Source organism: Fringilla coelebs, assembly GCF_963513975.1.
Source record: "Fringilla coelebs genome assembly, chromosome: 21".
Taxonomy (NCBI): Eukaryota; Metazoa; Chordata; class Aves; order Passeriformes; family Fringillidae; genus Fringilla; species Fringilla coelebs.
The window spans coordinates 10,091,048-10,231,535 of NC_140047.1; the positions used below are offsets into that span (position 1 = coordinate 10,091,048).

The 140,488-nt window shown below is 50.0% G+C and overlaps 3 protein-coding genes across 5 annotated transcripts; all 3 read left to right on the forward strand.

Annotated features, from left to right (window-relative positions):
* Positions 1–24,902: 24,902 nt before the first annotated feature.
* On the forward strand, positions 24,903–29,155 carry TMEM250 (transmembrane protein 250). The gene is made up of 3 exons (XM_084219511.1): positions 24,903–25,040; positions 26,177–26,331; positions 28,419–29,155. The coding sequence occupies exon 3, from the start codon at positions 28,531–28,533 to the stop codon at positions 28,948–28,950; it is 420 nt and encodes a 139-aa protein (XP_084075637.1). The 5' UTR covers positions 24,903–25,040; positions 26,177–26,331; positions 28,419–28,530; the 3' UTR covers positions 28,951–29,155.
* Positions 29,156–46,465: 17,310 nt separating this feature from the next.
* On the forward strand, positions 46,466–98,695 carry NACC2 (NACC family member 2). 2 transcript variants are annotated; one of them, XM_084219484.1, is made up of 6 exons: positions 46,466–46,575; positions 80,738–81,652; positions 88,958–89,125; positions 91,671–91,776; positions 92,177–92,274; positions 93,862–98,695. In XM_084219484.1, exons 2-6 carry the CDS (start codon positions 80,800–80,802, stop codon positions 94,359–94,361), a joined length of 1,725 nt encoding a protein of 574 aa, XP_084075610.1. In that variant the 5' UTR covers positions 46,466–46,575; positions 80,738–80,799; the 3' UTR covers positions 94,362–98,695. The 2 variants fall into 2 exon arrangements, with proteins under 2 accessions (XP_084075610.1, XP_084075611.1); XM_084219485.1 differs by lacking the exon at positions 46,466–46,575 and adding an exon at positions 79,793–79,897.
* Positions 98,696–114,695: 16,000 nt separating this feature from the next.
* Positions 114,696–132,583, forward strand: UBAC1 (UBA domain containing 1). Of its 2 annotated transcripts, none has more exons than XM_084219486.1 (10): positions 114,696–115,072; positions 119,049–119,169; positions 119,398–119,471; positions 120,178–120,285; positions 120,825–120,942; positions 121,596–121,704; positions 122,860–123,091; positions 124,304–124,390; positions 125,044–125,182; positions 127,205–132,583. In XM_084219486.1, exons 1-10 carry the CDS (start codon positions 114,935–114,937, stop codon positions 127,318–127,320), a joined length of 1,242 nt encoding a protein of 413 aa, XP_084075612.1. In that variant the 5' UTR covers positions 114,696–114,934; the 3' UTR covers positions 127,321–132,583. The 2 variants fall into 2 exon arrangements, with proteins under 2 accessions (XP_084075612.1, XP_084075613.1); XM_084219487.1 differs by having other exon boundaries at positions 120,840–120,942.
* Positions 132,584–140,488: the final 7,905 nt, after the last annotated feature.

Sequence of the window (140,488 nt, forward strand, 5' to 3'; positions counted from 1 at the left end):
AAAGATGGAGAGAGATTATTTTATTTTTGTCTGGAGTGATGGGAGGATGGGGACGAGAGTAGGCTTAGGTTGGATATTACAAAGAAAAGAATTTTCTGTGGGTGTGGTGAGGCTGTGGCACCGACTTTCCAGAGAATTTGTGGCTGCCCCAGGCCAGGCTGGAAGGTGACCCTGCCGACGGCAGAGGATGCGCTTTACAGTCCTTCCAACCCAAACCATTCCGTGACTCTATGATCACGCCAGCACCGCCACCATGATCACCACTATTCCCCAGGGGCCATATCCATGGTTTTTTAACCTTTGAGGGATGAGACTCGGGAGGCGGGAAGAGCGGGAGGCGGGAAGGCCCCGCCGCCCCCCAGCTCCCCTCAGCGCTCAGGGCCCCGCGCCAGCCGTGCCGCAGCCTCTGGCGCCCCCTGTCGGCCCGCGCCGCGCTCCCCTCACGGATCGATCCCGCTCCATTACCCGGGGCCAAACCTCGGGGTTTTAGAGCAGGTTCACCAAATTGTCAATTAAGTGCAAATCAATCCCCGGCCATTTATCACTGTGTTAATCCGCCCGCGCGCTGCGAGGCGAGAAATCGATCTGCTCGTGTCACCGGGGAGCAATCGCGGCGCGCTGGCAGCCCGGCAGCTGCCGGATCAGGGCAACCGCGGAAATTTATAATCCCGGAGAAAAATTGCGGCTTGCCAAGAGGCACATTAGGAACTTGGGGAAGTTGAGTGCGGGCAGGGGGAAGGGGCTGTGATAAAGAGGTTGTGTGGGGAGCCCTGGCTCTGGAGGGGTCCTGCCGGGCGGCTCGGGCCTGAGGAACTGCTGATTTATCGAGGACATAAATAAAGATTATTGTTAACTCGGATCAATGCCTTAATACGAGGCTTTGGGGGCATGGCTCGTTCGCCCTGCAGGGTGGGTGCAGATATCCTGCAGTCTTTGGCTCCAGTTCTGGGAATCTCAAAGGGGAGAAAGAAAATCTCTTCTGCCAAGTAAGAAGTGAAAGGAGCAGAGGAAACGGCCTCAGGTGGTGCCAGGGGAGGTTTAGACTGAATATTAGGAAAAAACTCCCTGTGGAAAGGGTTGGCACAGGGTGCCCAGGGAAGTAGTGGAGTCACCGTTCCTCAAAGTGTTCCTGGATGCTTCCAGAAATGGAGCAGCCTCAGCTTTTCTGGGCAACCTGCGCAGGGCCACGCCACCCTCATGGGAAAGAATTTCTTAGTAATATCTCTCTAAACCTGTTCTATTTCAGTTTGAAGCCATTCCCTCTTGTCCTGTCACTGCATGCTCTTATGAAAAGTCCCTCTCCACCTTCCTTGTAGGCTTTCTTCATGTACATTTGGACTTGATGATCTTAGAGGCCTTTTCCAGCATTAACAATTCCATAATTCTGTGCCCATCACGGCTATTTTTTAAAATGCTCCTAGAAAATTCCTCACTCCAGATTTGAAGGGAAATTAAACATCTCAATTATTCTTACATGGTGCTCCCAGAATTGCTGGAAAGGGTGTCAAAATGCCTTCCCTGGAGGTTTGCCAGAGGTCAGCGTGGGCAGAGCCTGCTCTGGAAGAGCCCATCAAGAGAAGTGACTATTGGGGAGCTCATTTCTTGAGCTTTCTTTAGGGTCTTACTGAATGCAAAGCTTCAAATCATAAGCGCAAGCCAAGAGCTGGGGAATTAAAATGGTGAAGTGATTATTAGGTTAAAGAGGTGAATAGTTATTTCCTCTGGAAGAGAAGGGCTGTGCTGAACAACAGCCTGTAACTCCAGGGATGCAGCATCCTGGGCTGACACTGCCACAGGACTTTGGGGTGGTGATTTCTCATTTCATAACTTCCTCTGGCTGCTTTTGGGAGCTGTCATTGCCTCTCACTGGGAGCGTGTAGGGATGAAACTGTGCTCTCATCAGCTGGGTTCCCTTGGTGCCATACTGGGAATAAAAGAGCAACTCAGCTCATCAAGGGAAATTGAAGCAGACAAGAAAAAGTGTAGTGAGGTTTTCATTCCTTTAGTCTGAGTGAAAAATCTGCCCTTTTATTTTCTTCATGGTTGTGTGAAGGTCAAGAAGTTTGGTTCAAGACTCAGATAAATAACTAAAACCCAAAACTCTGATTTAAAATTTTACAACAGTTTTCACTGCTGTGTTTCAATATTAGCCAGACTGAAAACTGTCATTGTGTGTCTCGGTTTGTTCCCTGCCAGGATCATAATTGGGTAGGCACAGCTTTCTTCTAGAAAGAAAATCTATGTCCAATCAGGATTTGTATTTTTTGGCAATGCCAGCAATCTGGTTATAGATTAGAAAAAAAAATCTACTGATTTTATTATTGAACTGTTTAGAAACCCCTATATTTCATCTGAAGAAAAAAATATTTGCTGGCTTCTTCTGACATTCAGGTGCTCTTTATCCATAATGCTGTGTAGTTCTTTGAGTTAAATGAGAGGGAGGCAGAGTCATGTGCATCTTCTTACTCCCAGCAACTTTTATTAGAACCAAAAAAATATATTGAACATGAATCAATCCGTGTTTGTGTGTGTTACATTTTTCTTGTAAAATCTGCTAAAATATCAGTCAGAATCAGGTTGGTTGGTCTTGGTTCCCAGATTAAGGAATTAAAGATCGACTAAACTCTTCTCAAGTATTTAAGAAACGAACCATCTGTATAAGAATCTAGGACAGATTACACTTAACCTTATTCTGAAGCAGGAGATTAGGATGAGAACAGCTACTGTAATTAAGATGCTGCAGATGCTGTTCACTAAATATGCAGCAAAGGAGATCCTGGATGCTTGTGCTGCAAGAGAGTGAAAAATAACACAGGGTGTCTTCTGAAAAAGCCTCAATATTTTGTGAAAAATGTCCCACTCCACCAATTCTTGACTGAACCTGTTAAATTTTCTCTGCTGTGCTAGTGATTCACTGCTGGACTCTTCCCATGGGCTGTGGGGATGTTCCCCACTAAGTCTTTAAAACCAGGCCAGGTGTCTGTTGGAAGGTTGTTCTCTTGCCCCACTACTGGAAAATGATTTTATTCCTTTTGTGGGAGAGCAAAGGAAATGGGCAGGCTGTGCCATCCCAGATTTATAGTTTATTTGGGGATTCCCAGCTACAACAGGTCCTTATCTCACCTTTTTCTGGGCAAAATTTACAATTTATAATAGGGACTGTGACTCAGGAATAAGGATGTCTTGGAACTAAGACGGGTAGAGGGTTGGGCTGAGTTTTTTTAGTTTCTTTTAGGTTTTTTTCTTAGTTTTCAGTTTTTAAAGGTTATCCTGAAGCCTTTCTTGAGAGTAAAGTAAATAATCAAGTGACAGTATGAAATACTGTGTGCCCTATATAGAATCTGTTTACTTTCTCTTTTCCTGGACAAAAGGATACCTTGCTGATGCCTGCAAGAATTCCAGACTCCTCCTAACTGCACAGACTGTGAGCACACGGATATTGCCAAATCAGGAATTTTTCATGGATACCCACTCAAGCCATTTTGTATGTGACCTTTGTATCTGGTATCTAATAATAGAATTTTGGCTACCCTGACTCCTGGACAGAGCTGAAATACCAGAGCATCAATCTAACTGGCCTTGCTAAAATCACCAGCTGGGATCTGGTTCCCACTGGGAAGCCCAGGCCTGGAAGTGAGCAGATCATTCCCAAGTGCTCATCTGTAAATCGTGTTGTAACTCATCAGTCTGGTGCTTAATGAAGTGTTTATTGTACAGCAAGCTTCCAAATTGTGCCAGTAAGAGACAGCTAAATCCCCAGCAGCCTTCTAGCAACTGGCACTCCCAAATGAGCCAGGAAGTAGAAATAAAACCAGGATGTTTTTAAAAAACTTATTTACCCAGCAGAGATCTAACTATTAGCAGTAAGAATTTCCTTTCACTGTCCAATTGGGAGATTTTTATTTAAAAAGAGAAATGACACCGAGGTGTTCCCTGAAGGAACTGAAGTTATTTGGCCATCCTGCCACTGCTTTGTGAACCTTTGCTATTCCAAAAGCCTCACCTGAAAGGAGGGGGGAACATCCTCAGAATATTATCTGTGCTTAATAGAAAGCAACACATTTGAAAGTACTCCAGAAATGAGTTGTGCATTATTTAAAAAGGGAAGAGTATTGCTGCCTTCCTTGGGTCTCACTCTTCTTGCCTATCAGATTATTATTTTTTTTCCCTGGGATGGCAGGGAGTTGCTTAAAATGAAAAATTGATCCCAATGAACAGCTGAAAACTGGTTTGCATAAGTCACAGTTATTATTCAGATATTACAATGCAAGGCAGTGAGACCCATGAATACTCGCATCGAAACATTTAAATATAAAAGCTTAGTACTTCCAATCCCAAACAATCCCTGCAGCCTGCCAACAAACGAGAATCTTACTGGAATACACATAAATCATCTTGTTTCTGACAAATCCTGAAGAAGCAGGGGGAGGGGGAACAGAATCCCTTGCTAATTCCCCCAAGCTGTTGTTTATTGAAATTAGGCAGCAAGGATAAACTATAGCTGGATCAATAATTATCTGTCTAATATAATCAAGTGCCTCCTATGAGAGCCTGTCGGTAAGCACAACTTCCTGCCAAAGCCTGGGACAATGTTTCATGCAAAGAGCTGTCGGGCGGTTCCAATGACGGGAATGCCAACTAGGATTGTCCCGCTGGATGGCCGCGGTGCGGGAGAGGGGCGCTCCCCTCATCTGTGCTGCAGCTTCCGCAGCTGCTGCTCGTTGTTTGCCCCGTGCCAGCACCGTGTAGGTGCAGCACCAGCAGGGAAAGTCTGATGGACTCGCAGGCTGCAAATGCCCCAGCAGATTTGGCACTGGAGCGAGGCAGGAGTGGGCAATCCCGTCATGTAACACAAAATGCCCATTTTTTAAATGTTTTTTTTTTGTGTGTTGCAGCCCTTCTCTTCAGTCTGTTCTTTCTCCAAGTCTGAATTCTCCTGCCACCATCTAGCTTTCATGTCCTTGGAGGGGTGGAGTTGAGGACCTGTTCCCATGGGTGCTCTGAAGGAGACTGACTCCATTTGTAGAGGAACAGGGAGTGCAGCTGCAAATCCTGGAGCACAGCACACTTAACCAGCACTTCCATTGAAACAAATGAACTGGGAGACAGGAATAAGCAGGAGAAATTTCCTGTAGTGGCAAAATGAAGGGCAGAATCCCTTTTGCCATATTGAAAGCCCTGTCGCTTGAAACAACCCTCTTTACTCTTCAGATGATGGTTGCTAAGACTGCAGAAATTTCTGTGATTAGATACCTGTACAGACAGAGCTAATTGCAACTCTGTGATGAGGTCGAAAGCAGAAAAGTATTCTGGTCGTTTTCTCCTTCTCTAAACTGCTTTTAACATTCATCAAGATGTTCCTTGCATTTTTCTGATTTTTAGGCTTCCTACTTGAAGTTTCACATCTGAGCATTATTTTGACAGACAACCCACTTACACTGTGAATTAGGCATTTACAAGTGACTTTCTTCTGTTTCCACAGTTCAGCTGCAGAATATTAAAGGCTTGTAGGTGTTACTGATAGTCATATATTGCAGCAATAATGTGTCCTACAGCGATGAACGTCGCTGCAGAATTCATCAGATCCATGAAAAATAGTTCCACGTGCACGAGTGTGGAAGTTCACTGCAGTGCTTGTGCCTGGCCTGTGTTGGCAATAGCCATAGATCACTCCATGACACTGCTGAATGCTTCCCCACATCCATATGAAAATGTCTCTCTGAAATGGAATTCACAATTTTGGACCCTCCCTGACACCCTCACAGGTACATATGTTCCTGGAGCAACTTAATGTGTGTTCTTGTGATAGGCACAGCCTTATTTTTATATCTTCATTTAAGAGACTCTTTCCTGCCTGTTCTCAGCTTGGATTGGAGTGTGGTGCAGGGTTGGAAATGTCCAGAAGTTTGGGATTATTATAGGGATTCTTATTTTCTTTGAAAATTTGTGTTTCTTATAAATGAAAGATAAATACATAATGATCATAAAATAAAAATAAATACAGAGGCAAGGGGTTGTTGTTACCTGTAGATGTAGCCAGTTACTAGGTCCAGTCAGAACTATGTAATTAGAAGCTTTTTTGACTAATAATAGTAGCTATGAAGGGTCTCTCTTGTTGGAAAGGCCACTTTTAATGCAGATGTGCTCTCCCCAGGGACCTTGCAGCAGACATTTAGACTTTACTAAAAGCAGTAAGCAAATATATCTCTGTAACACATCCGCTTTGGTATTTGTGTTTCAGCTGGAAAAATAAAACCTGGTATTCAGAAAAAGGTTCCTTAAAATCTGTCAAGAATAGGAGAGTTTAATGCCTGAGCAGATAAAATCAGCTCCCAGCCTGTGAGATCTGCCTCCTCAGGAACTGCCTGCCAGGTGAGCATGAGAAACATTTAATGTTTTGATGCTCCATGGCTACTTTCTGATCTAATTTTACACTTAGATGAGCAAGTTGAGCTGCTTTGAATTTAGCCAACTAATTTAAATCATTTTTTGTGGCCTCTTCTCTTCTGTACAGGTGTTGGGTAAAAGCTGGGATCCAGAACTGTGAGGGACAAGACAGGCACAGCTGTGGCCTGAATAAATCAGTAGGGGCGGTGTGGATGTCACCTGTCCTTTTTCACACTTTTCTTTATCATTTAGCTTTACTTAACAGAAGCTCTAGCAATAAAGGGCTAATCAGTTTTGATAGGCACCTATGATTAAAAATTAATTCAAATGTTCATTATTCCATAGGGAGAAAAATGAACTTGGGTATCTCAGAGGAAACAGGAGTTTGCCTGGGAAACCATGGGAATAGCTTTGAAACTGTTAGTAGTACTTAGACCTGGTGATTTGTGGTTCTGCTGTTCTGAGAGCTCTTATACTTCAAGTGCTTTATACAGCCAGAGGTCAATCCTAGCTGACTTAGAAGACTATAAGTCAGCAGCAATAATATGTAACCTGAGAAAGATTTGACCTCTGGACTGTATTTAGGGATTTTCGGCCATACCTCAAAATAGGAACGTGCAAATAATAAGATACATTAAATTTAAGCCTGCCAGTCTTTCACTACTGGGCCTTTATCCTGACTTATACTGGAAAACCTTTGCAAACAGAGCTCCAGTGTAGCAATAAAGTGGCTGGGCTCAGTAGGAATATGTGCAAAGCCAAACATGCACATGTATATTTAGAAGCTTGAAGCCCTCCCCAAACATCCTGCTCAGAGAATAGTTAAAGCCATGAATAAAAGATCTCCATTTGGCTCAGTGGTCTCTCCAGGCTGGGTTCATTTCCACTTACAGATTATTACTCACCAAATGTATAGTCTATGGAAATCTAACTAATTTGTTGTTGTTTTCTGCTAGCTGCATCCCGCTGAGTTATTGATTGTCTGGACTCAAGGTATGCGTGTTATTGTAATAGGCTCCTGAGCTGTTAGCACACCATTGATTCAATATTTCTCTGGAGCAAAAGCCTACTGCCAAGGAATTTCCAGGCACTGAGAGGCTGTAACTATTCCTATAAATTTTATTCTTAGCACTTTGAACTCGGACAAAACTCTTCTAGTTGTTGCCAAAACATTTCTCGTTATTAGCAGTAGAAGCGGGAAGCTGAATAAAAATGGGAGTAGAAGAAACTCCTCTGCTGAAGAAGAGCTTCTGAATGTGCTTTACTGACCACCCCTATGTTCTCTGTCTTTCCAGCCCCTAAATTAGGGAGGCAGGACATCCTGGTGAGGGGCAGAAGCAGTAAATAAGCTCGTGGAATTCTCTCCCTGCCTGCCTGGTGCCAGCAGTGCTCCCAAAACTGTGCCTCCCATTTCACAGGATCACACACAGAGGTTTTCTCACTGAGCAAGGACTGAGTAGGGACACTGAGCAAGCCTTGTGCAATCTACTCCTCATTGTCAGTGTGTCAATCTGGAGACATTTAGAAAAGGAGTGTTCATCACATTTGGTTGCCGGACTCTGCAGGATCATGGACAGAGATTCTCTAACTTATTTCAGATACTCTCATGCCCAACTCTGTGCTTGGCTTTGCTTTTTTCCTAGGCAGTGCTGTTTGCAGGGGGTGTAACATCTCCCGTGGAATAAGTGACACTGGGTGGGGTGAGGGCTTTATAACCATAAGTAAGGATCAGCTCGTATTTGTCCATGGCTAATCCCTCGCCTGTTTCATCACTGATTCTCCCAGCTGAGCAACAAAGCCTGCAAGGAACCAACTTAAAAAAAAAAAAAAACCTGCATGAAACTAAAGGAAATCAAAAGCAAATTATTTTCCAGATTATAGCCCTCCAGAGCTGCTGAGATATTGCCCATTTTTCACAGCAGACAAAAACATTTTCCTGGGGATCAATTTAGCTTCCAGAAGTCGGCTCCTTTCAACCCATAATCCATCATATTTCCCCATTTGCAATCTCTCTGTGTCTGAGTGTTTTAAGTTTCCTATGAATTATTTTATAAAGAGTATAAAGAGGCCTTTTTTCCTGCTGAAATGAGGGAGTTGCCTTTCTGCCCTATCAGGTCAGATACCATTAGACTGTTGTACAAGGGGGCCCTGCCATCCATACCTCCATATTGGCAACTACCTTAGTAGGCTCATCTGTCAAAGAGATCCAGTAATCAATCACTGCAGTGATCAATATGCAGCTTATGCATTCATCATTCCTTTGAGGAGACTATTAGGATGAAGTTGTCAGTGAAACAGGAACAAAGGGAGAAATATACTGAGATGGCTGAGGGGTGGGAATGCGTGTTGGGGCAAGAAAGAGGAGCTTAAAAGGAGGAAATACAGCTCTGCTGAAAGAGGGTGAGAATTTTGCACCTTGAGGGAAGGAGATGTTTGTGACAGATTTATCTGGATGCCCAGGAACGTGGTGCAGAAGGTGACTCATCTTTCAAGAGGCAGAGTGGTGTAAAAATTTCCAGATCTCTTGATTGGTGTGTCACTATGATTTGTGGGCTGCTCTGCCAAGGTAAAACGGGTACCATGAGGAGCTGGGCACAAGCAAGGCAAGGAGGAAGAGGCAGGAAAGCTTGGGAATGAATCCCTGAGAAGCACGTTGAGGCAGGGAGAGGACTATTTATTTATTGCTCAGAACTCATGCCTTTATTCCATTTAATCTGAGCCTAGGAATTATTACAAACATTGATGACCACTTCTGCCTTGAAAAACACACCAGGGTCCCTCCAGGTCTCAGCAGCACAGACACTTGGAGGCATTTCTGATGAGCATAAGCTCCCTGCCTGGGGCACTCTGACCACAGACCCCCCCCCAAAGCCCACACTAAATCTGCCTCAGAGACAGGACTACGTGTCCCCTTTTCCAAAGGCACAGGAGTTGGGCTGGTTCCCAATCCTCATGCCAGATCCAGTGAAGTCAGGAGAAAGGGTTAACACAGTTGGACCCTAGGACTTTTCAGGCTCACTTATGATTATTCCCTTATCTGATGCAGAGCCATTATTTAGTCACTGTAATAATTTACATTAATTAGATGTAATGCATAACAAATTTATGAGGTTGGGGCTAGGCTCAGCTTTTGCAGGGAACTCATCTTTGTGATGTGCTGACCAAGCACAATGAGCTGGGATCTGCCAGTCAGAGTGGAAGTGGTGCTGGCCCATATTGCCCAGGGACAGCAGGGAATGTGCTCAGCCCCAGCTGGATGCTGCTAAAACCCCTTCAACTGTGGTTGCTGTGGAGCTCTTACAATCATTATCAGTTATGGGTAGGTCTCTTCAGCAAATGGCTCCCATAATTTGGAGAGAGGGATAAAGTTGTGCTTGCCATGAATTGTCTCTTGTCTGGTTCCAAACTGGAGTGAAAGAGGAAGAAACCTGGATGTTTCTTCAGCTGGGTGTCTGAGCCAAGCCACAGGTCTGCCAGCCAGAAAACTGGAGGCAAGTGGTGACTGGAAGGCTCTGACCAGAGGTCAGAGAGGACTCGGAAACAAAGAGGAAAGGGAAAAGCCTGTGATGTGATCCCCGGTGCTAATTAGCTTGACCCCAGGGATTGTGTCTTAAAGTAACACAGGTGACCTGTGACCGTGAGGTTCTTCAACTGTGATCCAATGAAAGTTGCAGGAATGAGTTTTGCTTTGCATGTGTCCCCACGGTATTTGTCTCTAAACTGATTCCTAATAAACCCGGAAAAACATAGGGTCCTTCCCCTAACTTCCATATTCTTACTTTAGAAGGCATGGTTTCCTTCTCATACCAGATGACTGATCTTAAAACCTTTGGTGGCCTCTAAGATCTGAAGTCCAGCACATGCCAAGGGTCAAGTCCTGCTGGTTAGTTCCATTCTGGCGCTTTCTTCCCCTGGTACCTCCAGTCTTTTCCTTCCTTGGCTACAGTGGCTGGAGACCCCAATCTTGAGTCACCAGGGCTGGCAGGGCAGGACTCGCTCTGCACTCAGCTCGTTCTGGGGGTGCTGTAGCTGTCAGTGCTGTACTTGCACACATTTACCTTCCCGAGGCTCTGTTCTGCTCCATGATGGTCCAGCCAGTGCCCAAGAGTCTCAAGTCCTTCTCTCTTGACAGTCTCTTCCAGGGTGCAATGTATCTTAGTCATTTGTCCTAATAATTTATTACAGAATTAAGTGTATTGCCTAGGAAGCATGCCAGTAATGCTCTGCCAGTATATGTACAACACTTTGTTAATTAAAAGTATTAGGCAATATAGACTCTATTGTTGTGAATTAATCAGTTTAATTACAAAGAGGATCAAATATCATAGTTAAAATAATAGCTTTTGTCATGCACCAAGGTGAACGCCTCACATTTGGCAAATATTTTTTTCATCTAAGTAGTAAATCATTGCCCACGTTCATGTTTCCCTTCCTCGCCACACTGTGTGGCCGCCAAGGTGGAGCGACAGGGAATGGAATTCACTTTTTCCTTGTCTTTAGCCCACCGGGGTGGGACTGTTCCGGGGCTTGGAAGGGCAAGTGGCAGAGGCAGCACGGAGCTCTCCCTCTCCAGACCCGCCTGTATTCCTGGGGAGGGCTGGGAGCCGTGTGACAATCTCACCGGGCTGCCGGAGCTATCGAAATCTATTTCCCTTATTTATTTGGGGGATTACTCATTTCTCTCAGGCAGGAGTGGAGCGCAGGGGCTTGAAGGAGGTTTAATCCCCGAGACAAGAGGAAACCTTGGAAAAGGTTAATTGCTGGGCTTTGCGTGTTGTGTCGTGAGGCTGCTCAGGTTACAGCCGCGATGCCATCTGCTCAGCGCCCCGCCCTGCATAATTCACCAGCCTGGCATGTCGCTGTTGGGCTGAGCGTTCGGATGAGCGCTCCTGGGCTATTCATGAGGAAGTTACCTTTAGGCAGGGCTCAGGTAACCGGTTACCCGACACCCCAGACTGACTTCTGCTCTCTTGTCCTTTTGCCCTTATTGTTCCCGTCCCCGCGTTGTGGGAGTTAAGAGCCAGTGGGGAGGAGCTGGCTGGGTGGTCTGTCCCCAGCCTCCTCCCCCGAAGGCACAGGGCCCTGTCCTGTCCCCAGCCATTCCTCCACAGGCTGAGGCCACTGCTCTGTCCCCAAACTTCTTGAAAGGCACAGGGCCCTGTCACAGGCAGTGCTGCTCTCCACCTTGCCCTGCTCATGTACCACCTGTTGCTGAGTCACTCTTTCAGACCGGCCCAGCAGGTTTGATGCTGTTCCTTATCCAACCCATCTCCTTTCTCCGTGTGTCTGGGCATGGACACGTGCAATGCAAGGACACTTCATTTTCCTTTTCCCATTAAAAGCTCAACCTGTTTGGAAGTTCCTTCTGGCTTCTCTAACAGCCACAAGCTCACACAGTGCTTCACCTGCCACTAGAGCTGTGCTTTAGGGCTCCAGGCTGCCCAGAGTGCCACTTCATGGGTGAAAATTCAGCAGCAGAGTGCGACTGGGATGTTTTCCTACCTCTCCATGCCCAGGCCTTATGTGGGGTAAACCATTTCCACAAGGTTTTTAACTTGATATGGAGTCAGTCTCCTCTGCCAGAGCACCCTTCTCATCTCTGCTGTGTAACCTGAGTTTAACTGCTCCCTACCCATGAATATTTAACTGGGGATCTTAGCAGATGAGCTCCAGCTAACATGTGGCAAACAGATTTCCAGTACAAAAGGGCCGGCTAAAATGATGATGCATGAAAGAAACCCTGGAAGGAAAAGGAAGGTTCACATTCTGGAGAGAGAAGTGCAGTTGAGCACAGTGAATTCCGACCAGCATCCAGTGAGCTGAGCAAGGGGAGAAAGGAGCACCAGGGCTCTGGCAGAGCAAGCAAAGAGGGCATTGATGAGGGACAGAGACAAAAACAGCTGAGGCAGATAAACTGGAGCTCTTCTGGTTGACCTAAACCCTTACTTTTGTGAGCTTGCTGTGGTTTATTTGATATTGCAGCCTTCAGCAACCTGCTGATGAGAGACTCCTGGGTTAAAAGCAGTAGCTGCACATATAATGCATGAATTTGCACAGCCTTTTTAAGGTCTTTCAGAGGGAAAACTTATACAGGTCCTCCAGCAGTGAGTTCCATCGTCCTGTAATGCTCTGGGGGGAAAAATAATCAGCCTGATGATTTTACTGTGTTCCACTTAATTCTTCCACAGAAAGGAAACTATGTTTTATTATTTTCCTTGGATATTATCTTGATTACTTGCAGACAATTACTGTGTACAATTTCTCTATATACTCTACCCAGGTAAATCTGTGGTTCTGAGGTTCATTAACCACAAAATAGAGGATTAATTTCAGATCCAATGAGAGATTAATTTGGCAATTTCCCTTCACCAATAAGGTGAAAACCAGTAGTACTGTCAATAGCAAAAGGTCTTTCTGCTCTATTGAACAGCCTGAATATTTACAGTAATTTCTGCTGCCAAAAAAGAGATGCTCTGACCTGCACCCCCCAAGGACTCATTAATGATAAAGGGCCCAGATTACCAAATTAAACGGAATTGCTTTGACCCAAGTAAGGGCACCAGGTTAATTTTTGCATAAACCATGACCGTGTTCGTGCCTGAATTGCTCTCCAGGCCCGTGCCTGGGTGTGGGGCTCGGGGACACTCAGAGGTGAAGGTCTCTGGGAGTCTGTGCTCCTGAAATATTGGCTGTTTCACCGGCTCTCCCTCCTGAGAAGGATGAGCAGGATTTACAAGGCAGGGCTGATTTGAACTGAAGCAACCATTTGCACAGAATAATTTCCTTTTCAAGCCCTAAATTCAGACTTTATGGCTTCCCCTGCTCCTTTTGGTTTGCTGTGTGTCCTCCCTCTGATCTGACTTGTCATTCACACAGCTCAAGGCAGAGGCTGCCCTGCCAGGGCCAAGGAGAGGTGACAGGAACCTGCAAATTGGGGCCCTTGTTTCCATGTGTAATCCCTGGATGTGCTTGTATTCCAGGAGGAAACACACCAGCAAAGGCAGGCAGTGAGAAAGGGGCTGCACTGGACCCAACTTGTAGGCTGGAAACCTTTAACAGAGCTGGGGTTTAGGGCTGTGAACAGAGGTGCAGCTTCCTGGGAGAAAATTCCAGCCACCAAGGAGATGGAGGCTTGGCCATGTCTTAGCAAGCCCAGCCAGGAATTCAGGCACAAAGCCTGGGTTCACTCCTGTGCTTCTGGGACCAACAAGACTCTCCTTTCTACTACATGTTTAGAATTTAAAATGAATCTGCTGCCGGAAGGGGTGAAGAGATCCCTCTGGGGAGAATGTGAGGCGCTGGAAAAGGACCCTCAGCATCTGGGGCTCCAAAGCAAGGAGCAGGGTCTGCCTAGGCCAGCTGCTCCTACCCTCCTCCTCTCCCAGAGCCTCCTTGCTCCTCCCCAGTCTTTTGGGATTCCCAGGCAAGGGATCCTACAGGGATAACTGGGATTCCTCTGTGGTGCAGGGCCTGAGGTGCTGCTGGGGGTGGCCCAAGGCAAGCGGGGTTCAGGCTGCTCCGTGAACAACCTCTGGCTTTGTGCTAAGCTGGGAATTTATTGGTGTTAGTCAGGTTAATGTCCTATTACTTTGCATATTAATAATCTCTTATTACATTTGTTCTTAAGAGAGGTATCATGTTGAGGCAATGAGGATTAATGGCACCTCGGTAATATTTACATATTTACATTATTAAAAAGCAATACATCTTTTAGACAGCCTTGGGCATGGTGTAGAATTGCAGATGCTGTTCTGAGCCCACCATAGCCTTCACCCTGTCCTGCTCAGAGTCATCTTTCCCAGGTGTCCAGCAGGTTCAGCCAGGGTGAGGAGGCTTGGGCACCCCCTGGGCAGAGCCAGCCCCTCCTGCTGTCCCACCTGTTCCATCCTCCTGCTCCCAGTGGGCCCAGTGACCTCAGCTCTTCCAAAGGGGGCTCAAACCACCCCTCCCTCTGTGCCTGGGAGATGCTGGGGGCTGCAGCAGGTGTTGATTCCCTCCCTGGTGTGTCTAAGGACGATGGACAAGGGAGCAAAGGTTTCTCCCCCACCACACTGCATCCCCAGGGAAAGGCTCTGTGACTCGGCTGGAGGCTCCCAATCACCTCTACAGTCCTAAACTTAATTAAAGCTGCCAGCTTCTAATTAAACTACTTAATTAAGTGCCACATTGTCACTAGGTAAAGATGGAACAGACTTAATTATTTAGCACAATGACATAGAAGAAAAAACCCACTTCAAAAGCGTGACATCTCCTAGGTGGGCAGGAGCCCACCCTGCCCTGCTGTGGGCCACCCCGCAGTGCCAGTGGCCCAGCCAGTGCTCCCAGCAGCAGCCAGGTGTGAGAAAGGCCTTTTAGAGCTGTTTTGAGTTTCTCCAGAAAGGAGACATCTAAAACTTCCAATGACATCACCAGCCCTGCCGGGGGCACTGCAAGAGGGGTCAGAGCCCATCTTGTCACCATCTCTCGGCTCTCCTGAATCATCCCCAAATGTGGATCATTAACCCCAGCCCACAGAGAGGTCATCCTGACCCTGCTGAATCGATGAGCAGAGTCCAGCAGCCTCCCCAAGGTCAGGTTCTGCCTTCACACTCTGGCAGAGGCTGTTGGGTGGGTGCTCTCCCTACCCCAGGGCCTCTCAGAGCAGCACTTGGCTTCACCCACCACCTACTTCACCTCATTTCCATCTTCCTTTTAAAACTCTGGCTAAGGGCTCCTGTCTGCAGGGTGATGTAACCTGAGGGACTCCCAGGCTGGCATTCTGCAGGGAAGATTAATGGGCACTGTCTTGTCAATAAATCCATAAAGACCCCAAACCCAGTGATGAACGTGCAGAAGGTAAAGGCAATGGTTAATATCTTCCAAATAGGCCCCAGAGCCTTGGAGTGCAGGCAAAGAGGAAAGCACCGGTGACCCTTGTTAATCTTTTCACTGGCTCCAGCAACTATTGGCACCTTTCTCTGGCCAGAAATTTGCAAGTCTTTGGGGAGCAATGATTCCACAGTCAGGGTCTCTTTGAGAGAGGAAAAAAATTCCCTTTGCTCCTAAAATGGGACCATTCTTCCAAATGAAAATTGACATTTTGGTTTGAACTTCATGACCTCCAGTAATCACACTAATGGCCTTAGCTGGCTGGCTGGGAGGGAGCTGGCTGTGGCCAGGACTGATGGGACCTGTATGGATTGTTGGAAATGGGAGATGAGGATGGCAGAGGCTGCTAATGCTGGGCTCTAACTGGCCAAGGCACTGCAGGGGATTTCTGACCTGCTCTGGAGACTTTGAACTGCAGCAGGTTTGATCTTGGGTATTGACAGGGTGGTCATTGAGTGCTCTGAGCCATCCATCCATCCATCCACACCCCTGTCCCTCCATCCATGCTGAGCTGCCAAAGCTAAGGAGCGCCCCTGGAGCCGGCAGAGGGCAGTTCCTGTACTCTCCACATCTCCCAGCCTTTCTCAGACACTGCCCTGGGACTCAGGAGCAGCAGCACTGGAGAGGGGCTCCTTGCCAACCCCTCAGCCCGAGGCTCTGAGTCCAGCTGTGCACACTTGTCCAGGAACAGCACCAGGATCCTGGTTCCCAGGGCAGAGCTGGAGCCAGGTTTCCCTTTGCCCCCTCTGCAGACACACAGTGAGCAAAGGTCCCCCCTGTCCCCTCTCTTCCTCAGATGAAAATCCCCATTTCCCATTTGTTGTTCACCTGCACCATGGTAGCCAGGGTTGGGAATTGGCTGTAAGTAAGAATGCAAGAGGGTCCTTTTATTTTATTTTTTTAATACTTCATTTAGTAGGTTAATATTCCATGTTATTTTAGGCTGTTTGTTCTATACATCTGCCACCCAAGCCTGTACAGATGTTTTAGGATTCTTTAATCCTGACAAAGGACTTAGCGTTAAGGAAAAATGGGTTACATAAAGATCCTTATCTCCTTAAGAAATAAAGCATGTTTTGGGCATATTGTGTACAAAACAAGACTAAAATAGAGACAGAACATTCTGGAGCCACTTACCAGATGTCCAGGTTGGGAGATGTGGGTCTGACTTGCCTGCAGTTTTCTTGCCTGGCTCCTGAACTGGAGTTACAGCCTGGGATGGGCTCTGCTGAGGGAAGAGGGAGATGAATCTGTGGGAGGCAAAAGTGCAAGCTCAGTGTGGAACAGGGAATTACTGAGTTCATGCAACTTCCCACTAACAGCAGCCTCCTGGAGCAGGAGTTTCGCTTGGGAGAGGACTTTTCCCAGGACAGCAGCTCAGGCTGATGCTCTGCCCATGGCAGTAAAGGTGATCCCAAGCTAAAACCTCTCCCAGCCAGAGCTGTTGGAGTTTGCAGGCTCGTGTACAGTATTTCATCCCATAAAATTGACACAATTCTCACATTTTTGTGACTCAGGTGATTGATCCAGCCCCTGTAAATTACAAAAAGGAGTCACAATCCTCTAGGGTCTGAAGCAGAATATCAAAAGAGCATGGGCTCATGCTGCCTTAATTAAAACTTCATTTAATTAAAAACCTTGAGAGCTTTATTAGACTCAGTAATTGATTTAATTTTCTTGTGGAATTCTATTACAAAACACTTCCAGCACATTGGCTTTGGGATCTCCAGCACCCTCCTCCTCCCTGAGCAGTACCTCTGCCCTCTCCAAGGGACAAATCCCAAGCTCTTTGGCCCAGCAGATCCCAGAGTCCCTGGGGACATTCCTGCTCAGTGTGGGGATGAGGTCCTGGCTGGAGCAGGCAGCACCTCAAAGCTCTCCCTTGTCAGAGGAGTTTCTCCCTGTCCCCCAGCTGGCAGAGCAGCCAAACTGATCTCCTCCTTCCAGAAGGAGTTGGGGAGTAGCTGCAGGTGAGATTTGTGCTCTCAAACACACTCTGATCTCTCTGAGGGGACAGAAAACCCTCTGGCTTCTCCCTAGGGCTGAGCCTGCTTTGGATTCACCACGGTTTTTTGCAAACAGACCACGTGCAGGGGGAGGACAGGAATACCTAATCCCCATCCCAACAGTTTTGCAGCACTTCCCAAGGGTCAGGATACCCTGTGCCACCCTAACAGGCTGGCATTGGCCTTCCCGAATTCCCTTTTTGCTCCCAGCTCTGCTCTTCACTTGCTGCCTCAGACCAAAGCGGGTGGCTCTGAGCTGGGAATCAGCTGCCACATTTCCCCCAGGCCAGGCTGCATCTCTGTGCCAGGAAGGATTGGCAGGGGGAGAGCTCTGGGAATTGCCCCAACACCTCCTCCCCAGCCAGCTGGCAGTGGATACTCTGGAGAGATGATGGGTGTTAAAGCCTTTCTGGTCAGGACACAGGGAATCAAACAGTAAAATAAGAAAAATAAAAAAAACCCTCGCCACCACACAATGATTGTCTGATCTATATCTATTTCACAACATCCAGAATTAATAGGATACAGGAGTTAAAGCAACCATGGCAACTGAATGCAGAAAGGGCTGTCCTTGTAAATAAATGAATTCATAAATAACTCACAAGTGCTGATATAAAAAGTCATGGGAATCTAATGCAATGCTAATGCAATTCAAGCCTCCCCTTTTTTCCATGCAGAATTAGAATATTGGGTGCGCCTGGCTTTGCTCTGTGCTACAAGTGTCATTCTTAAGATAATAGAACTTGCTAATTGTACCAGGAGCCAGGCTGTGATTGATGAGGGCTTTGGGTTTTTTGTCTCCTTCATGTTCTTCCCAGCAAAATGTTGCCACCAGTAAGTTACAGGCTGGAAGTGAATTACAGAAAGTTAGGGAGCAAGGAGCAGGATTCATCCTGGCAGAGACACTCCAGCAAAATAAATCCCTTGGGTGACCCTCAGTGTGGCATTTTTGGAAGAAATGTTCTCAGCTCTTCTCCCTGTGCTTCCTGTGATAAAATATATATCATGTTATTGGTGGAGGGGCAATTTTGCCATGGAGATCCACATAAGGAGAGGAGCAGCGCTGTGATCTACACCAAAATCAGCGTTATTTCCTTGCAATGATTTCCCCCGGTTTGAAAATCGTTCTTGATAAATTTGAAGACAGTTTTGTCTTATAAATACTTTGTTCCTTTTTCTTGATGATTTTTATTGATATGGATTTTGCTACTGTTTGATGCTGGAAAGCCATTTTCTCCTTTGTACTACACAGTCTATGCATAATCAATGTCAAAAAGACTCTGAAAAGCTTTTGTGCACCAGAAGTTTCTCTCAAACTGTCAGCAAAGCATTTTTCCAGATTGCAGCCAAACCCCTCCTCAGACCTCTTGGATTGCCAGCGCCGATTGCTCTGGGAACACAGAGACAAAATTCCACTGAGCAAAAGAGACAAAGGGCGCAGTTTGCCCCACAGAAACGTGAGAGTTTGGCTTATCCCCCCAGAACAGAGGTGGAGAAAGCTCAGGGGATGCAGTGGAGGACGGAGGATCCATCCAGAGGAGTTCCTCTGATGGTCCTTCCCGCAGGCACCGCTCCATCCCGCAGCTTTGATGGATCAGGGGAAACGGGCCGGGACACGAGATGAGGGGGACATGCCTGCTTCACACCGAGAGAGCCTCGGGGGAGAGGTTTTGCCCTGAATTCGAAGCTGCCAACGTTTCGGAGTTGGTTTTCCCCCTCCCCGCCGCTCCCTGTGGCTGCGGCGCGGCAGCCGCAGCATCCCTGGGGCAGGAGCACCGCCTCGTGGGGTGCGGCCGCAGGCACAGCCCGGCTCGGGGACCCTCGGGGGCTGCCCACGCCCGGCCATCGCGGCTGACCCTCGCCCCGCACGGGAGATGCTGCCCGGGGAGTTTGGGGTGCCAGGATGCTCACCTGCTCTTCCCTATCGATTTTGAAAAAAGTAAGAATTTTAGAAAGAGCTCCTACAGTAATGTACATTAAAATTAGATTATTAGAGATGTATTTAGAGCACCTCATCAAAAAGCACGGGGTGTTTTGGGTTCCTGGCCCAGTGGACCCTCTCGTGCTGACAGCAATCATGGTTAATCCCAGGCAGTGAGGACTTGACTGATGCTCTGGAATGAAGCCTTAGAAACACAGGAAAACTTGGCTTTCCATTGATCCAGGGAGCTGAATGCTGTCCCTAAATCTGACACTTGGCCAATGCCCAGGGTAGGTGAGTTCATTGATTCAGAGCTCGGGCACAAACCCCTTTGCCAAGCCAAGGTTTGTCCCTGCTCTCTCCTGTCACCAAGCACTGTGGGTGACACAAGAGGAGGGTGCTGTGGCTAAAGTGACTCCAGAGCAGACAAATCTCATCCACATCGGAGGATCCTGATGGATCTGTGCAATGAGTTTAACAGGACCCATCTGCACATGATATGATTGAGATAGAGAGTTGATGAGTGGAAAATCAGGGAACTGAGATTCCCAGAGAAAAGCTGTTCCTTTGACCTGAAATATCACCCTTAGAGAAGCACTTTGCACAGCCAGAGGGTTTGGAAGGCTTTCTCAGCCATCCCAACAAAGCTCAGCTCCACAAGGCAGGGATGGATTGGGTTTTACTGCCTCCTGTTAAAATTAGACCCAGCCTACAAAGGAACAGAAGGCAATAATGACACTTCTCCTCAAGAGTTTTCTGCATAATAAGCAGTTTCTGACATCAGCCAGATCAGGACTCGCCAACATGATGCAGCAACAAGCTTTGGCAGGAGTTCTGTCCCTGGCAAAGCATCCCATTCTATTTTCATTTGTTTTAGAGACAGTTACTCACTCACCATATGTGTGCAGCTGGCTCCTGCTCCAGCCCCTGCAGGCCAGCAGGAATCTTTCCATGACTCCAGCATCTTTAAAATAACCACCTTCCCATTTTCCAGAGGTGGAGGGAACAGCCAGCCCAGCGAGGCTCTGTCTTTTGGGGTAAAGTGTCCCTGCTGTAGGACAACACTTATTTTTTATGTGCATCAACCTTTTTGAGGGTTCTCTGGGATCCCACCCCTGCTGACACCAGACTTTCCCTCCCTGTCCTGATCCCTGCAGCAGGGAGGGAGCAGTTTTCTGGGGCAGAGGGGAGGCAGGCAGCCCCCAGCCCCCTGAGCATCCCCTGGTTTGTTTTTACGGCAGCAGAGGCTGGCAGCAGCAGATTATTTTGCCCAAAAGCAGCCTGAGGTGTCACGTAGATGGAATACATCAAACATTACTGTCTCACCGAGCCTCACACCAATCATTTATTTCTTTAGAAACTGCAGACTGCTCTAGTTTTATATTTTGCAAGTCACCTGTAAAATATATATCCATAAAACCCTTCCAGGAGGAAGATTCCTGCAGGGACACGGCAGCCTGGCCTTGCTGAGCTCCACAACCCAACCATCTGTGCTGGCACTGCTGCTCCCCAGCCTGCAGGGTGCTCAGTGCAGGGCTTGCTGCTCTGTACATCCCTCACTCCCTCGGGATGCAAAGCTGCCAAACCCCAAATAACACCCCAAAACTCTGCAGCCCTGGGGAGCTGGGAGAGCCAGGGGCTCAGAGTGCTGCTCCAGGGCTGCACCCAGGGCTTGCAGGGATGCAGAACTGGGAATTAGTTCCACTTTCTGCTACATGTCTTTTTATTTGGTTAGTCTAATAGGCTGCATTATTATTTACCACATGCTAATCTCCTCAAACTGATTAAAGCTGACATTTCCAGCCACGAGATGAGATCTGGAAAGAAGTAATAAGAAAAAATTATTTCACAAGTTTTGCACTTTAGATTTGCAGGGAGGATCAGTTACATTTAAAATTTAAGGGCCAGACTCAACCCTAAATCTCCTTTAAAGAAAAGGAAAGAGTTAATTCCTTCATTTGTTTTATTTCTTGCTCAGCAAAACCCAAGGGAGTTTAAGATGCTGCTGGTTTGAATGGTGCTTTTGAATATGACTGGAAGGCAGCAGTGAACGGTTGAAAAACATCATGTTAACACTTTATTATCTTTAAACCCTGAAGAATTATGGATGTCTACATGGCTATGGAATTGCTGGGGAAGTAATTGTTTCTGGGTCACCCAAGGAAACTTGTTAACTATTTTTCTGGATATTCTCTTCAGCACATGGATTTTTATTTACTGATTTCTGCTGGGGACCAAATGGTGCTGAGTGCCAGATATTTATAAAGCACAATCTCCATTTCAAATAAAAAGTGGCCAAAATGGCCAGTTAGAATGTGGTAAGCATATTTTTCAGAGATGGAGAGAAAGAGAGAGGAGGAGAGTCTTGCAATGAGTTCATTCCCATAGCAGCTAGGTGGACATTGTTATTTTTTGTAAAACAGGTGTGGAAAGGTTAAAGACCAAATATGGGTGTGATTTTTCTGAGGTTCAGGTATTTTATAGGGTTGAATACACCTCACAGCCTCCTTCACATGAACCTGTAATGAGAACCTCTCCATAAAACCTTGCTTACGCCTGCAGAAGTGAAATGTTTAGCTCTCCACAAGTAATGGTATTGAAAGCTTTCCTAGGCAGGGGTCAGGCCCATTTTATTGTAAGTGCAGATCCATTCAAAGTGCAAAAGGACTGAGCTAAAGGACATCTCAATATTGCAAGGCTGCTACTCCAGCTCCAGCCTAAACGACCTGAGCAGGCTGAAGGCAGCAGGGCTGGAGGTCAGCACCCCCAGGGAAAGATCACACTCACAAAATGACTCAAAAATGGGGAGGGAACAGCTCTGCAGGTTTGACTCCTTCACTCATCTCAGCCTGAAATGAGATTGTCTCCATGGGCTAACACTGGAGCCATCCATCCACACAAGGGCTGTCCGTGATGGGTGTTTGCTGGCAAAAATCCCCCTCCAAATGGGAAGAAAAAGATGTTTCCATTAGGAAATGATTGTGACGACTCAGCTGGAGTTTTTTGCCCTCAGCCTCAAAGGCATTTCTTGCATCCCTGCCTCAGCACACCACCTCAGCGGCCCTTCACGTGCAGCACCACAGCAATTCATCATTACCCAGTCTCCAAATTATTCTAGTGTTGATTAAATTAGTAAATGCAATCACAATCTGAAGCAAGTTAATTGAGAGAATTTATTTGGCCCTGACAGTTTTATGCATGTTTGATTAAGTATTATAAGGTTTGTTTTTGATTTTGCATAATTTAACTTTAAATCCTGCACCAGGTGGGGGAGGGAGCATCAGCTATTAATGACCAAAATAAACTCTTTTAAGACACACATATTTATGATTTATTTCTAAAGGCAGTATCTTCCAGATTTTTTTGTTCTGTTGCCAAAGTGACAAATATGTTCAAAGCAATATTTTGAGCCGTCCGCTTCTCGCTATAAATCTTGCAAAATGTGCACAATTCATTAAAAGTTTTGAAAGAAGTACAAGTTAGCATTTATATTGCAACAAGTGACATCTAAATGTGTATGTTTGTCTTCAGAGAGGGCCATAAAACACGCGAGGCCTGGCCGGCGGCGCTGACGGGGACGGATGGGCCGCTCTGGGGGCTGGTGATGAGTTCCACCACAAATCTCCAACGCTGTCAGCACAAAACTGTTCAATCAACAGGTATATGAGTTGTGTCTTTAGGAAAATTAGCACGGGGAAGAAATACAGCCCCGAGGGCTGTGGGCGGGGTGCCTGCGGGCTCAGCTCCTTCAGGGTCTGATCTCGCTGAATGTCAGAGCTGCTGCTCCTGCCTGACCCCAGGGCACTTCCCTGGTTATGGAGCATTTCAGCAGCACAGAGGTCAAAATGTGCCCGGCTGCAAACTCAACGGGGCTGTGCTGATTTTTGGCACAGAATCAGGGAATGGTTTGGGTTGGAAAGGACTGAAAACCTCCTCTCATTTTCCCCCCTGCCAGGGGCAGGGACACCTTCCAGGAGACCAGGCCAACCTGGCTGTGAAAAACGCCAATCACTTGTTTTTAAAGTTTTTAAAGTTTTATAGTAATAAAATGGCTATAAAAATAGTAATACAATTAGAGTAATAATAATTTAGACAATTTGGATTAAGACTATATGAGACAATAGAAACAAAGAGTTACGGACCTCCGGGTACCTTTTCTGGGCAGCACAAGCCCGAAAAAGGACCCACGTTAACAGAGGATTAACCCTTAAAAACAATAACCTGTTGTATATTCATACACTTCACACATGATGCATAAATCCCATTCAAACACAGGATTCTGTCTGGTCATCGGTCAACTTCTTCCTCTTAATCCTAACAGCGCCTTTGAGGCAGGAAGAAGTTCGTTTCTTCTAGTAAGAGGGCAATAAATTCTTTTTCTCTGAAAGCTTGAGGTGTCTTGTGGCTCCTATCTCACTGCAAGTCCTTTCTTTAAAAAAGAGTATCCCACACAGCACAGTTTCTATTTTAACATTTTGTTATAACCTAAAACTAGATTTAACACACTACTCAAGAGAATCAATCCAGCATCACTTTCTAACACAACACATGTAATATTCATTTGAATATTTGCGCAAAGCCAATCATAAAACACGCGTTTTTCACACTGGCCTTGAGCTGAAGGTCACCCTGACATAAAACCCTGGAAGGGTCAGCCTTGGCAGTGGTGCACACCTCTGTTTGGGTGGTGGGGTCACTCAGTGGAACTCCCTGGGTTTTCTGGAGGGTAGGACAGACCTTTCCCACCCCAGGGACTCCTCCTGCAGGACACCAGGAGCCCCCTCTGCAGCAGTTCCATTCGGCTCCACCCTCGTGATTCCCCAAGGCAAGACTGCAAAGACAAAATGCCCTCATAGTTTTGCTGCTCGGGCTGAAATTCCCATCCCTGGGTTATGGCTCCAGTCCCAAGGAAGGGCAGAGGGGAATAAATGGAATGTGGGTGGCTCTGCCGCTTCTCCAAGCCACCAAACAGCTGCTCCCAGTTCCAGGCTACTGGGGAAATCTATCAGCTCCTCACATCCCCTTCTCCCTGCCACAGGAGGGGCACGGGGGACGTGCAGATGCCAATTTCCCGGGAGAGCTCCCCAGAATTCCCTTATCCAAATTCCCTCTGGCATTTCAGGATCAAGCTGCTCTGCAGGGCCGGGGAAGGGCCCGGCAGGAGCTCCGGGACACCGGGAGGGTTTGGCGGGTGCAGAGCAGCAGCTCTCAGAGGTGACAGATGGCACGAGTTATTATTATTTAATGTTTTTCCACCGTGGCACTGCCCAGACAGAAAGCAGGGCAGGGAGCCAATGCCCAAGTTGCGTCTTCTTTCCATTATGGAGCAGAATTCCTAATTCAGTCTAAGGGCAAACAGCAGGGAGGACGTTGTTTTCCTTCCCTTTAGATTGCTTTGAATTTTTCTCCACCTGTTTGTTTTTTTAGGAACTTTTCGGGTCTTTTGCGGACTCTCTGGACAGCTCTTGGCTGCCGCTCCGGTTACGCTGGACACGGCACCTCAGCCCTGCTGTGACCCCCGGTGTGACCCCCGGTGTGACCTCCTCTGTGTAATCCCAGGTGTGGCCCCCGGTGTGATCCCCCGTGTGACCTCCTCTGTGTAACCCCCGGTGTGATCCCCCGTGTGACCCCTCCGGTGTGACCAGGCCCGGCCGCCCCTGTTGCCAAGGCAACGCGTCCCCGCCACTTCCGGCCGTGGCGGCGCGGCGCGATGACGCCATCACCGCGCGCCGCCGCTCCCCGCCCGCCGCCGCCGCCGGAACCGGAGGAACCGGAGCCGCCCCCGCACATGCGCAGAGCGGGCGCCCGGCGGCCCGGGCCTCGCTCCGCCCGGGCCCGGCGCGGCCATGGGCACCACGGTGAGTGTGCGGGGCACGGCCCGGCGGGCGGCGGGGCCCGGGCCTCGCCCAGCGGCGGCGCTCGCTCCGCCCGGGGCCCGGCCGTGCGGCGGCGCTCGCTCACTGCCCGCCGGGCCCGGGGGTCCCCGTTTCCCGGGGGAAATCGCGGCCGTGCGGGGCTGCCGGGGGAGGCCAGGCCGGGCTCTCTCCCGCAGCTCCCGCCGCGGTCCGTTCGGGCTCGGTGCGGGGTAGGAGGAGTTGGCGCTTCCGCTCCTCCCGGCGCTCGTCCCTGGGCTCTCACCTTTATTTGTCATTGTCCCCGAGCCCGTGCGGCTCCTCCCGGAGCACTCGGGGCCCGCCGGACGGTCCCGTCCGCTGCGGGCGGGTCGGAGCTGCCGCTGTGCGCGGGGAGTGCCCCGAGCCCGGCGGGTCCTGCCCGGTGTGCGCGGAGATTCGCTGCTCACCGTCCAGCCCCCTTGAACGGAGAGGGAGGGAAAACGCCGGGGAACGAGGAGCTCTGGGCGCTTGTAACGGCCTGGGGAGGCCGCCCCGAGCCGGTGCTGGGGCTGCCGGTGGAACCGTCGGAGCTGGGGATGGTGCCCCGGAGTGACCCGGCTGGGCCCCGAGATGATGGGGTGGGTGTCCAAAGCTTTGTGTGAAATACGGGCTGGGGGATAATCACAGCATCACTGCAAGGCTGGGGTTGGAAGGGAATTAAAAACTCACCCCCTCCATGGCAGGGACACCTCCCACTGTCCCAGTGCTCCCAGCCCCGTCCAGCCCGGCCTTGGGCACTGCCAGGGATCCAGGGGCACCCTCAGCTGCCAGGGCCTGCCCGCCCTGCCAGGGGAGGATCTGCTGTTCCATATTCAGTTTGGAAAGTCTGTGCTCCCTGCAGCGTGTTTCACGTGCCCCAGAGCAGTCTGTGGCAGGGGAAGGTGACCAGCACAAGATTTTCTGTCCTGGCATTGAGTAGCAGCTCCCTGATTGTTCCCAGCATGGATCACAAGCTGGATCCATATATTGCTGAGTGCTGGGCTCTTTTTAGAGTCTTCATGGGCTTAAAAATTCATGCTTGAGGGGAGGCCTGGTAATTGTGAGCATTTTAATGCACAAAATGAGCAAATTGAAAATGATTGTGTTGTTTTGTCTTTTAGATCAGCTCGTGTGCAGAGAGTTGTGAGTTTATGAAGCACCTCAGCAGTTTCTGTCGCTCTTCCTAGAAGGTGTCACAGGAAAACTTCACTCTTTTGTTCCAAGAATTCAGTGGCATCCCAGAACAGCAGCGAGTTGGATGGAGCACCCCTAAAATGTAATAATTGAGAGTTTGTTTTGTCCTCCCAGTGCCCCAGTGTTGATATTTGAGTTCATCCAAAGAGCATGAACCCACCAAAGGCTCTTTGTTCCCAGGGTGGGCAACTGTGCAAGAGTTTGCTGGAAAAGTTTGTGAGGGAAGTTGCAAGGAGAGGCTGAAGCACCAGGAATGGAATGCTCTGAATCCCCAGCCTGGGATTTTTGACCTGTCTTGCTTTAGTCCTCCAAAAATATCTCTGAGAGCAAACTGTGAGCAGCTCACAGCCATCATGTGGGAAGTGTGTGGGGTCACATGCTCCAGAACTGGGGTGGGTTCAGAGTCTGAGCAGCTCCTGTGCCTTGCAAAAGCCACATTTCTGATTGGCATTTCCTGGCTCCAGACAGGAAACAGGGCAAGAGGCACCCAAAATTACGAGGCTGTCTGTGATCACTGGGGAGAACCCTTGGTTTCCTAAATTCCTTACATCATAATTTAGCCCTTACTCCTTTTTGGGAGTGCCTGATCCATGTGGAGCCAATACTGCCTCACATCTCTGTAAGGGCAAAAAGGAATTGGAATGTGGGGCTGAGCAGGAGAGATCAGAGCTGGAATTTCCATTTGCATGGAACTTGAGGCAGGAAGCAGGGCAGAGACTTCCCCACTGATACACATTGAATCAGAGAAGGATTTTGGTACCAAAATTACAATTTCCTGCAGCTTTACGATTTGCTTTGTGGTTAGTTCTGTTAGTAATGAAACTGAAGAATTCTTGAAGTAACTCTTGAATTAGTTTTAATTCTAAGAACAGTCTGATTTTGGGTTCAACAAAGGAAAGATCTGCCTGGATCTGAACACTTGGGTGTGCAAGGAGTCTGGGGAAGTCCCTGTTGTTTTCCAGCATTATCTGATGGCTGCATTGTCATTTCATAATTCCCGGAATTTGGCACATCGGGAGCCTGGGGTGAAGCAGAGAGCAGCTCAGAGGCTCCTGCTCATCACTCACACAACAACAATGGGTGTGTGGAAGGATGTTAGGATTATAAATCCTAAACACTGCAGAAGATCAAGATAATTTCACTTATCTCTGCAGGTCCCCAAGGGGAGGAATAAACTGGTGGATGCCTTTGAAAGGCTGCCTGGCCTTGCCTTGCAGTGACAGTGAGAGCACAAGGCTGGCCTGAGCCAGGGGAGGTACATCCTGTGGAGTGTGAAAAACATGATTGCCTCATTGTTCTTCCAAGACCTTCCATTATTTTCAGTTTGTTTATTTGGTGAAGCTTTGCCAAGTTTGGAAATGAGCACAAATCTGGAATCCACTTGCGAAAGTACTCAGAGAACTCTTTTTTTTTTTTTTTTTTGCTTTTAAAGGAAATGTGACCCCATGCAAACACATACATGAATATTACTGTTCTCACATGAATATTATTGCTCAGGTGGCTGGGCTCTTGAGGGTGGCTGTTAGATTAGGAGAGATCTATGAATTAGCCAGGATAATTTCAGATTAAAACCTCTTTGCTGCATTAACACTGGCATTGAGTAGCGGCTCCCTAATTGTTCCCAGCATGGATCACAAGCTGGAATCCCTATATTGCTGAGTGCTGGATTCTTTTTACAATCTTTATGGGCTTAAAAATTCATGCTTGAGGAGAGGCCTGGTAATTGTGAGCATGAGATAAAGTTTATAACAGGCTACAACTGGTGCTGGCTGGGGAATTTATTTGGAATGTGGCATGGAAATAGAGTGTGTTTGTGTGGGGAATAGGAAGCAAAGAGAAGACAAATATGTTCTCACTTCGCAGTGATTAAGGGGGATCCATTGCAGTTATCCTCAGCGTTCAGATCCCGGGATTTGCTTCTACTTTCCCCTGAATTGATTCGTTCCAGCTTTCTCACAGATTCTTCAAAACAATGTTTTAGGAGAAGAAGCTGAGGTTTGGAAAGCAGTTGTAAGGGAGTGCTGGTACTGAAATCAGCTGGGATCAGTTGCTCTATTCAGCAGTTTCAGGAGAACCGAAGCTTTCTATTGTCTGTGTTATTGAGAAAATGTCTCTTGTCCGTGTTACTCCTCAGCACCAAACCAACCCGCTCGCTCTGCCTCCCCGCAGGTGCGTCCCTCGGCGGCCATCCAGCCCGGGCTTAGCTGCGCCGTGTCCCGCTGCCCCCTGATATGTGCCCCGCGGCTGGTGGCCTGGGGCGGGCAGCGCGGGGCGGGGCCCGATGCCGGTGATCCCCATTCCCCGGCGGGTGCGCTCGTTCCACGGCCCGCACACCACCTGCCTGCACTCCGCCTGCGGCCCCGTGCGCAGCGCGCACCTGGTGCGCACCAAGTACAACAACTTCGACATCTATCTCAAATCGCGATGGATGTACGGCTTCATCCGCTTCCTGCTGTACTTCAGCTGCAGCCTCTTCACCTCCATCCTCTGGGTGGCTCTCTCGATCTTGTTTTGCCTTCAGTACCTCGGCATCCGCATCTTCCTGCGCTTCCAGTACAAACTCTCCATCATCCTGCTGCTGCTGGGGCGGAGGCGGGTGGACTTCAGCCTCATGAATGAACTGCTCATCTACGGGATCCATGTGACCATGCTGCTGGTGGGGGGGCTGGGCTGGTGTTTCATGGTTTTTGTGGATATGTAAATAAAACCAAGCGCATGTGGGATCAGGAGGTGACTTTTCTTCAAGCCCCGAAATGTGTCAATATCCTCTTCTTCTTTTTTTTTTTTTCCCTAATATAAATTAATTTATTTCTCAGTGGTAATTTTTGTGGATAAATTAATGTGCTTGTCTCTGGAATTTGTATCTCTTTGATGGTCGAGGTGCCATTTTGATTATCAAAGTGCAACACTTGACTGGGTGTTTTATTCTTTGCACAGTCCATGTTGGTGTAAGTTTCTTTTAATCCATAAGAGCCTATTTTCCTGCTGTTCCTGTATTCCTGTGGCTATGAAGAAGGCAGTGATTTATCTGGAGGACAGAAGCCAGATAATTTTGCACTTCACACTCTTAATCTATCTTCACCATTTTCCTAAAAATGTTCCTTAATGTCTCAGAAATGTAATAAGTATCTTTCTTGCAGGTTTTTGTTTTGCATATTCCCAATAAGAATCTGGGCCCAAAATTCAACAGACTGTAGGGCTTTGGGATTTTTTTTCCTCTTTTATTTTTAGATTTATGCAAGACATACATTTGCCCCACTCTCCCATTTCATCCACTTTAAGGTGATTATGTAGCTTTGAGTGGCTTTGTCCTTTTCAGGCATTTAGTGCTGAGTAATTGAGTCTTTCCCTAACAGCACAAATCCACAGGAGGGATGGGAGCAGGGCTTGCTATCATGTGCTCCTGAAATTCCCAGTCACGGCAAATATGTTCTCATTTTGCAGTGATTAAGGGGGACCCATTGCAATGATCCTCAGTGTTCAGATCCTGGCATTTGCTTCTACTTTCCCCTGAATTGATTCGTTCCAGCTTTCTCACAGAGATTCTTCTGTCTCATGGAGCACAATGAGGTGAGACTGTCTTACCTAGGAGAGATGGGGAGCTGAGTGCAGTCTGAGCTGGCAATAATTGTTCCCTGAAATGACACAAATTGTTCTACCTCTGCAGCAGGGAGAGAGGGTCACTCCAGAGGGTTACCAACAGCTCAAAGAGGCAGTTGAATTTTAGGCTCAGTTCTGCTGGACTTGATCTAAGATGTCACTGTACAGTCAGTTAAGTAACTCTATTTATGGAGCCCAGGAGCTGGCCTAAAGTTTATTTTTATTCTGCTTTTGTTTGTTTGTTTTGCCTTATGATGGAATATTGCCTTTTTCCCTGCATTCTTTAAGGAGCTGTTTGAAAACAAGTTGGTAAAAATTATGCAGAACCTTTCTCCCTCCCTCCACAAAATCTTCGGGGTCAATAATAGGGAAATAAGCGAGAGTGAAATTACATAACTGGTTTTTTATCACCTCCATGGTCAGAGCTGTGAATTCCAGTTGCACACAGGGAAAGATCCATTTCAGCTTGTGAGTGGTGCAGTCTTGTGCTGACACACTTTGGTTTGGAGGCTTGTGGATAGAAAATAGAGACATTTCTATGTGGAGCCCAAAGCTGAAGCACTCCCCAAAATTCTCTGATTATGGAGTGTTACAGATAATGCAGCTGAACAGCAGAGCTGAATAAATAATGGCCACGGTGGTGTGAACTTTAGATTAGCCCCTAGAGAGCCAAAGGCTCTTTCTGCAGCAAAGATGCAGCATCAGCATCTGTCACAAACTGGTGTCTGGAACTTTCCTCCCAACAGAGAGCTCCCCAGAGCCTTTTCTGGGCGGGTTCTGTGGCCCCCAGCTGCCGAGTGTCCTGCAGGGGTGTGCAGAGAGCTCCAGGGATGCCCAGCCCGGTGCTCCCCTGCCCAGCACAGCTGCCAGCCCTGAGCAGCGCAGCCTGGGGAGGCTCTCAGGGGGCTGTAATCCAGATTTCCTGCAGAAAACCTGTCACAGCCCACAGCAAACAGCCCTGGCAGAGCAGCCAGGACCCTCCTTGGGCGGTGGGACCTGGTTTCACCTGGGAGTGGCTGAATTTCAGAGCTCCTTGGGTAAAAAAGTGGTGATTTTGTGGTGATTTGTGGTCCCGTGCCTGCTTGCTCCTCTGTGATGGACACACTCAACTGCTTGGCCAAACCTGGGGTGGTTTGAGGAGATAAAGGTCTGGGCTGTCGGCAGGTCGTGAACTTCTCTGGTTTCACGGTGTTCTTTGAAAACCCCCACAGGAACAGGGTGACACGGCCGGCTTTGATGTGTGTGCGCCTGCAAAGGGAGCAGCGATCATGCGATTAACACATGAATAGCAGGTGGTTCTTCCAGCGCTAATTTGGTCAAGGAACAAAGGAGCTTGTGGGTACAAGGAGTCTCACAACCTTTTTCATCACTTGTAATTTGACTGCGAGCCAACTGCTTTATTCCATAAATATGACAGCCTGAGTGAGCCTTTTTTGAGCTGTCCCTGCTGAGCAGCTGCCGGGATGGGGGGATCTGCCTGGAGCTGGAGCCTCACAAGGTCACTCCTGGGGGCTGAGAGACCCTTGCCAAGTGCAGGTCTGGGTAAGTGACTGGTGCTGAGCATCACCCCGCTATCACAGAGCATTAGAATCCCATCTTGGGAGCCTCGGGTCATTATCACGTCCTTGGTGAGCAGGAGATTGAGCCTCACTTTTATTGTACCTTCCAACAATAAACCCAGGTTGGCCGCTCAGATTTCCACTGGTCCCGTGTTCTGAGGAAGAAGGACGTGTCCTTGTTAAATCACAAAAAACAACCTGTGCCAAATGCCCAGATGTTCCTCCAGAGAGGCCCTGGGGCTGAGCTGCTTTAGCTCAGGGACTCTCCAGCATCTTCTCCAAAGGTGGCCAAGCCTGCACTGAGAGTGCCCTGAGGATCAGCTCTGCTGTGGCAAACAGAGTGAGACAACCCCAACATTCAATCATTGAGGTGGCCCCAAAGGCACCATGATGTTGCAAAATCTCTGGTTTTTGGTTGCTACCAGCACTTGGACACCTTGGTGGTGTGATCCTACCAGCACACTGGGGAAGTGAAGTCCCTGTGAAGTCACGCTGGCAAGGAAGAGGAATTAATTTTCAAATTATTGGTTTTATGATGTAATAATTTAGACATTTTCGCTCTACCTGAGTGGAGCAATATTTGGCACTTTTCCTCTTCAAAGCCTTTTCCAACTGGAGCTAATTAAACCTCACAACATCCCCAGGAGGTTGCAGAGTAAGTAAGATCCTGGGAATGATTCAGAATGTAAATTCATTGGTTTTAATTTTTTTTTAAAAGCTTTCAGGATTATTTTGCCAAAGTATTTCTTTCTTGCAGAATTGAGATTCCAAAACTTTCTTAGAAGCTGAAAGGGAGCCAAACCACAACTGAGGGAGGGAGAAAGAGGCAGACTAAATGTTGTATTAAGTTTATGCAAAGAATAAGTCGAGCTTTTCCTCCCCTTTAATTTCATTGAAAAACCTGGCATTATTAATAAAGGGACACACAAAACCTTGTAGAATACAAGTAAGGAAACAGGGGAAGTTGAACTTTCTGCTTGTCAAGATGATATTTGCCAGAAATATTTCATGTTGAGAAGGTTTTTGCAAACCGTGCCTCATTGGGAATTTCATGTTCTTTTGGGTATTTCACTCTTTCCAAATTCAGTGTTGGGAGGAATGGATCAGGCTCTAAAATATATTGTCTATTAAAGATATAAATGGCTTTAACTCTAAAATTACTGCAATTTTCGTTCCATCATTCCTTCATGCAGATCCCATCTTGAACGGCGAGAGCAGATGGTTTGTCTGGATTGTTCCTTCCTTTCCACGTCTGGTCTTTAAACATTGCCATTCCACATCGTGGCTTAAAAAACCCCTTAAGACTAATGAGGAAAAATATTGGAAATACCGATTTGGGAGAGTGTGGCCCTTGCAGAGCTGTCCCAAGCCCTTTGGAGGGTGAGTGCTGCTGGCTCCAGGGCTTGGCAGGTGCCAGGGGGATCCCTGAGGAGCCGTGCGGTGGCGAAGCCGCCTTGGGCCTGATGTTCAGCCTGGGAACGTTGGAAGGAGCCTGAAGTGTTGGAGTTTCACCTCGTTAACTCTTCAGAACATGGCACCAGCTGGTGTTTTGGGTGCCTGTAAGATTCTGTATGAAACATGCCACCTACATTAAACTTGGGTTGTTAACATGTTGGTGGATGGGTTGGGAAGGAAAAGGAAGGATTTCCTTTTCCTCTTCTTGGGGTGGTTGTGGGGATGTCCTGGCGGTGAGATGGCAGGGGGGGAGCACAGTTCAGCCTGAAGGTTGGACTTGATCTTGGAGGTCTTTTCCAAAATGAATGATTTTGTGATTCTCCAAAACAGAGCAATGCAGGGGAGAGGGGATGGGAGGAGCTGTCACTTCCCACTGAGGGCACAGCAGTTCATTCCTGGGAGGTGCTGCCTTCCTCCTTTCCCTGGTGGAGCTGAGCTTGCTGTGCAGAGCTGTAGTTTCAGGACACAGTTGTGATGCTTCCTATGGGAACAGAGGAATATTCCTGCTGTGGTGGACACTGTCATTCCTGTTATCCTTGTGTGGAAAGTACTACAGCGATGTTCAACAGCTTGAAGCCCTGAAACAGATGCTGGACAGGACTTTGCTCCAGTGACTGGCAAAGCTGGAGTCCATGGAACACAGGTTTTGGAGAACCAGTATGGACAGGACCATTACAGACCAAACTGGAGACACATTTGTGTGGCTGGAGCAGCCCTCCATCCCCATGTGTGTAGGAGATGCTCCTTTCTGTTACCCCAAGAGCTGAAGAGTCACAGGGGAGAACTTGAAAGGGAAGGAGGTTTCTGAGAGACAAGAGGATTTGGATAAGGGTGGACGTATTCTCACTTTCAGTAATGTGAATATCGAGCCTTTGCCATCCTTGTGGAAGAACTTGTTTGCCCAGTTCCTAGAGGGAGCTCTGGGGCTGAGTTTTATCCCAGATCATAGCTGCAAGTCTCAAAACCAGACTGCAGAGGAAACCAGCCCCTCACCTGCCTGAAGGCTCGCTGCAATTCTTCCCAGGGTTCTCCTACATCATTGGCTTGATTTCCCTCCCTCCTGGGGAGGTAGGAGACAGTGTTTACTTCCAGTTGTGGAGAACAGCACAGCACATTTCCCTTCAGGAACAGCTTTGGCTGTCCTGGAGCCTCCAGCACACACAGATAGAGCGCTGTTCCAGCAAACACGTTGCTGGAAAATATGAAGCCTTGTTATCTTTCTGCGTTTTTATTTAGCCAAACAAGGTTTCCATAGCTCCTGGACAGCTCTGCTGCTGGGGGAAAGAAAAAAAACCACCCTGTCATTTCTTCACCTGCCAACTCTCTGCACTAATTTTGTCTCCCTGCTTCAAAGCACTCGTCGTGCCCAGAAACCGTCAGTTCAAAGCGAAGTTTGGTCCAGTAATGAGCCAGTGAAAATTGTTCAGTGTAAGATCTCCCTGTGCAGCTCTCAGAGCTGTGCTGAGGTGGGAGCAGGGCTGGGCAGTGGGGTCTGCTCCGAGCTGCAGTCGGGGCTGGTGTTCCACAGGAGCAGCAGATGAAAGGAGCATCCCTGCATCTTCCCAAGTGACAACTTCATCTGCTGAGGGGAATAAAAAACCACCCCATCCCTTGCACAAGGAACTGGCCACTTCTCTCTGCTGATACTTGTGGGGCTCTGCAGAGCCTCTTCCCCCACTGACCTCCACCCCAAAACGTGGGATGTTCCCTGGGCTGGGGAAGTGTGTGAGAGGGAGCGGCTCCTGCCAGGGCTCAGCCTTGTGACACGGCCTGCAAGGGCCACGTCCTGACCTTGGATGCACAAGGCTGTAGTAAATCAGAGCCTCAAATGCAGCCAAAAGCCAACTTCTCCCTGCAAGGAAAACACTGTATGTAACACCAAGAGACAAATACCAAAGTCCTTAGCTGGTTCTTGAAAAAAAGAAATAAATCTCCCATTGGCCCTGGTGAGAGTTTTGCCTGAGTAAGGACATCCAGATTATGCATGCTAATTAAATGAACGACCCATCCCTTCAGAGTCTGCTCTCTGCTGGGAATTCCCCTCTGAGTAACTTGCTCCCAGTGAGGAAAAGAGTTGCATGAAAAATTTCCCAGATGGTGAATCTGTTAGAGAAAATCACAATCTGTTTGTGCCTTTTTCAAACAAAAAAGAGCACAGGAGACGCTGCGGAATAAATTTGTTGTTGCAAACCATTTGCTCAGTAATGGGGAGAATTTAGATGGGCAAAGAGATTTTTTTATTTTTTATTTTTTTTCCAGAGGAGTCTTATCTCCCTGCCTCGAAAAACGAGCCACGCTTTAAAAACTCAATCCCAGGGATGTATATTTGAAAAGCCCAGCGCGGTTGCTTTAATGCTGCCTGTTCGTTTATTCCGACATCAAGGGTGTCTGAAGCCGCCGGGGGACAGCGGCCTCGTCCATGCAGAGCTCCCGAGGAACAATTGCCGCTGTGTGCGGCACAAAGGGGCCGTTTCACAGCGCCGTGCCCCGCCGGGTGCCCTGCCAGCATCCCCGGGCACCGGGACCGCGCAGCCCCGGGCCCCCCGCCAGCCCCGCGGCTCCGCGGCCAAAACCAACCGCGGGCAGTGCCAGGGCTGCGGAGCAGGGGGATGGAGCGGGGGAGATGGGCACTGGGGCCAGGCAGGGTGGGCAGAGCGGAGCTGGGGTGCCAGGCTGTGCCCCAGGGGCTGCTCCTGCCCGCTGCCCCTCTGCAAGGGGACAAGGGCAGGGACGGGCGCTGGGAGGGCTCGGCTCCGCCAGCACAGCCCTGCTGCCTCTGCTGCCCCACTGCTGCTGCCTGGCCACGTTTCACTTCAAATCTGAATTTCATAAAAAGCTCCGAGCCAAGAAAAATCCTTCCAAGTTTGTCTTCTTTTTCTTCTTCTTTTTTTTTTTTTTTCTCGTTTAAACTTCAAATGAGCACTGCTTAATAGTTTCTTGGAAAGGCGTTTGCTTGCAGTTCTGTGCAATGTAGGCACTGTTACTTCCTTCTTTTCCATGTGAGGCTGACTGCAAACTGTCTGGTGGCAAACATGAAACCAGCGTTGTGCAACGGGGATGGGGATGAGGGGAGGGAGGCGGGGAGCAGCGCAGGCCCGAATTTTCAGTGTGGAGCTTTCCCAGCAAAACTGATGGGGAATTCTTGTGCATACATTGCTTTAATCAGCCCTTTTAATAACATCAGAAGCGCTGGGAATTACATAACCACGCTCTGTCTGGGTTTTGCTGGGCTGTTGAGGAGAGATTTATGTGCCTTCAGGACTCGCTGAGCCACAAGGAACGAGGGTCCAGCACGAGGCGCGACAGGGACCTGCCCAGAGTTCTGTGCAAACCGAGCTGGCAGTGCTGATCTGCCAACAAATTTCCTATTTACTGTTCACCAGAGCATCAGTTGTGACAAATAGACAGAAGAAGGCAGCATTTCACTGAAAGCATTTTATGTACTGATTAAGACACTGTACAAAGAGCTCCTCTGGGTGCACGGGGAGTCTGGGTTGCGAAGTCGCTGCTGCAGCGCTTGGGGGTGGGGGGGCTGCTGTAGGGTCAAAAATCACCCAAATTGATGCATTTCTGCACTCTGGGAGTGCAGGGAGCGCTCTGTGCAGGAGCAGGGGGTGGTTTCCACAGAGATTGATTGTTCGAGTTGTGCCCGTGCTCACATGTTGTGAACGCCCTCGGAAAGGGCTGGATGCAGAGAAAACACAGGAGGGATTTTCTGATCAGTAACGACATGATAGCCATGTGCTGCAATAAGGACAGGAAAATTTCATGCTTCGAGGACTGTAGCTGCTTCCAGAGAGGGCAGGAGGGGGCTGGCAGGAGGGGGAATGAATGGGGGGCATGCAGGGACGGGCTGGAGGATTTTTGGTCTCTTCCTTTAAAGCATCAAGTACCAAAGGAGCAAGAAGCAAGACCTGAACCTCTGGTTATAACTCTGTGTAAATGTCTAATTCTGCTGCAATCAATGGCAAACTCTCAGTGCTTTCAGCAAGGTCAGGGTTTCACCTTGTTTCCTCTCAAACAAACCTGCCTTTTCTTGGGGAAATAAATAAACCAGTTGAAAGCAAAGCCTGGAAGGTCAAGTTGCAACACTCAAACCTACAGAAGATGTACATTGTTTGTGTCCTGTGTCACACAAGAAATATGAGGCCAGGCCCTGAATTCCCTCATTTCAGGCCCCTGCTGTGGGATTTTTCCCAGGCTGACTCTGCTGTAATTCCTGGGTTGTGCTCCCTCCTGGCTGGTGCAAGGGAGCAGCCTGGGATGGGAGGAAGGTGAATTTGCTTTTCCAGTGTCAAGGGTTGAACTCAGCCCAGGTGTACAAGCTGCACCTCCCTGGGGGTCCAACAGCCCCCAGCAGGATCAGAGAGTGGTTTGGAGAAACCACCCCAACTCCTGCAGGCCCTGCTGGGCCCCCAACACCCACAGCTGGAGCTCTACCCTGGTGAGAGAGTGCAGTGAGAACAGAGAGGTGGGCAACGAGCAGGTTTGTTCAGGAAGAATTTCTTCACAGAAAGGATTGGAAGGGGCTGCCCAGGGGGGTGGTGGTGTCCCCACTCCTGGAGGTGTCCAGGGAAGGGCTGGATGTGTCCAAGGAAGGGCTGGAGGTGTCCAGGGAAGGGCTGGAGGTGTCCAGGGAAGGGCTGGAGGTGTCCAAGGAAAGGTTGGAGGTGTCCAAGGAAGGGCTGGAGGTGTCCAGGGAAGGGCTGCAGGTGTCCAGGGAAGGGCTGCAGGTGTCCAGGGAAGGGCTGGAGGTGTCCAGGGAAGGGCTGGAGGTGTCCAGGGAAGGGCTGGACGTGGCACTCAGTGCTCTGGGCTGGGTGACAAGGTGAGGATCGAGCACAGGTTGGACTCGATGGTCTGGGAGGGCTTTCCCAGCCTCGGTGCTTCTGGGATTCTGTCATTCTGCTCACAGCATGCCCATGACCTTGAACATCTCTTCCCTCCTTGCAGCGCATGATTCGGGGGAGAGCAGGGGCGGGGGCGGCGGCACAAGTATCGAAACGTTTGTTCAGCAATTGCTGCAAAAAGAAAAACTCGCTTCAATCCGCAGAGATGCCAACTGAATTTTTGTTTTGTTTTGGTGCTCTGGAGGCGAGCCAAGAGCGGGATGTTGTGAAGTCTCCGGCAGCTACTGCCTGCTTGTTCCATACCAAGCATAACTCCGGCTGTATTTTTATCGGCAAACTCGGTCCCACGCGCGGGGATGAGCGAACGGGAGCCGGGGCTGCTCCCGGGGCTGCTCCCGGGCACAGCCCGACATCCCTCCGGAGGTTATCCCCCTCCCCGCCAGCTCCAGGAGGAGCAGCGGGCAGGTTGGGAAGGGGGAGCAGAAGCAGCTCAGCTCCTACTCAGGTCCCCGTTCCTCGGTGTCGGGGCAGGCTCCAGGCTCGCAGGGAATTTCGGGGATTGCTTTTGGCGCTCCCCGCGGGCCGAGGCGGTTTGTGCTTTGTCAGCAGAAGGGCCCCGCTCTCTCCCTTGCACAATGGATCTCCGCCGGGTATAAATAGCCTTTCGTGGCTGTCACCTCGCTGACTTTACCGGCGATGCCCTGATTTATCCCTGCGTGCGGAGGATGCTTCAGGTGCGCGCTCTGCCCCCGGGGTGGAAGGCGCATCTCAATGAAACAAACGCCTGTTTAAGATGCTCTGAGCACTGGCACTCCAAGCCCGGGGTTTTAGCGTTTTCCGAAGCCGGGATGGCAGGAGGGGGAGAGCCGAGGCTGCTGTCGCTGTTTAAGCGCTACAACTGTTGCCTTCACAAAGGATCAGCGCTCGGAACGGGGAGACATCTTAAGAATGTCTGACAAATATATGTACATTCGGGGACCGCGAGCCTCGCAGCCGGAGCCTGATGAAGGGAATTGAACATGACAGAGCTCCGCGGGGGGATGGAGCCGATGCTTTACCTGCCTCCAGCAAGCCCCCGGCGTCTCCGGGCTGGGACGGAGCGGGAAATGGGGGCTCTCTGCTGTCCCTCCCGTCTCTTTGTCCAGCTTCACATCTCGCTCTCCTCGCTCTTTTCCATGCCACAGCCCCAGCACGGCCTGGGATCAGCGAGTGTTATCAATATATGATTTATCTCAGAGCATTGCAGAGTCCCACCGTGAGTGACGGGAGATCTGTGGTGACATCTGACCAGGTGGCTCAGTCCATCCCTCACCCCTTTGCCTTGCCTGCACCCTGGCTGCCCCTTTGTTCCCAAAAAAAGCCCCCGAGGTGACTATGGATGCCTTTTGAAATGCTCATCGGCACATTATCCATCAGATACATATTTACAATCATTCATTAAATTAGGATGTACGTTTCATTCTTCTTTCTTAGAATATTAATGCCTACTCCTGGCTGAAATGCCATATGAATATTCATTAAAAAATCAATCAATTCCTTTGCCAGGAATGATGTCATTTGAGCAATAACTGAAGCAGTAATCGAGCATGCTATGAAAAAACGATGAATGCCATCGGATCTAATGTTTATTGAACCCCGTGTGGGTAAATCACAGCAGGTTTTTTCCCATGCTCCAGTTCCTCCTCCTGCCTGGTGCCAGGAGCCCAGCCCAGCCCCAGCAGGAGCACCTTGGAACAGGTGGGAGACATCCCACGGGGATGGATGGCTCTGGGGGCTGGGCAGGACATCACATCCCTGCCCAGCTCCTTGTGAAGGGTGGCTCAGAAATTTGTCTTATAACAATGGGACACAAAAGCCTCCCTAAACTGTTGTGGGAAACCCGGGAAATTCATCAGCTGAAGGTTTCTTTCCAGTAGATCTTTGGCTGGCAAAGCTCTCTCTGCTCTCTTGGAGCGCTGTCCTGGGTGGGCTGAAGCAGTGGCGTTTCTTGGGGTGCCCTCTGTGCTTTAAAGGTGCAGCTCCCAGGGCAAACACGGAATAAAGAGTCACAATACGCCTCAGGGGGGATCATTATTACTCTAAATTTTCTCAGACCAAGACTTTCTCAACAATAGCAAAGGAGCTGTGCCAATGCTCAGGCCCGACTGCAGCTTCTGTGATAAGATCACACTCGAGTTCTGTGGGAAATATGAAGAGATTTGGCTTAACTTCAGCACTGAGAGCCACTCAATCCCTCACAATAAAAACCCCAGACCATCTCGTGTCCAGCAGCAATATTCCAGGAGACATCTGGGCCGCTCCACGGCCCTGCCTGCTCCATTGGCAGTGCCCAAGGCAGGAGCTGTGCTGGTTTCTCTGTGCTACCACGAGCAAGGAGAGCCCTCCCTGTGCGTGTCACCTCCTTCCCAGCGGGGACAGAGCCGCTCCCGGCAGCACCTGCCGGTGACACCGGATCCCGGCAGAGCGGCAGGAGGAGGAGCAGGAGCCAAGGTTACCCGCTCCCACCCCCAGCACTGCAGCACCGACTCGTGAATCAGGCTCTGACAGCGCTGACTTGCTGCATCAGTCACATCACAGACACTTCAACCCAAAATATTCCTCTACAGAAAGGAAGGGGAAACACAGACCGATTATGCCAGTCTCATTTACATGCTTAGCTTAGAAAAATCAAACGCCTGACTCTGTCTCTGGCAGTTTCTCATGGAGGGCATCATCATCACCTGCAGAGCAGAGACGTGGCCACCTCCTCCCCTTTCCACCTGGCCAGAGGTAGTTGCCCTGCAAGGCTGCCCTGGGCATCTTGATTTAAAGGCATCTTGCTTGTGCTCCTGAGCACATCAGAAGCAGTGAGGGGTGTTAGAGGATCTGCAGGGAGAGCCTGAGCAGCATTTATTGGCTCAGCAGGCAACTGAGTGGCCAGCTTTAAATGAATTAAAATTATGAACCAAGATAGACTTTGAGAAGGTGGTGGTTGATCACTTTCTCTGGTCAAGAGAGTGATCAGAGAAGTGAGCCACGCTCTGTGAGAGGCCTGAGAGAGTCTGCAGGGAGTTTGGGCTGAGATACATCCTGACTGTTGTTCCATGGCCCCAAATCCCCAGGCTGACCCCCTCCACATTACAGGGGTGCCCAGGGAGCAGCTTTCCCTCCTCTGCCAGACCCTAAAGAGCAGCTCCTTCCCAGTTTTCCAAATTCTTTGAAGCAAACCCTGACTCCAGTGCCAAGCTGCAGCAGGAGCGAGTCCTTTGGGAGCTGCCTCAGCATCCCAGGGCCCTTGGATCCAGCACTAAGGGGGTGTCTGCTCCCCAAGCCAAGTGTCAGATGGTTCATCTGGGGAGCAGAAATCATGGGCAGAGCTCAGACAGAGAGGAGGCAGCCAGAGCAAGGCTCACGGTGTCCTGTGAACTGCGCCAGCTCGACTTAAATACCATTTCTGAGCTTTAGAGGCAATTAAACATCAGCATCATTTACCAGACAAGGCTCCATCCACCAGCACGTTGAGTCTTTAAGATGAAAGCAGAAACTGTTATGGAAATTTATTTTAATGCTGCTCCTGGGAAAACAGTCTGCAGGCTGTGTCCAGGGAGGTCAGAAGCTCCCAGGCCAGCAGCTCAGCTGAGCCAGGCTGTGAGCACCTGCCACGAATTAACACAGGCAGAAAATGCCTCCCAGGGCTGGGCTCTCTCTTCTCCCACTTGCACAGGCACCACAGCATTATATAATAAATAATTACTAAAACAGGCCAATGATACATGATTTTCTGTTGTTGTCCTGCTCTCACCTCGGGGGACCCAGCTGGAAACAAGCAGTGCCTTGAGCTTCTGGAGCAATTCCCCAGCAGGATCTGAAGGATTTCTCTATTTACTAACAAGTAAAGCCTTTTTACACACAGCCTTGTGCCAGTTTAGGCAGGACAATGCAGCTGCCTCGGAGACATCTCATTTCTGTTTGTTTTAACTTATTCCTAATCATTTTAATGTAAATCAAATAAGCCTGGCTGGAGTCAAAATAATCCACATCTGCACCGTGTCAGCTGCATGGCACAGGCGATGCTCAGGCCTTGTGTGGAGGCTTCATGTGAAGAACTCAGAGATTTATTCATGGTATTCATAAAAAATAACAAATTTAACTTCACCCCATCCCTGGAAGTGTCCAATGCCAGGCTTGGAGCAGCCTGGGATGGTGGAAGGCGTCACTGCCTTGGATTGGGGGGTCTTTAAGGTCCCTTCCAAACCATTCTGGGATTCCAGGAACACTTGGTTCCATCCCATCACCCCATGAGAGACTCCAGAGTGCTGATGGGGGAAAGCCCTGCCCAGAGCAGCGGGGTGGCAGAGCTGCCAGCAGAGCTTCCCTCTCCTGGCTGACCTCACAGAGCTGGAGTGGATGGAGGGCTGGGAGAGCTGGAGCCATCTCACCCCTCTCAGAGCTGGGAAGGAGAAAACCCCACGGAGAAAAAAATGTCAGAGCTGAACAGCCCCCAAAGACAACAAACAAAAGGCTTTCATGGGTAAGGAATCATCCCCTGGGTGCTGTGGCTTTGGCCGAACAAAGATTTCAGGGGCTTGTCCCAAAATGCGGCGTTAACACCTCATCCCTCGTCCCCTGTGTGGCACTGGAGGCTGCGGGGGACGTTCACTGTCCCAGCTGCAGTGGCTCTCGTGGCAGAGACCTTGCAGGGTCACAGCCAGGTCCAGAGAGCTCAAACCCCGTCCAAATGCCAATTCTGAGCCCCAGGCCTCCCAGGGGAGCTCTGGGGGCTGACATGGAAACATCGCTGGGCTGGAATGAGACCCCCGTGACCCAGGAGGGATTTACTGCAGCAGGGTTAGAGCTTTCCCAGCGAGATCCACCCCACCAGGCTCCCCGATGGGAGCAGAGAGAAATCCTGCAGCAGGAGGAGATGGAGACACCACAACACGGGAGGCAGGGCCGTCAAACCTCTGAATGCCCATTTTCCAGGAGGAAAGGTGGTGTAGGGGCTGCCTTCAGCCCTGATTTGAGCCTTGTGGCTGGCAGGGGTGCACCTGCAGGGTCACTGCTCTCAGTGCCGGAGCCTCTGCCCTGCTGGGTGCCACAAACCCCCGCAGAACCAGCCCTCCGCTCACTCTTGGTGCTGCCCTTTGGTTTTAGAGATTGTCCCTATCCCTGCAGGAGGGAGCACAGCAAGCAGAGCTCATCACCTGGCAGAGTTCACTGTGCTGCTGCAAACAGCAGAGGAAAAGGCAGATCCCTCTGGCATAAAGGAGTGAAGCACAGGAAGGAGGGTTCTGATACATTTGGATTTGGTTTTTGCCACCATTCTCGGTGTTGTGCTAATCCCAGGGAACTTTTCTGGGCTGTAACAGAGCCCTGTGTCCTCTCCTCTCCCCATGAACACCAGCTGTGCTGCAGGGCTGGCTGAGTGTGCCATCCCAGGGAAGGCTTCTGGAGATGCTCCCCACCTTCCACCAGGCCTTGTAGCTCAGAGGCCAGCACAAATATTGGTCACACCTTGGGCTGGGGAGATAAAACTTATTCTACCTACAGAGCAAACTACAAAAATCCTTCCTAGTGTGACACTGAAGTCCTCTGAAGGATTGTTGCAGGATAAGGAGTCTCCTGGCAGACTCCTGAATTTTTGCAGGTCTTCCAGCACCCCTTCAGTTCTGTGGGTGCTCAGGGTGATCCCAGTGCTGGGAATCAGTCTGGGGACATTCCCACCCCAGCACCTCTGGGGGCAGGAAGATCAGAAGGACCTTTCTGCTTTCCAAAGCTTGCTGGAAAGTCACATCCCTGCACGAAATAAATCAGAGATTGGTGCAGCGATTGATGCTTTGCCATGGGCTGGTCCCCAGCCAGGCTGGCTCCCTCACCCAGACAGCCAGACATCCACCTGGAAATCAAGCTGCAAAGTGTATTTCAGCCCCTCTCAGTGGCCTTAGAGCCCAGAATTTGGAGAAGGAACAAAATCCCTAAAGCTTTGCAGTGAACAGCGAAAGTTCAGCTGCAGCCAGAAAGGGTTAAAGGCACGTGGGATGCTGCAGGATTGTTTCTTCTGCTTCACTAAACCACTGTTCACATGGAAAAAAAAAAAAAGTTAGCTGTTCTCCTGCAAGAATGTAAATGTTGGGTATTTTATCAAGTGATTTCTTCAGCCCTCAAGCCATTCTTCAATTTGAAATGCTAGATTGAAAAAAACGCAGGCAAGAGAGAGAGAGAGAGAGAAAGAAAATATTTCCGCAGCCCAGGAACACTTTGCAGACATTATGGAAAATGTTGCCTGGTTTGTTTCCTCTACTCACTGAACCAATCTTTCGCATTAAAATCAGCAGAGTAGTAAATAAACATGTTTTCTCTAGCCCCGGAGCCATTCTGAGACATCAAATGGTACTTAAGAAATGTTTCTTTCTCCATCACAGAACATTTTTAAAATGTCCATGGCTGAGGGGAGGGAGATGCTCCTGGGCTGGAGCATTAAGGGCTCTGCTGTCTCTCCGAGCTGGGGAGGCCCTGGGCGAGTCCCAGAGCTCGGATCTCCTCTCCTCTTGGAGCACTGCAGGAGGAACCGGAGTTTTCCAGCTCTGCAGCTCCCCGTGGATGAGGCTGGATTTTCTGAGCCCCTCGGGGAGGTGCTGGGGGCTCCCAAACCCCAAATCCCTGCGCTGAGCCGGGGCATGGAGCTGCTCAGTGAAGCCCCACGAGTGCCCTGAGCCGTGTCCCCACGTGCTGTGTGTCACAGGGACGCTCTGACGTGGCTGGGGTGCTCGGGGGGGACAGGGGACAGTGCTGGGTTTGCCCCCCAGGAGCAGTGCTGCAGCCCCACGAGGTGCTCTGGGGCATCTCCTGCCCCAGGGAACTTCTTGCAGGAGATATTTCTGATATTTCACCTCTCCCTATGCCAGGGGGCTCCAAGCCCTGTCCAGGGGCACTTCCAGGGATCCAGGGGCAGCCACAGCTGCTCTGGGCATCCTCTCCCTCCCAGGGAAGGATTTCTTCCCCAAATCCCACCCAACCCTGCCCTCCCTCAGCTGGAACCATCCCCTCTTTCCTGTCACTCCTTCCTGGTGAGCTGATGTGGAGATGCTTCAGTGAAAACCGAGGAAGAGGAGCTGGGCTCTCCCTCTGGAAGGGTTCTGTGGCTGCTCTGCTCAGAATGCAGTTTGGGACATATTTCTCATGCATCATTTCTAAAAAAAACCCCCGAATTTATCTTGAGCAGAAAAGCAAATGTGTTTGTCCTGACCTGACACTGTTTTTTAAAGTGTCAAGTGCTAATGAAATTCCTCAGCCTTGAGCAGCTCTAGGCATTCAATGCTGATTTTTAAAATATGGGGATATTTTGCTGCAGATTTTGAGGCAGCCTCGAAATGATGAATGTTGGTGAGTGTGAGAGGAGAGAAACTTCCAGATCCAAAGAAGTTCTGACATAATCTCGCATGCAAAGCAGACAGCAAGAGGCTCCTGCTTTAAAGAGGTTTTTTGTTACTCCTTTGAAATTCCTTTAGCAGACGTAGGGCACACGCTGCACACTTTCATCATGCAAATTTGCTGATTTTAATATTTTGGGCTTAGGGAGGCAACAAAGCAAAAGGACTTTTTTAATTTTTTAGGCTGTAGGATGAAATTTGGAATGGAAATGTGCCCACAAGGCTCGAGCAGTCCCACCTCAGATTCCTCTGCTTTTTGTGATGCTTGAAAGGCTTTTTCTGCAGGAGGAAGGAATGGAAAAGGGGCAGCCCTGGAGCTCTGGGTCAGCACAGGGCATCTCCCTGTGACATCCAGTCTGGGCTGGGATAAAGACCAAAACTCCAGTGGGTTTTCCTGGGGATGGGAGCTCATTATATAGTGAAATAATTAAGGTAATAAGTGTAATTATAGAGAAATAAATAACAGGAATGAGATGAAATGAAAATTATATTAAATGAAGTGAAAAAAAAATAGATTATCATGTTAAAAAAAAGAAATTAAAAGGAAAATAGGAAGGAAATAATGAAATTAATTAAAAAGAAAAATAAAATTAAATAAAGTATAAACAGACAAAATAAAGGGAATTTTAAAAGTGAAAGAGGAAAAGGAAATTAAAAATATAAACAGCAGAAAAGAAATAAAATAAAAGGCTAAAAAGAGATGAAATATTAAGCGATAATAAAATAAAACCAAAATAGACTAAAATAAAAATCAAATCAAATAGACAAAAAATAAAATAAAAAATAAAATTTAAAAATAGAATAAAATATAAGATAAACAGAATAGAATAATAATAGAATAGGACAAAATAAGATCATATTAAAATAGAATAGAGTAGAATAATAATAGAATAGAATAGAATAGAATAATAATAAAATAGAATAGAATTAGAATAGAATAAGATAATATTAAAATAGAATAGAGCAGAATAATAATAGAATAGAATAGAATAATATTAGAATAGAATAGAATAGAATAAAATAAAATAAAATAAAATAAAATAAAATAAAATAAAATAAAATAAATAAAAGTAGAGCACATTCGGAGCCGAGGGCAGCACCCGAGCCCCGCGGTTCCGCCCCGCTCCGGGCCGTGCCCGCCCCTCCCGCGGCCCGGGGCTGGGGGCGCGGGCCGGGGCCGTTCGGGGTGTCCGGGCGGGTCCCGCCCCCCGCGGCTCCTCCCGCGGGTCCCCCCGGGCCGGTGCCGCCCCCCGCCCGCCCCCGCCCCGCGGGCGGCCCTGGCGCGGAGCCGCTGCCGGTGCCGGTCCCGCCGGGCCGGTCTGTGCGGCGGCTGCCGGCGCTGCTGGGCGAGGTCAGGGAAAGTCCATGTGAGGAGCGGCTGGAATCACTTCCTGCCGCCGCCCGGCCCCGCCGCGTCAGGCCCAGGGCAGCCTCGGGGGCCGGCGCCCCGCAGGTGAGCGCAGCCCCGGGACCCCGGCCCGGCCCCGACCCCCGGCCCGGCCCCGGCAGCGGCCCCGGCAGCGCCCGGGCCAGCGCCGAGCCCGCATCGCCCCGGGCCGGGCCGGGCTGGGCTGGGCTGGGGGACGCGCACATCGCGCCCTTCACCCGCGGGGCCGGGGGTGCGGGGAGGGGAGGGGAGGGGAAGGGGGACCCGCCGGTACCCCCGTGGGAAGCGGGGTGCGGGGGTTCCTGGCGGTCCTGCGGCACTGCGGGGATCGGGGTGTGCGGGAACCCCCCCGGGGGGCTGCGGGTTCGGGGTAAATGCGGGCGCGGGCTCGGACTTTGGCTCCCAGGGGAGGGAAACGCTGCGAAACCGGAGAGATTGAGACCCAAAACGCGGCCGAACCCCGAAATTGGGGTTTGGGGATGGACCTCCGAGCCGTGGGGGCTCGGGGGGTCCCCTGGGATGGATGAGATGTGCCCCCATCCCTGCGGGGACCCCTCTGGCGGGGAGCGGGAGCCGCTCCGGTGCTGCGGGGTCCGGGCACGGGAGTTGGGCTCGGCCGGGAGCGCTCCCCTGCCCGCCGCAGCCTGCTGTAGTTACGGCGCTCAAGGACTTCTCCAAACATCTTCCCTGCCCTGGGAAAAGCCAGCGCCAGCGGTACATCGCGTGCTGCTCCGCCGGCCCGGCCGGCGGCGAAGTGCAGGATCACTTCCAGCCGAGTCTCCATTACCCGCCGGCTCATTAATTTGAATATTCCTTTTTTTTTTTTTTTTCTCTTCCCCTCTCTCCCCCCTCCTCCTTTCCGGAGGCATTTGCGAAGCTTGTGGGCAGCTTGATGTGCTCGCTGCCTGCCAAGTGTTTGCCTCTCGCCCTGCGTAATTGAGGGGCTGGCGTGCCGGCTCACCTTCTCCGGCTGAAATATTAAACAGCAGGAGAAGCTGGGATCGGTAAACAAACCGGGATGATTGCTGCTGCTGCTGCTGCTCCGTGGGGACAATGCCCCTGGGGTCCTCGGGAGAGCCGGGGCTGCTCCAAGCTGCAGCATCCCAGCACGCCTCCCCCCCAAATTTCCTGCCAAATTCACAGCCTGCTCTGAAATTCTGAAAGCTTTTAACTGAAAAGAGCAAAGCTGAGCTGTTCCTTAGCAGCTGACTTGCTGTGGCTTGCCCAGCTGAGGACAGTAAGGCTGTGACCCCAAGGTGAGGATGATGGGGGTGGTAATGCTTGGATTTGAAGTGAGTGGCAAGTAGAAAAAAAATTAGGGGTCTCATCCTCTCCCTCCTGAGAGAAATGTCCTTCTGTGGCTGTGACTGCTGTGTTTTGGGGTTTTTCCTCCTGCAGAGGCCTTTTAATTAAGGCTTCACTGGGTAAAAGCTGTCGTATTGGGACAGAGGAGGGTGGGGATGGATTTCTGAAACTTAAAATTTGTCAAAAAAACCTCCCAAGGCGACTGGAATTACAGAGAGTGGAGTAAAGCCAGGCATCAGGGCAGGAGCAGGGGGTCCCACGGGGGCCAGAGATGTGGTTTGTGAGTTGGTTGGGCTGTGGCTGTGCAGGGCACTGTTCCCAAAACATTGTCCAGGGCTCCCCAAGCTTTTCCCAGAGCCTCCCTCTGTTCTGAGAGAGGGATGCCATTAGCCAGGATGCGTGTGTTGATGCTGGATCACTTTGGAAGTGATATTTTTGGAGCCCTCTGGCAATATAAAAGCCTTTTAGCTCCCCCAGCCATGACTGTGCTTTCCTGAGGGAGCCTGCTGGAATTGGAGGCAGATTTTGGCTCCTCTTGGCTGGTGCCAGTGACAGGGCAGCATCCCCACGCTCGGGGGGACGCGGAGCATCCTCACGGCTTCTAAGTCCAGGAAAGAAAATTCCCTTCTCCTTGAACTTGAGCCTGGCTGGAGCATCCAGGTGAGTCCCTCTGGACTGGGCTTTGGCTCAGGTCCCAGCTGGAGGTGTCAGGAGGAGCGAGGCCACTTTGCAGCATTGCTGGCCAGGGGAGAAACACCAAGAGAGCTCCTGCCAGAGCCTGATCCACCCGGGGAGCTCTGGGCTGGCTTGGGAGGAACCTCCAGACTGTGCTTGCCTGGCTGGGGACACAGCCCAGCTCACCTTGGAATAGAAATATTTATTTCAGGCTGTCTTGGTCCCTGCCCAGCCTCCTGGAGGGCCGTGGGGTGGGCAGGGATGGGGTCAGAGCTGGCTCTGCTGGCACTGGGGTGACAGGGATTGGGGACAAACACCCGGGAAAGAGTGCTGGGACTCAGCTCCTGCTTTGCTCTGTGTTTAAAAATACTCGAGCCTGACAAAATGGGGTTAGAAGGAGGGTTCAGCCATGGCTTTGAGTTTTTCCAGGTTTTCTGAGCCAGCAGCTTTTCAGGTGGGGAAGTAGGGTGGGATGTGCAGGGCCGGAGGGAACTGCTCCGAGACAGCTCCAGGGATGCTGAGGAGCAGGGGGGGCTGCACTTGAGTGGCTTTTCCCCCCCCTCTTTTCTAACCTTTGAATGTAACTTGAATGTAATGAAAGAAACAAAACCCAGGCATGCAGCTGGAGGAAATTAAAGGGAATTGTGAGTTCCCTGCCATACCTAATGGCCAGAGCGAGCATCGAGCGTCGGATCTTGCTGCAATTAGGCTTCAAATCGAGCTGAGCCTGGCTTGGCATCCAAAGAGCAGCTTCCCAGCCCATTTATTCCTCATCCAGGGAAGTGGCAGTGGATCTGATGGCCCTCAGCACCCACTGGGATGGGCACACCTACAGGAGGGCGTGTGGGGTTTTTTTATTTTATTAAATCAAGCCTGTAGAGCAATTGAGAAATAGGTGAAGCGTGCTTAAAAGAGGGTGAGGCTGTTGGTTTTCTCTACCTGACTTTATTTGCAGAGTGACAGGAATTTTGACAGGCTTTGTGTCTTTTTTAGCAAATCAAGTGTCATGCCAGGTTTGCCTGTGGATGAGATCATTTGCAAAATATGTTTCCCAGCTTGCTTCAGGCATAATTCATTGTGTCAACTGCAATTGCTCATTTGCTAGGAACTGTGATTCATTAGTGGTTTATTTTTTGTTGGGGTTTTTGGGTTTTTTTTTAAGTTCAACTTGTTTTTGAGCTAATGTTTGGAGGCAGAACAGGCATCTGAAAAAAAAAATAAATTCAATCTTACATTCTTTGTAGCCACAAATTCTGCTGTGAAGGGAAAACTTGCTAAAATGCTGTGTTCCCGGGGAGGGAGAGGCAATCCCAGGCGAGCTCCCCAGGCAGGATTGCTCTCAGCTTTGTCATGTGGTTACTCCTAAATGGGGACGGAGGTAATAAAAATCAGACTGCTGGGACAGAGGATGGAGGCAGAGTGTGGAGCTTCCTCCTTCTCCCTGCTGGGGCTTCAGCCCTGGGGAGGATCCCACGGATCCAGGCTGGGCTGGGCAGGAGGGATGGGGGATGCTGGTGCTGTTGGGACAGTGGTGACGAGAGCAGCTCTTTGGTAGCTGTGACCAAGACCCCCTGAAAGCTCCTGGCAGAATGGATAAAATGAAGATAAATAGCCCTTGGCACAGGTTTTGTGCTGTGTGTGTTCCCGGGGCTGCTCGCAGCCGGCGCAGTTTGGCCTCAGGCTTTTCAGAGGTCCTCACGTCAGACTTTGCACAGAATTTTGCCTGTCAAGTACATTTTTTGGTGTTGCGTTTCCTATGAAGACAAGTATTTCAGTGAGTTCTTTTCTCCCTAGGTGGGTGGATGTTGGGGGGGGCAGGAATTGCAGCCACAAACTACCCAGCACTAAGAGCCTATGTGGGCTGAATAAATTGATACACTTTTCACCAAAAGATTGAATTTATATTTTTTTTCATAAAACATCTCATTGATTACGAAATGTACATTTAAGCATGAGTAACTTGACAGCTTGGGTTTTTTTTTTTCCCCCGTGCAACAATTCTCTGTAAAGCACTCTTAAAATGTTTTAGGTTTTTTTTTTTCCTTGAATATTTGTGCATTCTCTCTGGTTTTTAACTGATAAAAGACTTTTACAAGCCAGAAAAAATTGGGAAAGGGGGAGAGAGAGCACAGGAACGTGGGGAGTCTGCTGACTTCTGGCGCGCCGGCGCCGTGCCCAGGCCCTGCCAGTTTGCTGCGGAGCCCAGTGCCAGGAGCCAAGGGCAGCAGAGCGTGAGCAGAGGGAGGTGGCTCCATCACAGTGCCCATATATAGTCACTGGGACGAGATTAAACCCTTCACCTCCCCGGTGTCATCCCCAGGGCCATGGAGCCGTGACCAGGATCTGTTCATCCTTCGTTAGAAAATCCCTCCTTTCCCCCTGCAGCGTCTCTGGGCAGCGATCGGGGCTCCTCTGGATGGATGGATGGATGGATGGATGGATGGATGGATGGATGGACTGGGGGACAGCAGCCAGGTGTTTTTCATCCTGGGCTGTCTGGGGGCTGGATTTCAGCAGCTCAGCCTGTGCAGGGAGCTGGGGGTTCAGTGAGGTGGAGGAGGAGGAGGGTCCTGCCAGCGCTGGCTCCGCTCCACGCAGCGCTCCTGCCGTGGTACCCACTGGGAAGCATATGGCAGCCTGGGATATATATATACATTTTGTGTGGGGGGACATGTTTTACATGCCAGTTCTCCCTGTCATAGGACAAACATTTACACTTGGATTATAGGAAGCATTAGGGAAACAGGAGAGAACATCAATGCTTGCAGGGAGGCTGTAGGAGAGGCTGGGCAGTGGTGGCAGGGTGGAGGGGTGATGATGTTTTGGCCCTCCTGAGCTCTGTGGGGTTGTGCTCCACAGAGGTGAAATGTGAGACATCAGTAAAGGGTTGGTGTTTCATGGCAGAAAGCAATGGCCAGGTGCCCAAAGGAGATGGGGAGTGAGGGTTTATCCATTTGAAGGTGGATAAAAGGATTTGGTTTCTGAGGGAAGAGGCAGATGGGACTTGCTGGGGGGCTTCCAGTGGGATGCAGGAGCCTGACTGCCCCGTGGGAGTACAGACCCCTCCTGGCAGAGGCACTGCTCCATGGCTGAGATCCTGTGGGATGAAATCCCCACAAGCAGGAGTAACCTCTCTCCACAGGTGCCCCTTCACTGGAAGCCTCCCTCAGCACCTCGCCAGCTGCAGAAACCTTAAAAGGTTTAAACCTGAGTAGGATAATGTGCATTTTGGTTATTCTTTTGTGGCTGAAATCACATCCTCATGGCAAACTTAGGGATTATGATTTCCTAATGGGCATAAGGAGGCTTTGAATCCCCCTGACTGGATTTTCTCCCTTCTAAGAAGTTCTGATGGACTGGGAAGGAAAACTTTGTGGTTTTTGCATCACCCCTGCAGCTGCAGCTTGGCCCCAGGGCAGGTGACAGAGCCATATCTGTCACTCATTTCTACAAACCAAAGTTGTTTAAAACTTCATCTGTCTGCTCCCCAATTATCTGCTCCTTCTGTGCCACCGTTTATCCATGCTAACATCATCAATACATGCCCATGCTTAATGAAACATTATTGCTTAGGTTTAATTGTCTTCTAATTAAGTAAAATAAAATTTTGCACGGCGGTTGCAACAGCATCTTTCCTGTCTGGGAATTCTGCTGTGCTTGAGGTGCCTGACAGCCACAGTAGTGCCATTCCATGGAGAGGGGCATGGACAGCAGCAGCAGCCTCCTCCCCTGAACCTGCTGCTCCTCTCTGTCACCCTGGTTAAATCTGATTAATTGCCAGCTTTTTTTTTTTTATTTCTTTTATAAAGCTCTGCATTTGCTAAAGCTGCTGGGGTTGTTGCTTTATGTTTTTTTTCCATAAAACTTCTAGGTGATTATGAAATGTACATGTAAGCATAAGTAATTTGACAGGTTGGGGTTTTTCCCCCTGAAAGACACAATGTGGGGCTGTGCTGAGCACCTGGGCAGAGGTGCCTCTGTTCAAAGTCAGGGCATGAAGTGTAGGGCTGAATTTTTGACTCTTGTCTGAGTACAGTTTCTACTCTTAATGCATCATTAACATGGTTTTCTGCATTTCATTCAGTTCCCATTACAGCACTCAGTTCCGTCTGTTAATTTCAGTATGTTGATATTTTTGTTGTCAGCAGTTTTTCTTTTTCTTTTTTTTCTTTTTTGAAGCATATAAAAACCATTAGTGTGAAAGAAGATTAAGAAGATACATTACAATTAAAATGTTAATGAAATCGGCATCATACAACTTTTGAAACCATTTAGGCATTAATCTTTCTTGGTCTCATGTCCATTAACTCGGGCGATTCTTATTCCACACTGACCCCTGCTGAGAGAGTCGTGCTATAATTGGATTTTAAGAACTGGGGGGAAGAAAAGCAGGGAGAGAGGAAAGCCTTGGGAAAAAGGGGAAGTTGGGAAGGTTGCCTTGGCTTTCTGCGTGGTGTCCATGGAAATGAAGCCGACAGAACCCAGCCCTGTTGCTCCATCACTGCCCAGTGGTGTGTTCCCCCCAGGTCGTGCCTGGCAATGTGGGAATGCCGGGCTCAGGGGCTGGGGCAGAGCCCTGGGAAGCTCCAGAAGCTCCAGAAGCTCCAGGCTGGGCTCCTGCTGGGCTCTGGCTGTCACGGTGACCTTGGGCAGGACACGAGCACCAGACTCTGCTTTGGTTGATCCCAGTGTAACGTGAGCAGGGCCAGGGCAGGATGGTGAGAGGCCTTTTTAAGGCCCTGGGAGGAAGGGAATGGGAGAGCAGCAAGGAATCATTTGTCATTATTTTTGCTTCAGCTTTCCCCAGTTCCTCCAAAATAGTATTTCTGCATTTTATCTGTTTGGGTTTGGTTTTTTTTTTAAGAGGCTCTTTTTCAGCTTACACAATATTTGAATTGGGACCAGCCCCCCTCCCCAGGCGAAAGAGGAGGATTGACTAATTCACAGGCTGTGCAGGGAATCCAACATCAGGACTTCTTGACTCACCACACAGCTCCCAGGATCTGTGCCATGGCTGCATCAGGGCCATGGGCTGTGCTCAGCCCTGCAAGGCTCCAGCCCATCCAGAACACTCTGTGCTGCCCAGTCCCAGCCTTACACACTCCTGGACACCTTCTCCAGAGCCCAGGAGCTTTGCTCCTCCTGGGGAACGTTGGATCAGTTGAAGGGCAGGTCCTTTGGGGAAGAGCAGTGTCCTTGCAAGCTTGGGGAAGGGTTTGGGGTTTTTGGGAGGGTGGCTGTGCTGCTGTCCAGGCAGTGATGCACCTCAGGACTGGCTGAGCTGCAAGTCAAGGGATGAGCACATCCAGCTGAGGGAGGAGTGGAGTACCAGCCCAGCTTGTGTTTATGCTGCAAGCATGATTTTTTATTTAGATTAAAAAAAAAAAAAAAAAAAAAAAAGCAGAAAGCTGAACAGATCCATGAAAGCTGCAGAGAGAGAGGAGGGATGGCTGGGCTGGGCTGGCCAGGGAGCCCAGGGGAGCTGAAACAGGGACCTGGAACATCTGCAGGGCTGGGGAGAGCAGAGCAGGAGAGCTCTGGGCTGGGGAGAAGATGAGAGCTCTGGGCTGGGGATTGCAGAGCAGGAGAGCTCTGGGCTGGGGATTGCAGAGCAGGAGAACTCTGGGCTGGGGAGAAGATGAGAGCTCTGGGCTGGGGATTGCAGAGCAGGAGAGCTCTGGGCTGGCAGTGGCCTGGGGCTGGTTCGTGCTGCGGGCAGTGAGCCGTGCAGCACAGAGCGTGCTGCTGGCACTGCATCACAGGGACCAGCACTGGGCACCCCGGCTGAGGAAGGGCTTCTTGGAGCTCTGCAGAGCCTCTGCACACACAGCAGAGCCTGGGCTTTAATTGTTGTGCTCCCTTTTTATGTGGGTAGGGAAAAATATAATAATTTATAGCGGTGTTGTTTTGCTGTCAAGGCATCGTGTGAATTTATAACCTGAGAGAGCTGGGGATGGGGATCCAAAATTGTCAAATAATGGCAGGGATGGGGGAGGCCTTGCAGAGTGGGAGCCATCCTTGTCCCAGCTCAGCTGGTCAGATGAACTGGGGGTGAGTTCTGCAACAGGGGTACCCCAGGGGGTGGTTTGTGCCTTTGGGTGAAACCAGCAGCGTTTGTGCCAGTCAAGCTAAATGACTTTCCCTTAGGGGAATGAAAAGTTCTAAGCCAGGAAGAGGGAGCAAGGAAAAGCAGCCCTGGATGTTCCCAGTGAATTCTCTGGCCCAGCACACAGGTGGGATTTCTAGCAGGGCGAATTTCTGTGCTGCAGGCTGAGTGAGAAGCACACCAGAATCAATACCTCAGTAGTCCAATAAAACCTGTGGGAATTTCATTTCAGCTCATTTCAAGTGATCTAATAACTGGCCTTTCAGATGACTGCTGGGTGTTTGGTTTCTTTGTGCAGCTGTAAAAATGTAGATGGAGCCCAGGGTCCTTGCAGTGCTTTGGCTGGGCAGTGGGAGCCTCCATCCCAGTGTTTGCTCTGGGGTCAGGCAGGGCTGGGGGTTTGGCTCTGGGTGGTTTTCAGGTCCACTGGTGGATCCTAATTGCAGCTTGCAGCACAGATTTAGTGTCCATCCCACCTCTGCATTCCCTTGGGAGCCAGGGGGAGCTTCAGCAGAGCAGCTGGAGGTACCTGAGCCACGGGGTACCTTCATGAATATTTTTGCAATCAAGTTTAGGAAGTTTCCTCATTTACCTTCCCTTTAAGATCCCAAACTGGCTGTTGCTTTGTTCATGAGTGCCTTAGGAGAGGTGTATCCTGCAGTAGTTGCTGACTAATCTGCATTTGGCATGAGAAATGATGCAGGAGGGAGGACTTAACTCTTTGCAGGGGGACAGGAGGGCAGCGCAGCTTGGAGGGGGTGGAGAGACCAGGAGAAGTTGCAGCCTGTGTGTGTCTGCTCCAGGCTGTCACCCCAGCACAGCTTGGCAGAGCACTGAGCTTAATTTTTTTGCTTGACCATCCTGAAAACCCAGAGAGCTCCAGTGGCACACTGACGATGTCCACAGCGCAGTGTTACAAGTGATTTTAAACAAAAATATTCCAGTGGCTTTCACCACTCCTCTGTAAGGTTCTGTAGAGTGACAGTCAGGATTTCTTGGTTCTTTTTCACGCCTGCCAAGTGGTTTTTCCCCCCAGAATCCTGGAAGCACAGTTCAGTTGCAGTGCATTTATGGAGCATCACAAGCGATGCCAGTGCCAGCCCCACGGGTGCTCCTGCAGCCTCCCCTGGCTGTGCCTGAGGGATTGGTGCTGTTTGGCTGCTTTGGTGTCCCCTCCCCGCCCTGCAGCCTGCTCCTGACCTCTCCTGGGTGCCTCAGGAATGTTGTGTGAGACCCAGGGTGCAGCATTAGCAATGGAAATATTTGGTGCAGGCGGCTCCACACCCCGTGCCCGCCCTGGCGCGCGTGCCGGCGGCTCTGGGCTTTGCTGGGAGGAGTTTTCCCTCCTGCTGGCCAGGTGAGGGCTGCCCAGGTGACAGCAGGTGGGTTGGGAGCTTAGGAGTCGTGTCTGGTGGTACCACCCACCAGTATGGATGGATAGGTCAGTTTGGGGGGAAAAGGGAGAGATTTGCTGGCAGTTTCTGGAGAAAACCTCCCAACCCATCTGAGGAAGCCTGGGATGAGGTGTAGCAAGGAGCTGCTTGGAAGTTGTTTCAAAAGGTATGGAAAGGGGAGATGGGATGGGGTGAAGGGTTGTTCTCATGTCCATGCAGTTGGACAAACTCTCCAAGTCCCCAGAAGTTCTTGAGGGGAGGAATGATCTCGTGGGTCTGGGATGGTTTCGTAGCCAGGGCAGTGCTTGAGCTGCCTCAGCGAGCCCAGACTGACATCCCAGAGTTTTTTTTCTCCTTGCCTTGGCTGCTCAGATCTGGTATTTGAATTTTAGTCTCGGTTTTGTAGGTGGGACAAGAACCACCCACCGTGCAGGCTGAATGCTGCCCTGTTGTGTGTCACGGCCGTGGGTGGCACTGCCTGTGCCTGCTGCCCACTGGGCTCCTGAGGCTGCCATGGGCACAGTGGCTCTCTGGGACACACTCTGCTGCTGGCACTGCCCTTGGGAGCACAGCCCACCCCGTGGCTCCTGCTCCCTGCTCCACCCCAGATCTGAGCTGCATCATTTGTGTGTTTGGACCCAAAGTCCTCATCCCGCTCCTGGTTCCCCCTCCTCCTGTCTCAGGAGCCTCCCTCTGTTCCTGGCAGCTCAGGGAAGGTTGGCTCAGGTTTTAACCACTTGCCTGTGGCTGTGAAGTCTCAGTGACATATTAAGTATTTAATATCCAAGTGCATTAGCTGCCCACCCACATCCCCCTTTGGAGATGGGCTGAGGGAAATCACCCACAGCCAACAGGATGCTGCCCAGCAGAGTTGTACAAATGGCTTCCTCCTGCACCTCTGCAGGGTGGTTGGTTCCTGACCTAATTAGCCATGAGTGATGGTGTGAGCACAGATCTCCTGGCTGCTCCCAGCACCTCGGCCCTCACCCAGATTTTGGGGAGATCCCTCCCTGCTGGAAGAGACCCCTGTGGGGTGTCACATTCTGAATTGCCAGTGCTCCATCTGAGAGGCAGCTGGGCCGAGGCAGGGGTCACCCAGCTAAACCAGTGCACCTGGGGGCAGGCAGGGCATGCCCTGGTGCTGCCACCTGAGAGGGGACAATGCACCTCAACACCGTCTGACGGTGTTACAGCTTCATTTCTGGGCCCTTGCTTAACCCCTGCAGCACATCAGAGGCTCTTGTGAAATGTAATGTGCTGGAGCAGCAGCACAGGAAAAAGCTCTGCCTTCTGTGAAGCCAGACTGTTGCAGCGTAATTTGTTTTGTAAGATTTTGAAAGGCAGTGTTGCAATCTGTAACAGTAGAATAGTGGGAAGATGGTCAGGTGGTTCTTGGGACTTCAACAGACAGATTTCATGTCTGTGTGTTTTTGCAACACCTTTCTATAAAGGGAAACATAATTTAAAATATGATTACTTAGTGTTGTAACAGTCTTCTCAAACGTTTTTGCATTATGCAGAGATCATTATCAGAGGCTGATATTAACTTGCAAAGAATATTATGCAAATCATTCTCCTGTTCTTCTAAAAAGAAATTTCCTTCATAATGCAAAGCGTGACAAAAAAAATTGTGCAGAGGCTTTTGGCAAAATTACATTCAGAAGATGTAACAGTTTTTCTGCTTACTAGCACAATCCGTTTCTGCCTTTTGACTGGATTTGCTCAACTCAAGCTGATAAAGGCTGAATTTTAAAAGCAGGCTGGGGCTGGGGGGAGTGAGTGGTACCTCGTGGGTTCAGGGATGGTCAGGCAGGGTTTTTGTGCTGGATCTTTGTCTCCAGTCTGCCCTGGTGGCAGTGACAGGCTCTGATGCTCTCAGCTGCTTGGTGCTCTCTGGAATTCCTGGTGCTGCCTCCTGTTCCTGGGGTGGGGATGCTCAGCACCGCCCTGGGCACCAGCAGCAGCTCCGAGGAGCAGGACTGGGATGGATTCCACAGGGACAGACTGCCCAGGTGTCCAGTGCCACCAGTGTCAGCCTCTGGGTCACTGGGACAGCCAGACCACCCTGTGTGGGGTTGGAGCCCAGACACGGGCTGGGATGGGTGGTGCTGCCCCTGAGATCTTCCCTGAGCCTCCTTTCCCCAGCCTTGGCATCTCCCCGCTGTCTCTCCAAGCACCAGCACGTTCCTAGAGGTAATCCTGGCCCAGCTGAAGCCATTGAGGATTTTGCCACTGACTTCATCCCTGCTGTATGTATTTTTTGTGTGTGTTACAAACTGGCTGTGTCAGTTCAGAGCTGCCCCTTTCTCGCACAGAAATCAGATCGTGCTGAAATCGAGCTGATTGTTTCATAGGTATTGGCTGTTCTCCTCTTCTTATGGATTGATTGACAAAAATAGAGCCTGATAAATATTGTAAATGACTAAAATACTTGCAAGCTGTGCATCACAGGCAGCTTTGGAGAGGCTCTTTTGCTGTAGAACCCCGTTCTCCAGGCACTTAACACCAATTGGAGAAAACCAGGTCCTGATTTCTCAATACAAATGTGATTGGGAAAAGTCAGTAATATTCAGACATGTAGATTGAATTAAAGCAGCAGGGAGAGTTTTCACTAACACAGGAAATTTTCAGGCTCTCTTTTTGTGTCTGGTTAGATAACTCAATATTTAAAAATCAACCCAAATTAGATAAATAAGCTGGGAGTCGTAGTTAGCATTCGTCAAGCAACTTAGGCTGGATGTTCCAGCCCTGCCTGACTCCACCTCTAGCTGCAGGGTTTCCCTGTTATGAACGGGTGAATTCTAATCCTTGTTTATTCCCTGCTGCAGAGAAATGGATTTATCTGGAGTTTTCTGCCTTGAAAAGGAGCCCTGGGTGCAGGGGGTTGGGGCGGTGCCGTGTGGATTCCACCCTTCACACCTTCCACCAAGGCCAAATCCTTTATTTCCGTGGCACACAGAACTTTCAACACCCCAGAAGTGGCCCCAGGGTGTGGTTGTGACCTGGAAATCAGGGCAGTGAGGGGTTACATGAGCTGGCCCCGCTCCCCTGGCATCTCCTGGGCTCGGGATGGGAGCTGCTGGGGGGATCCCTGCTGCACCCTCTGCGTGAATTACAGGCAAAAGATGACTTTTTCTTTTTTTCAGCATTGCAAGGAAGGCTGAATCAAAGTAGGGAGGTGTTTTATTCCGAACAGTGTGGCGGAAAGGAATCTTTTTATCTTCTGGGTTTCTTTGTTTCCGGAATGTTTTGTAGCACGGACTTGTAGCAGAGCGGTGTTAAGCACATTCCTGCAAATCTCTCTCTGGTAGCCTCTAGAAAAGGGTGATGCTGCCAAAATCAAATCAAATATTTAGCTCAAAACTTTTTTTTTTTTTTTTCCCTTCAGAGGATGACTCTTTATGACTTTTTTTTTTTTTGGAGTTTTGTTGTATTTCTTAGAAGAGCGTTTGTAGTGTTCATCACAGGAGAACTGTTCCTGTTCATCACAGGAGAACTGTTCCTGTTCATCACAGAGGAACTTCTCCTGTTCATCACAGAGGAACTTCTCCTGTTCTTCCAGGAGAAGCTGTGGCTGCCCCTGGATCCCTGGCAGTGTCCAAGTGGACAGGGCTTGGAGCAGCCTGGGACAGTGGAAGGTGTCCCTGCCATGGATGAGCTTTGAGGTCCCTTCCACCCCAAACCACTCTGGGATTCTGTGATTCCCTTTGTTTTCCCCTTTTCCCAATTAACCTCTTTTTAGTCTGAGAGCACCAGCAGTGACTTTTACCCTCTGCTGCCCTTCTGCAGTCCCCACCTGCCTCACTCCAGCCCTGCTCTTCCCACCAGGCATTCACAAAACCAGAGCAGAGCCAGCATGAGCATCCCCTGCCTCAGCCTGCTGCAGGGAAACCCTTCCCAGCAGAGTGAAAATTGCCAGTGGTTATGGAAATGATGGGGCAGGGAAGAAATAGCATTCCAGGCTGGTTTAATTTGGGAGTGGATGTCCTGGAAATGTGGTCCAGCAATGCACAGCACAGGTTGTTCTAACGTGGATGTCGGGCTCGCCCTTGTGTGAGTGTGATGCTGCCTCATGATGTAGGAGCAGATATTATAACCTTGAAGAATCTTGTAGGACATAAAAGTTTTAATTAAAAATCCAGCTTGGTCGAGGGTATTTTGGTTTAGTATGAATGTCTTCATTTCTTTTGAAAAAAGAATTAAATGAAACCCTTAGTATTCCTTTTTTTTTTTTTTTTTTGATTCCTGCATATTTATTCTTGAAGTCGAAGCATTAGAAAATAATTGAGTAAAACAAAATCCACAAGGCTTCAAATTACCTCTAGCTTAATGTTTTATTTAAAAGGTTTGCTAACTGACATTCTTTATAATGAATTAGGTCACGAGGCTCCGAGGAGTGTTGTCGGTTTTCTTTTTTACATTTAAATTTGAGGCTGCTTCCCTTGAAACTTGGGCTCTGCTGCCAGAGCTGTGACTCCCTGGCTCAGGGAATCTCACTCTAATTATTCTCAATCACACCAGTGCAAATGAATATATCCATGTTTGGAGGGTGGAAGCGGTGTTGTCATGGCAATCTCCGTAAGGTCATGAGAAACTCATGGATATTGTTCTCTGCCTCTCCTGGGAGGCTCCACCTTTGCAGCTCTCTGGGTTTGGGGAAGAACTTTGAAGCAGGATCTTGTTGGGCTTGGGTTGGAAGGATTTGCTGCTTCCTTCTGGGGGTTCAGGAGGGCTTGTGGCTCACTGCTCCTCCTCCTCTGGGCATCACATCCTGAGTCAGGCTTGTTCTGGAATGTTCTGGGATCCTCCTGAACCTCAGGGGCAGCAGAAGGACCTTGGGTTGGTGCTGGTTAATGGGGCTCAGTGTGCTGGGGTTGGCTTTAGATTGTTGGGAGAGCTTCTCTTAGATTACTTCAAACTTCCTTACACTTGTTCACTTTGTAATTTAAAAAAAAACAAAACCAAAACCCCAAATAATAATGAGCCCCAAAACAACAACAGAACACCCAACTTTGTTTTTCTTTAAGGCCCTGTTGGGTGGAGCAACCTGGTCTAGTGGCAAGTTCCCTGTCCACGGCAGCTCTGATGATTTTACAAATATCTGGTGTGGAAGGAGAAGGAATCCACTGAAACTGGAATTCACTAAAATTTGAATTCACTAAAATTGGTGTTTTGCAAGTCTTGGCTGAGGCAATCCATGTAGTTGTGGTTTTCTGGTTTTGTATTTCTAAATTCTTTTTGCTTTAGAAAAAAAAAAAGAAAACGTGAGCAAAAAGAAATGTTATTGATAGAGAGCCATCAAAGCATTTTAATTTGCAAATAAATTCATGTTAAAACTGTAGTTATTTTGCTAACCCAAGACATAGATACATATGTGTATATAAATATATATATATATATATACATACACACCCCTATCTCTCTGAGCATTCCGACAGCTTTTGCACATCCCTCTGCCAGTTTTTTTTGGTGCAGGTGGCTTGGGCTGAAAGATCTGACATTATTTAATGATTGATACCAATATTCTACAAAAAAACCCCAAAAACTGACAGAAACTCTTGCACTTCTCTGGCTGCAGAGGAGCCTGGCTGTGCCCGCAGGGTGTCAGGTGAGTCTCTTGCATTATTTGTGTTATCTGCCCTTAATTGCTTCTGCTTGCTGAGTCTTTGGAGGTGCTGAGCCTCTCTGATCTTGTCCTCTCACACCCAAGGTGTTCTCACGCAGCAGGGGAAGCAAACAGGTTTCCACAGGGTTTTTCAGCTGGCAGGTGTGCCCTGCTGGCCCATCCCTGCCAGGCCTGCCTGGCAGAGCCCCTGCCCTGCCCAGGTGTGCCCCTGGCCTCACAGGGCACCTCTGCCCTGCCTCTTGCCTGCTGCTTTGACCTGACTTTCTCCAGAGCTTGGCACGCAGGTTGGGTTAAGGGGCTTTAAATTGGAATTTTAGGCCGGCTGAAGTGGAATTTTAGAGCTGAAGTGCAGAGATGAGTTGGTGTTGAAACGCTCAGCAAAGCACTAAGCAAGTGGAATTTACAATTAAAGACCTATTTGCATTTAAAAATCATTTCAGTTGACCTTCTGGCCCCCTGGCTTTCTCCTTGGCTGTGGGATGTCCATTAACACTTCCAGGGCTCCTGGACTTGCCAAAATCCCTCGGAGCAGCTTGTCCTGGTCCACTCTGCCTTGCCCACCCCACACCTGGAGGAGAGGCCAGTGAGCTGTGGGGGTTAAAACGTGTCTGATGAGGTTAAAAAAGGCACAGGGGAGCCTTTAATGCTGGGAAAACAATTAACTGCAGCTTCTGCAGTATTTAACAGGGCTTCAAACCCCTCTGATTATCCCTGGCATTGGCTTTTGTCGATCCTTTGGTTGACTACCGTGTCCCTTTCAGCTTTGGTGACAATAAAATGTGAGTAAGCAGAAAACTCAAATTTCTGAACGATGGCTCGTGGCAATTTCCTAATTTCCTGAGTGAGCACAGGCTTCTTGGAGTTTCATTCCTGTGCCAGAAAGACTATTTGCTCATACGAAGTTCTTCATTGTAATAGGAAAAAATCAATTTGATTACTTTCATGTCAGCATGCATGTCTAATGGCTTAGAAGTTATTGCAGCCATAAAATATACAGTATCATTTCTCTCTCACTCTGAAATTTGACAGGATTAATATAGTCAGCATGAAATCTTAGTCATAAAGTCGACCATAAGTGATGGTAAAATTAGCTGCTGAAATCGTCTGCTTATGGAAAGCATCTTCTGTTTTTCCTTCAGGGAAAAAATACCAAAGGGCTGCCGTGTGGATGGGAAGGAAGTGTTTGCTCTGATGGGAAGATGTCCATTTTATTTCATCTTCCTGGATCTGGGATGTCCCTGACAGCCCCAAGTGTGGCTTCAGCCCCCGTTCATCGCTGCTGGGGCTGGGTTTGTGTGAGACACAGTGCAGCTCACCCAGGGCCTGGAGAGCACCATCCCCTGCAGGGGCTGGGTTTGGGTGGAAATCAGGGCTTTTGAGGTCTGTCCATGGGCTCTGTGTGTTCCCCAGGGCAGGCTGGAGTGTGCTGCTCTGATTTATCTCATGCAGAACGAGCCTTGTGGTGGTTGAAAGGTGTTTTTTTCCCTTGTGGTGGTTGAAAGGTGTTTTTTCCCTTGTGGTTCCCCCATGGAATTGAGTGGATGCTCTTCCTCCTGGTGCTGTCTGCTGCCACCTCTTTGGTCACCCCTGTCCTCACACCCTTGGGAAGTGGCTGAGCACCTTCAGGGGGCACAGAAGGGAGCTCTGAGCTGAGATTGAGAAAGCTCTGCTTGAAGTTGAGTTTCCTTCTGCGTGGCTGCCCTGGGAGGCACGGCAGCCTCTCCTTCCTGCTCACCCAGCTCCAAACCTGCCCTTGGAAGGGCAGAGCAAGTGCTGGCTTAGGCAGGTCTGTGATCCTGCACCAGCCCAGCCTCTGAGCTCCTTCCTAATGGTTTTGTTTCACGATGTCTCATTTCAGCTGCATTGGGTAAGGTGCCCGTGCTGCTTTTTCTGCTTGTGAAGCTGATTACAGAAGGAATTAAGGAGCTTGGTATCTTTAACAGCAATGAGCTGCTATCTTTAATATCAGCTTTAAAATTAAACCAAGGGAAGGCATCATCCTGCTTATGGACATTAATTGCCCATTCCAGAAGGTCCCAGAGCTGGCTTTTCTTGCCAGCTTGGCTTTGCAAGGGGAAATTTCTCCTGTTCCTTGAGCAAAGACACGAAGTTTTGCTCCTCTGGGGGGAATCAGGGGTCCCTCAGGCTGCCCCCGGATGTTCCAGCTTGGCTGGGAGCTGTGTCCTGCTGGTTTCACGAGTCCTGCCTGCCTTGGCAGCCCCTGGTGAGAAGTTAATATCTGGTCATTGCTTTTGGCTGCATCTCCAAGGCAACTTCATTCATAGGCAGCCATGCCTGGGTGACTGACTCCAGCTCCTGTTACATCCCCCAGGAGCTGTTAACTCCTTCAGTGCAGGGAGCAGGCACAGAGCAGGTGGATGCCATGAGCTCCCAGCAAATCTGACCTGCTCTGTCTGCTCCTTCCCAGAGCCTTTTTCAGCATGGAGAGGGCAAAGAGCTCGTTACTGTTTAAGATCCTTCTCAGTGCAGAGAGATCTCAGACTAAGTTTGTTTCTCCTGGAATTATTATGCTTCGTTGTCCTCTGGTTTGGGCAGAACGTTGCCTTTGGGATCTGCACTTACTGCAGAATTTCACTGGGGAAAGGGAGCTTGTCTGTTCTCTGCAGCACAGGGAAAAATGGAATTTTGCATTTCATGCAAAACCAAGGGAGGGTTTTCCCCCATGGGGCAGGTTATGAGGTGAGACCACCACGTTCCCAGGTGTGTTCAGGATCCATGAGCCTGTGAGATGGAGGTGTGCAGGTTAAACATGGACAGGTCCTGCTCCCTCACTGCTGTGCCTATTTCTGTGTGAGTTCTCCAGATCCACATTTGCAGCCTCCAGAGACTGCTTCGATTCTCACCAAAAGATGTAGGAAGGAGGAAAAGGAGCCAAACTCTGGGCTTTTTGCTGTTTGTTTCTCTCACAGCAATGCAGAGAGGTGCTGTTCCAGGAGAGGATGATTTGTCCTTAAAATCCACAGTGCTGGCTGGGATGGATCCTGGAGCAGCAGTCCCCAGGAAAGCATCCATCTCCAGGGGGAATGGGGCTGGGAGAGGGGCAGAACAAGTCCAGCTCAAGCCAGCACCAGGCAAAGCTTGGCTTGAACTTGCTGAGCATTGTAAAACCCTGGAATGGTTTGGTTTGGAAGGGACCTGAAAGCCTGTCTTGTTCCATCCCTGTTCCAAGGGCAGGGAACAGGGATGCTGGGCTGTGCCCTCTTCCATTGGGATTGGAGTCCATGCTCCCACCCTGGTGCTCCTTGGAGGGGATTTGGCAGGAAAAGCTGGCTGGGTTTCACTGGACACATCCCTGCAGCCCAGGTGGGGCAGCTCAGCAGGGATCAAGGGCAGGCTGGCTCTGGGGGTGGCTGAGACACACAAACCTGGCACCTGTTCATTTTGGGATGCGTTTTGGGAGATGTGTTAGGCTCAGGGAATGGGACACGCTGGGAATGCGAAGGTGCTGGGCTCAGGATGCTGCAGTGGGACAGGGTGGGACCTGTGGGAGAGTTCATTACACATGGCACAGATGGTCCCAAGGAGCTGGGGGGCAGCTTGGGTCCCCTAAAACCTGGCCAAGCTCCCTGCTCCAGGTGCTGCTCTCCCTTCCCAGGGAGGAAAACCTGCTCTCGGACTCTTATGGAGCTGCTATAACTCTCAAATTTTAATAATAGATTACCATTAGTATCAGCCTTATATAATGCACAGCTCATTATTGCTTACTCAGAATAATTTTGCAGCCTCCTTATAGAACCTTGGAACTTTATTTGCTGAGTATAAAATATGCAGAAATGCATGAATAGTTTTAAGACTTGGTACCCTAAACTAATACAGTGTGCTGCTTTTTTTTTTTCCCTGCACCATGATTGAAGTCAAATTAACATATTTACCTTCAGTGCTCCCAGGAGTAGCATTAAAAAATTCAAGAGGTGATTCAGAATAGTCTCCGATTTGCTGTGTTTAAAGCTGGATTTCATTTCTCACTAAAACCATGCAAACACTTGACTCCCTTTCAGCTTTGCAGCCTCTTTGCTCCCCGTGCAGGTCCTCAGACTTACCAACAGATGGGAGCAATATTATTACCACTGCCTTCCCAAAAGGAAGCTTTTTATTTTATTTTATTGGTTTTTCAGGATGGTGGAGAAAGCAGGGCCAGAGAGTAAGGGAGGAAATGAGTTCTAAGAAATGGCACAGAAGTGTGGCTGCTGTTTCAGGCTGGAGCAAGGAGAAGGATGCAGTGTGGTTTCTGTCTTTCCTAGGGCAAATCACAGAGCCTGATTTTGGCTCTATGTTCCCATTTTCCCAGGGAAAAAAAAAGCTGTGTAAAGGCCAGGGTGGGAAATGGGAACTCTTGCTTTATTGCCCAGTCGTTTGTTTATTCTTACAAATGCCACCTGTGCCATCCTGCTGTGCTTTGGTTTGTCCCTGCAGCTGTAGGGTGCAGGGATGCAGATCCTGCTCCAAAGCCCCCAGGCTGCTCCACCACCATCTCTGTCTTTAAAACATGCAAGTGCTGCAGGAAAACCTTTGACCTTAACACTTTTCCTGCCCCAGGGAATAAATATTCCAGGGAGGGGGTCTGTGAGAGGAGGCTGGGTCTGGTCAGTACCCTCTGAGCAGGACAAACCTGCACTGGAGAGGCTGCACTGGGTTTTTTCCATGCCTGCTGCTAGATTAGGAAGTTGTTTCAGCAGATGTTGTTTCCTAAGAAAATGGGTTAATGCTTGGTGGTTAGAATGGTGTGGCAAAAAAGCTTATTTGTGTGAGGCTTTGGCTAATTGCCTCGCAAGAGTTACAGAGCGTTGCAGCAAATTTCCTGGATTTCGCAATCGCCACGGTTCTGGTTTAACTGGCCAGAAAGATTTGCAAAAATACACAAATAAATGGGAATATAGAGGTAAAAATCACTGGCTGGCATGCTGCAAAAACCTGGAGGGGCTTGTGAAGAGGTCTTGAGGTGTGAGCAAGTGGCTGAAGCTTGGGATCTCGGGGTTTTATGGAATTCCTGAATGATTTTTTTTTTTTTAATGGGCATTAAAGCTCATCCTATTCCATCCCCTTTCCACTGTCCCAGGTTGCTCCAAGCCCTGTCCAGCCTGGCTTTGGACACTTCCAGGGATGGGACAGGACTGCTGCCCACTGCTGCCCTGGCTCATGGGACTGGTCCCAGCACCCTGATGGAGCTGGGAGCTGCTTTGAGCTGGGATCACAGGGAGGAGTTTCCATCTGGAGGCAGGGATTTGGTAAATTGGGCCAGGAAAATGCAAATCAAGTGTTGCTGTTTCTAAGGGCATCACCATGAAAAGACTTTTACTGCATCAGAAAGCACCACAGCAAGGAAAGGAGCTGGTGGGGCTGGGAGGGACCTGGGGGGCTCCCAGGGAAGGGTGGCCACTCCTGCCATCCTGTGCCATGGATAAAACTCTCTCTGGGCCAGAATTCCCAGATCCACGTGTCAGCACAGCTCTGGGCTGGGGGCTCTGGCATGGGCCAGCTCTGCATCCCCCAGTGCTGCTTCAGTCACTAATTCAGTTCTGTCTGAGCAGCAGCCTAAACCAGGAATAAATGGACTTGGCTCCAGAAACTTAGCACTTAAATATTTTCCCAGGCAGGGAAAAAAAAAACCACCAACATTTGCTTTCCATGCAAAACATATAAATCTTGGCAAAGCTCCCAAAGTTGTGTGTTTAACTGTTCATATCTGTGTGCTTGTAGGAGAAAAGTGTTAATTCCCCTGCATAATTGTTTTCCTTTCTTAAAAGGAAGCTGGAATGTTTGTGAGGAAGACATTTTAAGCCAGTGGTGGGGATGAAGGAGAGTGAGGTTGGGTGAGGAAAGGAAGCACCTTCCCCTCATTCCCTCCGTGCCAGGACTAACCACAGATGCTGCTTTGACTTGCTGTGTTTTGGGGCTGTTTCTGCTTGTCTGATGAGTTTTAGTGAAACATGGATCTGGTTGTTGGTTTCTTTTTAATCCTACCCCAGTACAAGGGCTATTAGTGGAGCTTATTTAAAGTTAAAATTGTGGATGCTGCATAAAACTCAGCTCTTCCCTCCTTCCCAAAGCCCTGCAGCAGGTGGATGCTCCTTTATTTCCTGCTGACCCCATGACAGACCCGGCTGTCGTTATTCAGAGATGCAGAGATTATTTTTGTATAAAATCCCTGTTTCTCAGGAAATCCCCGAGGAGATGCTGAGGAGCCCCTTCCCTGGGGCTGGGGTGATGCCCAGCTCACACTGGCACCACGCTGTGCCCATCCTGGGGGTGCAGGACAGGGTCTGTGCTGACTCTCCTGCCTGCAGCAGGCCAGCTTGGAAATTTTCCAGCCCGCTGACCCTGCATGAGCGCTGTGAGCACACAGTGGATAAAAACTGGGGGATAAACCCACCCAAATCTCCCCTGCAGAGGGAAAAATCCCAATAACCATCCTGCAGCTTCTCCCCACTGCACTCTGTGCCTTGCTGTCCTTGCAGTCCCCGTTCCAGAGCTGGAGATGTTTAATTTATTTGTGTTCTAACACCTCTGTGTTTCATAACAGGAATCACTCCTGGGTTTGGCCGGGAGGCAGTGGAGCTCCCTGTAATCCAGGAGTGAATCAAAGCAACTTTTTACAAAACAAGATTCTCTCTCACTGTTGCAAAAGAGCTTTGGGGAAATCTGGTTTTTGTGGTTAAGGATCTTACTCTTGATGCACAAGGAAAATTATGTGTAGCTTTTATTTGGCCCAAAGGATTCTTACAACATTATCCGTATTTCCTTTAATTTGTGGGATTTCTAGTAAATGGGCTTAAAAATAGGTCTGGGCAAGATGCCAGGGTACATAAGAAGAGCAGAAAAGCTTTGCAGGCTGTGAGCTGCTCGCTTTCACTTCTCCCTGGGTGCAGGCTGGGGGCACGGGGCGGTTGCTCACCTTTTGGGGTTAAATTTAATGATGTCTCTGGAATCCTTTGGAAGTTGAGATGGTGGAAAAAAAATCTTTTAACTCTTTCTTAGAACTGATGCAGTGTAGTTGCTGAGCTGGAGTGGAGTCTGGAAGGGGCAGGATGAGCTGCAGCACCAGGGCAGGGCAAGAATTGGGGAACTCTGGACCCGTTCACGGATGGGATTTAGGGACCCTGGAAAAGCAGCGTGCAAGTAGGAGCAGAATATGGCTGGAATGTGCTAATAACAATTTTTATCCATGGATATCGAGGTGCTTTGCAGATATAAAGTCTTCTGGTGCCTCTGTGAGATGGGGGAAGTGGGGTCAGTTCATCTGTGCAGGTAAAAACACCTCAGCCCTGTTTGCCCCCAGGGTGCAGCCTCAGCTGGTGCCAAGCTTTTCCCTAAAAGCTGATAAATTGGGTGCTGTTGTGGACCAGTCCTCCAGGGTTGTGGTGGTTGGACTGAAGTCCCAGGAGCCACTGCCAGCAGCACACAGTTCCCCAGGATCCTTTCTGGGGGAGGCAGGTGAATTTGCTGCAGCTGCCATAAAAAGGGCTGATATTTGGGATGTGTCTGGAGGGAGCACAGGGCTCACTGATGCCAAACCTTTCCATGGCAGGAGAGGAATGGGCTCTTGAGCCTTTTCCACAGGAGTGGTGCCCCACTGAGGGGCAGCTCCTGCCTCTGAGGGCTCTTCCATGTTCCAGGAGAAAACACAGCAGAGAGGAACAGCCTGTGCTGCCTCTGCCTGCTTTTGGTACATTGTGAGCAGGAGTTGTTTGTTTCCTTCTGGACGTGGAGCTGCTGAGTGCCAGCACCCCAAAAGTTCCCTCATTAAACCTTGGGACTGAGCAGCTCCCAGCCCCAGGGCTTTCTCCTTCCCTCTCCCAAATCCAAAGCCCTGACCTCCAGCCAGCCCAATTAGCACAAGTTCAGATTCGAGCTGATGTTTCAAATTTGCCTCCTTTGCTTGAGATCAGCTTTCCCAGGAACCCTGGAGCAAAAGGCTCCTGATGTTCCTCCAGAGACCAAGGTTAAATGGGCAGCTGCTGCCCAGCCCCATGGGAAGGGCAGGGCAGGGCAGGTTTTTGGGGATGGTTCTGGGGAGATGGACTGGCACTGGGGGAATGCTGCTGGGTCTCTCGCAGGGCTGGGGCTGGGATGTGTCAGCTCCTGTTTGAAAACAGACAGCGTGAGCCCCTTTGATTTTTCTTTTTAAAAATAATTGGGTTTGTGAGCATGATTGGGGGAGGGGGGGGGGTGTTTAAAAATTTTTAACTGAGAGCCAGCAAATTTAATATTTTCTGTGTCTTGGCTGTGTTGTGATTTACATTTGATTTTAGGCATAATTAGAAATGCAAGTGGAGCGCTTTGTGTTTTACCTCTGCTCCAACTATTTATGGCATGATATGCAAATGAAGCGAGCTATGAATATTAAAGATTAGAGTGTGTTACAAAGTATCACTGTCTTTAATGAGTTGGGTAATGGGCACAGGCTGTGGAACATGGAGGGATTGGTGCTGCGTGCCGCTCCGCAGCCCGGCTTTGGTTGCATCCCAGGAGAGCAGGGCTGGGATTTAAAGGCTCTCCAGCCCCTCTCGGCTGCAGTAGGTAGGTGAGATTCCCCAGCGTTCCCATGACAAAGGAGGCTGCAGCTGAGGGCTGCTGATGGATTATTTCAGCGAGGCTGTTGCAGTTCTTGTCTAGGTCAATCCGTTTCGTCTGCGGCAGCGCTGGAGATGGATGTGAGAATATGAAAGCGCTCGCCGACCTTTCAAGGTGCTTTGCAGCCATGGGAGGGAATCTTAAACACAAATCCTGCCAAAATGGAGCTGCTGCTTCCCCGGCACTGCCACCCCAAGCAGTTCCTTCAGCTGCTCCTCCGGGATCAGGCTGGGAGGCAGGGAATTATTTGGGGGGTTATTGACACCTCTGACGGAGCATCTTACCCACTGGAGAGCAGAGGGGTGGGCATGGGGCTCCTTGGATTAACCCCTTCTGGGGGCAGGAGTCAGGACAGCCTGCTCGTAGCTCTGAATCACTGCCTGCTTTTAGCTTTAGGTCTGGGTTTAATTCTAAATCAGCAACTGGTTTTAGCCCTAAATCACTCACTGGTTTTAGCTTTAAATCGGTCACTGGTTTTAACTGCAAATCACTAACTGGCTTTAGCCCTAAACCAGGCACTGGTTATAGCCCTAAATCAGCAACTGGTTTTAGCCCTAAATCAGCAACTGGTTTTGGCCCTAAATCAGTAACTGGTTTTAGCCCTAAATCAGTAACTGGTTTTAGCCCTGAATCAGCAACTGATTTTAGCTTGCAATCAGTTACTGGTTTTAACTCTAAATCAGTAACTGGTTTTAGCCCTAAATCAGTCACTGGTGTTAGCCCTAAATCACTAATTGGACTTAGCTCTAAATCCGTGATTCTATCTCTAAACCAGTGACTGATCTTATCTCTAAACCAGTGACTGGTTTTATCTCTAAACCAGCCTGGAGAGCTGTAAAACAGGAAGGGTGCTGTGTGTTTTGGGGTGCACACAGCGGCTCCATCCAGGGCTGCCCTGCAGAACCAGCTCTGCTGGGATCCCCGTGGGATGCAGTGGATGCTGGGGGGCTGCAGGAGGGGGGAAAACCCTGCCAGATACAGAAGGCAACGGATTTTATTCCAAATGGGGCTTGGGGAGGGTGGGCGGTGGGGAGGGAGAATGAAGCATGCCCCAGGGAGCATGCTTTTCAGATTTGAGGTATTTAAATTACAAATTTTGATGAGGAAGATTGTCAGCAGTATTCAAAACAGTGCTTAAATTCTTTTGAAACACTGTCGAGCTGTGCTGTGGCAGTTGAAAAGTTTGGCACACAAGAACTTGGCCCAGAAGTTGCTGCTTGGGTTTTTTTCCTTTAAAACTCAATTCATCTGTATTCAAGTATCCCACATGCTTAAGGAAAAATAACCCCACCAGGCTCATACTGGTTTGAGACAGACCCTTGCCTGCAGGAGAGGCTGCAGAAGTGATTGATCTCTAATATTAGAGGGTTCTGTGTTGGTTAATCAGCATTAATAAGTATTTATACTTGGAAAGAAGAAAGGGTTTTGCAGTGTTTGTGTCTGCTCAGGAAAACAACCAGCAAACTAAACTGGGGTTTGGCATTTTTGGTGTTTCACTGGATTATGAGTCCATATGAATTAGATAGACCTGTTTCTATTTTTGGTCAGTGTTTGTTGGTGTGGGACCAGCTCAGGTTGTGAGCACTGGGGAGACTTTCTCACTCCAACCTCTGACCTCTCTCTGCTGCAGAGTTTAAAAACCCAGATTTTAGGGGGCTCTCCCAGCAGCTCAGAACCATCAGATGGTGGATGTAGTTTAGCATATAATATATATATATAAAACCAATATATTGATCATACATCCTCTGTATTATGATATTTCATATCCGTAATCATCAGCAGTGTATATATAATCCAATATTCTGGGCTGCAGCGTTGTCTGGGGGTGGTTTAGGGTGTGATGCAGAAATAGGCACATTCTGAAGCTTTGGGCACAATGTGTTGCCCCCAGTGAGGGGTTTTGCTGCAGGAGGAGAGGAGGCAGAAATGAAAAGTCCGTGTTGAGGCTCCTGTGCTCCTGGGAGCAGGGATCAGTCTGGGGGGGGTTTCCCCCCAGGGAAAGGGGAGACAGAGAATTCTTTGCTGGACTACAAGCAGTAAATGCAATATATAAAAAAAACAGGTTTTCAGCTTTGCCTCCATCTGCCTGGGCAAAGTGGGTGTCAGGCTGGGGTGGCCACCTTGTGTCCCCAATTTTGGATTTCTCAGGGGTTTTGCTGGGTGACCAAGCCCCTCATTTTTGAAGCTCCTGTGCCAGTCTCATATTTGCCTGTCTGAGCCCAGAAGCACAGAGTTAAATTTCTGCAGTCTCTAACTTCCCTTGTCTGTAAGCTTCTCTTTCCATTAAAGATCAAGCTCAGATGCAATTGTAGCTTTGCTTTATTGAGTATTAAAAGTTTAATGTATAAATGTCTCCCTTCACCAGAACTTTTTGGCAGCCCTGAAATTCCTACAAAACCACAAAGATCCCAATTGCTGCACGGGCTCAGTTGCCCTTGAAGGGTTAATTATACCATGTCTTTTTTTTTTTTTTTTTTAAGCAAGGAGAATAAGCTGTAGCCAAAAGTAAAAGTCATTAATTTTAAGACAGAGATGTAAGCAAAGTTTCCTTCCCCTCTGCAGGTTGGTCAGGGTAGGCTATGCAGTAATTGAAAAGTAAAGGCAATTGAATTACAGGCTCCTGTCCAAACCGAGTGCGATTTCTTCTTCTTCTTTTTTTTTTTTTTTTTACAACCTCCATTGCATCAGAACTAGGCAGTATTCCTGATGTTCTCATGTGTGTTAATGCTGACTCACAGACTAACTTGCACAAGAAAAAAAAACACACAGGCAGCTCCACCATACTAGGTAATGAGCTCTAGCGAGAAGCAGCGTCTGATGTTTTGTAAGCTTTTTTTAATTGACCTTTTAAGATATTTACTTTATTTTAAAGCTTTCTGTTCCGTAGTGGCACGGTGCTAGGACTGAGTCATGCATGTTATATATTGCTAGCTCTGCTGTTGTGTACTAGGAGTGAGGAGAATAGGATTCAGCATGGCACTTGTCTTTTTTGATGTGTTACGGATGGGAATTAGTGCTTGTGGTGGGATGCTGCAGGCAGGGTGATGGGGTGCTCTGTGCTTTCCTGTGGCCATAACTTACTCGGGGTCTTGACTTTTTATTAGATGGCAAAATACTCCGTTCTGCAGAATAATTGTATTTTCTAGCCATGTCTCTCCCTTCTCCCTTCCCCTTGCAGCAGTCTGAGAGAAAAAAAAAAAAATTAAAATGTTGCATTTTCTATTTTTGCTTCTCTTTGCTTTGAGAGCTCTTAAGATCAGTGTTAGGGAAGGGGGGAAATAAAAAAAAAAAAAGCAGCCTAATTAAATAATAATGGCAAAACCACGCTTTGCCTTGGCTGAATGACGGCACTTTCTGGAGCTGCCGGGTGGGTGACCTCGAGGAGCCGCGGTGCTCCCGGGGACGGTGACTCACCTTGCAGCAGGACAGAGCCGGGCTGCGCCGCCACCGCGGAGGGGACGCGGGGCTCTGCGGGGTCCCTGCCAAGGGGGACACGGGGCTGTGCTGGGGAACGGGGAGAGACCCTCGGGGCTGTGCTGGGGATTGAGGAGAGACCCTCGGGGCTGTGATGGGGATTGAGGAGAGACCCTCGGGGCTGTGATGGGGATTGAGGAGAGACCCTCGGGGCTGTGCTGGGGGACTGGGAGAGACCCTCGGGGCTGTGCTGGGGGACTGGGAGAGACCCTCGGGGCTGTGCTGGGGGACGGGGAGAGACCCTCGGGGCTGTGATGGGGATTGGGGTGAGACCCTTGGGACTGTGCCAGGGGATTGGGGAGAGACCCTCGGGGCTGTGCTGGGGATTGGGGTGAGACCCTCGGGGCAGTGATGGGGGAATGGGAGAGACCCTCGGGGCAGTGCTGGGGATTGGGGTGAGACCCTCGGGGCTGTGATGGGGGACGGGGAGAGACCCTCGGGGCTGTGCTGGGGATTGGGGAGAGACCCTCGGGGCTGTGATGGGGATTGGGGTGAGACCCTCGGGGCAGTGATGGGGATTGAGGAGAGACCCTCGGGGCAGTGATGGGGGACTGGGAGAGACCCTCGGGGCTGTGCCAAGGACTGGGGGAGAGACCCCTTGGAGCTGTGCGGGGTCCCTGCAGAGAGACCCTCGGGGCTGTGCTGGGCTCCCTGGGACTGTGTGGGGTCCCCATAAAGAGACCCCTTGGAGCTGTGCAGAATGACCAAGAGAGACCCTCGGGGCTGTGCCAGGCACCAGGGAGGGACCCTGGGGCTGCTCTGGCGTCACCACAAAGAGACCCCTTGGGACTGTGCCAGGGGATTGGGGTGAGACCCCTCGAGGCTGTGCTGGGGTCCCTGGGACTGTGGCAGGGTCCCCACAGAGAAACCCCTTGGGGCTGTGCCAGGGTCCCCTTGGAGGGATGCTTGGGGTTGTGCCAGGGTCTCTGGGCAGAGACCCCTCAGGGCTGTCCTGGCATCCCTGTGGCTGTGCCAGGATCTCATAGAGACCCCTCGGGGCCGTGCCAGCTCCCCAGAAGGGATGTTTGGAGCTTGGTCCCCAGGGAGAGCCCCCAGGGCAGTGCCAGGGTCCCAAACTGAGCATCCAGTACCCCTCCCCTGGCAGTGGAGCTGCCCACACCTCCTGAGCTGCAGCATCAGCAGGATTTTAATTCACTTTTCCACCTTTCCTCCCCATTTTCCCCTACCCAGCCTCTGGGGCTGTACTTTCTGTGTGAACTTTGAGGGCTCTGGAGCCGTGGTGGCTCTGTGCTGCGTGTCTGCTGCGTGGGGGCTGCCCGTGTGTTACTGAGTAATATTTGCAAATTCACTTTCTGCTCTTAATAAGGCAGAAATAATCTTCTTTCACCCATTGCCACTGGCTGCTACACTAAAAATAGGGTCTGTCCGCGCCGCTTGCCACTTGCAGCATTTCAAAAATAAATACTTTGGAGCTGCAGATACCAGTGCTGCAGGAGAGGAGGCTCTTTGCCATTTGATTACTGAACTTAACCTTGTTTTCTCCCCCTGTGCAGGAATCCAAACCTGTGCTCCAGTCCCTCTCCCTCGCCCTCCTGGATTCTCTCACCTGGAGGAGGGGATGCTCAGTTGTTGGGGTGGGGGTGCAGACTTTGCATTTTGGCTCCTTGGCTCCCTGGCACAGCCTGTGATGCAGGGGTGGGGGGAATATGCTCAGCCTAGACCTGAAGTGCATCTTATTTGGCTTTGTTTGGCTATTTATTTTATTTAACTCTTTGGTTTACTGAACTATTTTATTTAACTCTGTATTTTATTTGAGGCATTCCAGCATCTCCGGGCTCAGGGAATGACACTTGGCCACTGAGTTTGCAGTGAGCTGTTGCATATTTTCCCCTGGGTTTTTACATTTCCTTTGCATTAAAAAATGGGGAAATAACCCCCCAAACCCTGCAGTGAGTGAGAGCAGGGCAGGTGCCACCCCTGTGCCTGGGGGATTGGGTGGCTTTGGGGACCCCCTGCCCAGTGGGTGACATCCCCCTGCCAGCCTCAAACCCAAGGGTGGGATTTTCCCCCCCTCTCTCCTCATTTACAGAAGAAAGGGAAGTTTCCTGTGACCCTTTGGGGCCTTCAAGGGCAGGACTTTTCAGCTCTTTTCTTTCCTGGGGCTTTGGCTGGGGGGGTGGAAGCCTTTGGCTGCTTTGTCTCCCACCCCCAGAGGGTCCCTGTCCCTTTGTCCCTGTCCCAGCTGCTGCCCAGCTCACCTTCCTGGGGAGCTGCAGGACTTGGGGGATATTTGGGGGGTTTTGGGGGAATGATTCTCCACCCAGTCTCTCTGTTGTTTGGCTCAGAAAAAAAGACAATTTAAATACATTATCTAATTATTTCTGATTACTCCTGGGGGAGCTCTGATGGCAGCATCTCATTCTAGGTCGATGCTTTTTTCCCTTTGTTGCTGTTGCCTCGCCCTGACCTTTCAGGCCTCAGAGCAGGGAATTAGTTTGGAAAAGAGCAAACCTGCTTTTTTCTTTCCTCCAAAGCAGATGAATGCAGAAACTGAGAATTCCCAAACTCTCCTGGAAGTTGTCTCAAATAACAGCTGCATTTTTTATGAACATCTTGTGACAAAGGCTATGACTTTACAAAAATCAGGCAGAGGTGTACAGATTACCCTCCAGGATCCACGAGCTGCAGAAAGAGGCTGCCATCAGAAAACAAAATGATGTTTTGCTTGAATGGTCACATATGTAAAATGATCGAGGTGGGGGGTGTTGTTCTGCTTTTAATCCAGTTTTATCCAAGTTTTCCCATTTGGATATGTCCTGTTGATGGTCTGTCACCTGTAGGACACGCCAGGCCAAAGGGGACTGGATTTTTTGGGGTGATGGTCATGCTGGGGGCTCCTCCTGCACCTTGGGACACAGCTCAGCTTGGGAGATGAGACTGGAAAAATACAGTTTACATCTGTAATTGCAAAGGTCATTTCTCCTGCAGCACAGCTCTTCCTGTGTCAGATGGGCTGAAGCCATTTCAAACCCTTCAAAAGTTTCTTGGTGCTCTATTTAAAAGAAAAATGATCATATTTAATAGAGGAATTTTAAAGTTAGAAATTATCAAGCTTTATTGCATTTGCTGTCTAATCACAGAAGCTTTTTGTTGCTGTTGTTTTTAGGGAATGTGAGGTTTGGTGGTGAGCAGGTTCTCCTGGGCTTTCAAGACTGTTTTATTCTATTTTTTCATGATTTGGGGTTAGTGGTGGTTTTGGGTTGGGTTTTGGGAGGCTTTTTCTGGTCATAAAAAGGAAGGGGCAGAGGGAGGAAGAAGGGAAAATTCCAGCAGTCCTGGTTGATGGTTTATTGGGGTGGTTTGGGCTTTTGCAGCTTCCTTGTGTGGCTTTGCTCGTGTTCCTTGATGCTCTTTCTAAACCAAACACTGTTACTTCCCCCCCATGTCCCTGGGAGCTGCATTTTGGGAGGGACCAGTTGTGTGCAGCATCTGCGTTCAAACTCTCCTGGGAGGTTTTATCTGAGATTTGCCAAAGATTTGGAATGCTGGGGCACTTTGTTGCTTCTCTCTGGCTTAAAACATACCCTAGACCAGCCCAATTTGGTGCTTTTAGAGAGAGACAGGGGTTGCTCCTGACAAGCCTGTTTGTTTATAGAGCAAATTCTGAGTAATATTAATAATTGATATTTATTTTAAGTTTGGCTTGTTCTGTGCTACCGAGCTGTCCTTGGCTGGTCCCACACATCCTGCCCTGCTGGGTCCATCCAAGGCCTCCCTGGTGTCTTCTCCAGCTCTGAGGGAGCCCTTCCTGGAAGGGAAGAGGAGGAAATCCTTCTCCACCCGTGTTCTTCCCATCCTCATGGAAAGATGAGGCTTCCTTAGGTGCCTGAGCAGTGATGTTTTTTCGGTAACTCGGGTTTTTCTCTGTGATTTTCACAGATCCAGAGTGGATCTTTGTTTGCCAGGGCAGATTCCATCCTTTCTCCAGCAGAGGTGGGTGCTGTCCTGCCTGGGAGAGGTTTTGTGCTCTCAGGCTTGCTCGTTGTGGTGTCACCTCTGATCTCCTCGTGGGATGTGACCTTGGTCCCCTCTTGGCAGCACCAGGCAGGGACCCAGTGACCTCCTGAGGGGTTGGGATGAGTGTGGTGAGCATTCCCAAGGTGGGGAGCCCTGCTGTGGGAGCACAGAGCTCTCCAGGTCCTGTGGGATTTGGGGCACCCATGTCACAGGGCTTTGCTGGGAGAGCGGCACTTCCCTGCCCTGGGCTTGAACTTCATGCACCAAACATCCCTCTGGATGTGGAAGTGGAGCTGTGAGCAGGATCAGGAGGGAAGGGTCAGGCTGGAGCATCACCAGCCCTGTGCTCCCTGCAGTTATCCTGCTCTGGGGATGGCCTCACCTCTCATCCCTGGAATTTGAGCTCTGTGTGACCATCAGAGCGCAGCAATTGAACCAAACCCGAGGCCGATGGCACAAGGAAAAACGCTCTGGGCAAGGGAGAAATAAGCAAAGGGAGGCCCCACCCTCTTTCCCAGAAAAAAGCACCAAACATGCTCAATAAATGCGAAGGTAATTTAAAATCTGAATCCAGGAGACAATGTGACTGGGATTTCATTACTTAAGCAAATGGATTTGCTTTTAGTGGATTCAGCCACAGACTGAAAGAAGCTTTCCCCAAGGGGTAAACATTTTTCCTGCATTTGAAAGGCTTTCTTGTATTGGGGAGGGGGGGATCTGAGGGGGGCAGGAAGCAGGACTGTGGCTGCCCGAGGAGCACCTTTATTTTGGGCAGATCTGGGCATTCCCAAAGCTGTGCTTTTGGGCAGGTGCTTTTGGGGAGCTCTTGGGGTGGGATGCTGGGCCAGGTGGGAGGATGCTGGGGGGATGCAGAGGTTGTTGAGGGGATGCAGAGGATGCTGGAGGGATGCAGGGGGATCCTGGGGGCATGTGGGGGTAGTGCAGGAGAATGCTGAGGCCATGCAGGGGTGATGCAGGAGGATGCAGGGGGATGCTCAGGATGCAGGAGGATGCTGGGGGGATGCAGGGGGTGCAGGAGGGTGCTGGGGGGATGCAGGGGATGCTCACCAGCCCTGCTCCCTGCCTTCCCCTGGCCGCAGGAGTTAACCAGCAGCAGTGCCAGCTCTGCAGACTGTTTGGAATAGTTTAAATGCTTTGACACTCTGGATGTACTAGATGGCAGGGGAGGCAGTTTACAGCGTAATTCATATGCAAAACTGCACTATAAATTTAAAACCTGTCTCAGTTGCCGTGGCACCACTAAGCATTTCATCAGCATACAGTACAGTATTTCTGCCATCTTTGTTTGCATTGCAGTGACTCATCAAAAGTCTGTCTTGTACCAACACTGAGAGCATTCCTCTGGCACTGATATTTCTCTGTTTTTAAAGCTTCGGTTTGAAACTGGCATTTACTTCAGGTCCCTAATCAAAGGGCTCTATTCATTGCAGAGAGCAGCCTGAATGTTAATCTGCATCCGGCCTATTCATTTAGATGCTGTGCGCTGCCGGGGAGATTTGACTTGGTAAAAGCTTGAGCTCCAGCAGATACAAACCTAGCGCTTGATACTATATTTTATTTTCCCCCTCCCCCGAGCACTCGGCGGTCGGGGCACCGGAGCCCCTCGGCAGCGGCGCCGGGGACGCTGCTCAAGGTACGTTCGCTCCCGGCCAGGCAAAGGCACCGCGAACTTCCTCGCTTGGAAGAATTTTTTTTCTTTTTTTTTTTTTTCTTTTTTTTTTTTTTTAACCATGCAGATACAATTAAATTGGCTCCGAGTGTGTTCCCTTTTCTTCCTGTTACCCCGTGGCCTTGCAGATAGGACTTTTTTTTTTTTTCCCCTCGGCAATGGGAACAGAGCAGCTCTTTGTGGGTTATTATTTTCTTTCCAGAGAATTTTTTTTTTAATATTTCTCAGATAAACTTCTAATTTTTTTTCCTCCTTTTCTATATATAAAAAAAAAAAAAATCGTTCTTCTGAGCTTTCAGTATTAGTTAAAGGTAGTTTTTTCTTCGGTGGTATTGCAGGCAGGCAGGATTTTAAATCTCCTGGACTGTTTGGGGAGGGAGCACGGGGGGGCCTGGGCTCGGTGCATCCGCAGTGATTTGCTCCGCTGGAGTTTCAGCGCCCAGGCTGCACCAGCGCTACCTGCTCGGGCTCTGCGCTCCTCCGGCTCCCTTCCAGCGCCAGGCTCCTTCCCGGGAGGTGCAAGCGGGAATTCTGCCCATGGCCAAAAGGTACGGCTGGCCCTGGAGAGCGGCCGTGGCGGGATGCGGAGCCGCCGCCCCCGGCCCGGGGTCGCTCGCAGGGTCCGCGCTGCCGGTACCGGTACCGGCGGCACCGGGCTGGCGCCGGGGCTCTGCCCGCGCCGGGGGCCGCGCTGGGGCTCCCCCTGCCCCGCTCGGCGTCTGGGGGAGGAAAATACGAAGACAACTTGGTAGGCGGCTCGCTGCGGCAGGCACGTTGGTTTGTTTTATTGGGGCTCAAATATCTGGCTTAATTTGGAGATAAGCCTCGTTTTGTTGGAGGATAAATCTGTTGAGAAGGGGTTTAACTGTTGAAACGCTCCCTCTTTCTGGTGCAAATGGGAAGATTGCTTTTCAAAGTGCTTTTTCCTGGGAGCTCTCGCTCCGGCAGAATCCTGTATTTATTTCGGGCAGAACGGCACATTGTTTTATAAATATCTTTTCTGTAGTTTCAACATAGCTGCTGGTTGTTGTGTTTCTTATATAATGCTACCGAGATCTGTCTGACTGCCTTTCGTTTGCTTTACTGTTCTCTCCCATTATCGTTCAGATTTTCCTGCATAAAGTAAAAACCCCCGGGGGAATAAATCGGTGGTGCTTATTTAAACAGACCACAACTCGAAGGAAATACTTGCTTTTTTTGGAATATCCTTTGCCATCCACCAGTGGCATTCCCAACGCTGCTCGAAACCATCGATAAGTAATTTTTGCAAGCGATCGCTTTTCCGCCTTGGCTCTCGGAGCTCAGCTTTGATGTCGGGCGAGGTGGGTTCCTTTGGTGAACTGTCTAAAACCCTTGTTCCTCTCTCCCCTGCCTTCTCCGTTTTTCAGATGTGCCCTACTTTGGATATTCCTGCATTGAATGTCTGAGGAGCTCCGGCCGATCCTGAACCATGTCGCAGATGTTGCACATAGAGATTCCCAACTTCGGGAACACCGTTCTGGGCTGCCTGAACGAGCAGCGCCTGCTGGGGCTCTACTGCGATGTCTCCATCGTGGTGAAGGGCCAGGCCTTCAAGGCTCACCGGGCGGTGCTGGCCGCCAGCAGCCTCTACTTCCGAGACTTGTTCAGTGGGAACAGCAAAAACGCCTTTGAGCTGCCGGGCACCGTCCCCCCCGCCTGCTTCCAGCAGATCCTGTCCTTCTGCTACACCGGCAAGCTGACCATGGCCGCCAGCGAGCAGCTGGTGGTGATGTACACGGCGGGCTTCCTGCAGATCCAGCACATCGTGGAGAAAGGCACGGACTTGATGTTCAAGGTCAGCTCTCCGCACTGTGACTCTCAGACCACCATGATCGAAGACCCCAGCTCGGAGCCGCAGAGCCCCTGCAACCAGCTGCAGTCGGCCTCGGCGCCCTACGTCATGTCCCCCTCTATGCCCATCCCGCTCCTGACGCGGGTCAAGCACGAGAACCTGGAGCTGCAGGCCCTGCCCGGCCTGCCCGGCAAGCGGCCCCTGGAGCCCGGCGCCCGGGACGGGCCCGGCGGCGCCGGCGCGGCGCCCCTGAAGCTGTCGCGAGTCTCCTACTACGGGGTGCCCAACCTGGCCACGCTGCTCCCCAACGTGCAGCAGGTGCAGTACTCGCAGGGGGAGCGCACCAGCCCCGGCGCCAGCAGCATCCCCACCACCGACAGCCCCACCTCCTACCACAACGAGGAGGACGAGGAGGACGACGAGGCCTACGACACCATGGTGGAGGAGCAGTACGGGCAGATGTACATCAAGTCCTCGGGAGGTTACTCTGGTAATGGATGGCTCTCTCTCTCTGCTTGGGTGTTCTGCTCCCTGGCTGGGGTTGTGTGGGCCTCGTCCAGCCACCGTGGGCAGGTTTGGGTTGGTCGCCGGGTTTTTGTCTTTGGGGGTTTCATTTGTTGGTTTTTGCCCGCGTGGTGGGCTCGGTGCCGATGTCCAGGGGTGGCGTGGGCAGGTCCCCCCTGCCATCGCTCCCCAGCTGGGAGGCTCTTTGGATGAGAGGCTGTATCATCCACCAGCCTTTGCTTCTTGGCTGAGGCTGCCAGCGAGCAGCCTGGTGGTTGCACCAGCCCTGTGCTGGTGACATCCATCCCGAGGTGACGGCTGAGCAAACCTGCTGTGTGTCATCCATGGCAAAGGAGGCACCGGCCCTTTTGGCCCAGGGTGAGGTGGTCACTCTGGGAGTGTCTCCTGTCCTGGCTTTTTAGAGTAAGAGTTTCTAAAAAAATTACGAATGTGGGATATTTGGAGGAAGGGAGAACATCAACTAAATAATTTTTGTTGAGGTTAACTAGGAATATCTGCAACAGGAAGGAAAGATGGACTTTTCTCCCCACTGCCTGAAGTGCCCCTCTCTCCTTTGCCAGCCTGGTCCCACACATCACTGTCAGAAACGGAAAAGCATTTTTGGGGCTTCACGCTCTTTTATTTCCCCATTAGAAACACAGTGACCAGAAGGAAGCAAAATCCCTCTGCTGCCCTTCCAGAATTTGGCAGTGGCCTCCTCGTGGGAGCTGCAGGTGTTTGTGGCAGCAGCTTTGATCCTCAGCAGCTCCCCAGGGAGGGACATCTTCCCACTGGCTCTGGCTGCACTCAGCATCCCCTCGCTCTGGCTCCTGGAATTGCTGCACTGATGTTGCAAATATTTAAACTCTGGTTCATTGATGAGCTTTCCTCAAAGCCATTTGACTTTAGTCTTCACCAAGAAACCAGATTTGGCAAATAGGACAATTTTTGTTACATAGAACAGGTAGGCTTCCTTAGTACTGAGAGTGGGCTCACCCCCACACACTGTCCCGTCCCATCCCATCCCATCCCATCCCATCCCATCCCATCCCATCCCATCCCATCCCAGCAGCTCAGCATCCTCTTGCCATGTTCCCCTGCCAGACAGCAAGCAGATTAGCAGGATTTTCCAGGGTGTTTTTTCACTAAGCCATATGAAAAAGGGGGAAAACAGGGAATTTACTATTTTAATATTAGAAATTTTTGTTAGGAGAAGTGGACAAGCAATTGTAGGAAATGAGTCTCAAAAGCCTGAGTACTCTCCCTATCCTGCTTCAGGTGTCTGTGGTTGGGATGGGGCAGGAGAGTAGTGGGATCAGGGGTGGGACAAGGTCAGGGTCCTTCCATGGCAGTTGTTGGAGCCAGACTGAACAGGAATTGTGCTATTGCCCACTTGTTTTGGGTTTATTTTGCTTTTCCCTGCTGTAGAGCCTGTGGGTTTGCCTTCAGTTATTCCTTGGAGCAGTGGGATCATGCCCTTGGAGTGTGTTTTCCATCCCTGTCACGGGGCCAGTTCCTGCAGGAACAGAACAAAACCAATTCAGAAGGCAAGGACAGAACCAGCCTGGGGATGGTGCAGGCAGCAGCTCTGAGGCTGCCCCTAATCCATGTTGGGCAGGAATCATCCCAGCTGGAAAAGTGAAAATCCAGGCAGTTTGCTCAGGTGTCACTGGAGATGCTGCAGCCCTTGTGCCAGGGCTGGGCACCCCACAGCCAAGTTTTGCTGCTTGTTTTCTGTAGGGAGAACCAGGTGGTGATGCTGAGGCCATGCAGGGAAGAGGCAGGTTGTAAGGCTCTAAATATCCCACATTTCTGCTGAAATTCCTCTTCCCCACCTGCACCTTTCAGGGGAGTTTCCTGTTTGAAATAAGGCAGCTATAGGTATCAGGTTTCCTGGAAAAGAGGGCATGCAAAAAAGAGATTACAAAAAGTAAAACCTAAGCTGTTCCATTACAGTTTGGACTTGTAGAGCTAACTGTGTTTTAATTACTCGGGATAAACTGTACCCTCTCAAAAGGTGCAGAATAATGAAACTGTGAGATGGAAGAGAGAAGGCAGCTAATCCTGCTCCTGGCATGGAGATCCCCACAGCCTCACAAAGCCCTGGGGGAGGGGGAGCCCTTTAAACCAGGGATTGCCAAGGTTTCCAAGAGCCCTGTTTGTGAAAACAAAAACAAAGCCAAAGAGGAGCAGAGCAGACGAAGCTCTGAATTTCAGAGAGGGTTGCTGGATCTTTTTTCCTTGTTTTTTCGAGGCTTTTTTGTTCCCCATCTGAAGTGTTGGTGCTGGTGAGGGTGTGGTGGGACGCTGGTGGCTGATGCTCCTCACCTGCCTTCAGCATCACCCACCACCCTTGGAAGGGTCAGCAATCCTCTTCTTGCCCCAAGGCTGGGGGTTTTTAATTTATTTTCTTCACCCCTTTTTGTAGTCAGAGCCATTCTGAATCTCCAAAGCTGGATCAGATCCACATCTCCAAATCATTAAGGTTGGAAAAGGTCTCCAAGATCAAACTGACCAAACACCACCGAGAGCAACTGAGTGTCACATCCAGTTGTTCCTCGGGCACCTCCAGGGATGGCGACTCCCAAACCTCCCTGGGCAGCCCCTTCCAATCCCTGAACACCTTTCCCATGAAGAAATTCCTCCTGATGTCCAACCTGAACCATCTCTGGCGCAGCTCGAGGCTGTTTCCTTTTGGAGGAGCCCTGGGAGAAGAGGCTGGTGCCACCTGCAGTGGTGGCACTGCCCCGAGGGACCAGGACAAGGGTTGGACCTGCAGAAGGAGCAGCCAGGATTAAACACAGCAGGGTCAGGCTTGGGTGTTGGCAGGCAGGGTCCAGAGGGGGGTGGGAAAAGCTGCCTCAGTTTCCCCCCAGGCTCTGGCCAGCTTTGGTGGCCACGTTCGCCGTGCCAGGCTGGGAGCACTGCGGTAAAATGGCTCCTGACTCCAGAAGTAGGTCTGGTTGTGGAGAACATGTGGGCCTCGAGGACACGAGTGAGACTTAATGAGGTTTCCAGCATCTGATCTGAGGAACGCACATCTCCAGAAAATATTAAACAAAAGCAAAGTATTTTTATCCCCGTTAATTACAGCGTCGTGGGCCTGAGCTGAAGTGGGTTTCAGCAGGACTTGCAGATGCTCGGCGCTTTTCTGCGCTGAGCCACGTTCTTGTCAGTCAGCTCTCTGCTGAGCAGATGCAGTTAATTTAATTTTGACAGGCACCAGCAAAGTTGTGCAAGGGTCCGTCCTCCTCCCCTGCTCCTGCTGCACCGGTTTGCAGGGAAAAGGGAAAATCTTCATGCAGCAAATGGCTGGAATGTAAAGGCTGGACTTGAAAGTTATGAAATCCTGAACTGACAAGAGCACACTTCATTAAAAATTCATCTAAAATAGCCATTATAGAATAGTTGTGGTAATTAGCTGAGAGAATAGTTTTCTCTCCTGGCCTCTGATTCCTGACAGTAAGGAAAGAGGGCAAGGAACAGCCCAGAATCCCAAATGGTGCAGCCCGTGCAGCATCCCGAGCGGAGCCGGGCACGGCGCGCTGCAGCCCCGTAAATCACAGCTCAGGCAGCCACGCCGGGAATTGCAGGGGGATGGAGCAGCTCCTGCCGCTGCAGGGACAGCCCCTGCTCCTGCCAGCTCCCCCTGGGGCCAGCCTGGGCACGGGGAGGATGCTCAGCACAAAGAGCTCGTGGATTTTTAGGAGATGCGCCGGTTATCCTCCGGAGCGCTTTGGCTTTTTGCAGAGGGATTTGAACACCTGCAAACTGCTGACAGCACGGCTGTGTGGCTTCATGTGACAAGGTGGGGACTGGGCACAGATTGGACATGGTGGTCTTTTCCAGGCTGAGTGGCTCTGTGGTGGCAGTGCCCCACGCTGACCCTGGCACGGTCGGAGCTGAGCAGGGGCAAGGCTGAGCCCCAGGCCGGGGGCACTCGGCCTCTGGCCTTTTTTGGCATTAAACTTCCAGCCCCATTTTCCTCCCTCTGAACCACAGATGTTTAATTTTAGGCTGGCAGATGTTTCACTCCTGGCTGAGATCTGAGGCGAAGGCAAGATAGGGGTATTTATAAACCAGTAATATTTTTCCTATACTAATTCCAGATTACCTCCCTGTATAAATAGGTCACAAATCAAAGGCTACATTTCAGCACGTTGGTATAAATGTACTATTTGGGAAATGTAAACTCTCCCCGTTGGGACTCTGTGATGGATCTATCCCTTGTGCTTGCCTGTGTCCTCTGCTGCAGGTTTACATCTGCAGCAGATGCTGGGGATGCTGAGGCTGTGGAGGGAAGATATTTTTGAGGTGGTCCCACTGCCAGTGGAAAATAGGCTGATGGGAGAGAAATACTGGTAAAATATTGCTGTTTGAAAAGAGACTTCTCACTGTGTACAGAAAAGGATTGTCCACATGTTTGCATCCGTGGTGGAGCAGGTGGAGATGGGTTCTCCAGCCTTTTCTGCAGGGCTTGAAATGTGTGGTTACATGCTGGGACTCTGTAAACATCAATTTTTGGGGTGAGGCTCCATCACTCTGATCTTTCTGTATCTCCAAATCCCCTTCCTAAATCAGAAGCAGTTCTTTCTTACCCACAGGAGCACCTTGATGTTTATGTGCAGTTTGGAGAACCCAGACTGGTGGGAACTGGGGCTTCATGGCTCATTTTGAAGCCCTGCTGTTTGGACTGTCAGGAAGTGAGGAGATGAGTGAGGTCTGGGGCCAGGTGTGTGTCCAGCAGTTCCCAGGCACTCACCTGAGCAGCCCATCCCCAGCAAATCTCAGGTGGGACGTGCAGAAATGCCAATGTCACCAAACCATCATGGGCTCAGCACTAAGGTGCTGTTGGGGAGCTCTGCAGTGTGTTTGAGGGATAAGGAGAACACATGCCCCAGCATCCTGCAGAGCCTGGAGCCGTGGAGCATGGACCAGTCAGTTAGTTTGAGGCTGTTTCTTCAGCCAAAAAAATCCAGGGAAAGGGGGTTTTCCCATTCTGCACCACCTGTTGCAGCTGCAGCACCCAGCTAAGTTTGGGATAAAAGCATATATCCAAATAAATGAAATATTCCAGTGTTTGGCTGGCAGCTCTCGTGGCTTCCTCTGTAATGATTTCCTGCCCCTCTCTGCTGGCTGGGAGCTCCTTTCTTGTTCAGGAACAAAACTGTATTTAACAATACTTCCCATTGTTTGCCCTTTCATTCAAAGGGAAGGAGCCGCTGCCCTCTGAAGATACAAATTAATTAGAAGCAAATACTCTCCTGTTCTGTGGAGCAGAAAGGCCAAACAGAGTGGCTTTCTGTGGAAACATGGCACCAAAGTGGCTCTTGTGTCCTGCTCCTTTACATAACTGATTGCTCTCTGCTCAGTTGAGGTGCCACTGAAAGCCCCAAACCTCTTTTTGTTTGGTATCGTTGATTTTGATTTTGTGCTAATGCTTGAACGGAAGCAAAGTCCCCCAAAATTATTCATGGCCATGTTTAATAAGAGATTTATAGACAGTGAGCCAGCAGGACAGATGTAACCAAAATCCAGCAGTGGGTTGAGTTACACTTGGTCTTTTTAGCTGAATTTTAGTTTGGTTTATGAATTTTAGTTTGGTTTATGAATTTTGGTTTGGTTTATGAAGTACGGTGCTGATGGATATTGTGGGTGCTTTCAACCTGAGCCACTGGTTAAAGTAAAAATGAAATATTAAAAATTGAATTTTAATAACCTGGGTGGGGCCCTGTGCTGGGGTGGGATGGTGTTGGGCACATATACAGCTCCTAGGGGTTGTATATTTAATTTTACCTCTGAGTAAAATTTTACCTCTGGGAGATGACTGAGGTGTCCCTTCCTGCCCTGGCCCTGCCTTGCCAGGGAAGGACAACAGAGCAGGACTGGTTCCTCCAAACCCACTGTCCCTTTGGTTTTGGTTTCTTTAAGCTGGAAAATATCACTATTTAATGGGATATGGTTTACTTATTGCTCTTTAAAGGCCTCAAAATACGGCTGGTCTTTGAGATTCTCTGTCAGTGGGAGCTGAGCCCCATCTCCAACGGGATCTTGGCTCTGGATGCTTGGGAATGCTGGGAATATTGCAGCTGGGAATGTCAATGGCACGGATTTCCCACTGATGGTGGGGCTGTGATGGCACAGAGAGTTTAAACCCCCCCCCTGAGTCGTTCTGCTGCTGCTGGCTCCTGTCTCCCCGAGCAGGGACCATCCTCCTGCCATTCCAGAACCCCTCCTGGCATTCCTCAGGGGCAGAGGGAGCCATCCCAGCCATCTCCTGAGGGTGGGGATGCCCCCAGAGCCTGCCATGGGATGCCACAGCCCAGCACGGCACCACCAGCATGTCCTACTTAGAACACTGCTCCCTTTGTCCCCGAGCCATGGCCGGCGTTACTGAGCAACAAGTCTGCAAAACTTGTTATTTTATCTGCAGGGAGGAGAGGTGGCCCCCAGAACTCGGGGATAATGGCAGGAAAAGTCACCTCTGGGGCAGGTTCTGAGTGCAGAATCGCTCCTTGCTGGGGTTTCTGCTCTCTGTGTTCACTGATTTCGAGCACAGAGCTGGGTTTGGGTTTGTATGGGGCACTTGCCATGTTATCAAACAGTGTTGGGGGAAAAAAGGTGGATTGTGGCAGGGCTGGGCTGCAGTTCAGCCCTGGAGCTGTTCCCACCATGTCCTGGAGTTGGTGCACATGGTCAGCCCTCGTTGCTGTCAAAAATTGTCATTTTAAGCAATATGGTGGTCTTGGGCTGTCAGTGTGCTTTAGAAACCAATCCTGTGTGCCCACAGTACCCAGGTTTGGAGGTGCTGGCAGGACAGCCCAGTGTTTCCAGCTTTTCCAAGTTGCTGGTTGCTCCTGGGCAGTGGTGGGTTCTGAACATGGGGCATCAGAGCAGATTGGGAAAATCTGGTATTTTGGCTTTCAAGCTACATCTTACCAACATTTTTTGCCTTGTTGATGGGGGCTTCTTTTGTTACTGAGAGGAGAAGTTGGCCTGCAGAAGGCAGAGGAAGGGAAGGTGGGCTGGAGGTGGCTGGTGGGTGCATCTCAGGAGAGGCTCTGGTGACCTTTCTCAGAGCAGAGGTGGCTGCAGGGTCCAGATTTTAACTTCAGCAGGAAAAACCACCAAGAGAAATAATGATGGAACTGCTGCAGGTGTTGATCAAACTGGGGCAATTCCCTGCCTCTTTAGAGGCCCTGGTGAAATTCCTGCCATCCTCCTGGGGTGTGTGGGGTCCTGCCAGTGCCATGACAAGCTCTTTTAACAGTTTTCCCTTTCCATGTTGAAGTTGCCCAGGAGAAGGCAGAGCAGATCCCCCTGGAGAACCGCTCCTGCGTGCTGATCCGCCGGGACCTGGTGGCCCTCCCTGCCAGCCTCATCAGCCAGATCGGCTACCGCTGCCACCCAAAGCTCTACTCCGAGGGGGACCCTGGCGAGAAACTCGAGCTTGTTGCAGGTAGCTTTTCCTTGGAATGCCTTTGGATTGCTGCTGTTTCCCTTCTGGAGTTGTGCTCTCCATCTTGCGTGCCCTTGCTGTGTCTTTCTGGATTATTCGTCGCCGGTCGTCTTTTGGAAAGTTCTGAGTTTGCTTTAATTTGCTGACAGAAAAATGTGTCATTAACAGGATTTATTCAATTGAATTAATTTAGCATTTTAATTGAATTCTGCAGCTTGTGTTCTTCCTGCTCGGTGTGGCTGCAGTGAGTGTGTTTTCATTTAGAATCACAGATCTAAAAACCCCTCAAAAATTGCCATGTTGTAAGATTTACAAAGCAAGGGAGATAAAATCTGTGTCAGTGAACAAGCTTTGAAAAACCTGTGAAAGTTTCTTTATAAATTTACTAAGTGGTCAAACACTGCAGCAGGAGGAGAATGAATTGTGTTTGGTCCTTTCTTCTGTCTTTGTTTTCATTTTGGGGGGAATTTACAGTACTGAGAGAATTTACTCCTCTAGAAAAGATTTCTGGCCAGTGTGAGGTGGAAGAGGTTCTGTTTAGAGAGTGTAGAGCTGCAGGACTGAAACCAGGTGTCTGTGGCAGCCCAGGCACACCCAGCACTGCACAGAAAGTGTTTAACTGAAGTGACCAGGCTGAATTCCAGTGGAAATAATTATATTCTGCTTCTAGAAGTTCCCCCCAGCTTGACTTTGCAGTGGCCTGGCTGTGGGTTTTTCCCTTGGATGTGGCTGTGTGGGGATGGCTGGGCAGGACACCCAGACATGCCCCAGGTGGGGAGGTTTAATTAATCCCTGCAAAGCCCTTGGTCCAGAAAGGACATGTGGCAGCACAGTCCATCCAAAGCAGTTCTTCTTCCCTTCCAGTCATTTCTCTCTTGGTGAGCAGCATGATTTCATTTTCATTCTGGAGAAGGAGTCAGGATTTCAGGGGATGCCCACAAAGGTTTGCAGCTGATGGAGGACAGGACTTTGATGGAAGGCAAAGCACAGCGTACAACCACAAGTATTTACTCTGGATCTGGAATATTCATTTTGTACCCATTTCCATTTAATGTGAGACTTCTTAAAACCATCAAGTGGTGCAGGTTATTTTCACAGTGAGAGCTGCAAATTGGTTTGAGGCAACTCTGCTTGATTTACATTTTTCAATCTGGAAAAAAAGTAGATTAATATCACAAACTGATAGTGGCTGCCTGGTTATTTTTCATTTATTAAAGTGAAGTTCCCCTCAGTGGTGGCTGGTGTTTGCTCTGATGCCTTATCTCTTAAAATACAAAATAAACTCCCCTAATTCCTGTCTCAGACCTAGAGGGGGGGCTTGATCCTGCTGTGAAAGTTTTCCTCAACTCTCCAAGTGGGAGTGTTTTCCTTTTGTTTCTGGTTTTTCATGCTACAGTTGATTCAGCAAACTTGAGCAGCCCTCTCTGAAAAAGGGTCTTTAACAAGGCCTGCAGTCACCACAGCACATCTGAGGGAGGGGCTGAGGCTGTTACTTAAAAAAAACCCCAAAAAAACTCATTAGATGGAAGGGAATACAAGGAGTATTCCTGGTGAGATGTGGCATGGCTCAGGGATCCGGAGGGATGCTGGATCCTGGGGCAGGATGAGTGTCTGTGATGCCAGGGGAGGTGCAGAGGGTCAGGCCCAGGGGCTGCCCTGAGCTCCAGCTGCATCCACAAGGTCAGGGACAATCCTCTTCCCTGGAAATCCAGGAGGAGATGTTACTTCTGCAGCAGATGGTTTTGTATCTCCAGAACAGAGTGTGTTCTGGATCCAGCTATGACCCATTATTTAATCTTAATTAAAAGCAAATACGAAAACCTTCTCATGTAAGAGAATGCTTGAAAAATGGGATAACCTCTCCCTGGAAGCAATGCTGAGGCAGGAGCAGGTTGGTCTGTGAGCAGAGTAAAAAGGTTTGATATAAAACCTGCTGTCAAGTACTGCCAGACCTCTGGACGTGTCCAGCTGCTTTGCACAGGCTTCCTTTTTCTTCCAGAAAACATCCTTAAAGGCAGCAGGTTCAAAGGCAGCAGTTCCTGTGCATTAGAAGGAAAATTCCCTGCTCACCAGAGGTATCAAGAGGTGATGGGCTGGAGTTTTGGAAGCAGTTAGATCTGTAACCAAGTACCTCTTTCTGTGCTAGATGAGTTTTTTCTTTCATTTCCAGCTCTGTGTTCTACAGTCTTGCACTGGAAAAAAAAAAGAAAAGGCCAAATGGATTGGGGTTTTCTTGCTTCAGAAAGAATAAATAATCTGATCTGTACATATCAAATCACAGTGTAAGCCTTGCACGGTGTGCATTGGTGAGAAAATAGGAATCCTTTCATTTGATTCCCATAGACTTCCTGTCTGTACAGATAAAATTAGGAGTTGTTATTGCCTGGGACTTGCCAAGGCCCCGAGGATTTGTCAGGATTCTCCAGAAATCCCTCTGTCCTTGTTGCAGCAGGTGAAGGAGGCTCCCAGCAGCGAGGAGGAGCTGGGGGTGGCTCTGGGGCTGTGCCAGGGGCTCATTCTGGATTGTCCCTCTCCCCCCTTGCAGGCTCAGGTGTTTACATCACCCGGGGGCAGCTGATGAATTGCCATTTATGTGCTGGTGTCAAACACAAGGTCCTGCTCAGACGTCTCCTGGCCACCTTCTTCGATCGGTAGGTCCTGTCCTGTCCCGTCCTGTCCTGTCCTGTCCCGTCCTGTCCTGCTGCTCCTGCTGCTCTGCCAAGGGATCCCTGCCCTGTTCCCTTCACCTCCCAGGGCTTTAACCCTGTGTCACGAGCTCTTCACCCTCTGCACTCAGCTCTGTGCATTTTCTTAATGATGCCTGAGAACTTTATTCCATGTCCATGCACATTTCCCATTCCTCACCTTGAAATCCTGGCGATGCCTCCAGCAGGACCTGGAGGGAGGAGGGCAGGGAGTGGCTGTCCCCATGTCCCCTCTCCCAGGATGTCCCTTTGCCAAATCCAGGTGATGCCTCACCTGGAGGGAGGAGGGCAGGGAGTGGCTGTCCCCATGTCCCCTCTTCCAGGATGTGCCTTTGCCTCCCCACAGGAACACTCTTGCCAACAGCTGTGGAACTGGAATCAGGTCCTCCACGAGCGATCCCAGCAGGAAGCCCTTGGACAGCAGGGTCCTCAATGCAGTCAAATGTAAGGAGAGGGGTGTTCTGCTGCTGGGTGGGACAGCAGGGCCCAGCCCTGGGCAGGGAAGGGCACTCGGTGTGACAGTGGTGGAGTTAGGTTGTAGGAAAATCAATTTATTTTTTAGTTTGCATCGTTTTTTGATTGCCCAGAGAAGATGTGGGTGGGATCTGCTCTCCATCAGCCACTTCCCCCTCAGTCACCTGCAGTGTTTTGGAACAGGAGGTGCTGGAGGAAACCCTGAAGGGTTCAGGAAGATCTGTTTGCCATGGGCTTCAGATGCAGTGAAAATCACTGTGTTCTCTCAGCCTGGCTGAATTCTGGGAAGTAAATCTATGCGTAAATATTACTGTGCAGGAGAACAAAACTCTTAAGCAGTTTTTTCATTTAGTTTTTAAGATTTGGAAGAGAAATCTTTCCCCTCCCTGATTGTGAAGTTCAGGGGCCTTCCAGCTGCCCTGGGAGATCTGTGGCACCTGGGGGACAGGGAGAAGAGGGCAGAGGTTCAGTAATGTGGGTGAACATGGTGGAGTCAGCTCCCTGTCAGCAGTTTTATCCTGCAGAGTCCCAGCTCTGGACTTGGCAGCCATGGTCCTTCCTGAGGGGGGCTGGAAGGGCATTGGTGCCGTGTGCCAGGATGTGGGATGGGTTCCTGCTGCCTGGATTTGTCCCTGTGCACGAGCTTTAGCTGACAGTTACTCGCCATGGCAGCTCCTTGGATGCTGCTCCATAACATCAGGCGCTTGGCTCCCGCAGAGGAGCAGGGCACGAGGGACTGCAGGGCTCCTGCAGCTCCTCCTGCTGCCTCCCAGGGGCTGTGCCAGCACAGGGATGGCTGCTGGGCAGGGGGGCATGAGGAGAGGGACAGGCAGAGGACAATCCCTTGGGCACCCCCTCAGCTCTGACATTTCCTGCAGCGCTGGGGGTTTAGGAGCCATTAACGGAGCTGCTGCTGGGGAGGTTGTGGGATCTTCTGAGTGTCCACCCATCCCCACATGCCATTGCTGTGGCTGTGGGGGTCCCCATGCAGTGAGGGGCCTGTGCTGGTGTTGGCAGGATGAGGGAAGAGAATCTTGACTCCATGTTTCAGAAGGCTGATTTGATTTATTATTTTATGATATATATTATATTAAAAGAAAATTATATATTAAACTATACTAAAGGGTAGAAGAAAGGACTTCATCAGAAGGCTAGCAAGGAAAAGAAAGAAATGGAATGATAAAATCTGATGACTGACCAGAGAGTCCAAGACAGCCGGACTGTGATTGGCCATAATTCGAAACAACCACATGAGACCAATCACAGATGCACCTGTTGCATTCCACAGCAGCAGATAATTATTGTTTACATTTCCTTTCTGAGGCCTCTTTAGCTTCTCAGGAGAAAAATCCTAAGGAAAGGACTTTTCCTAAAATATGTCTGTGGCAGGGGCCCGTCTGGGGTGTTTGCTCAGACCTCCTGGGGTGTCCAAGCCCATCCTGGCCGTCTCCAGCTGAGCAGCTCTGTCTGTGTGGAGAGCTCAGGCCGGTGGGTGAAGCTCTGCTCCCACCTGGGGTTCCAGGCGAGGCTGAGCCCCGTGTCTCCCTGTCTTTGCAGTGTACTGCCAGAACTTTGCCCCGAGCTTTAAGGAGAGCGAGATGAACGTGATCGCGGCCGACATGTGCACCAACGCGCGGCGCGTGCGCAAGCGCTGGCTGCCCAAGATCAAGTCCATGCTGCCCGAGGGGATGGAGATGTACCGCAGCGTCATGGGCTCCTCCACAAACACTGTCCCCCTGGAGCCCGACTTCCAGCCCGGCGCGGCCCAGCCCTTCGAGCAGCGCATCTATGCAGAGAGGAGGAGCGAGGCGGGGACTATCGTAGCCCTGAGAACTAGCACGGTGAACGTGGAGCTCAGCAACGGCTCCAGCCAGTCCTTCGAGCAGGGCGAGGACGCCGAGGGCGCCGGCTCCGTCATCCAGGAGGCAGCTGCCACGGAGGCTGTGGCGTCAGAAACCCAAAGCACCCCCCAACCCTTCGAGCAAGGCTCGGGCTCCTCCAGCCGGCCCGAGACCCCCGTGAGGAGACAGGATGGTACCTATGGAGGGACTTTATAAAGAGAGCAAACATTTCATGACCTATAAGGGATCTGTAATACTAAAGCTGCTTGCATGCATTACTAATACGAAACAAAAAAATGTGATCAAGCCACTTACCTACTGAACTGCTACTGTTGCCTGAAAAAAATGTGATTTTTATTCTGCTTGTATTTAAAATTTATGAAGGAAATAATCGCATTCGTTATACTGTAAACGACTAGGTCTGTGGCGACCTACTTAAAAAAATATTGGGCTCCTTTTTTGATATTCCTGAGGTTAGTCTATAAGATTGTAGCTTTTTCTTTTTTTTTTTTTCTTTTTTCCTTTTTTTTTTCTTGGTTTTTTTTTTTGTTTTTTGTTTTTTTGTTTGTTTGTTTTAAGAAGGGGAGGAGAAAAGCTAGCCACCCCCCACCCACCACCACCCCGTCATCACCCCATCCATCACTCAGCTCAGAAGTAAAGCCATCGTTAACCTTGTCCTCTAAGGAGAGTTTTGTCACTGAACAGGAAAGCGAGGCGTGTTCGGGTGCAGGTGCTGTGACTGGCCGCGTTTGTCTCGGGAAGGGCTCGAGCCAAGTGGGATGGGCTGGGGGAAATCGTGGCAGTGAAACCGTGGCCAGACCCCTCTGGAGGCAGGGGGAGGCCTGGCCGTGGTGCTGCTGTCCCAGGGAGGTTCCTGCGGCTCCCTGAGCGGGGATGGTGCCGCGGGAGTTGAGGCTGGCACGTGTCGGGAGGACTGCGTGGGATGCAGGTGGAGAGCCTGGCTGCCGTTGTGGTTGTGGTCTGGTTTTTGCCCAATATGGCTGGGTTTGGGTTTGGTTTCTCTCTCCCTCCCTCCCTCCCTTCCTCCCTCCCTCCCAGCCACTCCTTTTCCTTTGCTTCTCCGTGTTGGCACCTTCACGTCCCCACTCCTGGGGGGGCCGGGCTCTGTCACCCCTCTGCACCCCAGGACGTGCAGGGAGAACCCCCTGGGAGGGGAGGAGCCCCCCTGAGCCTGTGAAGGGATTTAGGGAGGAATCTGAGCATGGAGAGCGCGTTGTTCTGGCTCCAAAGGGCACGGAGTCGGGAGCTCTTGGTGTTGGCTCCTGGCAGCATCCACACTGGAGGCAGAGCTCAGTGCGTGCAGAGCTCACCCTCTGCCCCTCCCTCCTCCCCAGGCCAACCAGGCTCTCACTTTTTAATCATTTGGAGTGTATTGGATGCAAAAATTAAAAAATGAGCTTTGAGCCCTTCTGTGAAGAGGTTTTGGGGAGGAGGAAGCGCTTTGCCTCCTGCTCACCCTCCCGCTGCCCCTTCTGGGGAAAACCCAATGTGGAGTTACTTGTCTTTATTTTTCTTGTTGCAGGCTGATGTCCCCAGGCTGTGGTGGCTTTGGTGGCCTCGGGATGGGACTTGTGGGTGTCCCTGGAGCCTGATGGGCAGCAGGTACCTGCTCTGTCCCTCCCCTTCCCGAACCCCAAAGTGAGCAGAGTCTGTCCAAGGGGACGCTGCAGCTTCCCCCGAGTGCTGGGGCCAGGCTGGGGTTCCCACGGGGATGGCACTGCTGAGGTGCCTCCAGGGGATGGGGACAGGGACATTAAAGCCAAGTTTGGCTTTTTCCTTTTTTTTTCCTTTCCTTTTTTAATGATGGTTATTTTTACTGTGACTTAACAACCTGCTTTAATGACACTTGCAGCTTGTTCTCTAACACGTTGGGGACTAGGAACAAGGTGCACCAAGAGTCACTTTTAGGCTGCTGTGGCTGTGCTCCTCTTTTCTTTCCTGCTTTGATTCCCTAATCCAGACAGCGCTTTGCTCAGGGTTTTCTTCCTTCTTTGTATTTCCATTGGGAAAGGGGGAGTGGGGAGAGGATAACCCAACTTTTGGCCATTTGTTTTGTTTTCTTTGATACTTGAAGCAGTTTTTTGCATCGTAAATAACGAGGCTGCCCAGCCTGTGCCGCTGCTCCTGACACAACAAACCAGTGATGGGGGGGGTCCTGCCCCACGCTGGGTTTTGGCACAGCTTTTTTGGGGGGGACTGTGGTGCCCCAGACCAGGTTTTGGGGGCTGGTGCAGGTGCAGAGGTGTGGGATGCTTTGGAGAAGTGGGAATGGGCACGGCTCTATTTGCACTTTACCCACGTCACTGAACAACCCCGGGGACCACGGGCTGAGCTCGGGGGGGCTTTGTCCCCAGCCGTCCCTGGGGACACGGAGCAATTCCTTGGCCCTGGGGTGTCCCCGTGCCCTGGGGACAGCTGCTGGAGGGCAGCTCAGCCAGCTTGGTGGGGCTCAGGTTTGGCTGAGGACCCTCCTGATCCCCAAATCTTTGGGTTTGCCAAAAGTTTGAGGCAAGCTGGGAGCGGCTCCGGGTGCCGGACATCAAAAGTCGTCCCTTGTGTGTGTGTCTGTGTGCATATATATAAATATAAATATAGAGAGAAAAGATATTGCAGAGGATTCCTCCTCCTCCTCCTCCTTTTTGGCACTTGCTGGGGGTGGGGAGCAGGCTGAGCCCCCCAGCTGGGGGCTGCACTTGGCTGGAGGGATTAATTCTGGACCAAACCTGTTCCCAGACAGCCAGGGGGGCCACCGGGGGGGCAGCAGCAAAGTACTTGAATGGCTTAGGACAGAGAGTCTGGAGAGAGTCAAGTTGCACAGTGAAAATATATATTTTTATACCTAGCACAACTTCCTGTATATTTTGGGGTTTTTTTCTTTCTTTTTTTTTTTTTCCTTTCATTTCCTTTTTTTTTTTTTTTCTGATTTGGGTTTGTTTTATTAATTATTGTTATTATTATTAGGAAGGCAAACTTCTAAAATGTGAAGGGCGTTGGGTTTTTCCTTATCTGGTAGATGAGGGCAAGCATTTTGCACTAATGTTTCCTGTGTGTGGAGGATTAATGATATGTTTGAAAATGTTATATGGTAATGATTGTATTCTTCCGAGAAAAAAAACAACAAAAAAAAAAGCAAAAAAAAAAATAACCCCTTAAAACTGAATGTAAGGTGAGAACAGAGCAGTCCATCGATTGTATGCGGCTTTCCTGAGTGCCTTAGAATTTTTTGATCATTTTTTTTCCAAGGAAAACAGATTAAGAAGATCAGATCATAACCGACTCCTTCCTCCTCTTTGTTTACGACACTATTTTAAATTCTAGAATTTTGGGGCTGCTTTATAATGTGAATAGGAAACTGCATTCATCTAGGTCTGACAGTGTAAAATCAGAGCATCAGTATTTATGGTATGTCTGCACCTTTATTCTTATGCTTGACTATTAGCAATATTACCTGTATATTCTATATCTGAAGTTATACCAAGCACCTTTAACGAGCGCAGAGTGTAAAAGCACCCGAGTTCCCCGCAGCCGCCCTAGCGTAGGACCAGCTCCTCTCCTCCTCGTTAGCGCTAATTAAACACCGCTTCGCCCAGCCGAGGGGCTGCATGACCCTCCGCCACCCCGCTGTCGCACGGGCCGGTGACACGGTGACATTCCCGACCTTTCCCGGCGCTGAGGGCAGGAGCTGGGGCGGCTCCTCGGGGCCGGGAATTCCCTGGAGCCTCCCCGGGGATGGGGCTGGGAACCGCGGGCTCCGGGCCCCGGCAGCGCCCCCAAACTGGAAGTGCCCGCGGGCTTCGGGGGGCAGAGCGCTCCGGGCTGTCCCCGGGCTGTCCCCATCCTGTCCCCATCCTGTCCCCAGCCCTGTCCCAGCCCTGTCCCCGGGGCTGCGCTCACAGCTCCCGTTTTGCTGGAAATCGCTCGCTGCGAATGGAGAAGGAGCCGTGGGAAGCCGGGATGAGCCCGGAGTGTCCCCAGAGTGTCCCCAGCTGTCCCCGCAGCCCATCCCGGGATTCAACTGCTGTTCCAAGTGTTCCTGCTCTCCAAACCGTGCTGGGAGCGAGCGAGGGGCGAGTGGGACACACTCACATTGGAAACCCCTCCACTCCTCCTCCAGTTTCTTCCACTGTTTAAAAGCGTTTTGCACACACACAAAAATTTAAAAAAAAAAAAAAAATCGTGATTTTTATGTCAAGGTTATAATAAAAAAAAAAAAAAAGCCAAAACTTGCAATACTATTTTTAGCAGACAAGAATAAAGAGAAAAAAAAAAAAGTAAATGAAATAATTAATAAATAATAAGAAACAACTGAGTATAAATGTATAAATATTTTTGACTTGAACATTTGGATGGCACTTGATTCAAATAGAACATTAATCCTTTGGACAGAATGTTTGGGGAAAAAAAAGGACTTAAAGTACAAGGTTGTTTTTAAAGCGTCTTCATAGGGTATTAAGTAGTACTGTAATTCATGACTGTTAAAAATACTTTCTGTGCTGTAAGGAAATCTCACAGTACCACTGAATTATGTTCCTCAACTGTCTCAGCCACGAACGATGCTAGCTTCTTTTTTTTTATTATTTTATTTTATTTTCTTTTTTACCGTGCATTATTCACTAGTATTTATGTGCTCTTACTCTGTATAGTTCAGACTGTTATTTTGTAGCCATGGCTGACACGATATATCAGTAACTAAACAAAAAAAAGAGAGAGAAAACATGAAGACCCGCCCCCCCCAGCTGGAACTGTGCTCATAGCTGTTTTCATATGATGAAAAAAATCCATTTAAAAAAAAAAAAAAAGAAAAACAAAAAAAAACAACCCAATGTGATCATTAATTGTAAAACGCTTTGTAAAATTCACATTTACAAAATAATAAAGTAAATTACAATTAAAAGGTTTCCTTTGCTCTGGTTTCTGTCTTTCTGGGTGGGGGGCAGTGTTAAGCAGGGGGTTGTTAATAGATGCTGAGGGGGCTCTGATGGCTCAGGCTCCACTTCAAGGTATGAAACAGTCCCCAGATTTCATACCTTGAAAGGTTTTGCCCAAAATTTGGGATTTTGGAGTTCCCTGCACTGCCCTGGGCCTCACCTGATGTGGTTTGGGCATCTTTTGGCTTTTTTACCTGGACACATCACACATTCCCTCCCTCCACTTATAAAAACGAATCTTTGGTGTTATTTTTATCATTATTTAAAATTGAATTTGCAGCGCTCCCAAATGAATCCGGGGCTTTTCCAGAGAGTGGGGCCGGGACTGGCGGACGCAGCAGCAGCTGAAATCCTCCCGTGCCCTGCTCTGCTGGGAGCTCCCCACCTCTCCACCGGGGAAAATCCTTCCCCAAGCTCCAGGAATGTGCAGGGGGGCTCCTGCCACCCCCAGGGACACGAGTGATGAGTCTGCCAGGCCTCAGAGGGTGTCCCCCGGCCCCGGGGATGCTCCGGGGATGCTCCGGGGATGCGGCGGCAGCGGCTGCGCTGCCTGCCCTGCCCCAGGGGGAGGTACCCAGGCACCGGCAGGGCGGATGGAGCACCGGGAGCTGCAAGCAGCATCCCAGGACCCCGGCTCTGCCCAGGATGGGGCTGTCCTGGGGTGGTTGTTGTCTTTAGGATGAGGAGGGGAAAGGTTTCAAAGGCAGAGAAGCTGAGCTGGAGCAGAGAGGGCTGGGGGTGTTGGTAATCCTCCCTTCTGAGAGTGGTAATTCTCCTCTCTCTAATTTTTGCCCTTTTTCCCCCCCAACCCAATTGGCCATAAAATTGCTGAGAAGCTGCATTTCCTCAGTTTAGCAAAATAGAAGTGCCCAAAACCACTTGCATTTGGGGTTTCATTTAATCTCATCTCACTGAGGAGGAAAAACACAGAAACTTGGATGCTCGGCGTACGGCGCATTCCGCCGCGTTACATAAACCATCCCAAACTGATTTATTCTAAATGAGTTGTTATAATCAGAATTTTCCTTATGAGCAGCTTTCTTGCAAACGTCAGTATTTCAGGGGGGGAAGTAGAAAAAGAAAAAAAAAAAACAAAAAACCAACCCCAAGCCCATCATAGGCCCGCTCCAATATTTCAAACTGATTACTTCTAAACACCAGCGCTAAAATTAGGGCTTTGGTGTGCGGTATTGTCAGAGTGGGTGTATTATGATCTGCAGAGAGTATAAAAAGATAAATGAGTTATTTAACCAAGTAAACGACGTTGCTGTAGAAATGTGCTGAGGGAAAATGTGCAGGGGGGCTGGCTCAGGCCGGCTGGGCCCCGGGATTGCGGCAGCAGCACCAGGGGAGCTGCTGGAGCAAGGCTGGGGGGTGCAAAGGGGATTTTCTCTGCATTGACGGCGTTATTTTTATTGCTATTGTTATAAAACAGGCGTTTCCCCCCCTGCCTGGGGTGGGGTCGTGGTTTTGGCAGTGCCAGAATGAGAGGGAGGTGGGTGAGAGAGGGGAGGGAGCACCCATGGGTGCTCCTCCCCAGGGCATTAAAAATTGGTTATTGGTGTGCTCTTAGGACTTCACCTGCCTTAATTTCCTTGGGATCTGCTCCAGAGGGAGAGATGTTGGAGCACTGCACCTGCTCCAGCCTTTGAGTCTGGCTCTTCATTTACACCCACACAGGGGCAGATTGTCCCCACTGGGGCCTCCAGGGACAAAACTGGAGGGATACTGGGATCAGGGATCAGCAGCCCAGGGACAGAAGAGTCTGGGCATTGCAGAAGGTGTTGGTCATTTCCTATATTGGCCATTGCACACATTGGTCATTCCAGCTGGCTTTGGCCATCACTGAGGGCATTGGTCATGGCAGGGGCTGGTCATTGCAGGTGGCTCTGGTCACTTCAGGAATTGGTCATTTCAGGAATTAATCAGTCATTTCAGGAGGTGACTGTTGAAGGTGCTGGCCATTGCAGGTGCTGGCCATTGCAGGTGCTGGCCATTGCAGGTGGCTCTGGGCATTTCAGGAACTGGCCATTGCAGACACTGGCCATTGCAGGTGCTGGCCATTGCAGACACTGGCCATTGCAGGTGCTGGCCATTGCAGACACTGGCCATTGCAGGTGGCACTGCTCATTGCAGATGCTTCTGGCTGTTTCAGGAGCTGGCCGTGTCAGGGATGGGCTGTTTCAGGAGGTGGTCGTTTCGGGGGTCGGTCGCTGCCACTGCAGGAGTTGTTGGTCCCTGCGAAGGGACCAAGAGCCGAGCCCCGCGCAGGGCAGGCTCCATCCGCCTCCTCCCCTTTTCCCAGGGCTGCTGCCCGCAGGCTGCGAGCCCGGGGGCTCTGGGGCTGCCCCCGCTCCCCCTCCTGCCCGTCCGTGCGAGGGAAGCGGCAGATGGATGCCAGCCGAGCCCCGGAGCAGCTGCCACAAATGCCAGACCCCCAGCCCCGCTCGGGGCTGCCCCCATGCCGGGCATCCTCCGCACCGAGCCCCTCGCAATCCGCTGCGGAGCGGCGCTCCAGCGCCAGCCGCGGCTCAGACGGATCGCGCAGGACGCAAAATACAAATAAAGGGTGAGGGAGGGAAGTGAATCACTGCCGGGGCCGGCAGCGCATCCATCACCCCGGGCAGGGCTGCGGGAGAGCCCCGGGGCGCCCTCGGGGTAACGATGACAGGAATGACAATTCCGGGCCGAAGGGGTGGCAGGGTGGTGACAGCAGTGGCACGGTGACAATGCAGGCACCGGCACAGGAAAGCTGCCCCCGGCGTGGGGGGAGTGAGGGGCTGCTCAGGTGAGGCAGGAACTCGGATTTTGGCTGTCTGGGCTGGGGCGAGGCAGGGCTGGTGTTTTGGTACCCGAATCCCTCATGGTGGGTCTGGGTCTTACGGGACCAACCCTCACCCCCTCGGGACTCTGGGGGAGGAATTGGATCAGTCCAGTTCAGGGACAGGGCAAAAATGGGAGAAAAAACAGAGGCAGAAATGCCAAGCCACAAACCAAGGCAGATAAATCCAGGAGGGCAATGTAATCTCACTCTCTGGGCCTCACCAGAAGTTACAATACATAAATTATTGCACCTAAAAGCATCTCTAATTTCACTTGTGAGTGATTCACCAGGACACACCAGGCTGCCCTCTGCATCTCCCCATTTGATTAGACATTTGTACCAAGACAGAGCTCACGCTTAAAATAACATTACTGGAATGGAGATGGACAAGAGAATTCATTTGAATGGAAATCAATTTGATTAGAAAAGTAAATTACCCGCAGTCTATGAGCAGCACATTGTGGCTTGGAATAATAATAATAATAAAAATAATAATAATAAAAAAATAAATCGGTGGCAGCAAAGGATCTTAAATGTTTTTACAGACCTGGCAGTGATGAGCTGTGATCACTTCCCACGTGGAGACAGGGCTGGATCCCCACTCCTCGTGCTGGGACACTCCAGGCAGAGCTGTCCCATGTCCCCTGTGCCACCAGGAGCCCCTGGAGGGGACAAGCCCCAAGGGACAGGGTGGGAGTGGGGCTGCAGGAACTGGGCATGGCTGGGCACAAAGAGCTGTGGATGGGTTTGTGTGGCTGCAGGGGGGGGATTTGATTTACCCAGGGCTGGTGCTGCTCTGGAACCAGTCTGGGTGACACTGGGATCTCAGCACACTGGGGGGTGGCAGCAATGTCCCTCCCTCCGTGTCACCCTCCAGTGCCAAGTGTCACCACTGAGGGGACAAAGAGCCAGGCAGGCCATGGGTGCTCCCTCCAGGCCTCTCCCCTGTGCCAGCTGCAGTGCAAGGAGCTGCAGACTTTGCTGAGCTGTGGCACCTTCTAAATAATCAATTGGTATTTAATTCCCATGTGATAACTGTCTTATTAAATCTAAATTTAATGTGTATTTGGGAAACCCTAATTTAAAGTGTTACTGCATGCACCATCTGGTGTGCTCTCTAAATACAAATGCAATAACATAATTCAGAATTACATCATAAAAGTAAGTTATAAGAGATTAAAATGCACAACTCTGTTCTTCAGTCAAGGCAGCTTTTATGCTTTTGCTCCTGACTTAGACACAAATCACAGCCAAAACATCCCTACCCCAATGAAGTGATTTTCTGCAGGGATTTTGGGTTTAATGGGAGCAGGAGTGCACAGGAGGGAGGCTGGGAGATCAGGATCTCTGGAGCAGCTGTGGCTGCCCCAGGAAGGCTCCAAGGCCAGGCTGGGCAGGGTTTGGAGCACCCTGGGACAGTGGAAGGTCCCGTGGCGGGGTGGCACTGGAGGAGCTTTAAGGTCCCTTCCACCCAAACCATTCTGAGTTCCCATGAAATCCTCTGCTCCCAGGTGCCAGGGAGGCTCAGCAACCCCCTGAGCTGCCTTTTGTTGAAAAGCCAGTCAAATAGAGCCCAGAGTTGGGTGCATCAATGATCTCTTACAGTGGCAGTAAATCTAATATCTTTGCAAAACCCCCTATTTTCTCTCTACGTTGAATGAAACATGAGATCCCTTAATAGAGAGGGAAATTAAAATCTAGCTTTATTGCAGTTCCTGTAACTGGTATCTAAGCTATTAATAATCAATCCATTCTTGCTTAAAAGCCAACATTTATCACCCCAGCTGAGCTGACGGGCACTGGGGGGAAAGCACAATTGACTGCAATTACACTTTGAGAAATGTTATCTGTGCCGCTGACCGCTGGGGATGAGTGATGAGACTCCACTTCTTCCTCCCCTCCTCAGGTTCATTCCCCCAACTTTTATTTTTGGGTGGTTTTGCTTCTCCTTGGGCCCCCTGAGGAAGGCTCTGAGGGGAGGGGTCTGTGCTGTCCCAAATCCAGGAGGATCCCCTCGCTGCGCCCTGCTGAGCGCAGAGGGACCCCAAACCCCCCCAGATCCAGCAGCTGGGTGCAAGAACGGCTCCAAACCTCTTTGAACAGCCCCAGCCACACGAGCTGAGTGGTTTCCCTCCTGCCCTGCCCGAGAGGCTGGTGCAGGAATTGATTTCCTGGAGCTCCTGGATGGATGGAGCCGCCGAGCGCAGCCCTCCCACAGCAGCATCCCCTCTCCCCGCCAGAATCCTCCAGACTCCAAACTTTCCAAATGAGTTTTTGCAGTTTAAAATTAATAATTGTTCTGTCTAGAACAAGGATAATTAAATGCCTGTTCATCCTCATTATTGTCAGCCGTGTGATTTGTTGTTTTCTCTGTAATAAAATTAACCGGTTTAACTAATGGGTGCCAAAACTTGATAATTAAAGCTGAGCAAATAATTTGCAACAAATAATTTACCCAGTGGGTTTGGAGGGGTCTGTGGTGGGTCTGTGCCTGATGGTGAGGGGCTGGGAGCCACTGGTGAGGCCCAAACCCCCACAGGGAACCTCCTTTTCCTTACAATGGTCATTTTTTAATGGAAATGCTTTGGGTTTTTTTTTCTTTCTAAGGAAAAAGGTTCCCTCCACGAGCTTTTGCTCACACCTGGAGCACGAGGCAGGTGGTTCAGCAGTGTAGGCTCACCTGTGGATGAAATCCCAGAGGAAAGAGCAGCTGCTCCCAGTGAGGATGTGGAGGTGGCCAAAAAACGGGAATTCCTGGGGAGGAGAGGAATTAAAATAATGAGCCAACAAAAGGAGTTTGGTCAGACACAATCTTCTAAGAAGAATGGACTTTGAAATGATGGTTATTAGCCAGGTTTCATTCTGGCAGCAGTTAAAGAAGCTTTGGAAGGTATTGCAATTAATTTGTAAGTTTATATTACACATTATAACGTGAGGGGCCATTAACGAGGCGGTGACATTAAATTTAATGTACTTGGTGAGTGGGACAGTTTGTCTCTGTCCCCGGGGTGTTTTCCCTGCGTGTTTGGGCTCTGGCCCTGCTGGGTTTCTCCCTGGGAGCTGCTGCAGAGGCTGGGGAGGAGCTGCCAGCACCGGGGGTGTCCCTGAGGCGCCACACTGGGGACACTGGGGACACTGGGGGACACTGGGGGACACTGGGGACACAGAGCTCTGCCCCCAGCTCCGTGGCACAGCCAGCAGGGCTCAGAGCAGCACCAGGAGAACATGGAGTGTCTCATACCTATAACTTTAAATTAAAAAAGCAATGTGCTGTTTATTGGCGCTGCCGAGTGCCTCCGGAGCGGGAGGCTCATAAAGATCATATTACAGTACAAGCCATTATGCAAAGAGTTTACTATATATACATTTCTAAATGCTTCAGCAAACAGCAGCCTCCTCATGAGCAGAGCAGGATAACTGGTTCGTTTGGGGTAACAAATGATCCTTGATTTGATTTTAAATGCAATGACAGCAAAATTTATTTCTTATTTAATCACTTGCCAGAGCTGTTGAGGACGGGATGGTATTAAACTGCACAATGCAGCATATGACTACTGAATCAGTTGAAATAGGCATAAGAATATATTATGTTTATAGGATAGAAAAAGATTGTACAGCAATGCATATAACTAGAATGGGTATTTTTGTCATTTATACAGTAGCTTATATCATTATTCCTTCCCGCTTCCAATTTTTCAGTAATAAAAATACTGAGGGGATGTGATTCTCTTTGCATAAACCAACTTGATTCTTTATTAAATATTTTTATTAATCTGAAGTACTACAAAGCATTTGAGCAGATAAATCAGGCTAGGAATAGTCATTTCCTCCCTGCTATGGCTCTATAAAGTGGATTCATTTATGGGCGAGCACTACCCGAAAAGAAGGATCCCAGATTCATTAACATGCTCCCTCATGGCTCTGGCTCTTTATCCCCCTGCACCACGCAGAAGGGTCTCCAAAAGAAGCAGGTCTGGGAAATCTGCTCCGTGACCCCTGCCTGGTTTTGTGCCCAATTTAATGAGGAGTGGCCTCTTGGGTACCTCAGTTTGCTCAGGGTCCTTCTGGCTTTGGCTCCTCTGACACCAAATTTGGGACAGCAGCAGCTTTGGGGTGACCTGGGCATGGCCCCAGCCTCGAACTGTCCCACATCACCCCAGGCACTCTCCCACGGGATGTGGCGATCCCGTTATGCCCCAGGGGGGATTGATGGACCAGCCCCTCCCGGGATGACACCACGGGGCCCCTCTGGAGGCTTTTTGACCCCGCAAAGTGTCTCTGGCCTCCTGCTGCCCGGGCGGTGCCATCCCCGGTGCCCGGGCGGTGCCGGCCCCGCCGGGGCTGCTCCCGGAGCCGGTGGGCTCGGCTGAGCCATCCGCTCACCGGGGGAAGCTGCGGAGGGCACGGAGGAATTAAACCTATTTAAAATAGGAATTAAACCTATTTAAAATAGGAATTAAACCTATTTAAAGCCAGCCAGGTGTGCAAACAAGTTGATCCTGTGGCAGCAGCTGGCGGGGAATCGGGAGGGCTCCACAAAGGTCACGGCAGCCGGGCGGGTGTTGGGGGCTCCTTGGGACAGGTGACATTCGGCATCTGGGACAGGTGACATTCGGCATCTGGGACTCGCCGCGACCCCCGGGGCTGCTGCAATTCCTGCCCTGAGCTGGGATCAGCCTCATCCTGCCCTCCTCCCTCCCGCCTGCCGCACCCGGGGCTTTGCTGTCGGATTTTCCCGCAGCAGCTGTCTCACATTTGCTCGCTCTTTGGGAACAGGAATTTCGGCACTCCGCGAGGAGCAGGGACCCTCCGGAGCTGCTGCTGGCACAGCCCCACAGCCTGGCATCCCCAAACACTCCTGCTGCTCCAGGTGCCACCTTCAGGGGGGTTCAGCCATCCATCTGCGCCTTGTGCCTGCCCTGGAGCACTCCGGCAGGGCTGTGGATGCTCGGCGGCTCCAGCTCTCGGGAATGAGCCCAGCAGCAGCACCAGGACAGGGATTTACCTTCCCTCCCTCATCCCACCGACCCCGCTGGGACCAGGAGGAGCAGCAGGGCTTGGTCCCCACAGAAGGGCTGCAGTCAATCCAGGCTGTTTCACCTCACCCTGTGCACCGGGGTGATTTCCTTGCTGGGAGCCGCTGGGGCTGCCCATAAATCCGCCCTCAGCAGCAACTGTGTCACAGATGTCCCAGGACATGAATTTTTTCTCTGGTTTTAGTGCTGGTGTAAAGCTAAATTATGGTCGTTGTCAGCATTAGCAAAACCCACCGTCCCCATCCTGCCTGTAAAGCTCAGCAGCGGGGCTGGGGCTGGCAGGGATGGAGGAGAGGTGGGGCAGCTCCTGGTTTCTGGGAATGGCAGGGTTTGGGGAGCTGGGACCGGGAATTGCAGAGGTTTGGGGAGCTGGGACTGGGAATTGCAGGGGTTTGGGGAGCTGGGACTGGGAACTGCAGGGTTTTGTGGAGCTGGGATTGGGAATTGTGGAGTTTTGGTTTTGTGGAGCTGGGACTGGTGACTCTGCCATGGTCAAGGCCACCAGCACGATGGCAGGAGTGTCACTGCAGGCACCTCGGCCACCGGGAGCTCTTTCCCATCCCTCACCTCCCTCTGGGAGTGGGCTGCACACTCAGGGCCCACAGAGAGGAGGGTGAAGATGTGTTTGAGCTCCGTCCAACCCAAAACCTCCCGGCACTGCCCACGGACACCTTGGGAAGCGCCAGAAGTTGGCAGCCGAGCGGATGCAGAGCACCGGCCCCTCCCTGGCACCGCTCAGCACCCAGCCCAGGGGGGCAGAGGAGTTTCACACCTTTGCAAAACCCATTCGAGAAGGAAATGAGCAGCCAGCAGCTGTAATTGAGATGGATGAAAGGGCGGCTGCCTCCCCCAAAGCGTTCCAGGCACCAGACTCGAGAGGAATATGAAGTGCTGCTGCTCTCCAAAGATCGCCACGCTGCCGCTGAATTATTAATGAGCAGGAATGATTTCATATTTAATCTAAAGACTATTAATTACACTGCAGAAGAGCAACACACCATCCTGAGACCCTCTCTCGCCAACTGAATAATTTAGTGGTGCCCCATCTTTTCCCTCAATGTCAGGGTGCTCCTGCCCGAGCAGACAGTGGTGGCCCAAGGGGTGGTGTCGAGGACCCAGCCCCACCTGTGAACCCCCCAGGCTGCACACAGAGGGATTATTTGGGGTCCCTGGGGGCTGGGGGCACTGCTGTCCGTCTGTCCCAGCCTCTCTGGGAGCCCCGCAGCAGCCCCAGCTGCGGGAGCACCGAAGACAGATGTTTATTTGTCCGGGATTATTGGCTGATCGCTGTTGGAGTGATCCAAGATGATCATTAAAAAGGGAAATGGGCTGGTTAATAACGATGCTGGGAGCACGCAGTGTGCCTCGCATTACCAGGGTGTTTAAGCATGAGCCCAATTAAGTCCCTCACATCCCTCCAGAATTACCCCAGTCGTGCAAAACTATTAGGCAAACTCCAGGCTCCTCGTAGTCACAGGCAATCCTGGAGCCTGGCACTCTGCTAGAGACCCATTTCTGTCCTGAAGCTAAATTAAAATCCTATTGTGCCAGTGCTGCTAATATTTCCTGCTCTTGTTTCCAACAATTAAATTGTGACATTCTGCCAAAACATACGAGGGAAGGAGCAAATGCTCTCGATCAGCGGGAAGGAGAAGGCAAATCCTCCCCGCTGCCTCCTGCCACCCCTGCCACGGTGACAGCCGCGGGTCCAGCAGCAGCTGATGGACGAGGCAGTGCCTGGTGCAGGCGGGGATTCATCCTTCTCTGTGGGAAGAGGGACTTTGGGACTCCAGAGAGGAAGGTGGAGGGTTTTTCTTCTCGGTTCAGGGGAGGAATTTGGGAACTGGATCCCTGCAGTGCCAAACAGGAGAAGGGTGCTGTGCTGGGTTTGTGGGGGTTCGGGGGTGGAGGGCTGCGGGGGTGGCAGTGATGGAGCAGCTTTGGTGGCACCTGGAGCCCAGCTGGGGCCACCCCACCACAGCTGCTGCTGGGGAAGGACTTGAGGGACAATTCCCAGCCCTGCTGTGTCCCCAGCACCCGCAGTGGCCTGATCCTGCCTCCCTTCTCACACAGGTACTGCACATCCTTTTCAATATTCTCCTCAGTTCCAATCCTCTGCTCCCCCCAGCACTCCTGGGAAGGGCACGGCTGGTTCCCTGCCCACACCCCCTGCAAACCCCCCGAGGGATGTCCCCCTGCCCGGGCCGGGCTGTGGCTGCTCTGGGGCAGGAAGGAGCCCGTGGGGACCCCGAGGGTGCTGGGGACACTCCAGTGGGACAAGGAGGGACTGGCATCTGCAGAGCTGTGCTGAGATCACATTAACTGGTGGAGGAGAAAAAGGAGGGAGGGGGGGAAAAAAAGCTGTTTAAGGAAGAAATGACTGTTTGGTCATGGCTTACAAGTTGGTACTTAGAAATTCCATGAATTTTAAAATAAAGAAATCGTGAGATTTGAACTTTCTTTTGAATACTCACAAACTGCAGTGCCTAATACCTTCCCTGGCCATTAAGGAGCTGTGCTGGGAAGCAGGGAGAGCTAAGTACTACACTGATAGAGCAGTTAAACACTGTAATGGAATTGTGTTTGGAGAGGCTGCAAAGCCAGGTAGAGAGCCCATACATAAACAAGGCCATTACCAGCCAGGGTAAGTGGTGATAGAATTTCATGAATATCCCCACAAAAAGCTTTGTATATTTATAACAACCTGCAGAGTCGTTTTGAACACAGTCAGGGGCCTTTCAGAGTGACTCTGGAGTTAAATTGTACAATAGATCTGTGTCCCTGCATGGGGGTAGCAGCTCCAGGCAAAGCTGGATGGGCAGAGGGATCCCTGACCCTGACTGGGCACCCTCCTGGGGGCTCTGGGTGCTGAAGCAGGGCTGGCAATTTGGTGGTTACTGCCCACAAAGTCGTCCAGTTTCAGCTTCAAACACCCTTTTCAGAAAGGTTTTAAAGATGATTTTCTGTTTGCAGGGCAAGGGAAGCAGGAGGGCTCTGCTCCCCACCTGGGATGGAAAAGGGAGCAGGAGGAGTGGCTGCTCCTCTCCTGGCCGACTGGAGAAGTCACCACAGGGCAAGAGAAGGAAGTTTCCACGTCTCAGGTAAAGGAAAAATAAACCTGGGAGCCATCAGAGCCAAAAGATCAGGATGGGGATCTGCGAGAGCTGCACAAAGACTCAGAGCCCGGTGGGGAGCAGGGACCGAGCTCAGACCCCAAACTGGGGCTGTGGGGCACAGACTGGTCCTGCTGCTCCCCAGGGCTGCTGTGCTGATGATCCTACAGCAATCCCACAGCGTTCCTGGGACAGCCCGTGCAACAGCAGCAGAACACGTGTGTGCTGCCAGAGCCCCAAAACCTCCCCACCAGAAACCCACACTCTCCACCTGGAGAACAGCAAAGCCAATCCTGAGCACACTTATCACTTTCATTTAAATAAATAAGTGCTTTAAACTTAGGGAAACTTGGCCCTGCAACTCCTGCAAAACCTAAACCCAAGTGATAGGCAGAGCTGGGGCACGAGCCGTAATAAAATGCTAATTGCAATTCATAAATTATGTTGGGATGCCTGGGAATGTTGAAGCTCCTGGATGAAGTGTAGCATTCAATTTATCCTGTGCCTGCTCTCGACAGTGCTGCCAGCCTCCTCCTTGTCCCCCTGTGTTGTTTTGTCATCTCTCTACCATCACCAATTCATCACAAAGGCAACTGAACTCGCCGGTGTCCACCCACCGGGTGACTTTGTCTTCGCTACTCTATGACTTCTAAATTAAATTGTCAAAACACATTACTGAGAAAAATATCGAGAAGGGGAAGTTCTTTACCCTTTTCTCCTGGCTGAAGAGAGAGCAGCTTTGATTTGGAGCAAACGTGTCTGCTTCATTATCCCACCCGTTATCATATTTCTTCCCCGGGCGGCGGCGGGAGAGGAGTCGATACACAAGTCTCGGATGACATGATGGAGCATCCCACAGGAGTTGTCTCGATAAATTCTGAGATTGCCCAGGAAAAGCTGGTTGGGGTTGGGGGGGGGGAAGGTGTGTAATTTTCACTCTCTTTTATTCCTCCCACTCTCAGACAATTTAAAAGAGATTACGGGGTTTGCTGGCGTGGATTCCCCCGAGCTGGATGTTCCCACTCTGCCAGCACTGCCTGCTTTGGAATCAGCTCCTTGGAGCTTTGCAGGGGAAGAAACCAGCCCAGCAATGGGACTGGGGAGGGCACAGCTCCTGCTGCCACCCCTCTGCTCCTCGGGCAGGGAGGGACCTTAAAGCTGATCCCGTGATCCCGTGGCAGGGACAGCTCCCACTGAGCTCCCAGCCCCGTCCAGCCTGGCCTTGGGCACTGCCAGGGACTGGCACCCTGTGCCAGGGCCTGCCCACCCTCACCCAGAAGGATTCCCTCCTCAGACCCCACCCAGCCCTGCTCTCTGTCAGTCTGAATTCATTCCCCTCGTCCTGGCATCCACCCCTGTGAAAAGTCTCTTTTTGTGCTCCTTGCCAGCTCCTGGTGTTTTGTTTCCTGCAGGAATCAGCGCTCTGATCTTGAGCTGCTCCCCCTCGGGGGGTGTCTCAGGGCTGTGGGCTCTGTCCCCTCTCCCCAGCTCTGCTGTCCCCCCAAAACTGGAGGGGAGCCCAGGCCAAGGTTGGGGAGCAGGGAAGGATCCTGCTGCTGGATGCAACCACGGAAAATAATTCCCCTGGGGGTGTGAAACAAGAGGAGTTTTTCCTCCAAGGGAAGGAGCTGTTGATTCCCCCTTCCCTCATCCCCACGTTGCTCTCTGGGCATAATGGATCAGCCATAAAAAGCCAGTAGCACACAGTGCACTCGTTCTTTTGGCTTTGGACAATACCAGGGTAATAGACACATATTGTTTATTTATTCTGCTGTAGAGCAAGGCAAGGAGGCAGTGCCCAACGTTTCGATGGGGTATTTTTAAATGCTCCCATTCCCTGGGCCCTTATGATGCATTAGCCATCAGTAGTCAAATTGCCTCATATTTGCAATTTTATGGGTTCATTTTATCAAGCACACTGGAGCTGCATTCAAAGCACAGAAATAAAGTATTCCACTTCTGTTAGGCAAGAGCTGCTTCAATGCAAGAGATGGCCAGAAAGCAGAAATCTCTTTTATTTTTCCCTGCCTCTGCTCCAGATCCATCTCCAGATATTGCTTCTCCTTTGCAGCAGCGACTGCTGAGAGCCCCTCCATGGCAGTGGAAGGCCCTGGGCACACCAGGAGCTCCACACCTCTGGAATTCTCCTGCTGGGACACCTCTCCCTGCTTTAAAACAACTCCCAGCAAAGCCTTATCCAGGCTGTCCCCAGCTCCGGGGCTCTGAGTGGCACCTCCCGAGCCAGTCCCAAACTTCAGCTCCCTCCGTGGGGCAGGGAAAGGTTGGGAGCAGCAAAACCAGTGGGAATCAGGGGGAAGGAGAAGTTGTCAGGGTGGGTTTGGTGCAGGGCAGGTCGTGCTCAGCCCATCACAAGGACTTGGGGTGGCCCAGCAGCTCCAGGCTGTGGTTTTGGGGGAACTCGTGGGATTGTTCCCAGCGGGAGCTGCTGCTGGAGGAGTTTGCAGAGCAGGAATTTGCTCCCTCTCGTGGGCTCTGGGGCTGGAGGCTGAGCTGAGCACAGCAGAAAGGGCTGGGATTCCTTGGCACGGTGGGAAATGTCCCCCTGGAGCTCTGGGAGCTTCTGCTCCAGCACAGAACAGGGACAAACAGCAGGGCTGGGGCTCCTTGTGACAGCTTTTGGCAGCCCAGATTAACCTGAGGGGCTCCAGCTCTGCCTCTCCAGAGCCCTCAGCTCCCCCTCACACGACACTTCATCGCCTTTATTGTCTCTGGGCCCAATTCCAGCAGGATTCCTCTCTGCTCAGCTGCTGTTTCACCAGCCCCACGCACGGACAGGGCAGGGGATGAACACACCACAGATTCCTCTAATTCTGGGAGCAAGAACAGCTCCCTCTCACAAACCCATCAACCCCAGCGCCCTTTTTCCATTTCAAGCCCCCTTTAATGGTGTATTTCACACTAAAAAAACCCCACAGCGTGTCAGGGGCGGGAAAGAGTGGGAAAACAACCAGGGCACACGTGGGTGCAGAGAGAGCACTGCCAGCCCTGTCCAGGGGGATTTTTGTTGTTGTTGCTGCTGGGCACAGACAGATCCTGGGGCTGCTCTGCAGAGTTCCCCATCCAACACAGCTGGGACAGATGTGGCATGGGAAAAAATGCGTGTTTTATGCTTGGCTTTTGGCAAATATTCAATGAATATTACATGTGTTGTGTTAGAAAGTGATGCTGTATTAATTATTCTAAGTAGTGCGGTAAATATAGTTTTAGGTTATAACAAAATGTTAAAATAGAAACTGTGCTGTGTAGGATACCTTTTTGTCCTAAAGAAAGGACCTGCAGTGAGAGAGCAGCCACAGGACACCTGAATCTTTGAGAGAAAGAGAATTTATTGCTCCATTATTGGGAGAAATGAACTTCTCCCCTCCTCACTCAGCCCTGGAGACGCCGTCAGGATTCAGAGGAAGAAGCTGGCACTGCCCAGACAGAATCCTGTGTTGGAATGGAATTTACTCACCATGGATGAAGTGTATGAATATGCAACAGGCTGTTGCTTTTTGGGGTTAATCCTCTGTTAACGTGGGTCCTTTTTCGGGCTTATTTTGCCCAGAAAAGGTACTCGGACTGTCTGCAACTCTTTGTTTCTATCGCCTCATATTGTCCTAATCCAAATAGTCCAAATTATTATTACTCTAATTGTATTGCTATTTTTATACCCATTTAATTACTATTAAACTTTTAAAATTTTAAAAACAAGTTATTGGCGTTTTTCACATGGCACAAGTGGGACAGATGTGACAGAGCAGGGACAGATGTGTTTTGGAGCTGTCGGACCCCCAAAATGCCTCCACCAGAAACCCACCCTCTCAACCCCTGCAGCTGCAAAGCCGGAGAGCCACTTCAGGAGGGAATTTACGGATTTAATTTAAATAAATCGGTGCTTTAAACTCGTGAAAGCTCTGCTGTCCAACCCTTGTAAACCCGAGCCCAAGCGATCGGCACAGCTCGGGCACGAGCCGTAGGCAATAACACGGTTTGAGTGACACATGAAGAGTTTTAAAAATAAAATATAAAAAGCGATCGCGGGCGCTGCCGGGCACGGAGCCCCGCGGGCGGGCGGACGGAGCGGGCCGGGCAGCGGCGGCCCGCGGGCCCCCTCTAACGGCCGGCCGGGGAACGCCCGCTGCCCCGGCCGCTCCGTCCCGCCCCGCCCGGCACGGCAGCACCGCCCCGCTGCCTCCCGGTGCCTCCCGGTGCCCCCGGAGTGTCCGCGACCCCTCAGCGCTGCCCGGGCCGCCCCAGGGACCCCCGAGCTCCGCGGGACGGAACTACAACTCCCGGCGTGCTCCGGGCAGCGCCGCAGTCCCAGCGCGCAGCGGGACGCGGGGAGAAACCGCGGTCCCACAATGCATCGGGGCAACTCCATGTTAACTGCGGCGCAGAGGAGCCGTTGATAAACGGTCTTAAACGTCACTAAACGTCATTAAGTGTCATTAATAATTTATTGAAGGTTTATTAAAGGTTTATTAGAGAGTGAAAACTCCACTGCCCGCCCAGGGGCGTGAAGGGGAGGGGGGTTTTACGCCTTCACTTCCGGAGAAGCCCACCTCAGTAGAACCACATCTCCCAGCATGCCCCCGCGGTGCCCAGCATTTCCGTTTCCGGCCGCGGCGGGAGCGCCGCCGTGTCCCCGGAGGGACGGCGGGGCCCGGGCGGTGACACCGGCGGTGACAGCGGGCAGGGCCGCGCCGGGCACAGCCACCGCCGCGCTCCCCGCGCCGCCCGGGCCGGGCCGCCGCTCCCCCGGGCCGGGCGGGGTCACCTTCATGGGCGGGCGGGAGCGCGCGGCGCTGCCCGGGGCCTGCTGAGGCGGCGGCGGCGGCGAAGCGGCGGGAGCGGAGCGGGAGCGATGTTCGTGCAGGAGGAGAAGATCTTTGCGGGGAAGGTGCTGAGGCTCCATGTGTGCACCATGGAGGGCGCCGAGTGGCTGGAGGAGGTGCCCGAGGACACCACGGTGGAGAAGCTCAAGGAGCGGTGCCTGAAGCACGTAAGGAGCGGGGACCGGGCTGAGGCACCGGCAGCGCCCGGAACGCGGCGGGGCTGGGGCTGGAGATCACCGGGGACCGAGGGAACGGCCGGAATTAACGGTCCGGGGGAAAGGAAAACTGTCCCGTGAGGAAAACTGATTTTTCCAACGTCCTGTAAATGACTTTAAAAAGGGGGGGGATCAGCTCAGGTGGACAGGTGGCTTTGTGTCCTGGTTCGCCGTGTCTGCTGTCCCCCCACATTTCTGTAAAACTGTTCCAAATGGAAACAAACCCCTTCTTGGAGAGTTTTGTGTGTTGGTAGAGGAGAATTTGGGGATAGATCACTTGGGAATGTTTGATTCCAGAGTTTGGGATGTGCTCTGCAGCGGTGGCAGAGATGCCCAGCTCCTGCCCGTGCTGTGGGAGTTGTACCTTACCTGGTTTGTTTCTGTGTCTGGTTGTACCCTACCTGGTCTGTTTCTGTGTCTGGTTGTACTCTACCTGGTCTGTTTCTATGTCTGGTTGTACTCTACCTGGTTTGTTTCTATGTCTGGTTGTACTCTCCCTGGTTTGTTTCTGTGTCTAGTTGTACCCTACCTGGTTTGTTTCTGTGTCTAGTTGTAATCTACCTGGTTTGTTTCTGTGTCTGAACACAGAAGGAAGGTAGGAACTGAGGATTAGAAATTGCCTGCTCTGTTAAACTCTGAGTGCAGCCTCCCCCTGGGCAGGCACTGGAACAGCTGAGGTGGTTTTTGGGGGGAGATCAAAGCTCTTCTAACGCTCTCCCCGTGCTTCAAACAACCAGATCTTGATGGAGGTGGCCAGAGGGTCCCTGTGGAAGGGAGAAGGTGCCCAGGGAGGGCCCAGGCAGTGGGAGCAGGGCAGGGCAGCCCAGACTGTCACCCTGGTGCTCCCAGAGCCCCTGGGCTGAGGGGAGGCTCAGGCACAGCTGGGTTTGCTGTGCTGAGTGACAGCAGCAGGCTGGGACTGCTGAGCATGGCCAGGAGCTCAGCCTGGCCTGGCAGCTGCACTCCTGACCTGCTGCATTGCTTCCTGAGGGACGTGCAGCCCCGGAGCTGGCAAAAGCTGCAGCCTCAGCCCCTCCCTCTGCCAGCACAATTCACTAAATCACATCTAGTGGTGGGGGGTTTGCCTTTAAAGGCTTGCAAAGGCTTTGTTTTACATGAAACCTGTGCCACAGGAGAAGATCCCTGTAATTTGTAACCAGTTAACTCCTGTTTGAAGGGTTAAAAGTTTTATTTCCTGGGTGAAATAAAGGTGCCCAGGAACCCTTCCAGTACCTGAAGGAAACAGGGAGAGAGGGATGGAGTTTTACAGGACAAGGAGAGATGGCTTCACACTGACACAGGGCAGGTGTAGGCACAATTTGATAACTCAGGGTGATATTTGATTTCAATCTCTGCTGCTTTGTGCAAAAATCCATCCTGGGGTAGATTTTCATAACCATCGTGGATAATAAATAGTTTTGTGGAGGGGGAAAACGAAAATAGACCTGAAGAAATCATGGCTCATGCTCATGGGCTGAATCTTGGTAACACCTTGAGATAATTTCTGCAGCCAGCTCTTCCAAGAGATTGATGATTGTGCCTCCTGAATGTCTCTGAAATTTGAAATCTTTCAGGAAGCAGAGGGAGATGTTTGTTACAGGTTGCAGGGGGGGAAGTGGTCACTTTTCCTTCCATAACCTTCAGATGCTGGCTGATCTCTGAAGTGCCACTCTTGATGTCTTTATTTCCCCGAAATTTGGTGTTTTGGGCTCTTTTGTTAGACAAAGAAATAAACCTCTCCCGCTGTTTTTTCCCTTTACCTGTAATATTTGTTTAAACAGATGGCTGAAACCACCCAAGTTTAATAGGAGGGAATGTCAGGGCTATCTTCAAATGTTTCTGTTATTAAAAGCAAACAAAAAAAAAAAAAAGTTTTTCTGTATTTTTCTACAAACAAAGCCTTGTGGTTTACCAGGATTCCAAGCTTTGCAAAAGGTGTTTGGCATCACCAGGGCTTAGGATTTCAGCAGTTGCTCGGGCACCTGTGACAAATGTTTGTCCCCTGCCAGGCAGAGCAGCCTGCAGGGAGCTCCAAAATGAAAAAGCAAAGGTGAGAATGAGTAAAGGCACTGCTGGTCAGGTGTTTTTTCCATTTTCAGGGCATTTAAAATGTGAAGATAAGCCAGGTGTTTCACTCAGCAGCCTCTTTGGTGTCTCTAGTGCCCATATCTGCCCTGTTATTCTCTGCAGTTGTTACTAAAGAGCTTGGAAGAACAGGAAATAAGAATTGGTGGCCACAGAACTCTTTTTTTTTTTTTTTTGTTAAACTTTTACCTGATTAGTTTTACGATTAATTACTGCCCACATTTATTATGTGATTATCCCCACATATTTTTTTATATGTGCTGGGGGAAATGGAAGTAGGTCTGTGTGTCCACCCCAAAAACAGCTCCCTCCCAGCTGCCCTTTTCAGCTCCTCTTACCTCAGGATCTGTACCAGGAATGTTCTGAGTTGGTTTGCAGAGATGTTCCACTGATGTCCCCAGGCATTTTGGGCCCCTTATCAGCTCCATTCCAGGAGGTGCTCCCAGCTGTTAATGTGTTCTTTGGCCTGGGTTCAGCACTTGTTGGGCTGGAGGCTCCCTGAGAAGCTCCTGTTAGACAAAGCAGCACTCAGATATTCTCACCTCAGTCTCAGAGAGGCATCAGAGCCACAGCCAGGTTCAGGTGAGAGACTGGAACCTGTGTTGGGAACAGGAGTGTTTTGTTTGGACAAAGAGCAGGGAGCTGAGTTTCCATCAGCTGCAGGCAGCAGGAAAGGTGGTGGTGGAGTAAAAAGGCTCCTTTGCAGGAGGCTGGTGATGAACAGCACCAAAATTAGGATTTTCACTAATTTTCTGGGATTTCTGGGAATGGCTCTGTGCACAAAAGGTGCACACTCTCTTCTGCAGACATGGTGGAAGTGGCTTGGTGGGAACATTTGGAAGTGGCATTAAAAGCTGTTTGCTGTGGGCAGAGCAGGCAAGGTCAGTATGAAGTGTCCTGTTTTGTGGTGAGAGCAGCAGCAGCAATTTCAGGTTGTTATTTCTAATCTTGCCTTTCTGGAATTGCAAGCACTTTGCTTTCTTTGCTTTGCACTCAAACAAATTGGAAGCCTCTAGATGCACTGATGGAATAATGTTCCTGCAATCTTCCACTGTGCATCTGGAGCCACTCTGGTGTGAGGAGGAGGCAGCTCAAGGCCTGTGTGAGCACTCTTTTTTTAGGATTTGAACTGATTTCCTGGTGAATTAATTGACATGCAATTTAGAATTGCAATAAGGGAATGAGCAGAAAAAAAAAAATCCATTGTACTCTGATTATTTATGGTTGGGAGGAAGAGCTGTGAATTGAGGCCTTTCAGCAGGAACCCAGGTTAGAGCTGCAGCAGGCAAATCTCTTAATTTCAGCTTGAAACAAGGTGCAGAAACTGCCCAGTTTAAGGTCATAGAAACCAAAATCACTGCTGGCAGTGCCTTGTTTACTCAGAGAGTAAATAATAATTATGAGGTGAGGCAGGGAGTCAGTCCTGTTTGGACAGTCCAAATGAGGACATGCATCATTCCAGCCTTCCCTCCTGTAAAACACGGCTGCTCTTGGTAGATTTGCATTCTTACTTTGTGAAGCCAGTTTCTGAGGGACCTCAGTGATCAGAATTAACATGGCAGTGGGTCCTGGAGCATCCTTGCTTTGCTCCAAATCTTCAGCACTTCCAGAGTTTAGTGTGAGAGAGATGTCCTGAGAAAGCACAAATCCACCCACACAGGCACAAATCAAACCTCATTTTGTTTAACAAAATGCTTTATGTGCACTGACCTCTGGCTTAAGCTCTTGAGAAGCCAGGAAATGATGCAGAGTTTGTATGTGGAGAATCCTGAGTGCCAAGTGCACGAGGAGCCTCATTTCTCATTTCTGCCCTCTGATCTGCAGTCTTTATTGTCTCCTGCAGTGTCTTCCTGGGAGCTTGGAGGATCCCAAAACTGTGACACATCACAAGCTGATCCATGCTACTTCTGAGAAGGTGCTGACAGACACAAAAACAGTGTTGGAGGAGAACATTCAGGACAGAGGTGAGATTGTCTGGGCTTGAATTTTATCAGTCTGGAAGGAGGAGCTTGAGTTTCATCTGGCACATTCCAAACGTATTTAAGATTTTCTCTCTGCTTTGACACAGGAAGTTAAATAAGTGGAACTAATACAAAATTCATCTCCAGGAGCAGTTGATTTTGAGGGTGTCTTGCAGAGCTGCTCTCCCAGACTCTCTAACCTGTGGCAGTGTTCTTCTCTCTCTTTCTCAGATGTGTTGCTGCTGGTCAAGAAGCGTGCGCCGACGCTGCTCCCCAAGATGTCAGATGTGGTTGCAGAGGAGAAAGTGAGTGTGAAACACTGTGGATTAACTGCTTTATTGATGGTGTGGGGAAGGGTTTCTGTGATGTACTCTCCTTGGAGAGGCAGATGCTGCCAGTTAAATTCTACAGGAACAGCTTCCTATATTTTCCAAACTTAGAGGAAGCTGATTTTGCATTTTTAATTGTCATTCTGAGAACATTTGCCTCAAAATAAGGCACACAGATACACTCTGTAGAAGTATTACAGATTTGGTCTTTGAACAAATGTCTAATGACTAAAATACAATTCAGCAAGTGCCTTAGTTTGTTAGAAAACACAAAGAAATATGTTCGCTTGCTGTCAGGTTGCCTTCTGTCACCCTCTAACCAGCCTCTGGAGCTGGAATGTTGCCCTTGACTGTTTTATTTTGTTCTGTTGGAGTTGTTCCTGAGGGTCAAGATGGTGTTGTGCATGTTGATGTATCACATAAACTCAGAGGCCTCCAAGTTCTCTGGGATCCATCACTGTCCCTCTCTGTGCTGGAATTTCCCTGTGTGTTTAGTTGTAAGGACTGAAAGTGGGGCAGCCCAACAGGCCCAGCTGAGCTCTGTAATTGCAGGATGCCACTGGAGCTGTTAATCCATGGCATTACAAGTGACAGAGCACTGCTTGGTGTCTTGGGGAGGAATATGAAACTCAGTGCTGTGCCTAATGGGTTCTGAAACCTGCTCATGTTCCCTTCCCTGCAGAGGAAGCAGGAGCAGAAGGCTCCTGACAAGGATGCCATCCTCAAAGCCACTGCCAACCTGCCCGCCCGCAGCGTGGACCGCAGCGTGACCCACCACAACATGAGGGATGTGAGTACTGCAGCTCTGAACTCACACACCCAGAGCCAAACAGGCTGCCTTCTATTTATTTATTAATATTTTTTAACATAGCTCTTTTGATAGAGAAATTTAGATGTCTGAATGTATATTAAATAGCTTAAGGTTTAGACACATGGTAATGAAATACCATCCTAAATTATGATTTAAAAAGTTTTGTTTGTGCTTGGAAAAAGCCTCAGAACATATTAAAGATATGGAAAATGTGAAGTTATGGGGTTTTATTTCTTCAGTCTTAACTAATTCAGAGGTTTCCTGTGGTTTATTTCCCTTCCTTGACCACTGCCCATGGGGTGTGGTAGAAATAAAAGGACCTTTCTGCCCAGGAGCTTTTGTTTCCATGTAACAGTTCACAGGAAGGTCCCAGACCTCCTGAGAGACTAAACAATGAAAATAAAGCCCTAATAAAGCAACTTAGTGTACAGAGGGCCAGGCTGCTGCTGTGATACTAACAATAGATACATTAAGATTCACTGATGTCTGGTAACTTCCTGTCTAAATGCTTTTGACAGTTTCCTTTCTTGCAGTTCCAGACAGAGCTCCGGAAGATTTTAGTGTCTCTCATAGAAGTTGCACAGAAATTGCTAGCACTGAACCCAGATGCAGTTGAACTGTTTAAGAAGGCCAATGGTATGAACATATCTTTAGAGTTGTTAGTTCAATCCTGGGAATTTGTTTTTGGAGCATAGCAATGGGCTCAGAGTGAAGTTCAGACACTGATGTGGCAGCAAAGCTGCTGAAAACTTTGTGGCAAAAGTTTCACCTTGTGGATAAAAATCATGGATATAAAAGGTCACTTTGGGATGGGTGAGAAGTTCCATTTAAAAATTGTTAGTAGGGATGATAGAGAATAGTTGAAAATTCACAAGGATGTAGTAAAATGAGCAGAGATGGTGGCGGTTGATGAGTTTGGCAGGAAATGCCCATCCTTGAGATCTGCTACGGCCAGATCCAACTTAATTTCTAGAGAAATGCTTAATAGATCTTCAGTGAATCTCATCTATTTAATTGTGTGGAAATGCCATGGTCATGTGAGAGTTAGTGGCCTTTTGTTTGAGATCTTGAACACATCTGGACAAAGTCTTTGTCCTGGAAGGATCAATCTGAGCCGGATCGAGCTGAGTGCAGCAAATTACATGATGAGGTGGCAAACTGGGGGCAGAAACAAAAGAAGGGATGGGAGAGAGAATGGGGCTTGAACTTAACACATGCCTTTCCATTGACACAGGGGTTTATGTGAGGCTGGAATGAATCTGAGCTCTGTTTTGTTTGTGTGTGTGCAGCCATGCTGGATGAGGATGAGGAGGACAGGGTGGACGAGATCGCGCTGCGCCAGCTCACCGAGATGGGCTTCCCAGAGAGCAGAGCTGTCAAAGCCCTCAGGCTGAACCAGTGAGTGGCCAGCACTGCCTGGCACTTTAACCCAGAACTGCTTCAACACACATTTGCATCTTTTTGGTCTCCTTATATGGGTCACCTCAGTGGAGGTTGGAGAGCCTGAACTCCAAGAAGTGCTGCCTCAGGCACAGCGCAGGTGGCACAGGGAAGGGGGATCAGGGCTGGATGTGCTCTGCAAGGTCTGGGGGTTGCAGGGCTGCCAGGCTGCCAAGAATCAAGCTCACATTTTCTTCAGCTCTCAAAGTCAGATTTTACAGAGGAAAGGGCAAACTTAGCCCATCCACACTGGCCTTTCAGTTGTAGAAATATGTTTTGTGCTGATCTTTAAAAAATTCCAAGAATATTGTGAAGTCCAGAGAGCAACTGCAGTAAAATAGGAGGTTATGTAGTTCTTCTCATGCCCCAAGAACGGGCAGCTGTACTCCCTCACTCCTCAGAGAGGTTTGTTAGGCCATTCTTGAAGAATTTTGGTGACAGAGTCCACAACATAATCCAATCCCACTTTTCCAGTATCTCAGGAAGACTTTCTCCCCTGCTGTCCTGCAGCTTTCGTGTTGTAACAGAAAAGCCAAATAGGCAAAGGTTTTCCCTTCTGTGAATATGCAATAATTCCTGTGTGTCAAATGGAATTGCACATTCTTCCACTACTGTTATCTTGGCTCTTTCTGCCTGTTGGGGAGAGGTGTTCAGGAGCTCTGAGGATCCCTTAGCTGGAGCAGTGACACTGCACAGCAAGTGAGGGTGTCACCCCATGGTGTTCTACTCCCCTGTCCCTGAGGAACAGAGCTCTTGGCACCTGAAATGTGGCTCCAATACAAATTTGGAACGTGCTTTGTTGGCAGTTCTGTCCACAGCTGCAAACTTCTTTGGGAAGCACAGCAGATGCTGCAGAGGGTGAGATGACCCCCTCAGAAATGCCTTTCAGAATCTGGGTTGCAGGTCCAAGCTGGACTTGGAGCCTGTCTTTTCCCAGATTCAGAGATAATTGTGAATACCCAGAGAACTGAGGTGCTCTGAGCTTTGCTCCAAAACTTTCTTTAGGAGTTTTCAGGTCCTAATTAACCTGCAGGTGCATCCAGCATGGGAATGAATGGGTGCACGTGGAGCGTGGCTGTCACATCCTCAGCAGTGTTCTCCCGTCTTTTCCAGCATGTCCGTCACCCAGGCCATGGAGTGGTTGATAGAACACGCTGATGACCCTTCTGTGGATGCTCCTCTGCCAGGTTCTGCTCCTGCAGAAGCCCCAGCTGAAGGTGCTGCCTCCTCTGCTGAGGCAGCTGCAGGTCCCAGCTCGGAGGAGGGCGGGGAGGAGGCCAAGGATGAACTGACTGAAATCTTCAAGAAGATCCGCAGGAAAAGAGAATTTCGTCCAGACCCACGGGTGGGTGCTGCTTATCCCCTGTGGGGCTTGTGGGACTGGGAGGGATCTCATGGGCTCCATAAAATCCAAATGTTTTGTTCATAAATGAAACGGGACCTCTGGGTAGATGGGTGTTGTGCTGGCTCGGCAGTGTTTCAGTGATGTTCAGGGAGTGTTTAGATTCAGGGATTTTACCTCAGGAATGCATCACTGTGTGGGATAGCAGGATCTACATGATCTGTTACTTCTGTTACTACTACTTCTGCACCTGGAAACTCTGAGGGGGCTGACATGAGCTCCAGACCCCTGGCCTTGCTGTTTTCACTGCAGCCTGGGAAGGAAGGGTGGCAGGACAGGAGTACATCCTTTGGCTGTAAAAAAGGCTGGATGGGGTCAGAAAACCCTGGGGTAGTGCAAAGTGTCCCTGCTCCTGGCAGAGAGTTGGAACTAGATGATCTCTAAGGTCCCTTCCAACCCAAACCATTCCATGATTCTGTGGAAAGGACAGAGGAGCATTATTGTTTTGGGGAACAAGGCAAAGTACCATGAGGAGGTTGAAGTCTTGCAGCAAGGACAGAAGTTGCCCTTTGTTCAGAACACAGCATTACCTGCAGTGGGAATGTGTTGTTCTCCCACTGGGAGCACAGCAGGAGTGGCTCTGTCACATCTGGCACCTTGGGTTTGCAGCTGGCTGCTCTGAGATTTGGGTTAAGAGCTGCAAATGTGTTTGATGGCCTGGGTGCAATTTCTAAACAACGGAACATTCTGGTGCCATTATCTGGGTATGTTTGTCTGAATACATCACACTCACCAGCAGTGTAGTAAATCTGGGAAGTGAAATTAGATGGGGGGAATAGAACCACAAATGCACATCAAGGCTGATCTGTCAGTGAGATGTGAACAAGAGCTGTGTGACAGGAGAGGAGCTCCAAAATGAGGGGTTTTTCCTCATTTTCCTTCTCTTTTCTACACTTGCTCTTTGCCTTGCATTCAGCTTCCAGTGTTGAGGGTTCCTACCTTCACTCCTAAGATTTTTTTCTTCTTCCATAATAAAACCACTTTTGATATAGAATATTTGAAAACTTCGTTAGTAAAATTACTGAGTGCTCTGCAAGTGGAGATAATAAGGGGATTTTACCTCACATAAAGCTGTGCACAGAAGGTGAAGGGATATGATTGCTCTCATTTCTGTTCTAAATGTAAGATTTATTAAGCTGTGGGGTTCTGCTCTAGGCTGTCATTGCCCTGATGGAGATGGGATTTGATGAAAAAGAAGTGGTGGATGCTCTCAGAGTGAACAACAACCAGCAAAATGCAGCTGTGAGTACAACATCCTTCCTGCTCCCAGGGTCTGTCCCACTGATGCTTCTCTTCCTTCAACTGGATCATGTTTTGATCTGTCAGAAAGGGAACTCCCACTGAAGATGCAGGAGCACAAATTCTGTGGTTCCTTGAAATTGGATACACAACTGGAATGACTGCCAAGGGTCTGGACTCCTCAGAGGAGCTCAGGGTCTGTGAGGCTGGGCTGTCAAAAAGCCTTTGAGAAACTCCCTCACCACAGTCTGAGGAAAAGATATTCCCAAGAATAACTGGTTTAGGACAGGAATCAATGATCCAGGATAGATTCAAGCCATGCAGTCTGTAAATTACCATTGGGCAGCAATGCTTCCAAAGTTTCTGGATTCAGAAAACAGAAAGTTTTTCCAAGATTGATTAGTCCCCTGCTGTATATGAAGGAAAATTTTGTGAACACAGCTGACAGTCAGGGAAACCTCTCTTCAGTGTCCAGTGCTGGCTGCTGTTGGAGAAGGGATATTGGATTGGATGGCACAAATTAATGTGTGAAAAGAAATGTACAGCTCAGACTTTAACTGGGAGAGGGAAAAGTATTTTTAAAATGCCACATTTGCAAAACTTTTGAGTAGAGACACTGATTCTAATGAAATCTGATGTGCCTGCTTTTCTTTCAGTGTGAGTGGCTGCTGGGAGACAGAAAACCTTCTCCAGAGGACTTAGATAAGGGCATTGACACCAACAGCCCTCTCTTCCAAGCCATCTTAGAAAACCCAGTGGTACAATTAGGGCTCACCAACCCTAAAACTCTACTAGGTAAGTCCTGTGTGGGTTCCTGCTGGGTTTGCCAGGAAATCCAAGCAGAGGTGATGGTGACAGCCCCCTGTGGGGGATAGGGGCAGCTCTGGAGCCTGTTCCTTGCTTGCAGCAGCTCTGCTGTTGGTTTGCTTCATCCTGCAGGTCAGCTGAACCCAGAGCAGGCCTTGGGGCTGTCCCAGGAATGGTTGTAATTCCCCAGGATGACACTTGCTGAACTCAGAACTTGAATAGCTGCTGGCTGCAGTGTTTTGTGGATTTAGGAGACCTTTTGTGTGCTCCCTTTGGCCACGAGGGGAAAAATCAGGAATGTCTGTCTAGAACTCTGATTATTTCACAGAAAAAACAAAGCTGTCTCCAGCTGTGCAGCTCCCTGTGTGTGAGGCCGGATCACTGAGACAGAAGGGAACTTGTGGAAAAATATTCCAACCAGAAGGTTGAGCTAAGGCTTTGCCTATCAAAATGGAGATAAAATGGGAAAGTACCCTTTCCCTTGCTTGAGTTTGAGCTCTGTGATAAAGTCTGTGTGCTCAGGGTCAGAAAGGCTGTGGGCACAGAGTGTGCCCAGCTGAGGAGACTGACAGAGCCTCAAATCCCTGAGGAATTGCACAGAACAATGACTGGCTCTGTCATGTAGATATAAAAAGTTTTGCATTTAATCTTTGGCTTCAAAACTTATTTGAAGCAATGCTTCTAAATTAAGGCTGTGTGCCCAGCTCATTCAAGAGAGCCTTTAAAAATACTACTTTAAATGTAATTAGGAGAGTTTGCAAGCCTTTAAATAATTCAAGAGCAGAACCTTCCCACTCTTGATTTCTGAACAAATGGTCTCTTCATTTCCAACAGGGGTTCCACATTGCAGCTCAGAATATAAATAGAAAATGAAATGCCATTATAGGAGCTCATGGAGCTTGGATGAACATCAGAGAATAAATTCCTAATGATACATCTGCAAATTGCTTATGTCACAGGTTTTAATAATGAGGGTTTGCATTTAATGAGCTCCTTACACAATATCGATAAATCTTTAGTTTTAAGCTTGGGAGTCTGTGTGAAAGAAAATAGTTCAAGGGCTGAAAGGGGAGATCTGGATTTTATTTTGGGCTTTCCTGGAGGCAAGTTGCATGACCTTGGGCAAGGTATTAATGAGGAGCCTTTCAGAGGTGCTGGGCACTTCCAGCTCCCACTAATGGCACTTGAGCTTTGTGCACTGACACTCCTGGGAAAATTAACCCTGACCTTGGGCCAGGCTCTTACAACACTGACATTTTGGTGACTGTGCAGCTGCTTTTTTTGTCCCATTCTGTGATGACTGGCTCCAAATGTCCAGGAGCCCAGCTCAGTGGTTGTCAAAGGGCTTAAATCAGTGCCTGGCCCATTCTTCTGCCAGATTGGCAGCTCAGCTCTTGCAGTGGCTGTCTGGTTCCTTCAGCGTGAGTAGAAAAGTCAAAACTAGAAACAGTCAAAGAAAACAACAGAAAGGCAAACAAACAGCAAAGCTTATTGTAAAGACAGACTATTAAATATTTGGACCACTTAGCACAGGGAACGGGCAAGGGGTGAATGTGCTCTCCATGAACTGTCTTGGTTAAGTACCAGGGAGGAAAAGGATATGGATGCAAGAAATCCAGGCTGAGATGTGGAAAAAGCTGTGGTCAGAGGAGTGGTGCTGCAGGAGAGTGTTCTGGAAGGGATAAATTTCATGGCATGATCCTGGAGATGGAGGCCTGGACACATTCGTTAAGGCTTTACCCTTTTCAGCCTCATGTCCTTGAGGTTTTGTGGGCTGCCTGTAATCCAGGCTGAGTATTTAATCACTGTCTGCAGTGGGTTCAGTGCTGAGAAGGGAGGAAAGCACAAAGCCTGTGGCATCGTCCCAGGCTGTGGACCTTGGCAATGCCCAACGTGCATCCCCACCATTTCTAGGTGCTGCCTTTGAGCTGCAGCTATTTCTCACTGCCCTGCTGTTGAAACCTCCCAGACATTGAAGGACTCACTGTTGCAATCCCTTTCTCTTGGCAGCCTTCGAGGATATGCTTGAAAACCCCTTGAACAGCACTCAGTGGATGAACGATCCCGAGACGGGGCCGGTGATGTTACAGATCTCCCGAATCTTCCAGACACTGAATCGCACGTAGAGGGAGCTGCCAGTGCACTGTGCCACTTCCCCCTGGCCCTCCCTGCCCCTCCACCTCCATGGGAGGCTGCCTGGATGGTTGGGAAGGGGTGGAGGGGAGGGAGGGAGGGAAGGAAGGGGGAGATCCTGGCTGGAGGGGTCTCTCACACGAGAGCTTTCGTAGTTACGGCCAACAGGAGTGAGTTGCCTTGTGGATTTAGTGTTAGTGGAAGAGGTTTGAGGATTTGTTCATGTTTTCAGGTATTAGGTTTAAAATAAAGTATATATATTAAAAAAAAAATAGGAAAAAGGTTTTGTGAAAACACTTAAGAATCTGATTGTTGGAAAGAAATATTGCTCGTTCAAAAGGCCTGTGACAGTTTTCTGGCCAGTTTTGCTAGGATCTGGCTGGTGTTTACAAAAGGTCTCTGACCACTTGCATAGGATATTAATCATCTCCATACAGTATTAATTTATAGCTCTTATCAAATTGCAAAACTGCTTTTAAAAAAAAAATTATTCTTAGGAAATGTTTTTTAAAAGCCCAAATCTTGGGAGAGCAAGCACATTTCTATCCAAGCTTGTTTATCTGGCATTCTAATTTAAGCAGAATCATTCAGAGATGGAATTCTAATAAATAGCATTACTTTTTCCTATTTATTTGCTGCGTTAGTATTGTTGCAGTCCCACTGGGGTTGTATTTGCAGGAGGTTCTCTGTCAGGTACCATAAAGGTGCAGGATCTCTTTCACCACAGAATTCACCACATCAAAACTTGGATTCCCAAGTGGCTGCAATTCCTAAGCTCACACTCTGCCATATCCCATTGCAAGGAGGGATATGTTCACACAGTGGTTTTTTTCCCATTTTTATGTGCACAGTTTTGGCAAGGGGCTTGTGGGGGTTTTATTCTGTTTACAAATAAAAAAGCAGCTGAATTGCATAGGGGGGGGGGGTTGCTGGGGTTCTGTAAAGCAGCAGAACCACACAGGTTTTTTTCTTGTTTAAGGTGTTTGAAGCACGCTTGAAATTGCTATCTTTGAGTTAGAAGTGGGTTTTTCTTTATACTTATTTTTACCATGGTCATACCAAGACTGTCAGGCTGGGTCTTTCCTATTTTGCCAGAAGACTGACTTGAGATTTCAGAGAGGAATTCTGAGCTATTAAGAACAGAACTCACTGTGAATATCCAGCTGGTGTTTGTGACTGGGCTCTGCAGGTGTTACTTTTTTAGCAGTCTGCTAAAAAAAGGGATTTATTTTTCAACTTAGTGCAACATGATTGACATCTGTCATCATCCCTGCCATGCCTTGTGCTTCACAGCCCTGCAGGAAAGGCAGAAGAGGCAAATCTTGCAAAGAAACCAGGTGGAGACCCTGTGCTTAAACAGCACAAGGGTGTCCTGTCAGACAGGGAGATCCTGAGCAGCTCTGCAAGTCACCTCTGAGCTGTGGGAGGGATTTAGGTGCAGTTGGGTTTTTTTAAACAAAAATGCAGCAAGATGCAACCCGAAACCCTACAACATGTTTTGGCCTGAACTTGGCATCTGCTCTGTGCTGTTATGCAGCTGAGGCACTGAAGTTGCCAATTTCTCATAATTAATATGAAGGGTGGGGAAATCAAAACAGCCTGAGATTTTATCTTGTCTTACTATCCCAGGACTCTTTTATTTTTTTTTAATTTTGTAATTTCATATTAAGCTTTACAGTTGATGACTGCTGAAATATTTACTTCTACATTTAGAAATTCCAAGCTTTATAGAGATGTTTCTTCTGTTCAAATTGGACAGTAAAACCATTTTTGTGGGCACTTGCTAAGAATAGACTGACATGACATGAAATTATAACCTTGTCCTGTAACTGAAGCCAAGAGCCTGATCCTGCACCCCAGTGAGCTCAGCACAGCTACTCATGAGTAGCTGTGACTGAATATTGTGGTCTTATGAAAAGTTTTGATTATTTAATCCTTTTTTTTTTTTGCTTACTCCTGAAGCTTTTTACCTGTAATAATACCAGAAGACTCTTTTACTTGAAGCTCTTAATGTTAGAGAGAAATGGCCTTCTCTGCAGTCAGGATTGTGGTTAATATTCCTTTTAATGAGGGTTTTTAGAAAACAAAATTGGGGTCGTTTGGTGGGAGGTTTTTGGCCTCTGAATGGATAAGGAGAGGTTCAGACTGAGCAAACAGATCCTTTGGTGCAGTTGTGGCCCTTGAAGAATGTAAAGGCTTGGGAAATGCTGGGTTTGATTTCAGGAGTCCATGGTTGGAGTGCAGAGCTCAGAGGGATGCCAGTGCTCAGAGCTGCCTCCCTTGGAATGCCAGCACCCCTCAGTGCCTCTGGGCTGTTAAAAAGGGTGGGGAAAAGCACCAGTAAAACAGATTCTCCTTATGTGATTGAAGGTGAGAATGCCCAGGTTCAGCAGCAGCAGCTGGGAGACCCTAGGGATAAAGGAATTCTGCATTTTAGGATGCTGGGAGGGTTGAGAAGATGTGTTTATTTCTGGATTTTGTTTTTCCAGAGCTCAGCACTTCCACAGCTGAGGTGTTGTTTGGGATGGCTTTAGCAGAGCCCTGCTCGGCTTGTGAGAACTGGAGTTTGCAGTGGCCAAAAGCTGAAGGAGACCAGAATTTAGGAGATGTGGTGTTTGCAGCAAGGCCCAGGAGTTGATTTAAACACAGCAAAAACTCCCCTGAGGTTGAAGGAGTTGATCCAGACATCAGTGGTGCTGGGGTGTGAATTACAGCAGGGACTGTGTCCCATCACCCCCGGGCTGGGATTGCTGCTTCATCCTAGAAAATGCTGAGGGGAGTTGAGTCCCCTGTGCTTGGAAAGGCACAGATTGGCCCAGTTTTTGGAAAACCTGCCAAAGCTGAGGTGTCACCACTCTGGAGCTGGAACATGCAGCCATGGGGCACAAGGAATGTGTGAGGCTTTGCCTGGTGAGGAGCTGTGCTGTCCCTGGGTGCAGGACTGGGGAATCTGCTCTGAGGGCCAGTGAGAAATCCCTGAACACACAGGAAAGATTTTTGTTAAATAAAACCAGCAGGTTTTGTGAGGAAGAACTGCTCCCAGCAGTGAGGATTTTCAGGCTCAGGTCCTGTGGTTGCATCTCGGGTGTTCAAGTTCCAACTAGCACAGACACGTCAGAGTTAACTTTCTCTCAATGTGGTCAAGGGAATATTTGGAAGCCTGGGAGATGGAGCAGGAAAGGGATGGGGTGGTGGGTGACTAATAGTGTGATTCTTACAGTTCCTGCTCTTTGCCCCACTGTAGCCAGACAATCTTGTACCTTTTGATGTTGCAGGCCTCTTGCAAGTAGCCAGCTATTTATTGAAATATATCTAAGTTATAATTGTGTCACCAAAACACTGATATTTTAATGGCAATGTACTACATGGAAGTTTGTTCTCAGGGCTTCGTATTTATACTCTCTTTATAGGGGGATGCATTTAAAGGGATGTATTTGGAAAATAGGCCAGTGGCTACTTTACAGCTTGGACCTTGATTGTCCTGACCTGTGAGCCTGAGCTGATGTAACTCTCCTGCTGAACCTCCCTCCCTAGTCCAGCCCAAAGAATCTGCCATTCCTCCTCTCCTGGTGAGCAGGGACACGAGTCTTCCTTTAGGATTGCTGCATCCCTCCAAGGGCATGCTCACACAGGATCACCCTGCTGGGCTTTGCACCATTTCAAGGACATTTGTGTTCTCCATGCAGCTGCAAAAGTGACTTGCTCAGTTCCCAAAGCAGCCACCAGGCCATTCCTCCTCTGGGAAGGTGTGAGGTTCTCTCCTGCACGAGTTCCAAGGCCTCCAGCTCGTGGCTGCTTCTTGGCAGCCTCTGTCACAGACCTGACCCAAAGCTTGACCCCCAACCTTTCTTTCCTCCTCTCCTGGAACCAAACTTCCATTTCAGAGATTGATTTTCATATCCAAGCAACTCTTTAGTGGTTCTTGAAATCCTTTTTAGTTAGGACTGTTACAATTCCTTTTTGTAGGCATTCACACCAAAACAAGCATCGCACCAAACGAATGTATAGCGACACTGTCAGCAGACATTGCCTGGGGAAGGGGCACAGGTTACTGTGAGCTCTGCTCCAGTGGCAGTTTTCCCAAAGGCTTGTGCACAGGATAGCCAGTGTTTCATCCAAAGGAGCCATCCTGGTTTTCTACTTTTAATAATGAATACCATTTTTATTAACCAACAGAACAGCAGCGCTTCCAGCTGTATTTCCATCCAACTGAGAGTCCTGGAGCTTTGGGGCTGGAGATCCTGCCTGGATCCTCCTCTCTGGGACAGCTCCTCCTTGGAAGGGTTTGTGCTGGCTGTGGCAGGGCAGTGGGGGGCAGTCAGTCCCCACCTCCCTGCACGGGGTGTTCCATACCCGTGAATGTTCTCATGGTGGTTCTCACCTCCATCCCCACATCCAGTGTAGCAAAAGGGTTTTTTTAAGGACCTATTGCCCTAGATTTGAAGATCTTCAATACAGATCCTGTTTGCAGCATGTGAACTTCAGTAAATGTAAATGCATTAAATTCTTACTGAATTTGGGTATAGTTTTATATCAAGCTCTGGGGAGAGGGAGGAAATTGGATCACGTTTTAAATGAAGCCCCACAAACCCAAATGTCTCTGTTGCAGCAGGTAACAGAGGCCTGTAGAGATTTTTAATTTGCATATTTTTATCATGGCTTAATGAACTGTACACGAATGTGATTTGCTACCCAGCACTTCCCACGAGGCAGCACCAGTAAAATTACATTGCAAGGTACTGACTTCACATTTTCTCATTTCACCTGTGTATACAGCAATTAGGTACTGCATAGGATAACTTTGATCTGGCTCTGATGCCGGTGTGTGGCATGCACAGCTCTTCCTAAGGTGTAACATTACTTTTCTGAAGCTTAAACTAGGGCAGACATCCCCGAGCCTGTGGAATTCGGGATTCATTCTGGCCACACTCGCGTGGGTCGCTGACCTCTCCCTGAGCAGGAAAACCAGCAGGATTTGCTCCCTGCAGAAATCCTCCAGGCTAAAAGCAAGGAATGCTGCTAATTTGTGATCATTTTAAGCAGTTGCTGTTCTGAAATATATTCCTGGAAGTCAGGGAGGTGTTGGCAAAGCCAGACCTGTTCAGCCTAGAATTGTTTTGTGTGGAGATGTGGAACCCACGGCTGGGGCTGGAATGAATGCTGAGGTTTTAAACCTGCTCACACATAACCCCAGGCACTGATGTTGTGTGTGCTGTACATTTATAATATATCTTCAAAATAAAGTTTTTTGATTTATTACAAAGTGTTCGGAACCATCATTTGCAGGAGCAGCAAAGGTTTGTGGATCCATGTTGTTCGGTGTTCCTTGTACCTACAGGTTGCTGGAATTGTTTCTCAGAATGTGGGGTATGAGAGCTGCTCATACAGAGTTTGTGCAGGAAATCCTGGTTCAGCAGCTGGTTTTGCAGCTAGAGGTATTTCTCTGTTTTTCAGGAAAAGTTGCACTTGGAGATTCATTGTAAGGGCTTTGTGAAGCACAATCTGGTGATCCCCTGGGATGTTCTGATGCCACTGAAGATGGATTTATCTTGACAGTTGTTGACTGACAAATGGAAATCTTTTCTTTCCCAACAAGGGAACCCTCATTAAGGAAAACAGCTCCAGCAAGCAGCAGGTGGTGGGATGCAGAAACTTGCACGTGATGTAACCAAAATTCCCATCTGGCTGTCGTGGTGCCAGTGCTGCTGTGGGAGATTGGGAGGCACTTCCAAGCCTTGGCCCCCTCTGTGGGTACCTTGGAGGTAACTGATGGTGGTGTGTGTGTGTGGGTTTATTTCTGTAAAGGAGAGAGAATCTGTAGAGTTCATTTGGGGTTTTTTAATTAATTAGCATTTTCTTCCCTGTTCAGGGCAAGGAACCTGCCAGCAGCCTGTTTATTTAGCAGCTACAGCAACTGCTGAGGAGTTCAGAGTGATTTTCATTGTGTCCCATGAGAGATGGAGGATTAGAGTGTGAGACATCAAAATGCTGCTTGTTCAGATCACACTGGTAAATGTGGTGGTGTTAAATGCAGGTGGTTGTGGTGTCAGGCCCTAACTCAGGTTTGCTGTAATGCACAGCACAGCAGCAGGACAATTCAAAGGTTTGGCTCTCCACTAATTTACAATTAAAACAAAAAAAAATTACCTTAAAGCAGCTTGGGGATGTATCATTAGATAATGACACTTGTGAACCTAAACTGGTACAGCAGGTCTGGGCAGAACTCCACACCTTAAAAATGAAGAAGTGCTGCTGTGTGAGTGACAGGAGGGGCTGTAATTGGCGTGTGTTTGGCAGCTCCCGGTGCGCCCTCGGCGCAGGGACGTGTCCTGGGGTGCTCCAGCAGGGATGAGCAGCAGCTCCAGCCCAGGAGCCACCTCCAGCAGGGCCCAAATCCATCACAAAGGGCGGGGAAGGGAAGCACAGGGTGCACTGGGCTGTGGAGAAGCAGCTTGGTGTTGGCAAGGTGAGCCATTGCTGACAGCACAGCGGTGTGGCAAGAGTGGTTCCCAGCGCTCCGTGGGCGGTGTGCCGGTGCCATCCCAGAGCTGGGTTGGGTTGGGTTTTCTCCTTCCCTGTGTTCACTCTCTCCCATGAATTGGTGGTCATGGTCAACATTGCCCCTTAAAAAGGGGCAGAATATTGTACAATTACACATCAGCTCCTCTGGACAGGGTTCCAGCGACTGCCCAGAGAAGCTGTGGCTGCCCCATCCCTGGAAGTGTTTAAGGCCAGGTTGGGCAGGGCTTGGAACAACCTGGTCTGGTGGCAGGGAGTGGAACAAGATGCTCTGCAAGGTCCCTTCCAATCCAAACCATTCTGTGACTGTGAAACAGATGGAAGCAGCAGATGCTTCCCCTGGGAGCTCCTGTGCCCTGACAGCCCAGTGAGCTCAGACCCGGCTGCCGTCCCCTTGGTGACAATCCTGTCATGTGCTCTCTGCTTGATCATGCCTTTCTTTCAAATTGATTTTATTATAAGAGGAATTGGGCAAAGGAAGCAGCAGCTCCGGAATGGGATGCTGGGGATGATTTGGTACAGGGAAATTGGGTTTGGAGCAGAATTAAGGGAGAAATTACTTTCTCTTGTAGTTCAAAAGCTTTCACTTCAACTGTAGGACTTGTGAGCTGGATGTTGTTCCTGGATGATGGCTGGGAGGGCAGGGCTGCAGTGTACGTGTGTGAGCTCGGTCCGAGTGCCAGCGAGTGTGACCTGAGCTGGGACACAGCCCGAGCCCTCGGATCCAGTGTCACCAGGAATCCGGGCACTGGTGGGGCTGGGGGAGGGACTCCAGTAACTCGAGATGTGCTGGACCAGACCACACTGGACTGAAATAAACCTGGAGAGGTGACCAGCTCTGTGAGCCAGGGCTGTGATTCAGATGCCTGGCAGAGGAGCTGGTGCCCAAATAAAAGGGCTGACTTCAGAGCTGTGATGCCAGGGGGTCACTGGTGGCTCCAGCAGCACATCCAGCTGTGGGCTGCAGGTGGGATGCAAACCCCACATGGTGGGGTCCTGCACCAACCCTGCAGCCAGAGATGCAGCAGTGCAGCTTCCCCAGTGTTGCAGGGAGAGTCCCAGCTCTCTGACAGGTTTTGTTACCCATCCATCAGCAGTTGCATAAGGAGCTCTCCCACTCTGGGAAGCAGCGTGTGGAGCAGGAGCTGGTTCAGCTCTGGGTGCACGACGTGAGCAGTGGCTCTGGAGGCTCACTCCTAATCCCTGGTGAGGGCTGCTGGAACCTCTTGGGGCTGTGCAGGTGTGTGTGTGGCTGCTGCTGCACCCCGAGACTGAATTATTCATGGCAGACTTGCTGTGCCTATGCATGATGTGGTTTCTTGGCTTTTATGAGCTGTAGCTCGGGCATAAACCACATTTATGTAGCTGTGAACCTCTTTTTGTCCTCTGAGGAAGGGCTGCTCCCCAGAGAATCTGTGCCCGGGAGTCCCGAACCCGCAGCAGCTCCCACGCACCCCAGGTTTGGTTGAATTATTTATTGAGCTCCTCCTCACTGTGGCTGTTGCAGGACAGCCCCTGGAACTGAGAAGCCCCAGGGCTGTGCTGACCCTGCTGCTTCAGCCATGCACAACCTCAGCCCCTTCCCACTGTGCAAGGGCTGGAGAGGAATTTTGAACAACTCTCTGGATTTCTTGGCACATGGGATTAGATTTTTCACTCTGTGCCCATGGCCTTAGTGGGAGTGAGGTGCTGGCAGCTTCTGGACCCCCAGAAACCCCACACAGCTCCTCCATGAAGTGTGAAAGAGAAGGGAATAGTTCAGACCTTCAAAATCATCCTTCAGAGGACACCAGCCGGCTGTTGCCATGCTGTTGGATCGGTGTTGCCACATCCCTGTTCCATCTGTGTTTTCCCCTAACAGGAGCTGGTTGCCAGGGTGCCTGGGATGAATCATGGGGTGCTCTCTGCCTGTACCCCCCTACTCCTGGTGTCCTCACAGACAGGCACTTAACTCCCCTGCTCCCACACATTGGGAACATTCACCAAAAAAAGAAAAACTGCACAATTCCCCCTGAAATCTGTGCTTTGGCCTCCAGTGAACCTTCCCCATCCCTCTCTCCCCTTTCCTGTCAGCGACAAGCAGCACCCACTCCTCCTGCCAGCCCCTTCTCCCCACTGCAGCAGCCCCATGCCTGGTGCAGCCCAATCCATAAGTGGTTTGAGGAATTTCCATCCAGCCCAGTGTCTGGAAGTAGGACAGAGCCCTGCCTGTTGGAGCCCTGGTGGTACAGCTCTGGCTTCCCTGGAGCCGTCACTTCCCGTGCCGAGCAGTCACTCAGATTCCCATGGGTTACTGTGGGCTGTATTTATAGTTTGCTGGGCTAAAAATGAAAGCCCCACGTGTTGGGTTCCCTGATCCCAGCCTCATGGAAGGAGGGATGCCCAGGAGCCCCTGGGAGAGGTCTGGTGGGGGGTATTTCCTGGAGCTGTGATGCCTTGGGGGCTGCTCCCATGGAAGGTTGATAAAAGTTTATTTTTTGGAGATGATGTAGCTGCTGCATCACTGGCTGCTCTTGGTCAGCACAGAGCCTCATGCAGGACTCTCATCCCACTAAAAATATTTCCTCTGTCTCATCAGGCTCAGTCTAATGGAGCCTGTGAGTGGAGGGGATGGAGCCATCAGTGCTCCTGGCTGTGGCTACCAGATGGCACGTGAGGAAGCTCTGCATGGCCCAGCTCTGAGAAAATGTGCTGCCAAATCCCTCTGAAAAACGTCTGTATGTGCAGCATTGGTTTGTGCTGGTGCTGAACCCCCTGTGTGTGTGCCCAGCAAACATTCCTGCCTGCTCCTGACTGGTTTCCAAGTGAGGTCCCTTTTCATCTCCCACCATGCCGGACTCAAGTGCTGGGCACTGCAGGGCAGTGTTCCAGAGGGAGGATGTGCAGGAGAAATGTGCCTGGACATGAGGGGCCCAGTGCATCCCCTCTAAGGAGAGACCTTCACCCATTCCTGGTGCCAAAGGAAGCCAAAGTAATCTCTCAACTGTTTTCTTAATCTGGGGCATTGTGAACAGAACTGAGGTCCAAGGGCAGTATGGGGGACCGGGATCTCATCTGTCCCTCTGGCTCTGTCCCAGTCCCACCACGCCACCAGCACCGGGCAGCTTTCAGAGTCGATGGGCTCCAGCATTTCCCCCCCTCCTGACTCCGTGTCTCTCCGGAAAAAAAAAAAAAAAAAAAAAGCCAAGATCTCGGCGTGGCACTGCCTTGCGGGGCTGCATCTGAACGCTTTCCCTGCACAAAACCTTGCTGCTTTAGCCAAAACTAAAGCGGGAATGTCTGCTCCCGGCATCGCCCCGCAGCTCCCGGCATCGCCCCGCAGCTCCCGGCCCCCTCCTCCGCATCTCTGATGTCACTCGGCAGGAGCGTGAGTCAGCCGGCAGTTGCCGTGGTGATGCCAGCGATGCCGGGGAGCGCAGCGCTGCCCCGCTGCCCCCCGCCCTTCCCGGGGAGCGCAGGGCACCGAGCCCCCCGGCGCTGAGCCCCGGGACGTGCCATGGGCTCCCATGCCACGGGGAGCTGCCCAGAGCCCCCTGCGACCCCCGAGGCTGCGAGGATGGCGGCGGCGGCCGGCGGTAAGTCAGTGCTGGCGGGGATTCACCGGTCAGGGGCTGCTCCCGGGGCTCTTTGAGCGGTTCGGGGCCTCGGAGCAGCCGCGTGTCTGCCCAGCAGGACAGACAGCGGCACCCAGTGCCCCAGCCCCACGGATAGGGGCGTCCTTTGCAGCACCCCCTTCTCCACGTGCTCCTGGCTGCCCTGGGGGTGTCATCACCCCGGTTCCTGGCTGAGGGACACAGGCTGCTCTCAGCCAGCTCCGAAGCCCGGGGAGGGAGTGGAGCCTGAGGCTGGCAGCAGCCTTGGCACATGTGGGGAGCAGGCTGGGATGGCGCAACACGGGGGCACCAGGGCTGTACAGCCTCACACGTGTGGGCAGCACCCACAGCCGATGGCCCGAGTGGGCAGCACTGTGGATGGGGACAGAGGAGCCACGCCTGTCATAGCAGGATGGGACCATCACGAGCCATGTTGGGGTTCATCCCCAGGTACTGCTCATGGTGTCGTGGTCACTCTCCTCACCCAGACCCGTCCTGGTCTGGGGCTGTGTCCTACCCACATCTCTGCCACCCTCAGCAGGTGCCAAGGCCACTGGAAAGGGCTGTGGGGGGAATCTGGGGATGGGCACCCCAGGGCATGCAGGACCCCCTTTGAGCCCAGCTCTGCGGCAGGGATGGACACACCGTGTGCCCCTGGGCTTTGGCATCCCTGCCAGGAGAGGGGGGACCAATGCCCACTGCCCACCCCGATCCTGGGAGTCAGCTCTGAGGTCCGTCAGCCAGAGCTCACTGCTGGTGCATCAGAGGCTCTGGCATGGTTTGGTTTCCTGCTCGGTGTCTCAATTTTACAGTCGTCAAGTTCTTGCTGTAAATCAGACCTGGACGAGCAGGATGGAGATGTTTCAATTCCTCTGACTAATTTGTACATTCCCATATTTCTCCGGCTGCAGATTTAAGAGTGTTGGAGCATGTGCAAGCTGGCTGGGGCCCAAGCGGGTGAGGAGGGCAGTGTTTGCCTTGGCACCTCCCTGCAGGCAGGGCAGAAGGGGACAGTGCTGCTAGGTGAAGCCTTTGGTTGTGGCACAGAGCTGGCAGCAAGGGAAACTGGGAGCTGCATCCCACCAGAAAAGCAGGAGCTAAAAATACTGAATGGGAATGAGGCAAAATGCAGTGGGAAGCCGCTGCCCACCCCCGCCAGATCCTGCTGTGGGGGAATTAGAGGAGCTTTAATTTGCTTTTGAGGCAGTTTTTGCTTCAGTTTGGACTGAAGCACATCAAAATCACCCAGAGCGAGGTTCTGTGCTGGCCCTAGGTTTATATTTGTGGAGGAAGAAGCCTTGGAATCCAGAAATGACAGCCTTGTCCTCAAAATATCCTCTGTATTGCAAGACCATAGCTCAAATCTGCCACAGGGAATGGGAAGTGCTGGGTCAGGTACATCCCTCCTGTGGCTGGGATGGATTTTCCAGGACCTGGCAGGCAGCGTTTGCCTTTGTGCATCCCCTGGGGGACCTGGAACAAGGCAGCCCTGGACTTGTTCCCTCCCTCTGTGTGGCGGATGTAGAACATTTTGGTGAAATCACATTGTAACAGCTTTTTGGAAAGGGTTGGCTGAGTTGGCTGTGAATTCCCAAAGGTAATGCTTAGCAGGGGATGAGGATGTTGTTTTTGAGGATAACCACGTGCCAGCTTATGGCAAGAGGAGGGCTCTGTGCCACGCTGATGGATGCCAGGCTATTCCTGTGCCAGGGATTTGTACTGCTCCACAATCCCAACAGCGTTTATTGGGATGGTGCTGCTGAGTTTGTTCCATCTTGCTCTGGGCTCCTGCACCTTGCACAGCCAAGAGTAGGGGGAAGATGTTGTGTTTTGTAATACAATTAATTTTTTTCTTGTTTTTTTTTTTCTCCTGTCTTTCACTTATTCATTGATTTCCTGTAATGTTTAAGTGGTGAAAAAGTTAGGGATAAGTCCTTCTGTCTTTGCATAGTTGTATAGTTGTGGTAAATATAGTTTTACTCAGTGTCCTTAAGAAAAAAATGCATTTAGAAATCATCTGGAGGAAAAAAAAAATCAACAGTCCCTATTGAAACTGATTTGTTTGAGCATTACCCAAATGTAGTTGCTAAAAGTGGTTTAATGAATATAAAGATACATGGAAAGATAGAAACATCTCATTTGCTCATTAATTAGATCATGACAACACTCAAAACCCTTTCAGCGCTCTCCCAGCTCATCCCTGGGGTCTCCCTGCTTGGGGTTGCCTGAGGAATGACAAGGCATGGTGGGTTGAGACTCCCAGGAGAACCTGCTGGGCTGTGAATGCTATTGACCCATTATCCTCCTAAACATAGTCCAGGGACTTTAAAAATAAATAATCTTACGGATAAAAACATCTTACAGGTGAAACCCCCTCCTATTATTGATGTAAGCACTTAGAACCCACCAGCAGCACTTCCAGAGCTGTAATTGCTGGAGGTAACCAGAGGCCTGGGGATGGAGCATCCTGCTCCTCAGAGCTGGGGAAGGAAGCTCTAGCTCTCAGCAAGGAAGGCAGGCAGGATGAGCTGTCACCCCTCCCTCTGCCAGCTCTTCCCCCTGGCAATAACAGAGTCATTAATTAATGTTTGCACAGCACTTTGAAGATAAGTGCTGAACACAAGTATTTTTTTAGATGTGATGGGGCTTGTCCCTGGCTGGGGGGAAGCCCCTCTCTGTGAGGAGCAGAGCTGCCTGTGCTCCCTGCCCCTCCCATTTCTTGGGTTTGATACACATCAAACACTCCAAGCAGCGGAAAAAGAAATAAATCTGAATAACTTGTTGCACTCATCAGCATAACAGCTGAGTTGCATATACATTACCTTTGAAATAATACAAAAGCATGAATGAAATAGAGCCCTACTACCTGCACTTCATTTGTTTTCTTTATTTACATGAAAAATGCTGCTCGTTGCCTGTGGTTCCCTGATGTACAAGGCCTTGCCACTGCATATTCCTGCCGAGCCACAGAAGTGGAGATAAGGAGCTGCTGACAGCGGCGCTGTGCCTCAGAAACGGCTCCTGTGCTGTTGGGAATGGCACTGAAGTG

Excerpts from the sequence above, each read along its gene's own strand:
- TMEM250 (XM_084219511.1), top strand. The coding sequence starts at position 28,531 with ATGCCGGTGATCCCCATTCCCCGGCGGGTGCGCTCGTTCCACGGCCCG.
- NACC2 (XM_084219484.1), top strand. The coding sequence starts at position 80,800 with ATGTCGCAGATGTTGCACATAGAGATTCCCAACTTCGGGAACACCGTT. Across the intron at positions 91,777-92,176 it reads CTGGCCACCTTCTTCGATCG|GAACACTCTTGCCAACAGCT; the intron begins GTAGGTCCTGTC and ends GCCTCCCCACAG. Across the intron at positions 92,275-93,861 it reads GGTCCTCAATGCAGTCAAAT|TGTACTGCCAGAACTTTGCC; the intron begins GTAAGGAGAGGG and ends CTGTCTTTGCAG.
- UBAC1 (XM_084219486.1), top strand. The coding sequence starts at position 114,935 with ATGTTCGTGCAGGAGGAGAAGATCTTTGCGGGGAAGGTGCTGAGGCTC. Across the intron at positions 124,391-125,043 it reads ACAACCAGCAAAATGCAGCT|TGTGAGTGGCTGCTGGGAGA; the intron begins GTGAGTACAACA and ends CTTTTCTTTCAG. Across the intron at positions 125,183-127,204 it reads CAACCCTAAAACTCTACTAG|CCTTCGAGGATATGCTTGAA; the intron begins GTAAGTCCTGTG and ends TTCTCTTGGCAG.